Genomic DNA, 112,625 nt, shown 5'->3' with positions numbered 1-112,625 from the left:
ATTGCACTCTGAAGTCAAACATGCATTTTTTTATGTGCGTGCAGCAGCTGATTTAGCTCTACTTTGTGAAAGCAACTGATACTCTTACCTTCAGCTTTTCACAAAGTCCGAAGTCTATCAGCTTCAAATTATGCTCCTCATCAATCAGCAGATTTTCCTGGTAAAAAACAAAGTGGGCATGAAGACAGAGCTCATCTCTTCACAGTGGGATAATGACAGACAGCAGGCATCAAGAGAGGTTCAGACTGGAAATAAGGAAGAACCTTTCTCCCCATATGGACAATAAAGAGCTGAGCAGGTTGCCCAGAGAGATTGTGCTGCCTTATCCTCGGGAGTGGTCAAAGATGTGACTGGATAAAGCCCCAAGAAACTTGGTCTGACACTGCTTTGAGCAGAAGGTTCAAGCAGAAGCCTCTAGAAGTCACTTCCCACCCAAGTTATCAGACGAGCCTATGAATCCGTCAGCTCTCCAGCTACAAGCCAGCTTCTTCCCAAAGGTACATACAATGCTTCATCTGGGGAGAAGTTATTTGGAGACAGATTTCGGGACCTGTCTAGGAAAATGCTTGTGCACTAAGAATTTGCTTTTCTCAGAGATGCCAGCATATCTAAAAATGAAAATTTCTAACTCCCTCAAGGAGAAATGGGCTCAAGTCTTCCATTCCCTAAACCTATGTTTAAACCTTGCAATGACAGCAAAGCCACAGGATGGGTCCAGTAGCATGTATCTCCCCCTAAACGTTCTGTCAAGCTACCACTTGTTTAAATTATCTGTGTCACTTTTTCTTTTGGGTGTGAAAACAGAACAGTTCGCACAACAGAGTTGTGCAAGTAACAGCTCTTTGTGTCCTCGTGAATACAGCCACCCTTTATAAAAGCCATTGATTAATTGCACTCCTATACTTTCAGTCATTCCCCACGTGACTGTCACAAAATGAAGACACTGAATGGGACAAGCAGGTTGGTGTGGTTTAATCCCAGCTGGTAACAAGTACCACGCAGCCTACCACTCACCTCCCCTAAGAAGGGCGGGAGAAAAGGAGAGGAAAGGAAAAAAACTCCAAAACTCACGGGTTGAGGTAAAGACAGTTAAATAGAACAAGATCAGAAAAGGACAAAAAAACCCAATAAAAATACCAATAATAATAATGATGATGACAAATCACTTTCGCGTCCTGGTGAACTGGCACCATCCCGAGCAGTGATTGCGGATCCCCCCTCCCAGCCTAATCCCCATTTATATATGGAGGTAAAGGGTTGAAATAAAGACAGTTAAATAGAATAATATCAGAAAAGGGTAAAAAAAAACAATAAAAATACAAAAAATAAGAATAATAATAATGACAAGTCACTTTCACGTCCCGGTGAACTGACACTGTCCCGAGTAGTGATTGTGGATCCTCCCTCCCAGCCCAATCCTCATTTATACATGGAGCATGCTGTCTGTGGCACAGAATATTCCATTGGCCGTTTCTTTCTCATCTTCCATGGATGTATTCTCATCTTCCATGGAAAGCTGAAGATACTCCTTGAAAATCATAAACATCACCTAGCAACAACCAAAACAATATGTATTTTGTACATTCCTTTCAGAAAATTAGTAGAAAGAAAATTAACTCTTTCCCAGCTGAAACCAGGACATGAGTATAGTTCATTACTGGTACTGACTGAAACAAAGCAGGATACGTGGGTGCTGAGGGTCAGCCCCGGTGGGCTGCGAACTCGCCTGGGTTGGGGTGAGAGGACAGGGAGAGTAAAAGTGAGCCACCTGGTGACTCAAGATGAAGGTGGTTTCATAAGCAAAGGAGAAGTGAAAGAAGAGAGAAAGCAAATAATGTGATGGCAAGAGGCCAGTACCTGCCACCACCCATGGACAGACCTATGCCCAACCGGTTGCTAAGCAAAAGCCTCCCAAAACTCCCTCCCCTCCCTTTTTATTGCTGAGCACAGCACGTGCAGCATGGAATATCTCTGGGTAGCTGGGGTCATCTGCCTGGTTGTGCCTCCCCCACCTGCTTGTGCACCCCCATCTATTCACTGGGGTGGGAGAGCAAGACACAGAGAAGGCCTTGAGGCTGTGCTCACTGCTCAGCAGCAGACCAAACATCAGCAGATGGTTATGGAGCCGATCATCTTGAATACCGTCATGCGGCACAAGCAGGACAACCAGGTGATAAGGCCAAGTCAGCATAGTTCATGAAAGGCAGATCCTGCTTAACAAATCAAGATGACCTTCTATGACAAAGTGACCCACTTAGTGGACAGGGGAAAGGCTGTGGATGTTGCCCACATACACTTTACTAAAGCCTTTGACACCATTTCCCACAGCATTCTCCTGGAGAAACTGGCTGCTCATGGCTTGGATGAGCATATGCTTCATTGGGTAAAGAAATGACTGAAGGGCCAGGCTCGAAGAGTGGTGGTGAATGGAATTAACTCCAGTTGGTAGCTGGTGACAAGTGGTGTTCCTCAAAGCTCAGTACTGGGGCCAGTTCTCTTTAATATTCTTATCAACAACAGGGATGAGGGGATCAATTGCACCCTCAGTAAGTGTGCCAAGGACTCCAAGTTGGGAAGGAGTGTTGATCTGCTGGAGGGCAGGAAGGCTCTTGAGAGGGATCTGGCCCGGCTGGATGGATGGCCAAGTGATGTGAAGTTTACCAAGGCCGAGTGCCAGGTGCTGCCCTTGGGTCCCTCCAACCCCATGAACGCCACAGGCTGTGGGAAGAGTGGTTGGAGAGCTGCTCGGAGCAAAAGGACCTGGGGGTGTTGGTGGACAGCCCGCTGAATATGAGCCAGCAGCGTGCCCAGGTGGCCAAGAGCATCCTGGCCTGTATCAGGAATAGTGTGGCCAGCAGGACTGGGGCAGTGATGATCCCCTGGCACTGAGCAGTGGTGAGGCCCCACCTCGCATGCTGTGTCCGGCTCTGGCCCCTCACTGTGGCCAGAAGGGGCTCTTCCAACCATTCCCTGACTCCTTCTCCAGCCATTACTGTCAGTAGGGGTGGTCATGGCTGCAGGGGTACTTTGGGGGAAGGATGGGAACATGGTAGCCAAAGGCTGTCCAGACTAGGGGCTTTGATGTCTGGCTGGTATGCAAATGGCACTCTATGGCCCTGTGGCCACCAGGCCACTGACATTCCTGTAAAGTTTCAATCACCTAAATGGAATTAAGGCCCAAACAAGACCAGATGTTGAAAACTCACCAGAACTATTTAACAACAATTTGAGTATTCGCAAAGGAAACAGAAAGGGAAAGGGAAAAGGAAGGGGAATGTATAGTCACCACCCGTGGATCCAGCAATGTCTTGTTGGTCTTTTTACCCAGGCTGCCAGAGGCGACTGGAGCTCCAAGCTCACCTTGTAAATCTCTTTGGCCATCTTTTATGCCTTTGATGTCCCCTCATGTGCATGGGAAGCATGGTGGGGTGGTTCTAGAAGGCTGTTCTTTGCACATAAAGGTAGTTGGGCGGTCCATCATCTGCATGCGAGGTGTAGTGGGGCACTTCTAGGATGTGCTTGGTTTGGCAAGTGTGTGGTGAGGGCTGGGGGTCACACAAGAGTCTTTTGACGCCATTCTCACAGTGTCTTTACTGAATCTTTCAGCTTGCGCAAGAGCCCTCTAGAGCAAAAGCCCTTGCAGCAACAGCAGCAAGGTCAGCAGAACCCCCGCATACGAGGCACCTAAAACTGACCCTCCACTCCAGACATGCCTGGCAGACAGTTCCCTGGGCAAACAGCGCACAAGCAGGGTTTGAAGCCAAGTTCCAGTTTTAGCGTCCCACACCACCCTGTGACTCAAACACTGCTGATCTCTGTTCCTGGATCCGGGCAGTCTTGTCCATGGTGGTTATGCATAGCAATCAGATAGAAAGAGAAGAGAGAAGGCGAGCAGTCATACATTTAACTGGCCAATGTCTGTCATTAAAAATATAAAACCACTTAATAACAATAAATCAATTCTCATCAACCTTGCTCCCCACCCCATGAGTTCCAGAGACTGTAAGAATGAAGCAAACCAGGAGCTGGGAGAGAGTCCATCAAACTGGTCTCTTGGTTGCAGTGATTGGAAAAGCTCGACAGATTGGTCCATAATCTCTTTCTTTTTTTACATGGGCTTTTTCAATGGGTGTGGTGGGGACACTGCATTGCCATCCAAGCCTTAGGGAGAGGAGCCAGCATCTCCTGAGGTAGTCAGAGTCAACAGGGAAACAGCCGTGAAGCACCTCAAGGAGTGTTCCTCATAGAAGGCGGCACAGCCAACAGCCCAGCTGAAGTGCCTCTACGCAAACGCACGCAACATGGGCAACCAACAGGAGGAACTGGAAGCCACCGTGCTGCTGGAAAGCTACGACATAGTGGCCATTACTGAAACATGGCGGGACGAATCGCATGACTGGAGTGTGGCTATTGATGGCTACAAGCTGTTCAGAAGGGACGGGCAAGGACGGAGGGGCGGAGGTGTTGCCCTCTGTGTTAAGGAATGGCTAGAGTGTGAAGAGATGTCCTTAAGGAATAAGCAGGAGGGAGTCGAAAGCTTATGGGTAGGAATTAGAGACTGAGGCAACAAGGAGAACCTTGTGGTTGGTGTCTAGTACAGGCCGCCTGATCGAGGGGAGCCCACTGACGAAGCCTTCTTCCTCCAGCTACAGGAGGCATGACGCTTGAAGGCGCTCTCCTGCTGGGGATTTCAACCACCCCGACATCTGCTGGAAAAGTAACACGGTGAGCTGTAGACAATCCAGCAGGTTCCTGGAGTGCCTTGATGATAACTTCCTTAGAGAGGAGATAGACAGCCCTGCCCAGGCGCATGCAATACCGGACCTGATAGTCACCAGTGCAAGTGAACTCATCAGGGGTGTCAAGACTGGAGGCAGCCTGGCCTGCAGTGATCACGCACTGGTGGAGTTTGCAGCCCTGAGGGATACGTGTCAGACAAGGAGTGTAGTCAGGACCCTGAATTTTAGGAAAGCAAACCTCCAGCTCTTGAAGGAGTTAGTCCAAAGGACCCCTTGGGAAACGGTCCTCGGGGACGAGGGAGCTGGCGGATGAAGTTACTAAGTGGCTTTCCATTAGATTTGAAAAGTCATTTCTGACAATTTTGGTGGCCGCCTACAATGTTGCTATGGCATTGGTAAATAAGGGCAGAGCAACAGACGTCATCTGCCTGGACTTATGCAAAGCGTTTGATACTGTCCCGCACGACATCCTGGATGGATAAATTGGAGTGACGCAGATTTGACGGACGGACCTCTCGGTGGATCAGGAACTGGCTAGAGAGCCGCACTCAAAGGATTGCGGTCAACGGCTCAACGTTCAAGTGGAAGCCAGCGACGAGTGGCGTTCCTCAGGGGTCAGTAGTGGGACCAGTGCTGTTTAACATCTTTGTCCACTTTGTAAAGGATGGAAGTGATCTGTAATTACTGTGTGTCTCTTTTCATACAGTTTTTATTGAAAAAGATTTGCTTTGGACTCGCCAACTCAAGAGAAAGTGGAAATGCAATGATAGCTCTTCCTTCTCGTTTAAAAAATGACATGCACATGCAGTGGAAGCAGGGACAGGTGTCCTGGGAAGAGTACGGGGACTCTGCCCAGTTTTGTAGGGAAGGGATCAGGAAATCTGAAGTGAAGAAAAATACAATACAAAGGGCTTCTGCAGCTGAGTTGGCCATAAAAGGAAGAACATTCATCCCCACATGATTTTCCTGCCCCATAGAATACGATGGGGGAACTGGTGACAGCTGACATGGAGAAGGCTGAGGTACTGAGTACTGTTTGTGCCCCGGATTTCACTGGCACTGAATACTAGCTGTTAGCCAGTTAACTTTCAATGACTTAAAACCAAATTTGCCTTGAAAGTGGATGACATTTTCAAACTGATTTCTTAATAGCAGCAGGTGGTTTCTTTCTGGCACGTGCTGACGTATTTTGCTGGTGAAGCCACTAGGCTCCTCCTTGTCTTGATTAGCTCTTAATACAGCCCAATTCCTTGGAATTTCATCTGATACTAATTTACCCTTTTGCCTGCAGTACTCATGTTGAATTGGTAAATGAAGGTAGAAGCCAGGATTTACTTACTCATTACTCACAGCTGTTCTGGCAACATTATTGTTTTGTGTCTAGTAATTTATTACACATCCGCCAAGAATGCTGCTGCTGAAATGTTTCTGTATGTGAATTTCAGCTGCTGCTGAAATGTTTCTGTATTCATTCCTATCCTGCTACTCTCTAATAACACTGTTAAGGATCAAAAGAAGAGAGAAATTTTCATAATTGAAATTATTTGTGAAATTTTTTTCCTTCTCAATAGCCTTTTTAGGCTCAATAGCCTCAATATACATAAAGACATGTCTGCCTGTGTCCCATGGAGTGGTGTATTCACATCACTGCTAAAAATGGGCCTAACCTGTTACTCACTGAAAAGGGCGTGCAGTTTCTGGAGAGCTTTTTGCAGTGGCCAGCTGTGCAAAACAGAGAGGTGGGCTGTGCTTAGGTCAGAAGTTGCACTTCCCCTTTCACAACTCTCCATTGCGAAGAGCCTGCTCAAAACAGAAGGTCCACAGACCCAGCCGGGTGTTGGACCAGATGTGGAGATTGCAGATCACCCTGCAAGAGACTGATGTCTTCCTGCCACGGGCTGTGATCCTAGTGTCGGCAACCTGCGGGTAGTTTCTACAGCTCTAGGCTATTTGTCAGAAGACGAAGTCCTGCTTTGCACATGTGGAAAACGGTATGTTCGTGTGTTACTAAGTTGGTTGCTCTACAATTCAACAGAATACAAGTCCTTTGGTTTTATTTTAAGTTTAAAATGGTTTTGTTCACCATTTTTCACCTCTGCTTATGTCAGCAAGAGTATACTTTCAGAGTACACAGTGTCAACAGTTCACTTTTGTTGTCTTCCGTGCAGATCATCCATTTATCACAATAAATTTTACCTTTGAAAAACAATTACAAATCTTTGAACTACAGCAGTAGTAAAGATACCTAACAATATTTTAATTCACTCTTATTTACCTTTTTTTTTTTTTCCAAAACTTAAGTATTCAGTATAGGTGAATTTGCTTTTGGCTTACTGTATCAATTTCTTCAGTGAAAAAAAAAGTTATGGCCGCATGGGGAATTATTAATATTTTCCCTGACTACTGAGTGTTAAAAATGATTTACATAATCTCTGGGTGACAGGATAAAAATGAAACAGAATGCATCACTTTCTTAATGGGATTTATTTTAGAGTAGCAAAGTTCCTTGTATTGTGTTCAAGGACAGTACTGTGGGTTAACATTTGTACTTTTATATAACTGCCTACAGATGTACTATATTACTTCTTAAAATAGCACTTTTGACAATTTCTTCTGCGATCTACCAACAGTGATCATGGAAATAATGTCCTAAGAAGTTAGAACACCACAAAATACCAGAAAAAAACTGTTGCGTTTCATAAACAACAGTGGTTACAGACATGCGTGGTTGGTGCAGGACTTTTTACCCAATGTGTTGAAGCCAGGGCCTCAGCTCACAACGGTGGGGAGGTGCTCGTGCACTGTGGGCCTTTGTGGATACGGTTCTAGGTAGACAAAAACATGGAAAGTCTGGGCTGCATGGTCCTTGCAGCAAGGCAGGGAGTGGGTTTAAGATCCACCTGTGATGGATTCTGTTACATCTCTGGCCTTCAAACACAGGTAAAATGAAAAGGGCGAAGAGCAGAATGACTGGGAGGGCACTTTTTGACCTCATAAGTTGCTCAAATTCTGCAACCCTCCACTGTTGGATTAGATTTAATTTCCTACCACACTTTGCCTGAGATTCAGAACTCGGTGACAGCACCTTTAGTATGTTTTCTCTCTTCTACTTGACACGTCTTTCCCCCTTGCAGACAATGGGAAAACTGCAGTAGAAGAAACACTTAGTTCATGTTTTTTCCTTTAGTGGTATCACAGAACGGACTTGACACGACTCAGATTTTGCCTACCTGATTTCTTGTAAAATTGTACATATAAGTACTCAGAATTACTGGTAGTGTAAACTAAAGCAGTTCCTGGAAATTGGACCTGGAACCAGCATTTTCCACCCAGGTTCAATAGTAGGTGCTGCCTGGCTGCTCTGATTTACTGCATTTGGGGGCTCTGGGCAGCCCACATCCAGAGGCCACAAAACTGACAAGTGACTCTTCACCCAATTATTTTGATTTGTGCTTTTCAGAGTAGGAACTGATCTCAAGTTTCCAAGAAGGCACTTCTTTTATTCTACCTGAAAACCACTGCCAATAGGCCTTGGGCCCCGTCGGTCTGCTAAGATACTACAAGCTGAAATAATGACTTTGGCTCCCGGTCCTGACAATCTTTATGCAACAAAACACCACTGATGCTGGTGCTAATGTTATCTCTTACCTCCCAACATGGTGAGTTCTTTTTTCTCTCTGGCTTTCACATGTTGAGGCCCTTCCGCAACCATCTGGATCTGTAAGGACTGTTGAGTTCAAAATTCCCCCAAAAGGAATTGAGTTCTGTACCTCTGTTTCAGTTTAGTCTGGGGCAAGAATCAGTTGCTTCATATCTAGTTAGGTATGGATTTATAAGGAAATACATTTTTGTATTCCTGACTAGACGGGTCTTCAGCGAGGTTAGCAGAGTAGTTGGAAAAGCTGAGATAAGCCACACGCTGTTTCCTGTAGGTGTCTGTTTTGAACTTCATTTTGCAGCAGCTTGTAAACCCCTAAGGATCCAGCAGGTGGGTCTTACCAAAATAAATAAGTAGAAATAGTATGAATAATTATAGTAACACTACACAGCGCTTTTGCTGGTAGAACACTAACAGTAAACTGAACAAATACGGAATTATTTTAAAAAGGGAATTATTACAGAGTGGAGGATTGATGCCTTCCTGTTGAGACAGAAACTTTTTTTTATACGGATCTGTCTTTGAGGCGGGGGGGGGCAGGACTGCCTAGGGGCAAGTGGAAGCTACTGGCCACAACAGGCTACTTCAGCAGCGTACTTCTTCAGCATCTTTCTTCCCTGTTTCTCTCCTCAGCGAGGCTCTAACAACTGACAGGGTGGCTTGTTAGCATTGCTAAATCTAATTGTAAGGGCTCTGCAAGGCAGCGAGCGTTGCAGGGAAACATAATGGGATGCCCACACAGCTCCAGTCTCTTTGTGGAGTTAACGGGCAGTGAGAAGTGGGCTTGAATACCCACCACAAATGTGAGTGTCATTCTATGGAAGTATCCTGGGCCTCCATGGAGAAATACACACAAAGGAAGTCTAGAAAGATCTGAACTGCATGACACAGAAATCCAGAAAAAACTCCCTTTTGTTACACCATTGAAAATCTGCTCCTATGAAGGGCAGGGAGACAGAGGGAATTTCACTCCCTCCGGAGCAGCAGCGCTTGGAGAATTCAGGTCAGCACTTTGGAAATCCCCTGAGCCCAACCATTTATTTTGCAGATCAAAAGCCCCAGTGAGGCACTGCTCACAAACTAGACGTTAAACTTGCTTCATCGGTGGCTGGCTGAGGGAAGGGACGATGAAAGCTTTCCATGGAGAAATTCGCAGCCTTCTACCCTTCCAGCTCAAATAGGATAGTGGGATTGACCAAAAGCGAGCAAGCCAGCAGAAAGCTGGAGGCCTCGATGTATTTCCTATATTCATCTAATTAGATAATGAGTATCTCTGCAGATATGTGTGGGTGTTACCCCATAAATGCCAACAGAGTGTAGCAATGGACTTGCAGCACAGGGGGAGGTGTGAAGCCACTCCACCCCGTCAGGCAGTGACTGCCAGGGGTTTTCAGCACCACCAAGATGCAGTGCCCCTGTCTGCCTGACAACCAGACAGCTGTCCAAGGGGACAACACCAACACCATGGCTGGGCCCATCCCCAGCAGCGTAATCATAGGGGTGGTCTTTTTCTAGCGTCTGAGAATATTCCTGGCCCCTTTTATAGGTGTAGCCTGATGAATCACCAACAACGTGTTTCTTCTCCCCATAGTTTTACAATAAGCTCTTTACCTTGAACTGGGAGCTTCGTGGCTCTCTTAAACACTGCCATCAGCTGGTGGGAGACATTCACTCGCCCAATAAAGTAAACAGAAGCAAGAAACAGGTCCCAGAGGAGCTGGGGCAAACCCAGGCTGTCACTGCTGGCAGCACGGGGGAGTGTGTTCTCTGCAAGCCACCACTATGTGGGGGTGACCAGTGGTCCCAGAAAGGTTCCAGAGAGGTACGTGCTGCACAGGGATGCTTGAGCAGTGGCAGGCCCTTGGTCTTCTGTGCCACAACCCAGACTGGGCCATCATGCATGGCTTTAATTATCCAGATATTTGCAAATAGACTGCCAGAGACCCATCAGCCAAAGCATCTGTGGAGGAAACCCTGCCAGCCTGTGCCTCGCCAGTTGGTGATGTGGTTTCTTCACGTGGCAGCAAGGGCAGAAATTCTGGAGAGGTTGTGCGTGCCACACAGCCACGTCCTCAGGCAGCACAGGTCTTCAGGGCAGCCCCACTCTCAACCCCCCCGCACACTTGCTTCGGGGGACGATGCAGGAGGAGCACAACCGGGGAGCGTGCTGCCCTCCCCGCAGACACAGGGACCCCACGACCTTCTAGGAGGCACCCTGCCCTGCAACATCTGCACAGGCACCTCTATCGCTGGCTCTGCAACATCTGGCCAGCTGTGCTCGCACCCAGCTGTGGCCCCACAAGCTGCTGAACACAATGCTGCTTTTTTGGGAGCCGCAGGAGCCCAGAGGAGCTATTTCGAGGAATGGGGCAGTGCAGACCTGTGTACTTTGTGTCTTCACTCCCCACACTGTTTTCCAGCTGCAAGGGAGACCCAGAGGGGAAGCAAGGCCAGGTTTAGCTCTCTGTCCCTCCCCTACTTTTTTTTTAGTTATTTTTGTCTGGAAAACGCAGCTTCAGCCAGCTCCCCCCTCTTGCTCCTCCTCCTCAACCTTTTCCTTGTGGGATGCCTCCTGGTGGGCAGCAAAATGCTTACAGAGAAGCAAACGCATCCAAACATTTTTGGACGGGGCTTCTGAGCGTGCAGCAGAGTGCGGGACTGTTGCTGCTTTAGGGCAGGGGGATGCAAAAAGAACCATCACCGGGGAGCATTTTGGCTAATCCCAAAGGGAAGAGTGACCTCACTGGAGCGACAGCTTCCCATACGAGTGTTCTGATGCAAGCGATGGTTGCCTCCTGAGAGCTGCCGAGTGTAGGACATCACTCTCGGGCAGGGTTAAGAGCCCACGGCGGGGCCAGCCGGGCAGGCAGGAGCAGGCGGCGGCCGCCCGCCAGGACGCGGGGAGACGGGCTCCAGCCCCATCTCTGTGCGGGGGATGATGTCACCCAGATGTGCCTGTTTCCAATCTCCAGCTGCTGGTAGGAGGCCCCATTACCAACCGTCTGAGCATTTCAGGCTGTTGGAAAATGTACGAGGAGGGCCAACACTGTGAATCTGGACAGATCAGCGTGCAAGGAGGTTTTTAAAATAATAGGCTGGAAACCTGATGATTGTGTAAATACCTGTGTTAAACTCATCTGTCAGGGCAGCCAAAGGTTTGTAAACAGTGACAGATGCGTTGCCATAAAATGCCTCAGGAACTGTAAGTTGTATCACAAAACAGACCCTCCTGAAGCCACCAGTGGGACTGGGGACTGTCATCTACAGGACTAAAAGCCTGAACCTCTACTGCTTGTGCAAAGGGGCAAACCTGACCATCAGAGGAGCCTTATGTTGGTGACACACCATGCCAGGATGCCATCACCAGGTCCAAGGAGACAGAGGCCGTCCTTTCTCCTAGAATACATTTTGTCACACGCTACCGTAACCTGGGGAAACCAACACTTGTAGGTGACAAGCAAAGCGCACAGCTTTCTCGCCAGCAGCAGGGTCTGCTGGTAGGAGTATTCTCTAGCTACAAAAATTGTATCTCAGGCTTCCTCAAATAAATAGAAACTTATTGAATCACAGATTTTAATTCACTTCAGCTGCAGCTCACCACTGTATACAATTCTAAGACAGAGGGCTTATGGAAATGACTGTTAATATGAGGAGAATTAATTTGTTACTGCCCTGGGAAGAACACACACATAAACCCAAAATAAAGTATGGTTCTAGTCCACACTTATTATCTCCATTACTTATTTTCAAAACCATCAGTGAAAGGTACAAATAAAGGAGGAGGAGGAAGCAGGGATGAAGAGCACCATTTGGAACCTTCACTTTTATGAAACATTTTGCTGAGTTGGCTTGCACCCACCAGCACCCCCAGTGACCTGCGTTTGCAGAACTAGACAGCGTTTCAAGGTACTCAGACAAACTCTTGAACTGTGGCTTGACGTTAAATTTGGAGTACTTTTAGTGCTCCTTGTGGCAGACCAAAACCACAGTGAATGAAGGATTTAAACCATGGATCTGCCCTAAAAGCCTTACACCCGTTCCTATTTGTTTGAAAAAAAACGTTGCTGGGTTACGCTTGTGCCTGCGGAGTACGTGCTGGGTTACATCACGTCTGCCGATGCTGCTGCTCCGAAACCTCAACACCCAGCTCCTCCAGGAGCTTTCCCACGTGTTTGTACAACATGCAGCACCACGACCCATGGCGCAGCACCCGGCCCCTCAGGCAGCCGAAGCCACAAGAGGCTGCTTCTGCCCCAGGACCTGCCCCACGCTGGGAGGCCCAACCACACGGCTTGGGCCGCTCCTCCCTGCAGCACAGGGGTCCCTGCTGTGTTTAAGGGCAGATTGTGTCAGCCTTTCCTGTCTGCCTTTTGCTCAGATGGACACTGGCACCAGCCTGGAGAAAGCCCCAGGATGCTTTGGTTGCCCCAGCTGAAGCCATGGCATCCCTGGAGACAGGTCAGACAGGCAAGAGGCTCACGTGGCCACCCCTGCTCCACTACCGTGAGACAGCTCTTCTCCTGTGGCCCATATGGACCTCCAGCTTCTCTGCTTATCCTCCTCCCTCCCAAACACTCTAGGATGGTACCCCACACTGCCAAAGCCCCCCAGAGAGCAGCTTTTATGGTCTAAACACAATGTACATACAGCAACAGTAATTGATTTAGCTCTGAAACATTCAGAGCCATGAAATCACACACCACCCAAACCCACCTCCTTCCCCTGGCCGGCCATGGCTCAGGAAAACTCATGTAGCGTCAAGTGGGCTTTAAAACTAAATTGCAGCCCCCACATGGAGAAAAGAAAGCTGAGGGGAGACGTTAGCACTCTCTACAACTATCCAAAAGGAGGTTGTAACAGGGTGGGGGTCAGTCTCTTCTCCCAAGTAACAAACGACAGGACAAGAGGAAACGGCCTCAAGTTGCACCAGGGGAGGTTTAGATTGGATATTAGGAAGAATTTCTTCACCCAAGGGGTTGTCAGGCATTGGAAATGGCTGCCCAGGGAAGTGGTGGAATTGTCATCCCTGGAGGTATTTAACAGACAGGTAGACATGGCGCTGAGGAACATGCTTTAGTGGTGGCTTTTGTCAGTGTTAGGTTGATGGTTGAACTCGATCTGAAATGTCCCTTCCAACCTAGACAATTCTATGATGTGGCATCTGCCAAGTGATCTCCAGCCAGCTTTTCCACTGGCTGCTTCTCCTGGGGCACTGTTCACTGCAGCTCACAGAAGCGTCGCCTTCCCTCGGCTTTTGCTCTGTTGTGCTGACAGACAAGCATATCGTCATTAAGTTGGCCTGATGAGCAGTGGAAGGGAAACCAGCAGGTCTTTCTGCCACCACTGAGCCCCTTGCTCAGCCAGCATGTGGAACTGTTAGCTTCTTACCTCTTGCCTCTCTCCATGAGGCACCCAAATAAACCACCTGGCAACCCTTTCCCTTACTCTCAATCTCCTGTTCCTCTGAAAATCCAGCCCCAGGGGGCTGACACCTAGTGATGCTCTCAGTTCTCCAGAAATAGGACGGTGGAGAAAAAAACCCCAAACATAGTAAATCCAGGTACAAGCAGACCAATGAACACTTTTTCTGCATACAGGACCTGTGAGCAGGAAGTCATCACAGGCCACAGTGGGAGCATTCCCACACTTTTGTGAGGAAAGGAAGAGTGTGCTGCTGTCCTGCTGGTGTGGAGCATGCCCAGGTGGCCAGACTCATCTAACAGGATCATCTGCCCTTGAGCTCAAGGATCAGCTACGTGCCACTACGTGTCCAACATGGGGGTCGGACTAGATGACCTTTGAAGGTCAGATGAAGGCCCAGATGATTCTATGATTCTATGTTGCTGGAGCCAAAAGTTCTCTCCATCAAGGAGACATGGCACACTCCAAGAAGTTCGTGCCTGACTGCTGATGAAATCTCCTGAATCACTTCACTCTCCACCATCTTCTCATGCCCACCTGGGTTGGCAAAAGAGGGAGCCTATGACAGCCAGATGCCAAATAACAAGGCCAACACCGGCTTGCAGGGACTTGCACTTCCTTTCTCCAGCAAGAGAGGAAAAAAGAAAAAAAAGCCATGATCTTGAAAGAGTCATCTCCTCCCAAATCTCAACGCGCTCGCAGTCCTCTGAAGTCTGCTACCACGATTTGTCACCGTTCTCTACTGTGACGGTGTGACGGGGCATGGGATAGGTGAGAAGAGGCGCTATGCTGCAGCTGAGCAGACTGAGCAAACCATCTCCACTGCGTGCAAACTGCAGCCGTGAGCTCCATCAGAGGATTGTTCATCCCCAGTACTCACGCACTTAGTGGGGAGGGGAGAAGAAATCAGCTCTGAACACGCTGCCCAGGAGAAGACCCGTGCTGTGTCACGACTGCCCACACAGGAGGCCAGAAACAAATGACCACCAGAGCAGTGAGTGATGCTTGGGAAGCACTTCTTCAAATGTGGCAACAACCAGCTTTGAAGGCAAAATGCAGGACTGCCACAGCTCTGCACCTAAAAAACCCCCAAACCGTTAACGCAACAGAGCTGGCACCCGGCCATCCAGGAGGAGGACAAATGGCGATTCCAATGGGAGGCACCAGGCAGTTGGTCTATTGCTGTGACAGCGTGAGAGCCATCAAAGCAGAGGCGATCATAACTGCCAGGTGATCTCACCACGAGCAGGTTCTGCACACCAGTCTGCCAGCAGCCTTATTCAAAGGAAAGCCAGTACTGAGCAGCTTGTGGAGAATCTCTACAAGAGGCTAAAGAGCTACTCGACCCCCAGGCTGTAACCAAAAGAGGTGCAATTCCTGCCGTTTGTGTGTTCCTCCCTCAGATAGGAAAATATTATTAGCAAGTAAGTTAATAAATAACTAGTTTCTCAAATAAAACTCAGGAGAGGGAGAGATGATAAAAGGCGATGGGGCTGACTGTGTAACTACTGCTGAGTTTAAAGAGAAGTACAGGGTCAAGTTGGAGGCCTGTAACCAGTGGTGTCCCCCCAGGTGTCAGTACTCAGCTCAGTCCTGTTCAACATATTCATCAATGACCTGGACGAGGGGACAGAGTGTATCCTCAGCAAGTTCGCTGATGATACCAAACTGGGAGGGCTGGCCGACACTCCAGAGGGCTGTGCTGCCATCCAGCATGACCTGGACAGGCTGGAAAGCTGGGCAGAGAAGAACCTAATGAGGTTCAACAAGGGCACACGTAGGGTCCTGCACCTGGGGAGGAAAAACCCCAGGCACCAATATAGGTTAGGGATGGATCTTCTGGAAAGCACTGAGGAGAAGGATCTGGGAGTCCTGGTGGATAGCAAACTTTCCATGAGCCAGCAATGTGCCCTTGTTGCCAAGAGGGCCAATGGGATCCTGGGCTGCATCGGGAAGAGTGTGGCCAGTAGGTCGAGGGAGGTCATTCTCCCCCTCTGCACTGGTGAGGCCGCAACTGGAATACTGTGTGGGCTCCCCAATTCAAGAGAGACGGGGAACTACTGGAGAGAGTCCAACACAGGGCAACTAAGATGATTAAGGGATTGGAGCATCTCCCCTATGAGGAAAGGCTGAGAGAGCTGGGGCTCTTTAGCCTGGAGAAGAGAAGGCTGAGGGGAGACCTTATCCATGTTTACAAGTACCTAAAGGGTGGGTTGAAGGATGATGGAGCTGGACTCTTTTCAGTGGTTTCCAGTGATACGATGAGGGGCAACGGGCACAAGCTGGAACAAAGGAAGTTCCATTTAAATATGAGCAGAAACTTCTTTACGGTGAGGGTGACAGAGCACTGGGACAGGCTGCCCAGGGAGGTTGTGGAGTCCCTTACTCTGAAGATCTTCAAGACCCACCTTGATGCAGTCCTGAGTAATGTGCTCTAGGCAATCCTGCTTCAGCAGGGGAGTTGAACTAGAAGATCTCTAGAGGTCCCTTCCAACTCTGAAAATTCCGTGATTCCGTATACGCATCCATATATCCATATGCATATACACATATATATACTTTCACTGTAGTTCTGTGGGCGAAGTGCTAAGTGATAGAGAACCGCAGTTTTGAAAAATTGTGGGACCCCAAGAATCCGTGCTACTGCTCTAAGGTAGTTTTAAACTTATTTGGAATATATCCAGTGGGGAATGGCAAGCCTGTATGGCCTCTAGCAGGATGCCCGTGTGAGAAATGGCTCTGAACTTACCCATCAGAAAGCAGGCATAATCTGCAGAACTGGTTGCACGGGGTTTGGAGTGGATTCGGTTCTACCTGACAGATCAGGAAAGTTAATAATCAAGTTGCAATTTCAGGGAGGAAAACCCAGTACATCTGACAGCTAACCATACATGAGACGTAGAACGTATTTGCACTGTGTTAGAACAGTGTAGTGAGATTTCCCTCAACACAAAAAGTAAATAAAGACACAAAAAGAACAAAAATGAAAAAATTGGAAATAGTTTATTTGCTGCATAAGGAAACTTCTTGTAAATTACATATAAAGAAACTTGCTATGCTGTAGTATATAATTTTCAATATTCCACAAAGATAATTGTAATAAATATACAAACCAAAACAAAGTAGAAGACTAAATCCATCAGGCAACCTACAAAATGGTTCATCAAGTTTTGTACTTTGCAGCATTAGCATGCTTTAAACCTTGTTGTTCATTTTTGAAGTGCTGCAGCAAAATTCTTTTCACATTTCTTTGGAGCATTTCAAAACCATCTAACTGCAAAATACTGATCAAAATTAGCAGGCATTAGTTAAACCACCCAAGAAAAGTAACACCAAGGTCTAACTGATACAAAGGTGTGATTTTTTTTCTTTTTGCTTTTAAAATCCATTTTAGTTTTGCCAGGGTTAGGAATTATCTGATGTAAGTGCACTATGAGTCCAGTCAGCCTGAGGTACTGCTGACTCTTGTCATATCATGACTCTATATAAACTTCATAGATTACATAGCTCTGGAAGATTTCTCTATTAGAGACATATCCCCTAACAAGAATAAAACAAATACCATAGTGAAGCTGCAGGCTAGTTAGAATGGTTGTACCCTCAAGTGCAGTGTGTGATTAGAAACATTTTCCCATAGTTTCATGCTATACCACATCAGGCATTTTTATTTGACTTTAAATTTAAAAGTGCTGATAAAAGGCTTTACTGATCCCCGTAGCTGCTAGAAACAACATGTAGAAATTTTTGACACCTTTTGCTCTTCTCTATCATTTCTACATTTTTGAAACAGCAGACTGAATTGCATTTTACACTTCACTGCTCTGGACCACACTGACAGACAGGTCTATTATTCCGTACAGATCTTTTACAAACAGGAAACACTTCGCTATGCTTCACTACTACTGAATACCTGGGGGTATAAAAAGCAACTCTCTAAAACACGATTACCTAAAAATATTTGTTAATAAGCTTAATGCAAACATTATGTAGAAAAAATGGTTTAGTTACAAAAAAATTCATTAGAGGGCCAATAAAAATATACTGAAGAGAAGATCTTTACAAAAGTGAGGTTAGGAAGTATGAGGCATTGACATTCACTGTAAACATCCTGTGTTCACTAGAATCCCTTGTCTAAAGTATATGTTCTGGTTTTGTTCCTGAGCTTCATGGCCAACACTTGCATAGATAGCTAAACCTATGGTAAAGGGTTGTTTATACAGATGGTTCTGTACTGCTTTGTACAGAACTTAAACTAATGATTTTACCTTTTGAAATAGTTTCATTCCGCTACCAGGGAATTCAAGGAAACTATGAGGGATGGTATGATTTTTGTGTACTCAGTGCATTGGATGGGCTGGCACAGCTACCTTATGGTGTGTTAATCTTAAATAATATTATACTAAGAAGTGTAGCTGTTTGATGTTTCGGCTTAGCATAAGTATCTATTTCTGCTCACTGCTGCAAGGCTCACTTCTGCTCTGCCAAAGACTGCACGTGGCAAAATGTCAAGACTCTGAGTGCTACAACATCAAGCAGCAAAGTTAATCCCCAATAAAAAGATGCAGCTTATAAACAGTACAGAAGACCTTAGGGAGAATTTCACCTTTACTCAGGCAACACGAGTGCTTTCCTCTAAATTAACCTCCCTCTATTGGAGGAAGCTAGAAAGTACTTTCAGGGTAAACATGACATGGAGTGGCCTAAGTAAAAAGTCTGAAGAACATACTTGCATTTCAGATATGAAAAGCATGCGTGTGTTCAGTTACTGCACACGCAAATGCACATAGGAAGTGGTAGAGACAAACTAATCCACCTCACAAACAGCACAATAACACAAAAGCAGCAAATTGCCAATTTTAAATCTTATGTTAAGGCAAATCTAAATAAACACCCATAACACAATTAATAAAAATGGGATTTTTCCTTGGCTTTTTTTTTACTTTTTCTGCGATTGGCTTTTACACATCGATAAAATTTGCTTAAGCACTTTTTGAACATCTTCATCCATTTGACCCTAGACAAGAGAGAAAGAAGAAAAGATGATTTAATTCAAGCATCTCTCTGTTCTTTAAGATGATTTACATGCTATTTTTGAGATATAGCAATTAGATCAATTTCCCAAAGGGAAGCAGTGTTAAATTTGTGCTTAAAAAGCCATACCTTTGGGGCAGGATGTCTTAGATAAAACATGAAAAGTTCTTACTAGATCTGCAGAATAAACATCTTTCACTAAAATACCAACACTTCGTAACTGACAATATGCAACCGTACCTGCACGGCATAGAGAAGATGCATCCTGTAAACTGAGACGATTTCCTGATGCTGTTTCTTTGTTTCCTAGAAAACAGTTAAGCAGAAAGTCACAGAGTGTTTAGAACTGTTGAATTCAGAACTCCCCAACTAGATTTAGAGGGCTCTGGAGAATTACAAGCCACAGGCTTAATCATGCATGGAAAACCAGCTCAGACCGTACTGTGCCACTGGCCATCCCAAACATAATATGATTGGAAGCACGGTCCACAGAAACACTGTATTTCTACCCATCCCAGTAAAAAAGCTGGTGAGATGATGTAAGTTGTAAGAAGCACTGAGCTGCAAGACGTGGATTGAGCACACACTCTGCTTTTGACTTCAGACTTGGTGGACTGGGATAAAAAACAGCCTTTACTCTGACAGGATGCAGTGTTTAACTGTCTCCTACTTATTTCTCCCCACTGCAAGGGAATTTTTCTGGCATACTGTATGCATATTGGCTCTTCCTTCCGTCTGCTGAGGAAGGCAGGAAAGCAGACAGCAGGTAAGCCATTTAGCGTGTCAGGCTGGGAATTCTCCTTTCAGAGTTACTCCAGAGCTCTCAACAAAGCCCTCTGTGGGCAGTACCTTCATTTCAGCCTCAGCAGTGAATTAAAGCACTCCTTTGGTCAGGCAGGCTCTTGGAAATTGTAATTATGACTCAACCTAGCTTAGAAGGCTGGATCTTTCATGCACAAACAAATAAAAAAAAAAAATTTTAAGCAGTTCAGAATTTCAGAGAATAAACTGTGCTCCCTATAAACAGGTGGATTTGCTTGATCTGAAGCTTCATGCCTTCAGTGACGAGTTTCTTCCAGAAAGTGACACTTATTTTAGCTTAAAAAAACAAAAATAGAATCATAGAATGGTTAGAGTTGGAAGGGATCTTAAAGATCATTGAGTTCCAACCCCCCTGTCATGGGCAGGGACACCTCTGCTAGAGCAGGTTGCTCAAAGCCCCATCCAGCCTGGTCTTGGACACTTCCAGGGATGGGCATCCACAACTTCCCTGGGTAATCTGTTCCAGTGCTTCACCACCCTCACAGTAATTACTTCAGCTGATGAATGCTCTTGAGAAAACACCCAAATCACACTGGTCATATTTTTTACAAATCAGGGTCTCAGCAGCAGGTCTGATCACTACATTCCACTACAAGTACAGGAACTTTGCTCCACTATTGATGTGAGAAAATACACTGAGAAAAACAGCTTTCTTTAGTTAGACTATTTCTGAAGAGCAACTTGTGATTTGCAGATTCCTAAATATTTCAGAAAAGCAGGGAAATTACAGAATTTCTGGATGAAAATTCCTTTCCTTGTACTCACTGACTGTGTTCCATTTTAAATAAGGTAGTGTGAAGAATGGCATGCGTTATCTTCAGAGAACTGGGAATAACGGTGGGTTTACAAATTATCACACTTACAGTCAGTTGGTTTTGCAATTGCTTCACTTGTTGCTGTAATGCTTCCAGCTGCTGGCTTTGTCTTTTTGGGGCGCTGGTCGAGTAGGAAAGCTGAGAAAGACTGTTTAATGCTTCTTTTAATTTGCTAACTTCCTTGGACATTTCATTGATCTAGGGAGGCAAAAAACAGGCTTTCATGAAAAGCTGCAAGGCATATTGTATTCTTGTGGGTCTCATCTTGGGGTTATTCATGCTTTAAATTTAAGGAGCTGGGAAAACCAAGATGTAAATAAACTCAACAGACAAACAGAGACACCATATAAGCAAAAGATTACAATGCTTCTCCATCACCCCTCCTACCATAGTCAATTCAAAATGCATTCCTTGCTCTGAAAGCCAGCAATATTTACAAATAAGAACTGCATTTACCACCCATACAAGTACTGCTGCTAAACATGAGACAGAAACATACTAAACATAGGCCAGCTATTCACAGCTAGCAAAATACATAGATTTTTATGAAGAAATTTGTACATATGGTAGCTGCTGAGGAAAAATAGTCAAGTCACACTGAAGTTGAGATGATATAGTAAAATTAGAGTAGGGAATTTTTTGCTCCTTTCTGTGCATTTGTTTTCTTGTCTCTTGTGGAATCTCTTCCTGCTGTAAGTCCCACTTCTTTGACTTCAATTGCCTAAACAGTTGCAACCCAACCTAAGAAGAACTTAAAAGAGCTAAATTGAAAGAAAGATCACGCATATCCCCACAGAGGAAGGAAACCAACTGTAAAGCTAAACATATCGGAAACTTCTTTGACTTTGATATCTGAATTTTAAGATGGGCAAATACAAAAGTTACTCCACTCTGTGACACCTGACACAACATCGTCTATTAGGTCACCCATGCACCATGGTTTTGCAGTCTGAACTCATGCAATACCCCTCCACTGTAGTGAATAACTAACCTTTTTATCTTTATCCTCTTCTTGTTTTGATGAGCTTTCAGAACATTTTTTCATTTCAAGAAGGTCTTCTTGAGCTTGATGGTACTTTTGGTGAAGACCAGTCACCTCCCGTTCCTTTGCTTCAAGGAGAGTATGCATACCTTCCTTCTCTTCTTTCAAGTGCAAAACTTCATTTCGCAGTTGCATAGCATCTAAGGACATATTTTCCTTCTCTTGGATTACATTCTTCAGTTTGGATGACAAAACACTAACTTCACCCTCTAGTGATGACTGGAGCTTTTCATATGCAGCTTTGGGTACCATTGCTTCATTAATTGCAGCTTTTTCTTCCAGTAATTCTTTCTGTAAGTTTCTTACTTGACTTTCCTTGTTGGTAAGCAGTGCTTTAAGCTCATCTATTTCTTCCTCCATTTCCTTTACAGTATTTCTGAGTGCATTCATCACCTGATGATGTTCAGTAATTGGCAAAGAGTTTTGTTTCTGAGCATCTAACAGGTGCTTTAGCTCTTCTGCTTCATCTAATACCTTTGTATACAGGGATTTCATTTCTGATAACTCATTCTCTGCTTTGTATTTCAAAGAATTTGTTACCTGCATCAGTTTCTCATGTTCATCTCTGGGAACGTAATCCAAAGCTATATCATCTAGAGTTTTTCTCTTCCTATAGTCTTCAAGCTCTGTTTGTGCTTCTTTGTACAAGAGAGACAATTCACTGAGTTGTCTCTTGAGCTCATCTATCATTCTGTGCATCCCATCTTTCATTTCTCCAGCTTCAGCACTAGATTCCAATTGTGTCTGATTTGTCAGCTTGTCCTGTAGCCTTTTAATTTCCTCTTGCCCTTCTTTGTACCTCTCAATCAACAATGCTTTCTCTTGATTAATGTTATCAATAACTGAACAATAGGAATTCTTCATTTCCTCACATTCTTCCACAGACAATTTGCTTGCCACATTCTGCTCTCTTTCTTCAAACCTTTTCTGTAGCTCTCTCACTTTCTCTTTTTGTCTTTCACTTTCCTCCAATGCTCTCCTCAATTCTTGCTTAAGCATTTCAACTTCTCCGTAAGTAACCTTCAGCCTACTCAGATCAGAACTGGTTTCTTCACTTTCAGAGGAAACAAGACCCCGCTTCGTTTGCCTTTGTACATTCAAAACCTCTTTCACAGCTTCCTCATACCTGTTTTGAGTTTCTTGGAACTTCAGGTTAAGATCAGAACCATTTTCTGAAATCTCTGTGCTATTTAAATTATCTGCTTCTGGGACTCTAGACTGGACCTGAGCTTCTACGTGCTTTCTTTTGGCTTCAGAATTCTCTGATTTCCGCTGCACATCCTTTAAGTCTTCCTGGTGATACTTCATTTTTACTTCACTGGGGCTTGTCAACTTTTCTTGACTTTGGGTGGCATTTAATGTAGCCTTCAGCTCCTGAGCTGAGAACTCATTTTGTCTATCTGCTGTTTGCTCAAGCTCTGTTTGGGTGGAATGATAAGATTCTGTGGTTGAATCCACTTCTTTAGGTGTTCTTTCCTGTGCAAAGAGAAACACAAACAATTGCACAATAGAAACAATCATATTTTTTAGATTAGATTAAGCAAGGAAATCTTGCCACATCCTACAGAGACAAACAATTAAAGCCCCATGGAAGTAAGTTTTAAAAAAATTCAAAACCCAGCTGCTCCCATTTAGTCATCTACAGCAAGAGAAGGCAGTAAATACCAAGCTCCTCTCAAAGTCTGGGCTGATCTCCATAAGCTAATAATCAAAGCTATGCAAATTAAAATTCTGCTAACACAACTGTTAACAACATCTTTTAGAATGTCGTTATCATAATAAACAAAGTTATTCAGTAATTTATGGGAAAAGTGAGAAGATCAAAACACTGATTTAATCCTTTGGGGCAGAGTGTTTCCATGATCTTACCAACCACAAGCTCATTAAATTATCTACACAGTACATAAAATGGTAAGCAGCTCTTTTTTCTGCTAGCAGTTTAAGAGAGCGCTAGAACAGCACAAAAAATGCTACCTGTAATTTGTCCTGCAGCTCCTTATTGTGCAATGTCAAAGAAGCAATTTTTGCTTGCATCAACAGAAGTAGATCTTGCTGGTCAGCTTCAGAACTCACATCCAATAAACTATCAGCACCTTTGGAGAAAAACAAGAATTCAAAAGCTTTCAAAAAGCTGAAATTCTAGCTAGTTAGTTATTCTAACCTTTCAATTTAAAAAGTTTGTTCCCATGACCACTAATTTTAGGAAGCAAGCAGACTGTACCGAAAAACTCTTTCCCCAAAAACGTGTTAGATCACCCAATACAAACAGGAGGTTTTGGTGGGGAGCTGCTAGTGAAATTACAAAACATTACTCCCAATACTTATTGAGTCTCACTTTCTAAGTGGAAAGGCACAGAGGATTTCTGAGCAGATTTCAACATTTCACACAACCTAAACAAATATGAAAATAAGGATTAAGTGCTATTGTATACCCGTTGTGCTGTCACTCAGTCTGTCTTTATCATCTCGATGCAAGGAGCTGAATTCTTCCTGCTGAGACACCAAAAGAAAAAGCTTTCACAGGAAGCAGATGTAAAGTTGGACAGTTGATCAAAGAGAACCATAGACAGTACAGGTCTTGCTGGATAAAACCTGGTAAGGTGGGTTTCTCTTATTTTTGGGGTCTTGTTAAGCTGTAGCATGTGGCTAGTGTTTCAAAATCTGCTAAAGCCCATAAAGTTCCATTGCCCAATTCTCATTAAATATTAATGAAATATGGGCAACTATCTCATAGATAGTTTGGAAGGCGGCAGCCCCTGTGATAAGTAGCAATATATTGTCATGTATTAAAAAATAAAAAACTTCAATACCATAAGGTAAACATCATACAGAACACAGTCAACCATTTCCCTGATGTCTGTTGGTGAAAGGGTCTCTACCTTTTGCATTGCACAATGCCATGTACTTCGCTGGTATTAGGTAATGAGTTCTCACAGCACTAATACTTACTTTCATAGCCATAGTCTTAAATACTGACTAATTTATGACTACTTGTATTTACATATTGAGTAAACATTAAAGTAATCCACACTCGCACTATAAACTACATTGAAATAGATTTGGATCCCTTTTTGTTCCTAAAACTCAGCTAATTAAATTCACAGAAGACTCTGAATTCAGCAAAATAGATTATTAATCAAAACACATTATTAACATACTATACCTTCCTTCCCTAAGCTTCATAAGAACAGAAAACTGATACCTTGCACACCTGATCAGCAAAGAAAGCCTGCCCTTTTCCAGTCATGGGAGTTGAAGTTGATGAGTGTGGAGAGGACAAATCACTAAGCTGCAAAAGATTTTACATAAATAAATACATATACATATGTGTACATAAAAGAACATCTCTAACAAGTGCCCATATGTATGTATATCTATACACACACACACACTACAGAGTACTTTTACCTGCAGTTACTTAAGTCACAACTCTAGGTTAGCTTCAAAGAGCAGATCTAATTAATCAGTGCTCTTCTGGATCAGTACTGCATAGGCAGTGTAGCTATTATATAGGTAACATTCCAGTTCAACATTAAACCTAACTGTTAAATTGCATTTTGATACTATACAAGTATTCTACTTTCATGTGTATATATGCATATAATAATGTGTACATATATATGTATAATTAAAATATATATAAGTATTTACTTATGGAAGTTGGCAAAACTAAGATACCTTCAACTTTAGATGGAAGGAGCATTTGTACAGTAAAATTCATACAGTTCTACCTTAGACCACGTTGCATTTCAAGCAACTTTGCTTAGTTAACCTAACAAACATGTGCTATCATGGTGTCATCCTAATGTCAGGAAAAGCACTCATGGCAAGACAAAAAATAACAGTGACGGAGCAATTCCAGCCCACATCATTCACATAATGTTCAAAATGCTTTTCATCCCCTGAAAGCATCTCAAAATTGGTCTTTTTACCTGAACAGGACTGATAGGAGGTGGTGGGGCTTTGCGTTTTTTTGGAGTTCCACTTCTTTCTGAACTTAATTTAGAGCCTTGATCATGCTGAAAGTTTCACCAGCCAGAAAAGGTAGGTTTGTTAGTTTGGTTAGTAAAGTCCGAGCAAGTTGTTTTATAAATAAATAAATAAATAAATAAAATCCCACATTAATACCAACTTTAGCAGCTCATGCAGTGCCTTATTTTTTTTTTCTACTGAAAGACTACAACTCTACTAACAAAAAGATATTAAACATGCCTGACAACAAGAATCTGCCCCCTTGTAATCCATGCTTCAGTGAAAACAAACAAGATTTAGTGAAAAAGCAGAAGCTGACAATAGGTTTAGCACTAGTGATCTTGAATAATTCCATTCATACATAGTCCAGTCATGCCATTCTTAACGGCTACCACCTTTCCTCTCCACGAACTTCTGCCTGAGCTCTCTGAAAAACCAACCTTTCCACTCAGAGAAGGAATGAACCAATGCATTGCACCCTTGTCTACTTTCCAGCCACCAGCAGGTCTACAAGGTCTACTTGCACACCAAGATATGATACTAAATAAAAAAATGTAAGAAACTAATTTAATTGCCTACACCTGCTGGGATTCTCACAGGCGCAGGTCTCCAGTAAGATCTAACAGGGATAACCTTCAATTATATGTTTTGGAAACTGGGAACTTTTCTAGATCATCTCTTCTACAGTTTGAAGAGTTAGGGAGCCCAAAAGCCAAGCTCCTGCGTTACATGAGTGGCGCACCTTCCCAGCACACATGTGCACACACGCCCTCCCTTCCTCTTCTCACTGGCTGCTGTTACAGAGAGAATCTAAGCCAAAAAGTAACGCTCCTGAAACATGTTTCTTAAATAAGCAACAGAAAACTTTCACATTACAGAGTGAAATGGCAGCACATCTCACAGTGACATTTACTAGTGCTTCTGGTCATGACAGTTACTGTCTTTTCTTAAGTTACAACTCTATGTAGCCTGAGTATTTTTATAACCAAAAAGAAATACCTGCTTTGCTTTTGTTGGTGACTTTGTATCTGTGAAGCAGAAAAGAAGTGGAATTAAGTAAGTTATCAAATAAAAAGTTATTTGCTATTCCTAACCCATCTCTCAGCTCTACTTCCCACACCATAAATACTTTGTTTGATTTTTGAATTCCTGCCTGAAATCTGAGAAGTATACTTTAATTGTCAAATTCCTTTTGAACCATATCCTTTCTCTGCTGCTTTTTGGGTTTCATATTGAGATAAAAATTGAAGGACTGTCACAATTCTTAATTTACTATAGTCTCGCGCTGTTCTTGCATATTAGCTTCCTTCTTTAGAAATCTGTCTTAGTTTGACCATAAAACCTTCTGCCTGCATTAGTTCCTACTCCAACCCCTGTATTAAGGAGCTTTTTGTTCCACTTACTCTTTCACATAATAAAAAGGGATCTATTCCAAACTGTATGCAAGACCTCGTGATGCTGCTACATCAGCTTACCTTATCTTTCTCCAAAAAAGCCCTTTTTGCCCCACTCAGTACTTTATTCCATGCTAAATATTACCATCTATGGCAAAGACCACATTTTCCTGCTTTCGGGAAGCTTCAGCCAGACCATCGTGAAGATGGCTTTTGTAACTTCTCAGGCTACCTTATCAAGTAAATTTGTTCATTGCTAAACATACACGTAGCCAGCTCAAGAAGTGACAAACTGTAGATTGGCATCTCTTACATACCCGCATCCTGAGACAACTTAGATGACAGGAGATTCTGGATCCCTGTATTCTCGGAGAGCTTGGAGTAATGCAGGGCATTCTGTCCAAAGACATCTACTAAACTGACATCTGCACCTTTCCTAAGGAAGGCTTCCACCATGTTAAGGTTACCAGCTTCACAAGCCATCATCAAAGCAGTTCTGGACAAAACACACACGAAGTAAGTGTCAAGAGTGTACTCTTTAAGCAGCAGCTCCTTTTTTCAGGCAAAAAAAGTGTGACAGTTATTGTGCAATAAAGTCCAAGATTTTATCAGCGTGTGTATTGACACATTTCTCCTTACAAACACCTGCCTGCCCTTTTTCTCTTCCCCATAGTCCCCAGCTGGATCTTCTGCAAAGACCTGGCATGGTTGGCACAGGTGCCCAAACATTTCTAAAAATGGGTTCCTGAGGCTAAGATGACAGTCATAGATAGAAATGGCTGCTGGATAAAATTAGACTATCAAAACTCTCTGCCACACTCCAATTACAGCTCTGCAAGTGGTGGTAAAACATGAAAGCATTTGTCATTGCTGCTCCCCTTCACATGTTGCTTTTAAGACAAAATAGTCAAACAGATTTCAACCAAAAAGCCAAACAAATCTCAAAGTTCTTCAGTAAGACTGAGATGGGTTTGACCTCAAATCATGCATGATCTACTCTCAGCTAAACAAACAAACAAACAAAAAAATCCATTAGAGCAGAATTGATTCCTTCTCCAACACAGGGCAGCTAGACAGTGCCAGATCCTAGAGTAAGGGTAGCATACAGGAGGAGTGCTTTCCTAACAGGCTGTATCTGTTTTTCTCAATTACTTGAAGGGGTGGTAAGAGATATACACAATAATTACAAACACACAGAAAACCCCACCTTTCAAGCATGCTCTAATATTGCTTTCCCGCTTGAGCATAATTCTCCCTTCTCAACGTGAAAACATGCCTTATAGGTTGGCCAAGTTTGTTGGCAAACACATTCCTCAGTGCAAGTATGAAACTGAAAAGTTACTACAGTGATAATATTTGCTAGATATTAAGAATCATTTCACTGATCAATTAAACATACTTGCTGTAATGGGTGAGCCCTGCAGAAGTGATGGCTGTTGCAGTGCTGTGCTAAAAAGTAGTGCTGAGTGGCAACCTGGGTAACACCTCCAGAGTCACAAGGATGGTTTTAGATCACTTAAATAATTCACTTAGTCTGGACAAGATAAAAAATTGAAGATGCCATTTTCAAAGGTTATCCCCTTCCTCTCCTAAAAAGGCTTCTCTTTTTTCAGTAAAAACTTTTGTGAACACAAGATGCAAGAGCAGTCACTCTCTTTACCAGAAGAAAAGCAATAAGTAAAACGGTATATTCCATGTTATATCATTTTCTAGCTTCTACACAGAGTACTTTCTCAAAAAAAGAAAACAAAAGTGCAAGTCTGTCCTCTGCATGACAGAAACGCCTTCATCCAATTAAACTAGCAACTCTTAACGCTGTCTGTTGATTAAACAGTAAAGGAGTGAGGAGAAAGCAGAGGTCCCAGAGTGGGCCGCACCACTTTTTCAAAGTACTGATGGGGCCATTCAAATCAAGCAAGATGACAAAGGGGTTTTCTTTAGACAACTTAAAACAGTGCATTAATAAACTTCAGACTGATAAAAAACAAGTTAGGGCCCAGTCCTATCCTTCCAGGTGCTGCCAAAGAACAATATGACCATTGTATCACATACAATAATCAAGATTGCTATCAGGTGTAAGTGCCAAGTCTTCTTAGCACACTGCTTTACCTTCACAGTTTAACCGTTTATAAAACAGCCCACAATTTTCAAAGACTCTTGATCTTCATCAGTATCATCAAAACAATTGCACTTTTCACTACAAAGATGTTGCTTTTAAGAATATTTTTCTGACCCACGCGCTATCTATTAATGCAACAAATCTCTAAATGGCACCTTTTAAGATGACAACATCTCCCCTATCTAGCTTTACAGTATTTTTCTCTTGCTGCTGTGGCTGCATTATGGTAGGAAAAAAAGAATCCTGCACAGATGTCACTCCCAAGTAACAGTTTTAGGATTGATACGCTGGAGAAACCTAACTCATGCCAAGAAGAGAGCAGCATTTAAAACTGGGACATATACTGGGACAAGTGATGTGTGGGTAAGTGCTGTCAATCAGATTATTGTAGGAATTGGATTTACTGCTCTGGCAGCCCTAGGGAAATCTTACAGGTACATCTGATTTTATAGTTGCATAGTTTCTATTTCACCTTTGCCTTTAGACAGAATTGTGTAAGCCTTCTCAACAATCAGGATATGCTGTCTAGAACAGAAGGCACTATTTCACCTAACAACAACTATTTTGCAAAGGATTCAAGAAGAGAGCTTCATTTGACAGTCAGCCTTGGGGAAGAATTAACACATTAACTTTCTGTACCTTCCATTTTTATCCCTGGTGTTGATGTCTGCTCCATGATCCAGAAGGTATTTACAGACTTCCGTATGACCACTTTGTACTGCAAGCAGCAGGGGTATGTTCCCATCCTAGGAATGCATTTAAAGAAACTATGAACAATAATCCATTCACTTACAAATATCACTTTGAGATTTCAAGGTCAGCTATGAACTTTACTTCTATATAGCACAAATGAGGTGCTATTAGTACATTTTTCTTGCGTACCATAAACGTAGTTGGGTTTACTTTAATTCCTTTCTTGACCACTGGGGATGCAAAGCATTAGAAGTAGGAATGCTTTTTGGTGTTTGCACTCCCTTTGCTGTCTGCTTAATGCTATAACATGATCATTTTGGAACAAAAAGGTAACTTTCAGCAGCTCCACAACTAAAGTTATAATTTTAACTAAGTACAACGCAAAACCACAACATTTCATATAGTCATAGAATAACTCAGCCAGAAGACACCTTTAGAGGTCACCTGGGGTTTCTCTCAATCCAAAGCTAGGCAAACTTCAAGTTACAGTACTTTGCTCAGAGACTTGTCTAGTCAACTTTTAAACACTTCCAAAGGCAGAGACACCATGACATCTTGGGGTGCCAGTTCCAGTATTTGACCTCCTTCGTGGTGATATTTTTTTTCCTAATCCCTAGCTGGAACTTCCCAGTTGGGTCCACTGCCCAAATTCTGACCATCGCTTGTCATCATTTTATCATGTACCTCTGGGGCTGATCTGGCTCCCTCTTTCTTATGATCAACCATGATATAGCTGACTACATTAGATACTCCTACAGCCTTCTCTTCTTGAGACTGAACAATTCTTTCCTGCCTTTAAAATGCATCTGCTGAAATTTTACATCTAACCTGTGTGACAGATTTTTTTTGTTAGAAAGACCAGGCAAGGAGACAGATCCAAGTCAAAAAGAAAGAAGTTTCACTATTTTTATTCCTTTTGTCAGGTTCCCTCCCTTTATCATCAGAGGCAGCTGCATCATTCCCAAAAATAGACCTGGGCGTTTGTAGACATTTTATAATAGTGAATGTAGTGTCCCTAAGGCTTTAGACTACATCAAGTATATTTTCTGCCCTCAAGCTTATTGTACTCTGGTTGGGCTTTATGAACATTTTACAGCATTTGAATGTATCCCCCACATAACGGGCCTTCTCCAAAGACTACTGGAGTCAATGGAAAGACTTTCAATCATGTTTTCAATATTCATAATTGATTCTAGCTACTTGTAACAATGTGTCAATTTAATGAGCAGCAAAGCCTGCTACTACTGTATTAGACTGTGAAGTACTTCCCCGCTCTGCTATGGCAAGCTGCAAAGGGAACCTCCTCCACCAGAGACATCCAAGAAGAAATAAGCACAGTATTGGTTTGAACTGCTGCACCTGAGATCAGCTGGAACGGAGGGTGGTAAAAGCTTTGAACTATCTGAAGCACACAACAGAAGCAGAGATACGTACCAAATCTTTGATGTTAATTGGACATTTGTGTTCACACAGAAGTTGAACTGCCTGAAGACAGCCACATGCAGCTGGGGAAAAAAAAAAAAAAGGACAAGCATGAATGTCCATTAAACTCTATTTTCGATTGTGTTCCAGGCTTCCACTTGCAATACTGCAGCATTACAGCAGGGTCCAAGAGAAACAAATTAAACTGTATTTCTGTTTTAAGAAGGAAGGAGAGAAAGATTAAAAGGCTGAACAAGAAGTTGTATGCAGAAATACAATCCATACTCATGCTCCAAATAACCTTTAAGACTGAAATAAAAATCAACGTAATTTTAAGTATTGCAATGGCTCTGCACTTGCAAGTGTGCAAGTTAAGCTTATTAACTGAAATTCAATATTCATAGCATTTATCTAAAAAAATACCTGAAATTTGTAAACCATGAGGTGAAGACACTAGATTTATGTAATTAGAACCTAAAAAGCTCCACCAGGCTGAAGAGCTAAAAATAACAAGCATGACAAAATAGATAATATAAACTTTCAAAGTTACCTGCATAATGTAAAGCTGTTTTCCCAGAATTGTCAGTGTTGTCTGCTGGACATTTGCTCTGCACAGTTCAATAAGGAGAAGGAAAAAAAAATCAATTAGAGAAACACCCAGAAAATAAAACATATGTTTGGTTCTATGGACAGAGTGCTGAACATCTTTGAGAAAAAGTTTTATGAGTTACTCCAGAAAAGAATAGCAAAGAAAGGCACAGCTTTCCTCTCTACCAATCTGGTCTCTCCGTTCTTGGTACCAGCTTATACTGAAGCTATAGGGAATACTCATGGTGAGAGAGAGATCCCTAAAAATATTATGGTTTTGGAACAATTTAAATCAGGAAATAAAAAAGGAAAGAAATTCTCCCTTGCCTCAGAAAAGCTTCTTACCTTTTTTTTTTTTTTTTTCACATTACAGTAAGAGCTGAAGCAACCACGTCCTAACACAATTAGTCTTGCATTATTTCTGTCAAAGGCAATAAGCCTTCATTTGTTTTTTGGAAAAACTAAAGCATCAACAACCCAGTTACATTTCATGGTATTATAAGCTACCAGCTACTACTGGTCAATCTAGGCTTCAAAGAAATAAATAAAATTTCAAATCTTTATCAAGACGTGTTTTGGTACAAAAAATTTTAGTTTACAGCAAAGAGAATAATGGAATCATTTAGGTTGGAGAAGACCTTCAAGATCATAGAGTCCAACCATAAACCTAACACCCCCAAGTCCGCCACTAAACCATGTCCCTAAATGCTGCATCTACACATCTTTTTAACAGCTCCTGGCATGGTGACTCCACCATTTGCCTGGATGGCCTGCTTGACAACCCTTTCTATGAAGAAATTTTTCCTAAAATCCAATCTAAACCTCCCCTGCCACAACTTGAGGCCATTTCCTCTTGTCATAGACTCATTGAATCATAGAATTGTCTAGGTTGGACAGGACCTTTAAAATCATCTAGTCCAACCATCAACCTAACTCTGATAAAAAACCATCACTAAACCATGTCTCTAAGCACTACATCCACCTATCTTTTAAATACCTCCAGGGATGGTGCCTCAACCACTTCCCTGGGCAGCCCATTCCAATCCTTAATAACCCTTTCAGTGTAAAAATTTTTCCTAATATCCAATCTGAACCTCCCCCGGTGCAACTTGAGGCCATTTCCTCTTGTCCTATCACCTGTGACTTGGGAGAAGAGACCACCCCCCACGTCTCTACAACCTCCTTTCAGGTAGTTGTAGAGAGCGAGAAGGTCTCCCCTCAGTCTCCTTTTCTCCAGGCTGAACAACCCCAGATCCCTCAGCTGCTCCTCATAAGACCCCTCACCAGCTTCATTGCCCTTCTCTGGACACGAGAAGATATGACCCAGAAATAATGGGCTTCTAAAAAACAAACATTACAGCTTTTGAATTTCAAATGTAGCACTGCCTCCAACACTTCCATGATTTTCTAGGAGAATAAGTTCACAAATATTACCACACTCTGTAACAAAAATGTCAAAATTCTGCCTGTATAAAAAATATATTTAATCTGTTTTAATTCGATTCCAGCATGTCAAGATTAGATGTTCCTCACATGTGGAGTTTATATCAAAGAGTTGATCCACGGAAGCAAGAAAGCAATTCAAAGAGCACGAATTATTAGAGAATATTACCAATGCATTTGCACTTACAAACACATTTAGAAATCTGCATATTGTAATAAAATTAGCAAAATATCAACAAAAGCACCCTGTGGTGGTAGCTGGTAAGTGAATGGGCAGCAGATATTTGGTATTAAACACACATCTAGTTGCTGAGTTGACCATGCCGCTACATGCAATACCATCAGTGACGGCTTGATGTCACTGTTTATGCTCTAAAGGGGTATGTGTTAGAAGTTGTAGGTAACTCGCACTGAAATCCCGAAGAGGGGAGCCTCAGTGGTAATGATAACCCTTTCCAGGTGTGGAGTAACAGGGGAGTCAGTTTGCAACGAGTAAAGGGGTGGGAATCAGTGAAATTGGGCCAAATATTATCAGAGGCATTGACAGGGTCAGTCACAGGACAATTGGAGAGCCTTGAGGTAATCAGGGAACAGCAATTTACAGGTTGAGATATGGGATCCATTGTTTCTGTACCACTGTGCTCAAGCGAGGTTATTATTCATTATTTCATCTGTGTCTGAGCCACAGTCTTACTGATAACTCCAAACACCTAAAAATCTGTCCCATTTCTTTAACCACCTCCACCAAAATTCACCTGGCTTTCTGAAACTTAGCCAAGATGGACAATGTCTCTCCTTGCTTACTAATGCACATCTTCAGCCTCAACAACACAAGAATCTTTTCTTCATCTTCGCTTTTGTTTTTCTTATTTTCTTTCCCCATTCTTTCTACTAACTTTCTAATTCCTTGCTGTCCTACACCTCATTTCACTGAGGATTTGAGCATTTCCATATTTTAGCATCTAAACCACTTTAACTTTAAACTTCACAGACATTTCTATGGTCAACAAAAGATAGAAAACATTCCAGTGGAACAATATCACAATCCCTTCAGAGGTGAAAAATCCATTTCATCGATACCTCTTAACCCATCTACTTCCAAGCCAGACAGACAAAACACAGGAAGTTAGACAGAAGCTGCAACCTGTTGGAACATGAAAAACTGTGGGTTTTTTGGACCACTCGAAAACAATGTAATATCTTCCCTATGATCCATTCACAGTGCCTAAAAGGTGAAGCACCTCTCTTGATTAAGTAGACAGGACAACAGTATGGGAATACGATGCAGATTATTAGCAAGAAATGTGTCAATATCTACTGAAATCAATCTAGAGGGGAAAAAAAACCAACTTCAAAAATAAAAATTAATTTAATTTTTACTTTACCTGAAGCAACCTCTTAATGCAATCAGGGTGGCTGTTCTTTGCTGCAAGATGTAAAGCGCTGTGCCCTAAATGAATAAAAGCAAAGTATACTAAGTATTCAGTCATGCCAAAACACAGGAATAAACTCTTCCATGACAAAGGCAAAATTTTGAATTATCCACCTTATTCCTACCATGACACATGAAAGTAAAGGATAGAGAAAATTGAAATAGAAACCTATTCAAGCAGAATGTATTCACGACAGACTGTTTTCCAGGCAGGTAACAATAATCTTAATGTCTAGCCTCATATAAAGGAACAACACAAACATTGTGTCAGACTATATCTTGGCAAAGGTAAGTCTAAGATTGCGCAGTTAGGTTTTGTTTCTTAAAAAACAGTTGTCCTATATTACTCAGCCTCCCTTGCAAAGAGATGTCTATCAAGAGTCTTCATGATTTCTTCCACTTGGCAAGGAAAAAGGAAGCCTGCACCAAGAGCAAAACCAGCTAAATTCACCAGCTCCCACTACAACGGATTTGTATCATCCATGGAGTGCACGTATAAGAGGACACAGAACACAGGCCTACTTCAGTTTGCATCTTATAGATTCCCTTTTCTGATAATTTATTTAGCATCTGTGAGCTCATATTTAGCTATGCAATACAGTGATTTACTGACTAGAGATTTATGATGAAAGACCGCAGTCTCTCCTCTAGTTTCATCTTACAGAGCATCTGAAAAATTAAAGAGGCCAAGACAGCAAAAGAATAAATTATCCATGTAACTAAGAAAAGAAGGAGCCAAGATTTGGTACTCAATACAGAGACACTTGTGACAGTAGAATCTCACTGTAAATAATGTGACTGTTACAGACAAGGCTTTCCCTAATGAATACTGGGTCGACACTCTCAGGTGAGAGCAGGCAACCTCTTATTACCCAAACAACTAATAAATCCTGAGGCAATATTAAGTATGAATTCTGAATAATAGTCTCTATCAGGTACAAATATTCTCTTATCGTTATGTATAATCTGAATGCTTTGTCCAGTATGACAGACGCTTCCTTATAGAGGCAAATCATTTCCATGCATGACAGAAATTCCCTCAGGCTGCATTCAGTGGCCAAAACAGAACCCTGTGAGCCCAAGATTTACAGATCATTACCAGAAAGACAGAATGCTGACAGCTCGTTCAGGTGACTCCGCTAGCCAGAGAAAATGCTGGGCACAGATTCCACAGACATGTCAACTGGAATCTATTAACAAGCGTTTGCCAGTTTCAAATTCAGCTCCCATCATTCTAGTGGAGCTGTAATTAAGGCAAAGGACTTTTGAGGGCTGAAACAGCATACTTAATAGCTCTCAGCTCTGCTTTGGCCTGTATCAGCTCTTTTCACTATGTCATAATCCTGAGGAAATGTCTTATTGCAACTCCTGTACAGTTAATGGTGTTAATAGCTTGGATACACATAAAAGCAACACCAAAGATCTTGATTTAACCTATAAAAAGCCTCAAATGAAGTTAACAAAAAGAGCTGGGGGAGGGGAATTTTTTTTTTTTATTTAAAAATAAATAAAGTTTTAAAAAATAAAAATCAAGCAACAATTTTGCATCTGGAGTCCACTATAAATGCTGAAATTTTTAGCATTAGGGCAAAAGCTTTTAAGGGCTTTAGAATCTGACTTCTATGCCCAGAAAAGCAAGTATGCCTAAACTCACAAGTGTTACAACTGCTTTTCCTATAAGGTGTGTGGGGAAAAGCATTGCTGGCAAATTTGTAGACACGCCCTGCACATCAAGAACTATATACGCAAGTTGAGTGTATTATGCTACATGTGTAGGTTCACAGAGGCATACCTGCACCGTCTTGGGCTGTCACATCTGCACCGTGTGTCACCATGATCCTGAGGCACTCTGCATGCCCCTTCGTGGCTGCCAGGTGAAAACTGGAAGAGAGCATTTACATGTCACTTTTCTTTTATTAAGACCTCCTTTCTCTTTCATTCACAAACCAAGTACTGGCAAGTTCTCCCCTCCTTGTCCTTAGAACTTTTGGCATCCCTCCACTGCCTCCCAAGAAGATAATAGCTCTGAAAGTGAGAAGGCACATCAAAAAGTTTTTGTAGTCACACTTTTACACAGGCTGCTGTCTCATTAACCCATGTCATACACCTTATGTGCATCTAGTCCCACCCAATTTCTAAACTAACATACCTAATGATATGATATGTGTCCACAGAATGCGTGGGCTTGGGGAATTAATGAAGAAAACATTCACAATGACTGACTTTGTTCTAGTCATTCTAGTTAATCCTGATTTCCCCCTTTCAGTGGACAAAATTTAGTTCCTATAAAAAGTGATTCAGCTCCTAAATTAAGCTAAATCAAGTTGTACTTCTGCACTGTACTTCACAGAGCTCATCCTTCTTTTGTGTAGGGGGGGGGAAAAAACCCTTAGTATTTTTTAATATGACCTGGAGACATCAAAGCTACTGGATATTTGTGATACTATGCTAGAGATGTATTTTTTCAACTTTTGGTTTTGTTCTTCACCTCAAGCACCTGTTTGTTTGAACAGTGGGAAATTGCAGAGGGAAATACCAACCACTGCCACCATGGCAGGACACACTTAACAGCATCAATTACCAAAGATAATTACAGAACAAACCAAAGAAGTTACGCTGAAGACTTTTTACAGTTGAAGAGTCATGCTTGACATCCTTGGTACCTCAAGATTCACAGAAGCAGTCCTATACACATACTGCTGACTTAATTTTGCTGGGAACTAAGGAAAAGCTTCTGAAAACAGAGAAGTTCATATCTTCCTGATGCATATCGTACCAACATCAAGATACAGGCACAGTACAGGCAGACATACTGCTTCCCCGTGGGCCCTACTAATATCAGCTTGATATACAGAGCTGTTTTCCAGTAGGAGTAATGTAAAAAACAAACTCAAGACAAAACACTTCCAATTACTATTGTGTGAAAAGTTGGGACCTTCACCAACATGCCCCAAACTGAAAAAGCCAGTACTCCTGGGATGTTTTTTTTAGCATCTTTTAAAGGTTACATTAATTTTTAACACCATTCACCCCTGTGTTAAGGGGATTTCCCCCTGGAATCTAAAGGGAATGTCACAAATTATGGTCCCTTCCAACTCTGAAAAAAATTCAGTGACATTCAGTGAAATCATGTAGTCACACCAACTACTGTAACTTGTGAGTTTATATTTTTAACAACTGCTTCCTTTAAATATTAAAACTAACACTGGAAGTTCAGCCTGCTGACCAGGGAAACTGGGAATAACAGGCAGGAATGAAACGGGTATTTCTGGCACATAGTATGTGAATTGCAACACTGTGTTTCTCTAAGCCATAGACTTCTTTGCAGCCTTCTTGAAAAAAAAAAAAAAAAAAAAAAGAAAAGAAAGACCTAGAGAAAAGATCTGGCAAAGGGCGGAGAATTAATCAAAACAGGAGAGCTCCTGGAGCACAGTCCTCTATCAAGTACAGCAACTACCTCACTTCATGCCAGGTGTCCTTCTACTGTGACTGCTGCTGATTGCAAATGGCAGGCAGGCAGCACTTAAGCTTTGAACCATTCTCTGCAAATATAAAAATATCCTGTGTGCTCATCCACATACTTCTTACTACTGCCATAAACAAATTGAAGAGTTAACACTTCTAAAAACACAAAAAGCACTGGTGCTGGCTGTTCTGTAGTCATTCAAAATCAAAACTTCACATACTTGGTGGCCAATACAAAGTTGTGTAAACATTCTTCTTTAGAAGAAGAGGTTTCTCAGGGTCTGGGAAAATGGCTGGGGGAGGGACACAAAAGGAGTCTGACAAATTCCAACATCTCTAACTTAGACGGCACAACATACCAGCAAATAGCGAAACACATTCAGATACATTTGTGTAGACACGCAATACAATCTAACTCACTTAAGTATTAGGAAGGCTGTGAAGCATGCACTTGGCTCACTTACATTTGACAATATTCATAAGAATAATAAATACCTGAATAATAATAACTTGGCTAAATCTGGGACACTGAGGTTTTATGGACAGACTGTGTAGGATGGTGCCAAACGCAACATGACTACGCAAGTGCAAAGGAAGTTTTATTTAGGTAAAATCAGACTGCAAAGAAAGTATCTAAGAGAGAAGAAAAACTTAACCCCTTTCAGGCTATGCACCTATGAACACATCAGTCCCACCAATGCACACAACGCCCATGGCAGTTCTCAACAAATTGTTATACATACAGATGCTTTGATTCACATGGCAAAAAATATTTTCAAGTTAAGAAAGGCCTGATTGAAAATATTGCTTCTCCCATATTGATGGGATGAAAGAAATGTCATCTCCAAGCAGTACGGGTGGTGGGAAAGATGAGAGAAGATGCATGAAGGATGTAAAGATCTAACTGAGTGCAAAAATATAGAAGCTATGTGGAAAGTCCCATGAAATGAGAGGATGGTAAGGTTGAACTCTTAGTCATTTACAGAGTGATCTACGCCAAACAGCAATGGGCTGCTACAGCTTCCTCCCAATTGCTTCCTGTGTGTCCCCTCCCTAGGTTCTTGTACTGCTACCATTTCTCACACAACCCTGTAGTGAGATGTTTTTTCTTAATAATCAAAAAGCAATTGGGAGGCGTATGGGGACATGGTTAGCTGTTGGTTTAGTAAACTGAACTGGCTTATCAGGAAATCAGCTCTGCTCAAAAGAGAGGAGAAAGTCTCCAGACTGGCTTGAACCTATTATTTAAGTTAGAGTATTTACAGTCTGTAATACAGAGTATTACAGTATTTACACTGAGCAAAAACTTCCCCTTGTGGAGTAATTCTAACTAATTTTAAACTTAATAGCCCCTGCTTTTTCTTTTTTTTGTAACCTTTAAAAAAAAACAAACAAAAACCAAACAAAAAAACTCCAAACACTTTAGTCATAGATACTGAGGGCTCCTGCGTAGCAAGGGAGGCTCTTGAAACAAAGAAGCCTGTAGACATTCATTTCAGTACAGAATAATTCTTCACAAGCTACATAAACTTTCCTAAAATATTTGAGGCAAAAGCTGCAGGTTTCCAAACACTGGAGTTCTCACCATCTGGAAGCCTTAAGAAGCGGTGCATTTTACTTGCATCTTTCACGAATAAACTTCCCTTGATATGAAAGCAAACAACTTTTCCTCCCACTTCCTGGTTGTGCAATGACTCAGGCAAACAAAAACAAACATGTAAGGCTTGATTTGGAGCAAGGGCCACACTGAGGGTTAGATCCTCATTCAGCCCAAAATCCCACTACAACATAGATAATTTTCCCTTCACAACAGATAAGCCTATTACTACCACTTAGAGCCACATCTTGATACCCCAGCCTGAACTAATTTGAGATAGATTTCTTTTATTTCTGTAAAACATTTCTGTTCTTCCCGAGGGGCGGGATGGTCTTTTGTTATTGTCTCCAGACATCTCAGTGCAGCAGAGGAGCAGCTACCCTTCTCATGGGTTTTCTCACTGGATCCAGAAATGAAGCAAGTTTGCTGATGACACAAAATTGAGGGGAGCGGCTGACACACCAGAAGGTTGTGCTGCCATTCAATAAGACCTGGAGAGGCCAGAGAGATTGGTGGAGAGGAACCTAATGAAGTTCAACAAGGGCAAGCATAGGGTCCTGCACCTGGGGAGTAATAAACCCATGCACCAGTAGAGGTTAGGGATTGACCTGCTGGAAAGTACCTCTGCAGAGAGGGAGCTGGGAGTCCTGGTGGACAAGTTGACCATGAGCCAGCAAGGTACCCTTGTGGCTAGGAAGGCAAATAGTCTCCTGGGGTGCATTAAAAAGAGTGCGGCCAGCAGGTTGAGGGAGGTCATCCTCCTCTCTACTCTGCTCTGGTGAGGCCACAGCTGTAGCACTGAGTCCAGTTCTGGGCCCCCCCAGTTCAAGAAGGACAGGGAACTACTGAAAGGAGTCCAGCAGAGGGCCACAAAGACAATCAAAGGAATGGAGCACCTCTCTTATGAGGAAAAGCTGAGAGACCTGGCTCTGTTCAGCCTGGAGAAGAGGAGACGACTGAGAGGGGACCTCATCGATGCTTACAAACATCTCAAGGGCGGGTGTCCATAGGATGGGGCCAGACTCTCGTCAGTGGTGCCCAGCGACAGGACAAAAGGCAACAGGCACAAACCGGAACACAGGAAATCCCATCTCAACAGAAGGAGAAACTTCTTTGAGGGTGACAGAGCACTGGACCAGGCTGCCCAGAGAGGGCGTGAAGTCTCCTTCTCTGGAGATATCAAAACCCTTCTGGATGCATTTCTGTCCAGCCTGCTCTTGGTGACCCTGCTTTGGCAGGCATTTGGACTAGATGATCTCCAAATGTCCCTTTCAGTTTCTACCATTCTGTGATTCGAGACCCACCTGTGCAGCAGCTGATAAAGATCAGTTGGTTGACACTACTTTTTCATACTGTACTGGTCTCATAACTACTCAGTCCTTAACAAGATAAAAATTATGTTCTTCAGGAGGAACACAAAGCCCAGTTGGAGTAAACAGGCCTTGAGATCAAGAGCAGACACACAGCAAAATTTCATCAGATTTGGGATCAACTGGAGAACAGCTACAAGACTATCACAGAATGATATGGGGTTGGAACAGACCTCTGGAGACCATCTAGTCCAACCCCCCCTGCCAAAGCAGGTCCACCTACAGCAGGTTGCACAGGAATGTGTCTAGGCGGGTTTTGAATGTCTCCAGAGAAGGAGACTTAACGCCCTCTCTGGGCAGCCTGGTCCAGTCAGGACCTCAAATTTCCTGACTAGAAAAGTTACTCAAATAACATTTTCAAATGCACTGATAGAAAGATGCTTTTTATGAATGCTTGGTGACTGAATAGAGTGGACAGCTGCGCATCCCTGAACTAGTTTTAAATAGCAGATTTCTTTCCGATAGGTGTCAACTGATGAAGCAGTTAAAACTGTTGTAAACAAGCCTGTCCCTTATTCAGGGCAAAGGACCTTTTCTCAAACAGAAAAGGGCTATAATTTTTACTACATAGCTCACGTGTAACACTGCTTTACAAATCATTTCACCACAGGTAGAAGAACAGAACTAATCTACATTTAGACGTTAGACTTGTAAAAATTGAGCTACTTGAGCTTGCTATGGTGGTGCTACCAAAAGTTATAGGAATGTCGCATCCAGGTTCTCCGCTTAACCATTTGCACAGCTACATCCTGCAAAACTGAGCACAATTCTCTTACTGAATGTTATTTTGACAGCTGGCTTAAAACAACTGGGTGGTCCACATACGTAGGGAAAATGCCACAAAAGTAGAGTGGAAGATGATAAAATAATAAAAAATAAATACAAAGTCTTAATTTAAGATAGTAACCTTCTAACTAGGAAATTTAGAAATTTCCTAGAAATTTCCCAGAAACTCTGTGAAAAGAAAAACAGAAATAATTTAAAAAAAGGCAGAAAAATTAAACCAAATCACAGGGCTTCATCTCTGTTTGGCAAGGTCACGCTCCAGAGTATTTTTCTAGGGCAGAATTAGCATTCTGTGTAACAAAGATTTTCTCCAGGGCCTGAAAGTAGTCTGACACATTATTTAACAAAATCCAAAGCAAATAAAGAACATGGTTGAATTATGGAGGCTAAGTGAATATTGTATTTGCTGTTTTCTATTATGACAAACATGGAACAAAGTCAAACTTATATGCAAGCGTATAATACTATTGTTCTCTGCCATTTTAATCTGAGTGCTCTGAAAATATTTTAAGTGCAAGAATGTTTGAAATACACTATGAACTCACATACACTCATTGTCAAGGTTTATTTGGAGTAAAAACATCCCTCCCAAAGGCAGATCATTCTTCTTCATTTTCTAACATACATCAACTCTTTGTTGACTTTTAAAAAGCCTGACTTGTCTGCCAGCAGTTTGATGATTTATAGTTTCCCAACCGACCAATATCTTCACGCAGGCAAACAAGATCAATAAAATAAAGATACCGACCTGCTTGGGGTCTTTGTAATGCTGACTAAAAAAAAATATAGACATGGAAGATATTCAAGCTTCATTGCTACCAGATCAGACAGGCAAGCAATTCTCCAGCTATCCCAGTCAGAAAGAGACCCACTGATAACCTGCCTGACTTTCTGCATTGACTTGAGCTTTTATACATTTCAGAGGCAGCACCTAGCTTACAGGGTCTATTATCCCTCAAAGCCTTAATTTCCACTTCAAGAACAATAGCACAAATAAATACATTAGATGGTATCTGGCTTTTGATTGTTTTCCACCACAGGCTGAGTAGCAGAAGTGCTAGAGTGCCCGAGACCTGACCTGGAGGAGAAAGGGCCATGCGTACCACTAGTGCAGCATATTTTGTGCATGAAGGAAGTGCCTGCTCTCACTCAGGAAGAAGTCCAGCATGGTCTCCTCTCGCACATAGCATGATGACCAGTAATTAGAGAAGAATACAGTTTACTTTTCTGTGAATGGTTTGAGATTTTATCAGCTTTAAAACATTGATGAAAGTAAGCCTTTTAAACAAAACAAATGTTTGACACATCCTGAATTGAATTAATAGAAAAAAATATCACCTTCAGATTTAAAGATTGGGAAAGTCCCAGAATGGTCCTGAAACTGGAGATGTTTTCTGCCTTCCCCTGCCAAACCAGACAGGGCTCTCAGCAAAATAGTAACTGTTTGTTCCAGCAAGGATTATGCTTCTGTGAGAAATGCTTGCCTGGTTCTGCTTCTTCCTTGCATCAGCACAAGTAGGAAGGTACAGGGAATAAAATCAGTTGAAAGCCAAAGCTGCCTTCCACAGTTTCATCAGTCACAGGTGCATGCACCCTGTCAGTGCAGAAGTAAGGAATGGGATGCAGAATTTCACCTTAAACATAGTAACTAAGATTAAACCATAGAACCTTTTATCTTCCCCTGACTCCATTATCAAGTGACAGTCACTCATTTGAGAAGATACATGTGTTAGGAACAGACAGTCATTTAATTACGAAGGAACCATCGACAGGTTTGGCATATCAGACTGCCTTAAAGGAAAATCAGATATCTACAGGTACCATTATCAATATTTACTAGTTCTTTAGCTTTTTATTATTTTTTTAATAAAAAAGCCAAATAAAAGCCATAGCTTTGCACCCACTTCATCTCCTCCTAAGAGTAAATGTAATAAATATGACTTTTCATTAAATGCTGACAGTCCATGTCATAATCTGTCAACACACATGTACGCAGCCGTAAGAGTGCAAAAATCAGCTAAGGAAAAACAGTTACAGGAAATATGTTTTGTTTTCCAGAGTTGTCACTGTTAGAAACTGAGAAAATTAAGTATTCTGAGTTTTACAGCATTCAATCGATGAGCTGCTACTAATACCTTTTGGAGTGCAGGCAGGTTAAGATTTAAGAAGTTGACATAGGCAGGTATAGATTTATTGGGAGCTGTGGCGCATTTTTCCCCTCTCTCCTCCTTAATACCAGCCACTGCAAAGTGAAGCGATGCACACAGCCTGTGCTCTCCTATCTTCTATTTAAACATGAGCTGGCATCTGCCCTCCCCCAATACACACAAAACCCTCTGGCAAAAACCCTCCATGTCACTTATGCATTAGCCTATATTCTGGAACAGCTTTCAAAAAGAAAAACAAAAAACAACCAATTCAGTTTTCATATAAAGTTTCCAGCTTTGCCTCATAGCATAAAAAAGTCTTGTTTCAATCATACACACCTTGAGGTACAGGACATTAATAAAAGGAAAGCCTGCTGAACGGCTGTTTTCTTAATAGGAAAGAAGCAATTGCATCATGCAACACAGGAGCTGGCAAGCTACAGACTCCTGACTTTAGCCTTCAAACTCAGCAAAAACATCCACACAGCTGCTCTTCAGAGAGATTTCTGGGATCCCCAGAAGCTTTATATTTTTCATTCTCAGGTTGCGTTCCAGCAGTCCCATTTTCATACACAGTTTTCTTTGGCAAACTCTGTTACCACATTACCACAAACTCCTACTTCAAGTCTGAAACATATAGATTTTTCTTCATGTACCATTAATTGTAAACATAAGTGCTCACAATTTAGATTTATCATATGAAGTTTCCTGCAGAGTGTCCATTTTTAAAGTCCCTCAATAACTAACGTCAGCAAATTGCAACAGAGATTCTGCCAAGGGCAAGCTTCAGGGCACTCCTAGGTGTTGACAGAAAGTCTGAAGTTTTGAAATACTACTTTTATTTTTGGTGTTGTAGAGTAGAAAAACGGACAGAGTACAAGAAACAATGCAGTCTCAAAAAAGCTTAAAGAGCCTAGAAATAAAAGCAGTGTTGCCTGTGCCTCTAAAGCCAAGTTGAGAGGAGTGGGGAAGATTCTCTCTGGTAGTTTCTTTGAAAACACATCCCACATCTAAAGCCCAAAGGGGTGCACAGTTAGCTTCTCAATATATATGCCTTCTGGTAAAACATCTTTTTAGCATAGGGTGAAATCCCTGAGGATGCCATGGATGTGTCCAGATCAAAACAACTTCCTCCCTGAGCTCGGTAAAACCAGCTAGCCATCTGCTGTGCTTTCTTGCAAGGCCAGAATAGAGTTTAAAGTTAAAATTAAGCCCAACAATGAGAGCAGTGACTAGCGTCTCCCTTGACCTTCATCCTTCAACACAACCCACTTGGTACTGCTGCCTATGGGCCAGCAAATGCTAGTAACCACCTTAGTACATGAAAAGTCATGAAATTAGAGCAAGGAAATCCCAAACCATGTTAGCATAACAAGAGGCCAGGAAAAGGCTGGAAAGGCTGAGAACAACTGAGTAAAAGTTAATCTAAAGAAAATATTTTTGTTACATGAAAATCCAGCAAGGCTTAAGAACTCCATATAGTACTCCAAGAACCATCGAGCATGGATATCCTTATGCGACTTTAGGGATGTTGACAAAGGACAGATCAGGGTTATGTGCTGTGTTTGAAGTTTCTGTCTCTTGCACTTATAATACTTCAGACCTTTTCAGATTGAAAGCTACAGAACTATTTGGATTTTTTTTTTTTTTATTAAACTGTATAAAGTGAACTTCTCTTAGTTTGTAATTCTCTTACGAAGTAAGTGCAGTAATATCTATTTATAGTAATTAATCTACTAGTAAAACATTCTTCAGGGACCACTGGTTAAGATGACCTCTTAACATTTGTTTTTATAAACCCTTTAAATGATTATGGCTATATATTTTTATTTTGCATTTCAGAATAACTGTACTTCTAAAGCTTTTAAGATTCCCTCCATTTCTGAACAGAAGTAGGGACTGGAACATAGACACATGCAGGAAAAGGCAACTTCAGAGCTTTCCCACATTTTCCAGTTAGTACTTTCCTAACACAGAATGCATTCATAAAGCAGGTAGCAGAAAATGTGGAGTGATACATGAGCCCAACAAATAAGCAGCCACCAGCATGGTCTATTGCCTGAGACCCCATTTTTTAAGCAAAAAAAAAAAAAAAGGAAGTAAATCCAACATTTGCACATTGGTCTGTTTTGGCTGTCTGTTCCCTTTCCCTTCCTAGGTTAGAGTACATTTTTCAGCCAGTAGCAACCAGTTGGTGCCATTAAAATCTACACATACAGCTCATTTGGTTGTGTAAGCCTTTGAAAAACACGTAAAACTGCAGCCTATTATGTAGATATAAATCTGAAAAACAACTGCTGCCCTAGCCCTCTCCCCTCCAGCCTTAGAGAGCCTGATTCTGGTCCGACCCATGAGAGGCATTCCCTTGTCCTCCCTTGCCAGCTCAGATAAGAGGAGTGCAAGGAGCAGCGACAGCGTTCCTCACATGGAAGTGGGGCACTGGGTTCTGCCTCCAAGTGAGCCAAACCGCAGCTGTTTCAAGGCAGGCATACAAAAACTTTCAACCATCTAGGCCATGCTCTGATCCAAGCAACTGACAAACTTCTTGAAATCTGGCCAGGATTATCTGGTAAAATCTGGGTATTTGGCAACTCTGCGAATAAAACTGCTTTACAGGGAATTCCAGCAGCTGCCTGATGCTGCACTACAGGTTTGGCCAATCCGCCAATCCTACCCCTGAGCAGGAGAGGAATGGGTGGCTCACAGACCCTCCAAACATGTGTACAGGGGACCTTCTGAAGATTACTTGCTTTCTTCTGAGATGATAGCCCTAAGTAGTAGATAATGAAATAGTTTATTAAGAATAGCCATCCTACCAGCCTGCGTGAAAAAACAAGTATAAAACAGAAGTTGCAAGCTGGCTCCTAGAAGAAACTACAGACTGATTGTTTCCCCTTTAAACTCTAACTATCACCTGCAGGAAGTCCTGTTCACGTAAGATGCAAAATCCATGGATGTTTCCCAATGCTCAAAGAATTTTATATGAAATAGGAAGTATGTTAAGTAAGTGGAATTTGTTTTGCAATATAGGAAATAACTATAGAGAGAAAGTAAAAAGCTTCAGTTTTTCAGAAACGAAGTTCAGGATCTCTGTAACTGAAATCAAAGTAAAGAGCATAAATTTCTGTCTGTTCAGAAGACAGCCTCTTCACTTTTTTTTTTTAATAACACAAAGGTATAAAAATTATAAAATGTCTTATAAAAAATTGTTTCAAAAACACATATGATAGAACTTGAATGCTGTTGATTTTAAGTCCTGTCAAAAGTTTATCTCAGAAATAAAAACTGGATCATGACGTCTCCAAGCCTAACTGAGCGGTCATGTACTCAAATCATCAGAAATGGTCTACACATTTTCAGTCAAGAGCCAGGAACAAACCACTAACCTGAATTCCACTCCATGGATCTCATTTAAAAGCCTGCATGATTGTCAACACAGTACAAAATGTGGATTTTTTCATGTATTGCCAAATTATAAAATCATTGTATTGTTATACAAGTATTGTTCCTCCATTGTGGAGATAAGAGCATTTCCTCTCACTGTACATTAACAATTGGCTCATACTGAACATAACAAAGCTAATTAGCCCAATTTAGTATCCTGGCAGAGGATGGCTTTGCCCAACTATGCCCAGATGTTTCACTAATAGTTAGTCTAAAGTAGAAAGCAATTTTTCAGGAATCTTAATATCAACATCTTAATTGAATTATATCCATAACAAAGCTGGAGGGAGAGGGGGAACAAAAATCAACAATCAGGATTTGAACTGAATAGAACTTCAGGAAGGGTTTGGAGAGACAAAAGCTTTTACACCCAGATCTCCCACAGAAATAAACTTTACAACAAATTTTGGAATAAGAACCAGATTTCAGCCATCTGTTGGCTAGGGATAAAACACAAGTGGAGATCACTGTGGTCTTCCTTATTTTGTCCATGCTCTGAAATCTAGACATTATTGTGACCATCTGGACCATCATAAATTAAATATCGTGAGAAAAGTAAATTAAAAAGTATTTTCTGTCAGCTATCATATCAGGTCAGTGGAACACCTCCTGGAGAGGTGACAATCCTCAGGCACTAGACTTTTCTTGCAGCTCCTACCCTGGTACGCTTTTCAAATGACAGTACACTAGTACGCTTTTCTACTTAATTGTTTAGGCAATTTTAAGAGATGACACAGAACCTGTACAAACAAAACGCAGCAGACTGAGGACCCCAACACATGTACAAGAAAATAATACAGAGACTGCCTGAATTTCAAAGGTCTCCTAGAGGATTTATAGCTATTTCTAATCAAGAAAGGGAGGATAATACAATTCTTCCATTTCATAAGCACTAGGCTCACCTGACTTCTCCAATTACGAAGATCAGCTGTCTAAACCTTTTTGTATGGTTTTCTTTCTCAACTAGAACAGTATAATCACTGTAGTAAGTCTGTATTCTTCCAATAGCTTCCTATTATTACGTACAAGGAAAGACTGACTCTCAAAGGTAATTAAAACCTGATTTAATTTTTGAACAGTGATGTCCTTCATGCCACTCACCCCACCTCCTTATACAATTAAGATCCAAAATAAAGAAAAGAAAAATGAATACTATGTATATGACAAATATAAAGGAGTTGGGGTTGGAGTATGCTCCAAAATTTATTTTTGGCTCAGCCTCCAAGGCATGAACATTCTGGTTCAAATGAAAATATATCATTTCTACTAACTGCTATTGACAACAGTTTTGTGAAAAGAGTCCTTGAAGAGCACAATTGTGGAGGTTTCTAAAGCTTTTTTGTACCATTGTCAGACTCATTTTATTGAGCAACAGCTGATTCAATTGCAGTTAAAAAAATTTACAGAGACCTATTGTTTCATTTAATAGCCATAAGCATTGAATTCTAGTTCAGTACCTTGCAGAAACATGCAAACATGGCAGCGATGGACTGGCACACAGACAAAATAACTTTAAGACAAGGAAGTGTTGTCATTTATACACTGCGAATCCTTTCCAAAATTCTCTCTTCCCTGCCTCCCCCCCCCCAACCCCACACTCCCCTTCAATAATAGCAGCAGGTTCTTTAAATAACAGCCCATTTGAACACTTGCTCTTGTCGAAAGTGCATTACATGAATGAATCCTATCCCCTCCTGAAAAGGCTCTCTCTGAAAACCCTTTTTTGTTAGTTTAAGTGGGATTTAAATGATCAAATTCCAAACTGGAAAGCACTGTTTTGTTGTTTAAGGAAGCTGGACAAAAAAAACCCTATCTGGCAGAATAAGACTACAATGGCAGAGTCAGATTTCCAGATAGATTCTATTACAAGTGCGCTTGGCAATAGTCTGTGCTGTGTAAGTGGAAGCAACAATGGGGTCGTATCAACTTATGCCAAAGGTGGATTTGCTCCATGGCCTTAAAATTGATTTATTGTTTATAGAAAGGACTGACTCAGAGGCAGGGTGGTGGTGTGGAAAGTGAGGCAAGTCTTAAAAAACTCATTTCATTACTCTGATGAGATTTTTTTAATACTTTTTTTAAGAGGTACTGCTGGAGAGTTAAACCTCCTGATGAAAATCTGTAAATATTACCTCTAAGAAATTTACTGGTACCTAGACGTCATTAATTTAGGCATCTACATTTTATTGCATATAGGCAAGCCACAAATGAAAAGACCTGTAGGACAGAGGCGAAAGAGGACATAGGTGAAATTTAAGTGGTTATGTCCAAAACTGAGCCAGAGCACATCATAGTAGGACTTGGTGGAATGATGCATACAGTACTCAACAGGACAAATAGAGAAAATCCAGGGTTCTGGTCTCTGTTCCTCCCAGGTAAGTACTTTATATTAAGAAGCCACTTGATTATAGACAAGAAACTTAGAACTACCCCTTTAAGCAAGAAAAATTAGAGTCCTCTTGACCTTCTGTTTAGAGTAATGTACTATGTTACTACACTTCAAATAAAGATCTGGGTAGTATCGAGAGTTTTGTTTGTAGGGTTATTAACATGAAGAATGAAAAAGAAAAGCTCTTAAAAGAAACATGTCACACCTTAGGAGAAGAGACAATGACAGGCCTAACAAACCTGCACTGCAACATGTAATTGTTTCTCCTTTTTTGCTTTCAAGTACATTCCAAAGTCTTTAATCACATTATGCACATTGTTATATAACTGAATCCATCATGTTCTTCTCGTTAGTCACCTCAGCCTAATTATGTAAACAAATACATCAATATACACTCACAGGGATCAATAGACCACTCATCCAAAGAGCTTCCTTCTCACATGACACTGCAGACCACCTTCTAAAATGTATCCAGTGAAGTCTGAGCACAATGGTGGCCAGTTGTCCCCAAAAGGCCTCTCCAGATTGTGCTTTCCCATCATGAGTTTCCCATGTTACAGATGAGGTAGCTGACAAACTAGTACAGTGCTTCTGCAGGACACTAACAGACCTCAGTGCTGGGCTGCAGCAGGGTCTACGCCTCTAAGCAAAGCTTCTGAGAAAGGGCAAAACAGCTACATGAAGCACCCAGAATAACCGTGCAGAAAATGAAGCCCTGGCATCACACTGCAAATGTAGGAGAAACAAGCCTACCTAGACAGAAATGGTGTCTGTACTTCATTTTGTACACACCAAGAAAAGACCCTGAAGAGGGAAAAATGCAATCAAACCACTGCCCATTATTAATAAGCCATACTGAACAACATTTCTGGGTCATGATACTCTGGTAGCTGTGTCTCTCCAGATCAGCATCATTGTTTCACCTGTCAGTGTTTATCTTTCAAAACTGAGAAAGAAATAACCTGAATAGGCCTGCTAAGTTTCTCAGTGCACTGGGAACAGAATGAGAGTTGACACACTGTGCTTCTGTACCACAGCAATACTATTTTTTCTTTGTTCTCTCTCATGCTTTCTTTTAAACCACAACACAGAAATACCTAAAAACATAAATGACAATTAAATGAGCATAAAGAACAAGCAAAGGCAGAGTTCTTCATAGTTTAATTCACATTTGTTCCAAGCAATTAAAAGAAGTACTTGTATCTGCATTATTACTAACTGCATCATTGATGTCAATATAGTTATATTAATTTCTTTGTAGTTGCTAATAAAGACAAAAAAAGGGGAATTTTGTAGTGTGTCCCTGTAAAACTGAGAATCATTGCACCAGATGTCTACGTTACAACAATCCTGTTTCTTAGAGTTAAGAGGTTTATGTGTACTTAGTGATAATTTCAGACTTGGTTGGTTCTCTAGAAAAATTCATAGTATCAAATTATATATGCAACTTGCAAAATAGGTGTTACATTGGACACAGTGCAGTTTAGGAATCTAGCTCTGAAGTTACGTTGAATGTAAAAACATGAGATGCTGGACATAGCTGTAATTCAGAAGATTCAACGGAAGTCATTCTCTGATTATGTCCAAAAGAAAAACACATATATGCAACTTGTTAAAACTAAAAACATATTAAGAGTGTGGAGAAAGCTCACTTGAAGTAGTTAGAGGACTTGGACTTCTGCAGTAAGAAGTTGCAGGTCATTATGAGTCACAGCCATCAGTTTCATAGATGCAGAACAGAAATAGAGCAGATGTAGGAAACTGAAACAGACCAAGCATGATCTTAGGAACATGGTTTACTGGTGGACTTGGCAGTGCTACTTTAACAGTTGGACTTCATGATCTTAAAGGTCTTTTCCAACCTAAATGATACTATGATTCTAAGAAGCAGAGTGTGACTCAGTAAATGTAACCCAGAGGTAATTCATTAGAACTTATTATTTTGTATAAACTGCCTTGTGCTTCCTCTCCTAGATTAGAAACTGTTTTCCTTTCTCCCTATCTATCCAGAATTTTATGAAGGCTTTGGTTCTGTCACAGGATGCCTATTTCTCATGTATCCATTTAATCATTTTCCTAGGTCATAAAAAAGAAAGTTTAAGGGTAGCAATCTCTTGGCTGTAATTTTCTTACTGGAGCCTTTTATCTTCCACAATTCAGAACGTTCACAGGAGAACAAGAGGAGAATAGAAGAAGAAAATGTTATATATAAAATATATTGAGACTGCATGAGAAATCTCATTCACATAAAACTTTCATTGGCAAACTTCAATCAAAACAAGGAACCGTTGCACGAATCATTAGCATCTACAAGACTCTAAACCCCAATCACCATAGTTTCAGTTCGAACCAACCCATTAGAAAGAAAAATTTGTCTTCATTTTTATGTCATTAAACTAACATCCATGGGGAAAAAATAGCCCCAAAGATTAATGCCTTTTGGACTATGCAATCTGCAGTGTGCCATGAAATTCCCGAGTCCCAAAATACCCTGTCCTAAAATGGCCTCAACTTACCCAACTGTCCAGCTTCAAGTTATCTCAATGGGTTTGTGATTCTGAAATGGATTTTTAAATGTAGAATTACAAACACAGACTACCAGAAAGGAGGTTTCCAGAATTTATTGTGCTTCACATGAAAAAGAAAGCATTTTCAGAATGGTCTCTGGTTCCTAATTTCTGTAAGTGGCGTATACATCCAGGGCTGTTTTCTTCCCCCCTCCTTTGTGCTTAAATCACAAGTGTAAGTTGGACTTACGCAGTTTTGCCTTCACTATCTTGTTTGGTGGCACTGGCTCCCTTTTTACCCAGCAATGAAGCCACTTTCTCAGGATCGCCATTCTCCACCGCCTGCAGCAGCCGATCATCGTTCTTATTCCACTCATTGGTCTGGAGTAAAACAAAAAGAAGGGAGAAGTATTATTAGTACCAGTACTGTGTCCAGGCTTTCCCGAACGATCCTGCACACATTTATCACCATTGAAAGCTGAAACAAAAGCCCAACCCAAAGAAATGGCACAGAGAAAGCAGCATAAACGTAATTTGCAAGCTGTGCAGCACAGGTTACCAGGGTCTCAATGGCTCAAGCCAGGGCCCAGGCTGGAGATGATCTCTAACACAGAAACTCTGTAGAAGAGTAGTGCAGGAAAAAGTCCTTTTGTTCCTACTGCATTCTAAAAAGTTCCCCTTCATTTGTCTAGTCCTGGTTTCTATTTTGGAGCTGCGCTGACCCCATGGGACCTTCATCACATACATCATGTGAATAAACAATGAGGTGCCTCAGCTGATTCACACCCCACCCTAACAACACAGGCTGGCCAAAAGTTTCCATATTTAATGCTTTTCCCAGCTAATACTTCGTAAAGATTAACAGGTTAAGAGACTGACCTTTGCAGACTGTAACTAGTTTTACTGATCACCTACATTTGTGTTTAAAATAAATCAAGCATTCAGAGGCACATCTCTAGTACTGCTGAAAGAAAAGATGACCACTCTACATTTAAATCTTTCCAAACTTAACCCACTAAGTCGTTTTTCTCTCTTACCAGTTGCATCAGTGAAAGAACACTACTTCCTAATGTGATGATTCCTCCATCCCCCCTGAACTATCAGGACACAGACTATATTCTCTACCAGACCTCCAAGCTGGATCTAGCAAGACACTATGAAAACACAGGACAGTTTACCTCCTGTATTGCACATGATCACAGTAAAACAACCTCTGGAAAAGGAGTGAGAGTTTCATCCATGCTTTCTAATCTGGACCAACAACAATCTGGTGCAATTGAAAGCTGCATTTAGATTAGAGTTAGCACTCCGCTACACTCAGGAGAATTATCTTTAACAGACTATGGCTTTCTCTGACATCAGTCATCTCCAGCATGACTTTCTATTCATTAGCAGTCCACTTCTGCACAACTTTCATTACTAAATTCATATTAAAGCACTCCTTGAGAAATACTCTTTGTAAAGTAAAAAAACTTTACAAAGTGAAACACTTTGTCCTGATGCTTAAACACAACTTCTTTGCCCCTAGCTGAACAAAAAATTGATGTTTCTCAGTCACGACTTGTGAGGAAAAGTGTACAATGTGCACACTGATATGAACTAACTCCACAGGCTGTGCACAGTCTGAAAACCAGAACAGGAGGAAAGTGTTCCAGGCTCCTAGTTATTTAAAAACCAAATAAATAAAAACATTAGGGAGAGTGCAGTCTGAGCAGAAGAGCAGAGAGGAGCTAAAAGAACACTACTTGGAACCAAGAGTAATGAAAGGCAGCTTTGTCAAAGGAAGTAGCATACAGAAGACAAAGAGCAACTGCCACCTCTTATAGAAATGGTGTGTCTGGTGGGTAAATTCACATCAAGGAGGTTATATTCTTTATTCTTATAGCACTGGAGTAAACCTCTGTAGACTCTAGAGCATTTATTACATCAGCAAAAAAAAATTGTTACTCCCAGCAATATTTAGACTCCATGACAATGTGTGGCCAGCCAAGCAGCAGGCTCCACCTAAAATGAAACTCGTTGCATATTCTTCAGTTGGGGAATTTCATGCTTTAAAGAGAGCCTATTATTAAAAGCAGATGTTAAAAAAAAAAAGTGTATCTTACTTGTAAGTAAAATCCTTTAAAGTTGACACTGTTTGTTTGACAGCATATTAAGCCTTTTGTTTTGGAGTTTGTCCTGTTTCTGTGGTTTTTATTATTCAATCATATAAAATATTTAACTATAGGATGAATCTCTCCTACCCACAAATCACCAATATGACTGTAAAGCATCGGTAGCACTTAACTATTGCACTTTTTCTCTCTTTTTTTTTTTAAAATCTTGGAAAAGAAAGGAGAAGATGGCAGGTAACAGGATAATCTACACCCACCCACACCACCCGCCCCCATGTCTAACCCAATATTAACATGTACTTTGAAAAAGAAATACAACACCCAATTTAAGATTTTCTCATGACCTGAAATAACCAGTTTACTTCTGAAACACAAAACTGAATAAGTTACAGGAAAATGTTAAGATTAAGGTCTTCTGAAAATCCTTGGCAGAACAGCTTTCAGAAGACCATTCAGCTTTTTAATACAAAAATGGTCACGCCTTCAAGAAGCAGTTTCATGAATATTCCTTCAATATTTAGCTATTAAATTGAAACATTATTAACATACAATCAAATATGCAGTATTCTGGTATAAGAAGCAAGCACATTAATGCAAGTCCCCAAATTTTAGAAAGAACTGAGATAAAAAGTCAATTTGCCATTTGAGAAGCTGCTGTGATAACTATATCCCTGTCTATAATTACACTATCATTAGCATCCCAGACCTGAGAGAAACTAACACAGCTGTGTCCCAAATTACCCCTCAGTACTTTTCTAGTGTGGAAGTTGCACCTGGGAGATATACAAATATTGAATGAGGAAGCTCAGAGTGTTCTGAAAGTGATTCTGATGTTGCAGAATGATGGTATGTTCATGCTAACAGTAAAACATTTTATTCCTGTAAGAGACTAATACCATATCTCATAGAGACTTTAATTCACCTTTATTGTAGTTTTAAGCCATACCCTTTTTAGTAACAAAAAATACACACTCAAAGATACTAAAAGGCAATTAAAGAAAGATTAATGATGCCTCATTTTAAAAATTGCTTCCTACTGATCTGCAGCTAACCAGATTCCCTCATAATTAAGAGATAAACAGAACTGAACTTGGACAAACCTTTAAGTAATGCAGTCTCTCACAGGGACCCTGGTAACACTCAGTTCTATCAGATTCATCTCGGTGTCAAGGAAAGGCTATCAGTGTACATTTCCTTATTTTTCACACAAAGCTGGTAATTCTTTTTCCTGCTTAGAGGAAAGCAGCAGAGGCTGAAGGCTAGGATAGGAAGATCTATATCTGGTAGTCATTTTAGACCCCTGTTTTCAGTTCCATATCTAATTAGTGTCTCTTTTTCCTAAACACTGTGACTCAGAGTTATTAAAGGAATGAATAGTTTTAGAGATTGCCACAAACCTAATCCACTTACATTAGTTCTTCCAATCACTTGTTTTCAGATTTCCTTACTGATGCTATAATATCTTTAACACTACTGTAACAGCAATTTTGTTTTGCTCATGGAGGAGAAAAAAGATACACAGAGTTTCTCTTCATCACTGTGCAGCCAATGCATTCATTTACAAACTAAAATAGCTGTGTTCTATGTAAGATATTTAAAAGTCATCATGCCGTATTGCCTATATAAAAGTTATGCATATTTTCATTAAAGCAATAAAGATCCCATTCTAGGGCACCAAAAAACATGTAGTTATTGTAGATGAAATCTCAGTTTTATATTCAAGCTCTAGCAACATTATACATGTTTAATTATAATGCAAGTTATATAAATCTATTTACAGACCTCATTTTATTTTGAAAATAAAATTAAGGATAAATATGTCCACACAGAAGAAAAAAAACTATGCAGGCATCAAGTGTTGCTCAAGTATTCCTCTGATAGGATTGAAATGTTTCTTTCTTCCCCACTGTGTTCAGCATTGTACAGTGCATTCCAGAAGTTAAAGGTACAGCTAATAAAACAAATGGAATGCAATGGACTCTCAAAAACATTCATTCCAATAGGCAATTGTAGCCCTACTATGCAACCTTTTCAGGGGAAAAAAAAAAAATCTACAAGGAAAGAGAATACACATGACACCCAGGAAGACACCATACCCAGGACTTGGCAAGCAAGTAGGAGGCATTTAAGTCAACAGGGCTTTCACAGTAGCAACCAAAAATTGCACAGCCCCTGCTGCCCAGAGCAGATCAGAAAATACAGATCTCAGAACAGAGGCAGTGACTGTTGCCACTACATACAATTTCTGAATATCTTGTAATATTAGCCTGGTTTTGACCCCATAAGTCACATTTATTATCAAGCATTCACCAAAGACTTGCTCTCTTCTTCAAGGAGTACTGGAAGGATTGAGGTGGACAGCATAACTGGAGACCTTAACTTCTAACTCACTACATCAAAAATCCTCCACTGCAACCCCACAAGCCATCCCATTCCTCTTATCCAGGCCCCCCAAACATTTCTGTAAGGCCCCTTCTTCAGCTGCCCCCGTGCCACATCCTGCCCCATCTATCACAGGGTTCCTCAGCACTTACCCCTTGCTTTTATCTACACCTACTGACTCAACTTTCATATTTCATCCAAATAGCACAGCACCATCCACCAAATAGCCCTTGAGATGTTTCATTGGTGTTACTACCACTCTTTCAGGTAGCATAAATGAATGTTTCCTCTTATGTCAGAGATGCTTAGACTTGCATTATTCTGAGCAAACCCATGTAGGGCACATCAAACTGAAGGGTAACACAGAGTAACAGAAAAGTCTTCTGGAAAATCTCATAATTATAGCTCCAGAACAACAAAAATATCAGACTTAAGCAGCTAAGCAGGTACTTTTTATCAGCAGTAAAGCTAAGGTTTTTGGGTTTTTGCTTGTTTTGTATTGAATGTTGCAAATACGCAAGTTAGCCAAGTGACTAGTACAGCATGACACATGGTGCTATAAATGTTGCATGCAAATAAAAAATCTGAACAGCTCAGTGTAAAGGTAAACACATGCGTGTCATGAGTTTGGAAGAATATCATCCTGGATATAGGATGCAAGACTGCACATGTAGGGTTTCTTTATCTCTATGTCCCCCTTCTGTAGGCCGCATGCCAAACAGCTATCAACAGCCTTCCTTCAAACAATTAACATTCTGCAGTAACAATGGTTTGTGAACACATGCAAAACTCAGCTGATGAAACACATTTCAGCTTCATATAACAGAATTACTACTTCACTCAGTACTTCTTCGGGTTTGGGGTGGTAGTTTGTGGGGGTCTTGGGGGAGGAGAGGGAGGGTTGATTTGGTTTGGGTGTTTTTTTAACAGGTATTACATGTGAAGAGAAAGTAAAACTGATCAAAGCTCAAGATGTGAAAGTTTTTGGATAAAACAAGAAATTTTCAGTCATGCCTAAAACAGTCAATCTCTTCCTATTAACACTAGTATAATTATGCAGGGGATTAGAATCGTTTATCCATGATCAACCCTAACTGCAACAATCACCTGCCATGCTGAAGTAAGGAAACACAAATACAGTGACAGATGAAAAGGCTGGTAAAGCCAAAATCCAAACATCAGGTGGCTTAGCAGAGCTGGGTTGAAATTTCTGACTGAAATTTCAACATCCCTCTAAAGCATGCTCTTTAGTCTTGATTTTCATTTTTCAGATAGGGAGCTGTGCTGTATGGCCTCGGTCTGGTGCTGCTGTTACCAGCATCTCTCTGGTAACAGTTTAGTGTTTTCCATATTTAAACATTTAGGAACCTGAGGAAGAAGTTGGCAGGAAAAAGCTAGCCATGTTTGGGATGGGAAGCCACTCCTACACAGGGCACTGTCTGGTCAAGGTTAATGTAGTGAGGCAGAGGGCAGAAGAGAATTGATTGACTTGGTTTACACCATCAGTTGATGACTGATGATTAAAAAGGGCGTGATACTCAAGCCAAATGCAGAGTGCTCACAACACCTTCAATGACCACCATCAAGGTAGGTAGAACTCTCAAAACTGCAGCTCCATCAACCACAGACTCACACTTTGGCAGCGGTTACTGACAGTAACTGTACCGACAGTTGTTGACCATGTGTCTCCTCTGAGCTTCCTCTATGTACAGGTTATTTCCTCTGCAAACGCAGAGATAATTCTATGGTTGCAAGATACTAATAAAGTAGTTACCATACTCTCAGGGCTGAAATTACCCCATAAAAATCCTTCATCATCGGGATCACAGACTGTGTTGACAAGTTGACAGATTGTTTTGAGTCTAAAGAGAGACCTTCATATCAAAGCCTATTTTTTATAGTTAAAGCTTGCACTACCTATTTTACAGTTTTCTCTGTCACAAAGTAAACATTTTCCTTCCTATAAGAGAAGCTCAAGAATTAAAAAATACGTTTTAAAAAGGTACCTGTTCTTTTTTCATCACCACCACATCAGGATATTAAGCCTCAGTCGCCTTTGAGATAAATGTCATGCAAGAAATAACATATAGGAAGAGGTGATAGTTCTACTTAGCACTTGTACGCTGTGTTTTCCACGTGGAAAGACCTGAGCAAACATTAGCTGGACAACAACTTTGTTTCTTTATCTTTGGCATGCAGCCTACAGGAGATGATTTAAGTGACCTTGCATTGTTGCAAACCTACTGGAGACAGAGTTATTTTATCTCCACTGAAATCAGAACTGCAGGGAAGCTGAGTAGCAAATTGAAATTCCTGATAATTTCAAACTCAGCAACTCGCTGTCTGAAAAGGAAAGGAATACTTAAAGACTGGCGTCACAAACAATCGCATGGCAAAGACACTGAACACCACTGCGTCACAAGGTCATCCACAAAAGTCCACATGTGCTGGACTTCCCAAGAGAGCCTTAAAAACAAGAACAATCCCACTGTAGGGAATGCATTCCCTAGACAAAACATCCCTCAAAATTAAAACAACAGACAATGGCTTTTCTCAAAAGAATGGCTTATCTGAAAACTTTATAACCTAGAAGTCAGTGATAAGTGGGTAAGTAGCCTATACCTTTCCCTGCCCTCCCATCCCCAATTCAAAGACTGCATTTGCCAGTAGCAAAATTGTGGGGGGGGAGTAGAAACCTCCCTTGCAGAGGGGCAGGATGTAGTTGAACTTACCAGCAAGAAGTCTGTGGCAGTAGCTCCCAGGACACCCAGCACTTCGCAGGAGCCAGAAGCTGCTGCCTTCCAAGCCCATTTCAATTGCTGTGGCTCTAGACCTTTCCTGTACTTTTCGACGTCTGCCCACGGTGCATAAGTAGCACCAGTGGCATTGCAAGCTGACCTCTGCTGCGCTGCACTCCACTGCGGCAGCACCCCGAAGGCCATGCCAAAAGATGCTATGGTTATTAACTTTACCACAAGTAAGGTCTTGACCTCTAATTAAGTTGTCAAAAAAGCAAAGCATGACAATGGCTTTCAAAGTAATTCATAGTGATATTATCTAAATGTCACTAATTGCTACAACAGAAGTCATCTTTTCCAGCTTCACTTGGCCATCCATGTTCCCTACTTTAACTGACTGACAACTAATAGTATTAATTATATTTACACAAGAAGAAAAATACGTGCAGCTTACAGAGCTTACACATACGTTTCTTTAAAGGTGGAAATAGCAACAGCAACGCAAGTAACCTGTGAACATTTTACAGCCGAAGTGTTAATCCATTGTCGTCTTCTTTGCTTCTTGAGTTGCTGTGCCTAGTTGGGGCAACTATCCACGCAAAGCGCATGAGGTCTGTTGGTCACTGGAGGCTGTTTTTATGTTAGACCATGGATTCCATTTGAACTGGACATAAAGCACCATGGGGAAGGCAGGAAGCAGTTGGAGCGAATGAACAAAATGGCACAAAAGACTAACGGTAGATTGTCAGTAAACCTTGATAATTACCCATTCATTGGGCAGCTTCTGTAGATAAAGAAGCGATTATTATCCAAGCAAACCATTTTTTCATGCTGAACCCCAGAATAACGCAACTGAACAGCAAGTCACTCAGCGGGGCACTTCTATGAGCCAGTGAGGTTGCCCGGAAACTTTCCTGGCAAAAGGGGACTACAAGCTGTGAAATGAAAGGGTCTTTCACCAGCTGAGAAGGGGAAAGATGACCTGACTGAAATGGTCATCTGAGACTGCAAGTTTGGAGGGGGGAGGGGAGTTAGTTGGTCTTTGCTTAAATAATAACTGGAATTTGCAGCAGGCTGTGAGCTGTGCTCCATGAACACTCAAGAGGGAAATGAAAATGGAAAGAAATGCATTTAAGAGTTTGCTGTTTTGCTGAGATATTTACGTTTCTTGTTACTAAGTTTCTTGGGGTTTTGGGTTTTTTTTTTTTTTTGTTTCAAACCTGTGTTTGTTTTCACAATTACAGTCAAGCCTTAAAACGCAGAGCAGCCGTGAGGTCAGCATAGGGAATCTGCACAGTTAATAAAGCAGAGATACATGGCCTCTTTGTAACTCAACTGTAAGATTTCTTCTCTGTAAAAGCAAAGAGGCTGAGCCCAGAAGGCAGCAAGGGAGCCCAAGAGAGCATGACACAGTTCACCCAGACCACAGAATACGGCTGGCCCACAACTAGTGAGCATAGAGGCACATGGTGGAGTTCTGTGTGGGTTGGGAGGCGCACAGCTCATACTCCTTATTTCACTTCCTAGTAAGGGCCACAATATAGTTTTCTTTCAGATACTACTTTTAAATCTTTTAACAAAATGTCCTGGTTTCAGCTTTGACAGAGTTAATTTTCTTTTTAGTGGCTGCTGTGTTTCAGATTTGGTATGAAAGGAATGTTAGCAATGCATATTGCTTTAGTTGTTGCCAGGTGTTGTTTATATTTTTCAAGAACTTTTTTCAGCTTCCCCTAGAAGCTGAGAAGGAGCCTAGATGGAACCATGGAATGGCCAGTGGAATATTCCATACCGTAGATGTCACACTCTGTATGTAAATGAGGTTTGGCCAGTGGGCAGGAACTCACAATCACTGCTTGGGACAATGCCAATTCACCGGGCAGTATAAGTGACTCTGTCACTATTATAATTATTATTGTTATTTTCCTTTTCTATTATTGTCCTATCAAACTGTGTTTTATCTCAACCCACAAATTTTTTTCTTTAACTTTCCCCTCATTTTCTCCCTCTTCTCCCCACCCTTTTGGGGGGAACGGGGTTGGAGTAAGCAAGCGGCTGCATGGTCCCAGCTGCCAGCTGGCATTAAACTATGACACAAAATAAAATAAATCTATCTTTTCATCTGAGGAACAGTGAGATTTCCTGTTAACATCACATTTAGGTACATCAGAGTTTCTATTTTCTTTTAAGCAATTACTTATGTTTTCAAGTAACCAACTTCATTCCAATGAAGACAAAGGAAAAATGATGAACAAAAAGCTCACAACATGTGAGGCATTAGAACAAAGTAAGAAAAACTATACCTAAATCATTATTAACATACAGCCAAAGCACTGGCAATAAGTCCACCTGCTGTCCATTGTTTATCACCTCACACATCTCCAATACAGCATGTAGAGATTTATCTTTACTTTCAGATAGCAAAGGATGTAACAGTAACCACAGGACATGTAACTGATCATTCTCAATTACACAGAAGTAAAGCCAAGAATTAATTGTGTATATTTGTATAAATGAAACAATGTTTGTCTTAACACAGAAAAAAACACAAGGACTTCTTAAAAATAAAAAAGCCAATCAACCCTTTGTTTGAAGTGACCATCTCTCATTGTTCTGCCTTTTCTTATAATTCTAAAGATTTGTGCTACAATGAATTGAATTCAGATGACCATTATTCTCATCTTGAAATGACTCAGTAAATATTACCAAAAACTAAAACACATCCAATGAACTACTGCTTACCGCTCGACACAGGGCAGCTCTTTGCTTAAAAGAAAAAAAAAGAAAAAAAAAAGGAGAAAAAGGGAGTGCCAAAACACAGACTTAAAAAACACAACCCCACACTTCTCAAATGGTTATCCAAGGACCACCAAGAATCCTCAGGTTTTGCTTACACTTGAAAATAAAAATATATAAACAAGAAACTTATTATCAGCAGGAGATGCATGGAAAAGATTGCTTTCTAACAAAGGTTTAAGACTGAAGAACTATTGAATCAACAGATTTTAGCTATGTATCAAGGTCAAATTGCAACTCACATAAGGTTGTTCAAGTTTTCAGGATTTCTGCTGCACAACTGCTTCATGTCAGTTGAGAAAGAGAACTCACAAGATTTAAATTGGCTGGACAATCTAATCTCACCTTTTATCTGTTTAGTATATTTCAGTGGTAAGCAGGCTGCAAGACACAGAGACAATGCCAACTATGCAAGCAAAGTTTGTTTACTCAGCTATTGTGTTGACTATCTTGCGTTCCTCTATACTGTGCTAGACACAATGGTTTGTGAGGATCAAGGTGTGCCTAGTGACCAGGGCATACATCTGAACACTCAGGTTAGCGACAGTGACCAGAACAGCCTGTTAGCTTTCAACATTCAATGCCAAACACATACAACTTCCTTAGTGGATTGTTTTTAAATTCAGTACCATTTATTTCTTGGTATGAGTATCTGAGCTGGCTACATCTACACAGATTTTTAGCAACACCTTCCAGTTTCTGTTGTCTAGTAAATTTAGTCAGAGAACACGGTATTTGATGGATCTTCTTGCTTACAGACAGGCAAATGGACATCCATCCTGCTGGAACTTCCTCAACTGCAACATTACCTCACTTACTAGGACTGGCACTTTGTAGACCCATGGCTCCATCTTTCCTCCTGTCTACTGCTCAGCCTCTCCAAATGCTGCCACTTCTGCATAGTGAGCTGGCTTTCATAAAGTTTAGAGCTGCTGCTCTTTTCTCCTCCCCATTATTCTGCAAAGGGGAATAGACACACAAAGACTAATTATGAAGTCTGCAGGCAAGAAAAGGAAAATTTAACACCAAGCAGAATTGCACAAAGTCCAGAAATACATTAATTGATTAGTGTTACTAGTGCTGTAATTTGTATTCATAAGGTACCAGCCACTATGGCTGGAATTAAATGTCTACATGATATCACAGCCCACAATGAAAGCTGTTTCCTTTTTCTTCCCCTCTACTAGTAATCTACTTTACGTGGCAAAGTAAAGTAGATTACTTGACAAAGCTCCACCATCTTAACATTCTCCCCAAGTGCCAGAAAACATCTTACACGGTCATTTTAAAAACCACATTATTTTTTATACCTACTAGAATGCTAATGTAGGAAGCAATACAATTTCAAAATTTGTAACTAAATAGGTATTAAAATCTCAAAACTCTTCAGAGTAGAAAAACAGTCTATTTATAGTTGCATTTGTCATTCTTGTAAAGAACATATCCACTGTTACGGGGTTATAGCCTTCTATTCTGAAACCCATGACAAAGCCAAACAAAACAGAGTGCACACATAGAGACAAATCCCTATTCCAAGAAATTATTTTGTTTGGAGTCTTCAAGGGCTCAACTCAATCTCCAAATGTACTTCACGACTACAAAAAAGATTCACTATCTGTTTTATCTTCATGAGGCCACTCATAGATGTTTGTGCCATGGATTGACCTCAATATCTAATATCTGTCAGTCTCTAAAATCAAATATTAATAAAACAGCAAGCTAAGCTTAGCTGCTTTTGCTTCCATGGGTGCAGTGAAGGATAATCCAAGAGTCACAGGCAAATTATACTTAAGACATATTCCCAGTTGGATTTAAGAGATTGGGAAAGTAAGCAATTGTTTTGCATGAAAACAAAATCCACTTCAGCAGCCAGAGAAGACCATGTGAGATTTCACACCACCACATCTTCCCACGTTGTTTATCCTCTGCATCACATGCACTGAGAATCAGACAAGTCTTTTATGCGTCAGACTCTCTGTATGTGGAACATCAACTGCCCACACGTGCCTCTCCTTAAGTAAAAGGATAGAAAGAACAGGCAGGCACTCACCCTGGTTCCTTCCCTTAGGCCCCATCTGCAGAAGGAGCTTCATTTCTCTTCAGGGATGAATAATAACATGCACAGCCCTTATGTAGATTTTCTGTTCAGCAGGCCTGGATGGCCTCACTTTTCATCTGATCAGGGCCACAGCTGGCACACTATCCTCCAGGCAGCATGTAGAAACTCAGTTTCGGCTGCCCCAAGCTATTCCTGGGGTTTAACTCTTGACTGTTTGAACAGTGATTGAGCTATCTGCTGCCTGGCACAATGACCCCAGCTCAGTATTACTGGACAAGTCTACACACAAATAACTCTCTCATTTTCATTTGAATATTCTTATCCATGTGTGATTTATTAGAGTGCTAAGTGCTACCGATACAATGCTCTTGTTAATTTGGATACCCTTGGCACCTCACAAAACATGCTATGGTTATTCACACAAGATGACAGAAGTCACAAACAGACAGACTTTTTTTTTTTTAATTAAAGATTCGCTTGGCTTCTCTTAATTACTTCTATGCTGGATTATATTTGCATGACACATCATCAAGTTACTCTTATCAGAGGTAAGTGCTGCCAATGGCTTGTCTGGTGTAGTGTTGATCCCCTTCTGTGAGGAATACTGTTGCTGACACATTGAGAAGCCATGCTTTGGGTTGCCTATCTTATACTCTGATTTATTCACAAGATCATGCCATGCACATTTTCTATAATAAAAGAGCTCAGCAGCTCAACAAACCAGAGATTTTCACCCTCCCAGTACAAAGCCACTGCAAATTAAAAATCTACAGTGAAAAGATGCACAATGCATAAAATCCTGAAGGGCAGAACAGTGCCCAGAGTCTCTCTGGAGACAGAGCACATAATTCCACGTAAAGTGGGCCTGCTGTGCTACCAGTCCCCTTCCCATCATCAAAAACCACCCCTGTTACAGCCATAACCTCTTTGTCGAGGTCCGTGGAGGGGCTGACACGAGAGAGAAATGCCTAGTAATAATATAAATCTTATAAAACATTTCTCTAAAGCCACCCTACCCCTTTGATGCTTACAAGTAGAGAAACCTGACAAATATCCCTAGATGGTAACACTCCACATCACACACCATTTACTCTACTAATCTTTTAAAGATTGAGACCCACACCAAGGCTATGTTGGATTCTGTGGAGTGCATCTAATGCGACAACTATGAATGAATAACTGCTCCATTTAGACTTTTCCCAGGAGCAAATGGCCAGTCAGTGGAGAGGTAATTCTCATCCTTTTCAAAACACACTTTTCAATAATTTATATGAAAGAGTGAAGTGAGAGAGGGAGAGCAAGGATTTGTAACAGGTTTTAAGTCTTCAAGAAGAAGAGATAACACTTAAGAGCTTTGTGAGTCATGACAAAAATGCAAAGAATGTGGGTACATTGGGGTTTTTTTTGGTTTCATTTAGGAATCCACGTCACAGAGCTTTGGGGTTCCTTTCCATCTCATGGGATAGGAACCCCAAAATAATATACAAGCATATTTTTTGCATCCTGTAACAACATCTTTAACAGATTCAGTTAATAACTGCAAAGAATCATATAAATAAGCTGAAAATGGGGTAGTTTTCATTGCCAGAGACAGCAGAAGGTTTCCAAATTTTATGGGTTAAAAAAGCCAATAAATTTAACAGTCTTTTGAAGATGTTAGTATAATCCTTCCAAAACTGAAGAGAACAGATGACTCAACCATATGGCTAAGTTCCACTAAAATTCTGTCTTGTAATCATAAAATATGATGTAATGTAGTTTGGTCCCAGGAGAAGGAAAAGGCGTTAGACATATGTGACATGCACAAGCATTCCCTGGATCCATCTGGCTAGCTATTTTAAAAAGGTATTACACAAATAAGAGGAGTTTTTTTAGAAACCTCCAAGATAAATATTCTTAAGCCTTCTCTTGGAAAAGAAGTAGGTATTGCTCTTAAAATCTACATTAATGCATCCATCCACCATTATTGTTACAAACACTGCTCAGCTAAATAGATACAATAAACTACTTACTTGTTACACCTTTTTGCAGCAACACAGCTTTAAAAAACTTTGCCTTTATAAACTTTGAAAGCAATTCGTGGTTTATTACTAGTTCACATTAAATTAACATGAAAATGCTAGAAAAAAGAGTTTAAAGGACTATTTGCAAATCAAAAGAAGCTTCCCTTTTAAAAATGTCTAGGGAAAAGAAAAGAATACACTTCAACTAAGATTATGCATATAAAGAATATCATTTTCAGCATTATGTAAAGGTTGAATGAAAAAGAAACTGCTGAGAAGAAAATCAGTACCATCAACCATGACAAGTAAAATACTTTTCAATTAATTAATTACCTAAATATGTACAACACAAGTCATCAATATCTCAGTTATTCAGATACTTCACACAATCACTTGGAATTAATGGTAACCATTCTGTACGTTGTTATCACTCTGGTCCTCGCTATATTCAGGGCACTCTATTTAAGAAGGTAGGCACAGATGCCTTAACTAAGCATGTAATGTCTAGCAGTTCTATAAAAAACCTCCACTTTTTATTGTATGTAGTTTAAATCCACCCACAACTCAAGTCAGGCTACCAGAAAAATAGACTGATTCCAGTAAGAAACGTAAGGAAAAATGACAAGCAGCAGTAGTTTCATTTCTCATAGTGGCAAAACTAGCAAGGGAAAATTACTGGGGACTGACTGAAATATAATTACTCCAAAACCTTTCTAAAACCACCACATTACAATCCTTCCCTATGTAATAATACCTTGCTCTGCAACAGAGACAAGGCCCTGGCAGCCGCTAAAAGAGCATACACTAAGTATCCTTTTCCATAAGAGCAGGCACACTTAACCACATCAACATAGAAGTTTTGAGAAGAAGCAGAAATCAAGAAGCCAAGTGACTACACAAGGAAGCCAGGAAAAGCATCCATGTTTTCTGACTCCCAATCCAGTCCCTACAAAATCAAAGTGTTAGGAATCATCAGGTAAGGCATAAAGAAAACAGTAACTATGGATCGTATACCAACTGTACATGCAAACTGTTCACCAATGTGCAATACTGGTCTCTTTCTCTAAGATAGCATTAGAGCTGGGAAAGCTTCAGAAGTGCAGTCTCACAAGAGAGGCACGTTAAGGAGGATACAAAGTTGATAAAAATCAGTAGTACGGGAAGGTGGATGGGGAACAACTGTTCAGGGTCTTTTCCAGCACAGTGAGGGGCCATCACATGAAAGTGGAACCAGGTCAAAACCAACCAAAAGAAGGTTAATAGTAGACTTGTGGAGCTCCTTTCAAAGGATGTTGCAGACACAGTAAGTTTACATGGGTTCAATGAGGGACTGATTATATATTAGGTAGAAAGATTCTCTACAGATTTGGAAGTGAGATTCATTCAAACCACAAGGAATGAATTTCCACGTCCAGGACATTGCTTGAGCTGCAAACAGTCAGCTGCTAGGAAAGTATTAGGGAGAAGTGTCATAAGCACTTGCTCAGTGCTTGCTCTGCCCTAGACACGCACTGACAGGCACTGCTGGAAACAAAAGACCAGGGACTCTCAGTCTGAACTAGCAATTGCTGTTCTGTTCTTAACAGAAACCTGTTCAGCCCTGTTGCTTTTTGCACCACAGCTCCTCTTCCCTCTCCTGCTTTGCAAGGGCAAAAATCAGTGGTATACTGGTGCCCATACAGCCTGATGAGCACCAGGACCAAGTCACACTAGAAACACTGCCCTAAAGAAGGAGCTAACTGCATGTGATAACACTGCTTTTCTTCAGTAGTGAGACGGGAAGTAGAAAGGAAAAAAAAACACCACACACCAGCATTGCTACCCATCATCCGTGTTTCAACCCACCAACAAGCATATTCCTAAGAAAGGAGCTCCTGCGCTCAAGCAACCTGGATGCTACAGGTTCCTACCAATCTCTTAGCTCCTTCTCAAGTATCCAAAGATAACTAAGACAAGCAAGGCAGAAATCTTGAATTCAGCAGGCAAGACCTACATTAACAGCCCAACATTTTTTAGATGACTGCAGAACAAAAATGGTTTAAAGACACTAGATTCAGCTGTGCTGCCTTAACCATTCAGGCAGAAATCTGGAATGCTTTGGATTGTATGGTCTTCTCATGCCCCAGTCTCTGATTCCTATAATCTTCTGGCAAGAGCTTTTAATGATAACATGAATCAAGGGTTGAAGTCTGAACTAAGGACAGGCTACAGCCACACTTTAAATTAGGGTTGGAATAAAAATGCAAGGATAGACAAAACAGTCATTCTGACAGAGGCTGAGGACACACTTTTGCTGTGAAAGAATGCAACATCGGTAGACTACCATCTCTCACAGTAAGTATATTTTATGCCACACACATATCACTATAGAAATATTGAACTATTTGTTGAACCAGCTATTTTGAAAGTTAAACATCTTGTTTATGTATCTAAATATGGATTTGAAAAGGAAGCTCTCAGGAACTTGGCCTGCATGTTAGCAAAAAAATTTTTTAAACTGCTGAAGTATCAAAACATATCAGTTTTGCTTTATCCTTCTAAAAAACTACACTGCATTAAAAAATAAATAAATCAAGTACTTCCATTTGGAAAACTCCACATAGTATTTCACAACAGCCCTGCAATTACTTCTGAGAAATCAAATTTTAAAAGGTTTTGGCCTAGTATGCTGTTTGAATAGGAAGAGACTGACAAACCTAAGACAGTGAAACCAACCTCCTGTTACTTTTCCAGAAAAGGTTACATTGAAGATACTGGTATTAACAAAATATGGTAGTAATATTACTGTAGTGACTGCAGAAATTACAGTGAAGTGTGAAAAGACAAGTCCTCCATAATCTCACCACAGAACATCGCTATCCGCTTGAGGAAAAAAATCCGAAGTGCCGTTCAGCATCCCCAAAGAACTCTACAAGGCTGAATGATTATGCACTGGAAAGTGTTTCCTTAGGAGTGAGGAAAGTTTTGGCACGCACTCTGCAACGTCACTATAAATTAAACCTCCGTGCTGCAGCTGTCCAAGGCTTTGTACTAAGTCCCTGACACAACACGTTGCCTCAGGCTGCTTGCTGAATGCCTGCCCAGCCACTGAACTGCTTTTACTATGCTCCTCTCTAAAACTGGGCTCTTATGCTCACTACAGGCTGGCCACCTCCAATGCCACCTTCTTTTAGTGCAAATGCTGTCTCCGGAACAAGACATCAAACACGGGCCAAGGCTTCACAATTGCTGCAAGGTTACCTGCAGCCTCCACAGTGTGCTGAGAAGAGCTCAGAGGCTTTTATGCATTAGCTTTTCACACTGGAAATTAAAACAAAGAATCAACACAAGGTATAAATGAAGGGATAAAGAATTCTATCATTCCAGTTCAGGGTGTTTTTTTTATTTTGTTTTGGTGTGGGTTTGGGGGATTTGTTTTTTGTTTTGGTTTGTTTTTTCTTTTTTAATGAAGGCAACAAACATTTCGGCTAATGAAAGAAAAATTTGAGAATACTACATTATTTGGAGATAAATTAGAAGTTTATGATTAATATTGAGCTTCGTGGGTAGCTAGCCACTTCCTTAGCTTTGTTTTATTTTAGAATGCGTCATTCTTTTATTTCTATGCCTATGCAAAAAGTTTTCCAAACATCTAATGTCAAACAGGAAAACTGAAGTTGAAAGTGGATGACAGCCAGTCTAACTGAGCTTTATCAAGGCACTCCATACATCCTGACACACTATATATGCTCTGAGTTAGTGCAAGCATTATAACGAGTCATGCCACTGCTATTTTAAGACGTCATGTTTTGCAAAAAGAAATTATAGAATTTCAATTTAAAGTCCAAAATAATAACATACTGTGTTTTTTATGATCCATATGTTGTTTGCATGAGACTGCAACACACAATAAAAGGGCAATAAAAAAAAAAAATCCACACGTCAGCAGACATAGAAAAATTAGGTGTTGCAGTGCAACTTTTTAATTATTTTTGGGACATCAAAAATGATTATGTTTAAGAAGTATTTATTTAGTCTGCCAAAAAAAAAGACCATGACAGGTTTCGTTACATATTTCACTGTCTGCATATGCGCTGCCAGAGCAAGTCAATACTGCTTTTAGTTGGCTGAAGGAGAAATCACTGGGAAGACAAGCAGAAAAAGATTTATTCTCAACCCCAGAAGTTGAACATGCTTTGACATGTGGTTTCTTCCCACCCTGGAAGCTTGGGACTGAACTACGAACCCCTTTACAGAGGTGACAGAGCCTGTCTTACATGGATGATCTCTAAATAAAATACTGGTCCATAAGCAGAAAGCTAATTACTTGTGTCTCAAAAAATGATGCGTTTCTTGCTACTGCACCAAGATGGCAACTACCAGCACTTATTTTAGACAGAGCTATTGAGTTATGCCAGGAAAAGCCTGGTTACCTTGGAGACCACTCCCAGACAGCTCTGGCAGAACTCACAAGAAGTATTTTACCAAAATGCATCTCTCTGTTGGATACAGTCAGTAAATTTCTGTGTGCTTGAGCAGAACATAAGGACACTAAAGAAAACCATCAAAATAGTTAGTACTTCATCTGCCCTTCCAGCATAGCTAGAATCATGGAATCACGGAATTCTCTGAGTTGGAAGGGACCTCTAGAGATCTTCTAGTCCAACTCCCCTGCCGAAGCAGGATTGCCTAGAGCACATTACTCAGAACTGCATCAAGGCAGGTCTTGAAAATCTCCAGAGAAGGGGTCTCCACACCCTCCCTGAGCAGCCTGTTCCACTGCTCTGTCACCCTCACCGTAAAGAAGTTTCTCCTCATATTTGAATGGAACTTCCTATGTTCCAGCTTCTGCCCGTTGCCCCTCGTCCTATCACTGGAAACCACTGAAAAGAGTCCAGCTCCATCATCCTTCAACCTGCCTTTTAGGTATTTGTAAACATGGATAAGGTCTCCCCTCAGCCTTCTCTTCTCCAGGCTAGAGCCCCAGCTCTTTGAGCCTTTCCTCATAGGCCCTCATAAGGGCTCCAATCCCTTAACCATCTTAGTTGCCCTGCATTGGACTCTCTCCAGTAGTTCCCTGTCTCTCTTGAACTGGGGAGCCCAGAACTGGACACAGTGTCAACATAAAGGAGAAAGTAACTGAGTCCAAAACCTAGTTTATATGGGAGTATTAACACCATGGTGCAATAGGAACCTGCTACACAAAGACTTTTTTTGTTGCTTGTTTGCTTTGTTAGGGATTGTACAGATAGCAAGTATATATCATACTGAAAACATTCATCTAAGTAGGCTTTCTCTGCACCAAATGCAGAAAATACACCAATTAGTTCACTGGTTTAATACAAACTCTGGGACAGAAAGAGAATTGGTATTTAGGGACACATGCTGGAACATATACTCATGTTTATTTTTAAAAGAATAGTACAGGAGAGTCATCTTGAAATTGATCCTTCTAAACTGAGCCTGAAATCATCTGTATCTGGGAAATACACTGTGGACCCCTACAATAAACACAGCTATATGAGAACTGGAAAGAGCTATGAAAAAGGAGCTCAACACATCTATGATGATGCACAGTACTCAAGAATACTTTTGTTCTGTTTCTGAAGAAAGCACAAAAGGGCATTTCTTGCACCAACAGCTGAAAAAAAAAGGCAAAGAATCCATTCAAAGAGTACAATTATAACGGATTTGCATGGTTAAAGCATTCCAGTTCCTTAACTGTTTAAGTGAGAGGTTGGAGCATGTTATCATGGTGACCTGTTCCATGGTGACAATCAGCTAGACTTAGCTGTATTATCTATATTTACCTGTATGCCATACAGCTGGGTCAGATACAGGTAGTTCTTCAAAACGGTAAAAAGATTAGCTTTTTTCAAAACATTCACTTCACAGTCACTCTATGAACACAAATAGGAGAACAGGAAAATTTATAACCACTCAATTAAAAAGAAAAAAGAAAACTCACACACTTCCACATATGTATTTTGAAACTGCCTCAGGGAGACTAAGCACAAATTTCACCCAGTATTAAGGTACATGCATCCCTGTAAATCTTGGGGATGATCAATAAGCCAGAGTAACAAGGTCAACAGAAACTACAGGCTGGTCAGGACAAGGAAAGCTTCATTTGTTTATAGTTCATTGCATTGATTTTACAATTTCCTCTTATTTCAGCATTTCTGCTGAACAGACACAAACATTGATCCACCTTTTTAAGTTGCTACCTTTTCTTACTGGATCTGTGCAGCTCACCTACTCACAAATCAAAACATACAGGATACTTGCACTTCTTTTTTTTTTTCTTTTGTTAAAGCGACAGAATCTTTACCACCAAATTCTGTCAGAAGCAAATTCGTGCATAAAACAGGCTCTAGGAAAACAGACAGCGCCAACACCTTGCTTTAATTCTTTACATCACGTTGTCAGACAGGACTTCTAGATCCTTTCAACAGATGTGTGTTCCCTATTATGTTAGTATACATAACACCCTTCTGCTTCATAAGACTGCCTAAGAATGTACAAGAAGTGATACATGCCATCTCTACTGCCCTAATGACACATAGCGTTATTCCAGTAACCTGTATATCAAGGTGGATATGCTTTTGCAAAAAAATGGATGCTCCTCTTCTTCGGGCAAGTCAAGTAGAGGTTTCTAGCACTCAACAGTAGTCAATCCATCACCATAATTTAAGCTCTTTAGCTACTTGTACCCAGCTTCTCCGTGAAACTCTCCGTCCCTAAGTTTTTTCAGACGAACAGCACAATTTGTACCTTTATTACTACAGCAGCTACCTCTTAGGCTGCTCAGTCTCTAAGCTACAGAAAGCTGCAATCAGAAGGCACCAGCAAGAATTTCGTATCCCATTAGGCAAACGGCTCAGCTTCTGCTTGGAATGGAGCCAGATGAGTAGCAGCAACAGATACAGCAGGAGACAAAATTAACCAGCTCAACAACATGCACACAACTTGCAGACAACATGCTTTACAAGGCGTGAAGAATTTCAATGTTTTCAATGGAAAGCCCTGATTGCAGAAAGCTCCCCTTCCTCTAGACCAAAATGCCAAAGCTAAGCAAGACAGTCAGTTATCTTTGCCTATTATACATAATTACAGACCTTTTTTTAGCCCTCAGAGAAAGGTGTATTTTTCAGCCACCATCTAAATACTCTGAAGTTGTACACAAACATAAGATGGCTTTTAATTCATGACCTACATTCCAAAACCTCAAACAGGCCTCAAGTTCTTCTCAAGATAAAAATCGTTTTACAATTCTTTCTGGTTTTAATTTCTTTTAGTGAGAACGCTCTAGAGAACAGAGAGTTGGGAAAGGAGCATATTTCTGTTCATATTTTCTGAGTTAGCCTCCCCCCGCCCCCCGAACTTTCACCCCCTTGCAGAAGTTCATGCCTGTTGAAAATTAAAATGTCTGCATTGCAGGATGGGCCATTATAATTCAACACATGCTGCTTTGGTGGAGAAAAGGCATGTTTTTGGAATAGCTCTGTTACGGGTCAGGAATGTAAAGCAGAGTTCATATTTCAGATGAAAATGGGAACCAGGGCTTTTTCTTGCAAACCCAACTCAGCTTCCCAATGACAAAGGAAAAAGAAATTTGTGCAGCGAAGTCTTTGTAGAATCTTGCATGAGGCAAGTAAGTATACTAATGTAGAGGTCACTAACTGCTTGTGTTTTACAAATGGCAGCACTGTAAGGTCCTGCTTTTACCACTGAATGCAAGTTTTCAACATTTGCTTTAGAACATAGTTTCCTACTCGAGACTTTGCACTGCTACAGATGACTCAATGGGCAATCACATGCTCTGTATCATTCCAGAGAGCATCACAGGCTCACAAAACAACTGCACTATTGAAACACCACAAGTAGAAACAGTACAGCTCAAATGAGATGGTATCACAACTATGTACTCCGTTCCTCAAAGCTATGCAGACTGTGGCTGCATTTTGCTGCAAGTCCCAACACCTCCCCAAAGAAAAGTACAAAATCTTTTTGCACCTAGTCCCGCAACTGTTTTGGTTCATCTACTCTAAACAATCCTTTTTTGCACTTAGATTCATGTGTGCTTAAGAGAGAAAGATTATGAAAGTCACTATATCTGTACAATATCAATGTCAATACCCTGTCAGAATGGAGCATTTTGCCTGCTGGTCTCCCATGAAGGTGGACAGGAAGCCAAGAGAAGGGAAACAATATCAAGAAAAAAGTTCATTCTCTCAGAAAGAGTATCTTCCAAGCTCTTCAGCAGAATTTGTCCATGTCTCACTTGTATTTGTCTAAGATGCAGGAATCAGTCTGACAGACTTGCTAATAGAGTAGGACAACTTGACTGTTCCCTAGATCACAGCATCTTGTTCAGGTAACAGGCTGATGGGAAAAGCTCCTGAGGAGCTCAGCAAGAATACTATACATGTCTTCCACACAGAACATGCACATTTTGCATGTAAGCTATCTAATCACTGGCTGTTTTTAGGCAAAGTTTCCTGAGACAAGGCACCTCATTACATTTTTCCCCTAAAACCCTTGCTGCTCTGACAGGTTGGAAGAAGCAGCAGCCCAAACAGAGTAGACACCAGGCAGACAGCATTCTTGAAAGCTGCCCAGACTGATGGCATCTTCAGACGTAAGAGTTTATAAATAATCTCCATCTCTGAAAGATAAAGAAGGAAAATTTACATCATACAACACAGCAGGATTATGATAATGACAAAATACCCTATTCTAACTCTCGTTTCTTGTCTGCCTCAACAGCGTAAAAGTAGCAAGAAATAGGATGTAAGGTGTACCATTTAAGTTCTCAAAACAATGGAATATGACCGTACCCTTTAGGCAGAGGTTAGATGCATCAACATAACACACACAGTGTTAGGTAGAAAAAAAAAAAAAATATTGCAATGTAGCAAAGGGTGGAGATCTATTCATTTCACAAGAAACTATGCAGTTAGATGCATGTCAGAGTTCAAATTATGCTAGCATTCCAGGGCCCCAGTCATGGTTGTAAGCACCACTGCACAAAGCACTAGAGAAAACAATCTACCCTTGATTATTCTCAAATTGCAAGTGTAGCCAGATGCTTGCTGAAACAAAGACAGTCTCCAGAACAGCCATGTTAAATAGCTTTATTAAACAACTTCAATGAGACACTACTTTTAGAGTTCCCTTTATGTTGCAGACTGGAATCGGATCTCCTAACAAGTTTATTTAGCAGAGGCAGAAACCACATCCCTATTCTTGAATATAAATTGTCAGCTTTAAAAACTGGTCCCAGCTGGTAGCTTTCTGTTAGCACTGCTGGTATTCACAACCAAGTGTCATAGAAACCTACAGCCCTTGGTAAGGCTAGTTTTAGCAAACTCAGCAATACAGGTTTGAGGGTGCCGTTCTTGTTCCAGAATTACTTCTTTTGATATAGCTCTTAATTTGGTATCAGCTACTCCCCTGCCTCACCAAGAGGTTTATCCAATCAGTCTATACCAGTACACCAACTCCAAGACAACTGAAAGCTAGGAAGCAGTCTCCAAGGTAAATAAGCTCATGCAAGTTTCATGAAAAACGGTGATTATGTCAACAACAATGATATAGTGCTTCTACCAAAGGCTGCAGCATGAGCTTAGCTGTTTTGATTGATCTGTCAAATGCTAAAGAGCTAACTGCACTACCTGCTTTAGCAATTTGGAACAGCCTCAGTAGACAGTGCCTGGTGGCCAGCAGGCACACGGGGGACATGAGAGAGAGCTGCCTCTACACGTATGTCACAAGAACAGCAGAAAGGCCAGACATGGAAGGACAAGAGTGGGAAAAACAAAGGTATGGTGATGAGGTGGAGAAGGAATACGAAACAACCATGCAAGGAGACCAGGCTTCACTAGTTCTGCTACTCACAAAGGACCTTGTAAAATCTGAGAAATCTATGACTTACTCTACTCAGTCTCAAGAAGTGATCGTATGATGTTTCTTAAAGGGTCGCTTTATTTTTTCACAGCTTTTACAACATAAATCAGGCAGACTTTTTACTGGGAAAGGAGGTCTAAATTGGGGGATCAAGAACAAAAGTAAGGGAGAACTCAAAATGAATGTGTTTGGGACTTTTAACACCACCAGCAGCAACTCCACCCCGTCATCTTGCATATATAAAAATCAGTTAACTCCCTTAAAAACACTCTCTCTACTGAGTCACTGAACATGGAGAACTGCATGAACACTGGAGAGTTAACCACACAGCTTTCCACTACTGGAAATAAGATTCTCTCCCTGTCATTCTCATCAGTTGAAATTATGTTCCTCCCAGCAACTGCAGTGTATGGCAGGTCTGGCAAGCTCACATACTAAAAGACTGAGACAGTTAAGCATTAAGTAAGAGAACACAAATTAACGTCAACTGCTGATTTTCCCCACCACTAAACTTTCTTGTAACAAAGACTAAGAACATTGTAATTAACTTTGCTCATGAAATGCTATGTTCTAAAGTTGGGCCTAATTAGATGCAATATAATTCTTGCCAGAAACAGATAATGTGTGTCTTTCATCAGCTTGGGTGATTGGAATTTATTAATGTTCAGCAAGTCTGCATAGAACAAATTATGTTTACCCGCTGCTCCACAAACAAGCACGACGTCTCTTTTAGGTATGATCAACTCTATTTGGTATTTTATGAGAGAAATATGGCTTTCATTTTAGAATGAAATTTTATAAGAGAAGAACCCCTCAAACTGCAAGGGCAAAAAGAGGGAATAAAAATAACAGTGCTAAGCACAGCAAAATCCTGGGCCAGTACTAGCTTTCTGTAGTACAGATACATAATAAGTTTGCAGGGAACAGCAAAGGGATATGGAAAGAGGGAAGAAGGCACAGCTTAGCAGTGATGCTTTTCATTATAGCAGTAACAACAACTAAGATCTATTGGTAAGAATAATGCCTCAAGGGCAGTGTGAAAAAGCCACATGAAGAAATGCCAAAAACATCCTCAAAGCTGCAATAGGACAATGGAGGCCCAGGCTGATGGTAACGCTCTCCCAAGTTAGTGTCTTCTGAAGTTAGTTTAGCTTGAAATATTTCAGAACTCCACCCACTATCAGCTAAAGAGAAAATAAGGAACAGAACATGGATGATGATTCATGTCAGTGCAAGCTCCTATTTTTCTATTTCAAATAAAACTCAGGATTCATGTAAATAAGACATATTTTCTTTTCCTTTGGCTTTTTTTGTTTGTTTTGCTTCCAACCAAGAACTTTTCTCCAGGGCTCAGCAGTGGTAGACAATCTCAAATGTCCCATCCCTTTTCCCACAAAGAGAAGCTGAAGTGACCTCCCCACGTCTGGAGAAGGCAAGCAGTGTTAAAGATCCAGCTAAGGTCTCAAGCAGACTTTGCTAGAGTAGTCCTTAAGAAGAAAGAAAAACAGTAGGCAGTCTCCTCTCTTAATGTCTTCCCCTACCAAAACAGCTCAGGAACAAACAAAAAATGGAACAGAAATGCAGGGGGAAGGGGAGGTGTAACACCAGAAGTTCTGTGATTTTGAGTCTCCCCATAAAACCCAAACAAACAAATCACACATTTGATAAGGATTAATTGCATGGAAAACCAATAAAGCCCAGAATTATGAGTGTCAGAAAGTCTGGAGAAGATCCTCTAATTTCATTATAAGGTCCTACCCACATGGCTAATGAGTTACAGTATTCAACAACGAAAGTTTTCCTGTTGTGTAGCAGGCACTCAGTCCTAATTGTAGATTCTTAGCATATTACATGCCTTCCACCCAACCATTCAGTGTTAATTATTGTTATAGGTGTTGGATTTCATAACCAGAGCTCCTAGTCCTCTTTAATAATTACTGTTGTGCAAATATTTCTGACTTGTGTAAACACTGTTATAAGAGATCACCTAAGCCAGGCAGTCAGCAAAGCTGCTGAACTCTGGAAAGCCAGATCACTGTGTTCAAAAGCTACAGAAGAAGTTACAACTGTGTCTTCTGAACAAAAGAAAAGCCAAACATTAAGTTTACACTCCTGAACATGTACCAACACTACTAGTCAGCTTATCTAGTTTTGTCATACTTTAGACATCTTGGGTTGATATCCAACTTTGAAAGAGCACGGGATAACGTGTAATGTGGCTATTTAAGGATATTTTAAGAGAAGCAGTAGGTTAGTTTTGGAACTTACACTTATGCGTATGTGTGTCTGAAATGACTCATGAAGAGACAACACTATAAAAAATTCACATCACACACTCTGTGAAGGAATTTAGTACATTTCTGGTTTAGCCTTGTATGTCACTGTGGCAGCGCTCTGGCAAACAGTATTTGCAAGATTTGCCCTATTAAGCAGCCAATAGGTACACCCATGTCATACACCATTAGTAACAGCCACATTGGGTATGAAAAGATTTATGAGCTTCTAGACTAGAAGCCAGGTGTTAAGACAGTATTCATTACATCTGGTCAAAGCTTCAGAAAGAGGTAACTTGCTCTAGCAATTAACCTTCCCCACAGAGGGAGGGACTTGCCTCACCTATGAATACTGGGAAGTCCAAGCTCATGCTGTGTACAGGTCACTGCACCTCTAGAAAGCAAGCTATTCCCTCTGCATCACTTTGGAATATCTATTTCCAATCTCTCTTTTCTATAAGGAGATGTTCCTTTGTGTTTTTTAACTGGATATTCAAGGTGACAAGCAAAACCAGCGAGGAGATATAAATATAGTCTTAAATATTTCTGCAAGTATACTGTACAGAAATACTTCAAAGAAATCCAGGTTTGTGGTTTTTATTCATTTTAATTTGGTTTTAATAGTTTGTAAGAGCATGGATTTGGCAATATTTAGGTTTTGGTTTTTTTTTTTTTTTTCAGTTTTCTAGACTTCCTTTTACAGAAGGAGACTTGAAGAAAAGAAAAAAAAATGCAGCTTTGACAAAAACCCTAGCTAGAAACAGAACAATTAGAATACATGGAATAAAGTGAATTAATGGGGACTGTACTGCATAAATTCAAATTGCAAATTCCTGAAAACAGTAGTAATGATTGGAAATTGTGATGAATATTATTGTTGCATTAAACTATCACTATTTCTAGTGTTAATAAGGTAGTGCTCCCACTACTTTTAACAGATCGGAGATGCATACAGCAAAAATCTCAGTTTCCCCATATCTGGTCTGTATACAGTTGCATTTAGAATCCAGTCAGTTTTCTTCTTTAAATTGCAAGCAATGATCTAACTTAAGAATGCACTGAAATCTTCCCCTAATTCTCAACCCAGAAATGCTCACAGCAGCTGAAGCATGCAATTTGAAATAAAGCTGGTTAAAAGAAGACAAGGGAATTGGTTAGGGAATAGGGGCTTCTTGGCATTCCTTTAAACCATTTCCTGTTCACCCTTGTGGAGTGTAATATAGCCCTAAGAAAATACATCTGACCTTACTCTTTTCAGCTGCATTAAAAAAAGTTCTAAAAGCAATTTAAATATCAGAATGCACATTCTTAAACTAATAAAAAAAAAAAAGAGGTTATACATATTATTGCCTCTGTCTTCCATTAAGACAAGTTGAGGTTTTTTGGTTTTTTCTTTCCTTTTTTTTTTTTTAATTTAATGAGAGCTTTGATTTTCCCTGGGAGACAAGGTCAACAGACTAGGGCACTTCCTGTCTGCAGCAATGCTGTGTGCTTATGCAGACATGAGTCTTCTGACAAACAACTGATTTATTTCAAAGAGGGGGTCACTACAATCATGGCATATAGCAAGATCACATTCTTTCCTACTTGTTTTGCTTAATCACTATGGATTACTCAAACATACTTGAAAAGAAGATGCATTTCAGCTGTGTGTGAAAACTGACAATTCATCCAAAATCACACACACACACTGAAAACAGAGGAGAAGGAGGCATGCTCTAGGTCAGACTGTGACCATGCATTGACCATGCAAAAACTGGGAGCTATCCTACTGAAAACAACTGAGGTATTAGAATGTAAAAGATCTTGTCCTACAAGTTCCTGAGCACATTGTCACCAGGAACACAGGCCTCTACTTTTCAGAAAAGATCATTAAAGGAGACTATCACCAGGGCCACTTATGGTTTCCATATGTAAAATCACCTTTCTGAATCTTACTGATTGAAACGTCCATGCAAACCTCATGCAGTCCTATTACACATACTTGGGATGAACCCAAATGCCGTGCAAGGGTCAGGTCTCCAGCAGCGTGCAACAGGAGCACCTCAGTTAACTACCCACAGATTTTAAACAGCAGGAAACTCAAGAGACAGAAGTTGACAACAACAGCCAGCAGACATACCAAGGTCAGAACAGTCTGAGGAGTCTCAAGCTATGTAGAGCTGAGAAAGAAGTTACGCTGGGCATGGCAGAAGCTGGTTGTCTCTTCTTAAAAGAATTTACACAGCCCTCATGTTTCCACAGTATTCGAGCACTGCAGAATTACTTTTCTATCCACCACAATTACCCCATATAAATATTCTTAAACACCTGCCCCTTATTTTAAAGACGTGGAAGTGGGAAAATAAGCCCCTGCACAAGATTATAGAAACCTGCATTGAAAGATGAGGGATTGAGTCCTTTTTCCAACCTCCTAAACTTTCCTTCCTTTACTGCACTAGCTTCACAGTTCTCATGCTGTTCAATAGAAGCTTAAGTCAATTCTGATGACAACATTTACAGTATCTGTTCCCCTGCCTCTAAATGAGACTGTACTGTTTGTTTACAGCCACCTTCAGCGCACGTACAAGCTACTTAAGAGTTATTTTGTTTTTATGTCAAAGAATGTAATTCCATAACAGTGTTTTCTCTATGTACAGAGAGCTGAAACAATCCTACATTCATAAAACTGAAGCTACTAAGCACTATATAGGCAATTTACAGACCAATGGAAAAACAGAAATACTATTAGTGTTAAAAACAGAAACATAAATCTAAGAAAATCAAATTGCTGCCTTGAATGTAGTGATTAAACCTATGAGAGTTATCCAGGAGACGGGAGAGAGGAACGAGTGCAAGAATTGCTATTGCAGAAGAGCAGAAAGAAGTCTGGCATTAAGTAATACTTAGGCATCATTGCTAGATAGCAGGCTTTTTTTCTGTTAGCTTATAGACAGACACAACTGAAGTCACCATTGCAGGAACAGGCAACTTAGCCTTTCAAGGATAAATTATAAAGTGACTTGCCCTTAATCTAAAAGTATCAGGACGCATAACAGGGAAGGAAAAAAAAAAGCAGATTATAAATCTAAATTCCAGGCATGGAAACTCCTTTGAAGGCATTGGGAAAAATACACCATGGCAGAACAATTACATTCTTTTGCTACCAGAAGAAAAACACTAAAAAATGCCAAGTACATTTCAGCTACATGTTAACTTACTAAACTCGCCCTCCTGGTCCCTGAAGAACCATTATCTAATGCTCTCCCATTTCATATCAGAGAATCTCAAATTGGACTTGCTGCCTTCCCTTCAACAACACTACACAGCTACACAAAGTAGATACTATGTATTTTCCAGACTGAAAGAGGAGCTGTAGCTGCTTACTTGCCCAAAACTCTGCAATGAGTTAGTGAATGAGAAGAGCCTGGAAACAAGCTTCTTCCCATTTTTCCCCAGCTAATCTACATTAAAAGAAAAAAAAAAAAAGGCAAGTTTGGTGGTTACCACCTAATGTGTAATGCCTGAGCAAGCATCCAGATTTAAAAATGAGAAAAAAACCATACCACACATTATCTCAAAGTCAATATAACATATAGGTCACCCTTCAGCAGGCCTGAAGAAACTTACCTGTAGCCATTTCCCCCACACACTGCTCATGTTTGCCACGTCCCATTCGCTATATCACAGTTTAGCAGACAATACATAAATGACTTTCTACCTAAAATGATCCTGTAAGGAAAGCAACATTATTTGCAAACAAACAAAAAAATCCAGCCTTCATCTGACCTCATGCATCTTACCATCACCGGAGTAAACGGCTATATCTGAAGAGCACCTCGACAGGAAATTTTCAAGAATTTTTTGCTGTAACATTAATCTGAGCTGATGGCCCTCACAAACACATGGATAACACAACCTTCCTCCTCAGAGTACAACATGCTAAATAACCAGCACAGTAATCCAGCTGAAGCGAGACCTGGCTTGCAAACAAGGAGCCTACACTAAGAATAACAAAACCAAAACACCCTCAGCAACTTCAAGTTTACAAGCAAACAACATATGCATTAAGAAGTGGTATCCACTGCTGGAAAAAATTGCTGCCCGACACCAAGCCTAGGGCAGCTTCTTGCCCTACAGCGCTTCACACACATAGCACTGTATGCAACACCTATTCCAACGTTAACTGCAAGGATGCACAGCTGCATTGGTGTACTAGGCACACTTTGACACATGATGGGAGGCAGTTGTGAGGCAAATCGAGCAAAAGCGGAGACCAACAGGCTGTTTGTACCAAGAGAAGTGGGACAGGAACATAACTGGATGGGCAAAAAGAAATCCACAAAATCCCACTCTTAAGTATGCTATCACCATGCCAGTAAATGCAATTAACACACTCGAAGAAAGCTGGAACTTGCACTCTTTCTCAAACAACTACACAAGGCATAAGCACATGATACGGTATTCAGGTTCCCTTGCCACAGCCAGAAGAATTAGATAAAAGTGTCCAGCTTCCTCCCTTGATAAACACATAGAAATAACATGGTCAACGCACAGCTTTCACAACACCCTTCTCTCTAAACTGGAGAGATACAAATTTGATGAGTGGATTATTTGGTGGACAAGGAATTCGTTGGATGATCGCATTCAGAGAATAGTGGTCAACGGCTCAATGTCCAGATAGAGACTGGTGAGAAGTGGTCTCCCTCAGCGCTCTGTATTGGGACCAGTACTGTTCATCACATCTTCATCTATGACACAAACAGTGGGATCGAGTGCACCCTCAGCAAGTTTGTCGATGACATCATGCTGAGTGGTGCAGTTGACATGCCTGAGGGAAGGGGTGCCATGCAGAGGTACCTGGACAGGCTTGAGAAGTGGGTCCATGTGAACCTCATGATGTTCAGCAAGGCCAAATGCAGGGTCCTGCACCTGGGTCAGGACAACCTCCAGGATCAATCCAGGTAGCAGGATGAAGGGATTGAGAGCAGCCCTGCGGAGGAGGACTTGTGGGTACTGGTGGGTGAAAAGCTGGACATGAGCTGACAATGTTCACTGGCAGCCCACAAAGCCAACTGCATCCTGGGCTGCATCAAAAGCAGTGTGACCAGCAGGTCGAGGGAGGTGATTCTGCTCCTCTACTCCACTCTCACGAGACCCCACCTGGAGTACGGCATCCAGCTCTGGAGCCCTCAGCACAGGAAAGACATGAACCTGTTGGAGCATGTCCAGAGGAGGGCCACAAAAATGACCAGAGGGCTGCTGCACTTCTGCTATGAGGACAGGCTAAGACAGCTGAGGACAGGTGGGAAAAGAGAAGGCTCCAGGAAGACCTTATTGTGGCCTTTCAATGCTTAAAAGAGGCTTATAAGAAAGATGATGATGGACTTTCAAGGAGGGGCTGCACCAATAGGACAAGGGATAATGATTTTAAACTAAGAGAGGGTAGGTTCAGACTAAGGAAGAAATATTTTATGATGAGGGTGGTGAAACACTGGCACAGGCTGGGGGTGGGGGAGAATGCACAACAAAAACCCAACACACTCAAGACCCTAAAGAGGAACTGGCGCTGGATAACCTGCCAACCTGACCATCTGCAATAACCATGCATATTTCTATGATACATTCATAGGAAATCCATGCCTCACTAAAGCCCTGTCATATGCATCCATGAAGCCAGCATTTTGGGTATGGTTCCTGATTCAAAGCTCAGTCAAGCAGACTGAAGTCTTTCTTCTGACTTCAAAGGGCATTGTTTTAGTCTGTGGATAAGCAGACAGGTTACCCAAGTTTAGTAGATTCCTAAGAGGTTTCCACCACACAGCAAAACAAAGATCAAAGAGAAGAGGTATGCACCTGTGAACAGAGCAGAATAGGTATGTCAGACACATACATATGCATTAGTAACCACATTATTTGCAAAGTTATTAAAACACCTTTGCTTCTATCATCATCATCAAGTCAATGCAAGCGTTCTGGACAGTTAACTGAATATTTCATCTAAGATATGCACATACAGGATGTCTGGGCAATGAGACTCCTCAGACAGCTGTAGAGCAGTAATCAGATTATGTTTTGCTAGTTATATTATGTCACCTCTCAAAATCCAAATATTTGCATTTAGCATTAGGCATTACATGGTTCCTACCTCAAAATACTTAAAGGTAAGGTATGAAGTCCATTTAGCAAGCAAAGTACAGGAAAAGAAGAGTAGCTGTGGTAAGAATACATGTGAATATAAGCTGCAAGTCTAAAAGATGAAGACATCCTGCAGGTGCAGTTAAAAGACATTCAACCACAACTGCTTTTGCCAGCACAAAGTCAACAGTATTTTTAAAAGCTTAAGGTAGCAGCTACTTCTAGATAGCTTAGGTCTAGAAGTAGGAAAAACAGCTCATTAAATAGCTTTTTGCATGTCAGATTAACCACACAAGTCCAGGCAGCTATACTACTAACATATGGGTAAGGATGCCATAGCTTTTCCTGGGGCTAAGCCTCAAGGTTTTTCAGGCAGCTAAGAGTCTAGAATAAGATATCTCTAATTTTGTAAGAGCACTTTGCATCTTCCAACATGATTGCAGGCTTCCTGTATGATGTGTTTCAAGATATTAATTGTTATACAGGATCACAGAGAAGTCAAGTTTGAAAGACAGTCTACTTCATCTCTCTTGCTCAAAGGTGGGTCAACTATAGCAGCTTGCTCAGAGCCTTGCCGAGTCAGGTTTTGACTATTTACAGTACAAAATTACAATCAAGTATGAATGATTACAAATTATTAGCCTAGCATCAATTAATTGTAAAGTGACATTTTACTGAGCCTGTAATATTTCAAAAGTTCATTAGAGTAGGATCATCTATTAACAAAACTTGAGCAGCTGTTTGTAAAACACATGTACCACTGAGCTATAGCATACATACAAACTGTCTTGACACTAAGAGAGACACTGGTAATACGTAGCTTTTTCTCACTAGCAAAAAACTTCGTTAGCTTTCAGCCTTCTATTCATCCCACCTTTGTGGTTTTCTCTATACAGATCTGCAGTTTTCAAATGCTCCTTTAATCACTGTAACTAACACAAAGTGGTCAAGCCCGAACATCACCCATCAACCTCACCTTGACCAGCAAACCTGCTCTCAGTTGACAGAAAGCACCTCCTCACAGTTGTGTTGAACAGAGCAACTCTCTTATACAACTACAATAAAGGAAAGCCTCTTCATCCTCATTCCTACTTGCCTGCCCCATGCAGTGCTGCAGTAACCTGACCTTTGAACAAGTAAAGGTACCTTCAATGAAATGCTGAAAGTTCAACTGTCACAACTCTCCCTAAACACCACATGGTATTTCTTGGGAAGAATGGCCACTGACACACTCATTCTCCTCTACGCTTAAACTTCACGGATCTTCAGAAGATGTATAGTATGAACTTCAAGGAGATGCAAGTGTAGCAAGCAAGGGAGCAGAAAAGGGCTTGACATGCCCCTTACACTGGGCATTTGCCTGGACTACATGCAATCAGAACAGCTTCTTGAAGAATAGGACTAGCAAATGTTACTGGTGTAAGGCAAATTATACATCTATTTCAGCTTGATGAACTCCTTAATGTTTGCTGTCTTCTCCCAAAATATAAGCATAGGGTGAAAAAGCTCAAATTTCCAATAAGATAAAATTTATGGGCGTTATATTCTTTAGATAGTACTGCAGCACCTATTCACAGTATTTTTTTTTTCTTAGTAAAGACAGGACAACAGCCTTCAAACACAAAAACTGGACTATTTCTTTACATGAGTTTTAACTGACAACTTTGACAGCTGGACAGAATTAATTTTTTTTTTTAAATCAGATTAGGCATGAGTAGTGCCAAAAAGGAAGAGAGAGGATATAGTGTACCACAGTAAGAACACACAGACTGCTCATTTATCACATTTTTAATTTATTTTACTTTACATTTTAGTCTTACTAATGATCAACAAATAAATGAAAACATTACAATTGCTTTTTTCCAACTCTTCCAAACTCAGGCCTTTGAACTTTTGTGCTCTGTTTAAAGGGACACAAAAGACATGTTTCAACACAACAAAGATTCCTTTCTTGTTACCAGTATATTTAAAAATACTAACTTTTTCCAGTTTGTATGTGCCAATTTGCCTTTCTTCTTCCTACCCTGCCTCACTAGTGCTGCTTAATTTTGGTATTTGATTTAGTAATGAACTGTCAACAAGCTGGCTACATTCACTTTGTGGTTCTTCTGTACTTACCTACTACAATTTTGTATATTGCTGCTGTAACACCACAGGGTTTGACTCCATTTAAAAAAAAAATGGGAGGGTTCCTCTTCATCTTTGCAAATGTTTTACATATATTCCTTTTAATGAGGGATCACATGAGGATGGCCAAAACACTGATCCTGGCATGATCAGAACATAGGTGCAAAGTGTTTAGCTTGCCAGGCACCGCTCCGGCTGGCAGGGCAGACTAGTGTTGTGGCCAACCAGTAACTAATCAACGTTTCCTTTCATACAGCCTCCAAACCTTCCTCCAGATAGCAAGCAAGAAGTCTGGGATGACTAAGTTGACAGGCCTGGGCAGGCAGCATCTGGGAAGAGGAGACACCTTTCCCTGTCCCCAGCCTGTATTTACAGGAGAGTCATCAGCCCCATGTCATTCTGTGCTGGTAAGAATATGACTCTAGGGCCAATAATAATACAAGATATTATTAATTGGTGCACAAGCATGGGTGGAAGTCAAAAGGAAGGGAATGCAGGAGCTGCATGTCATTTCCTTAGGGCAGTGGTTCTGGGGCAAACACAGGAGCACAAAGCAGAGCCCAGGGGAGTGCACTGTGCTATCAACAGGACAGAGAAACCGCAAGTGGGTGAGCGAGGTCAACCCTGCAGGCTGGACGTGATACTCATTCATCCCCAAAGCTTCTTCTCATGTCCAGCACAGGGCTTAATAGTGTTGCACTTGCTATGCAACTACACTGTAAGACTGCCTGATTAGGACTGCAGTTGTTGGTGATCAACCCGATCTGTGGGTGAACACTGCACACTTAACAGACATGGGACTAGCTCCAGACAAAGGAATCATGAATTTATAACTGTCAATGTCATTTTACTACTGACTGACAAAGACTGTCAGGGAACCAACCAAGATGTTCTCTGCTACACTCCAGTCTATAATCCTGTTTTAGGAAATAACAACGTGTTTATTCAAAGTAAGCCAACTCCAACTCAGGTTCTTCTACTATAATTCCAAACAACATAGCACAGTTCTCATTTAACATATTCCCTTTCCTTTCTGCCCCAACCATCTGGAGATGCTGCAGGTTGTTTCTAGAATATCTGCAAGTTACCTAGCCTCAAACACTCTGCCAAGCAGAGTGTTTCCGATCTAGAGACAGCTGATCATACTTTCCCATCTAGAGACAGCTGATCAGCAGGCATCCCACAAGAGCCTAGTTATTCCTTCTCATAGAAGTTACCAAAATAGTAACTCTGACCCTACAGCTTCAAAAATCCCTCCCTCCTCTCCCCTCCCTTTCAGACCTTTTGTTTTTCTCTTCCATTTTCCCATACCCTTATCTATCGGTCTTTACTTGGCTTCTCCATTACATTTTCTATCCACTGTTAAAAGAGATGCTGCATAACTTAGAGACCCTCAGAGAGGGCTCAAGTACACCAGAACTACAGTTCACCTGAATAAGATAGTTTTTAAGAGTACTCTGAGCACATTCCTATTGTCAATAATGAAGAAAAGACAATACTTGGCAGCAAGAGGTTCACACTGAACTGACTCCAACAGGCAGCAGGTCTTACTCTACATACTGTAGGACTCAGAACACGTTTAACTTCTTTCCTGCACAAAGCATTTAGGCTTTGGCTGGGAGAGCAAACTGACTAGAGCAGAGCCTTATGCTGTCCAGAACTGGAGGCATGAAGCCAAACAGCTCTGGAGCAGAAAATGGGGTGGAAGGTAGGACTCGACTCCTGACAGAGAGAGGGAGAAGCAGGAGCCTCAGCACTTGTTTCAAGAGGGAGATAAGGCTAAATCCTCCTTTCCCAAGAAGAGAGGTGGTTGAGGACAATCTATACATTACAGAGATCAAATCTTCCCATACACACTGTATAGTGAAATCAGAAATTATTACTGAAGAATGCAGTAAGCTGAGGGAAAGCTATGATCATGACAATGTGTTTCAGGCTTATTTAATTCAAAAACCAACAAAATAAGGACACTTAGATTATATTTAAAAAAAAAAAAAAATCAAACTTCAGTAGTTGACTTTCTAAATAATTGGGTAAAGCCAGCAGAGAACATTGGTACTTCACTTTTTAGTCAGAGTGAAGTCTGCATGTTGGGGGTTTTTTTGTCACAATTGCCCTGAAAGAAAGCAGGACACGTACACAGAGTGGATAGTGCAATTTTCAACAATTCCCTCTTCCTTTTTAGGTTAATTGTAACTTTCAGTGCATAAAACAATTTAAGGGCTGTCTAAAGGAGATTCTGCTTTATTATTTTTAAAGTTGCCCCACCCAACTTTTGTTCTCCCACACATTCAGTCCAGAGCACATGGGAACACAGTGGTTTCAATGGAATGTATCCCAGCAATCTTTCTGTTCCAGACCCCCACGTAGCATTTTATACTTCAAAAACTATTGAATGGGAGCCTACTACCTAGAACATCAGGCATTAAAAAGAAGTGCCAAGTCTTAATTAGCATAGCATATAGATTAAGACTGAGATTTTATACAACATACCTAACTGCCTCATCACACTGAGATCTGGAACAATGACTACACCACAGGCCAAAAAGCAGAAATTTTCGTAAGAATTGCAAACTTTTCAACCCCCGCATGATAGTATAACAAATAGGCATTTCCAGAAATACCAGAAGTTAGAGCTGGCAATTAGCATTAGGAAATCCCAGCCTATCTTGGCTTGCTTCTGACAATAGCTACTTTTTCTGCTGAACTGCACAGTCAATTTTCAATTTTAAAAACACTCTACTATTTTAATTATTCAGCATTGAAGATATTTGGAAACAAATCCCAATTTTAATCTTCCTCTTGTCCAGTCAACAATCTAGCAATTAGAAGAAAATCGGTCATTCTTAAATTGCAAGACATGTTTTTCAGCTGATCTTCAATACTCATAGAAAACAGTCCTAAAAATTTTCAGTCAGTACTGGTTTTGTTTTAATTGGACTATTTCAAGCTCTTCTTTTCCAGCAGAAATAGTGAAGAACTTCTGTGTTACCGGGTAGAAATGTTCGTTCTCTCTCTTGTGAATAAACTACAGACAGTCTAGAAACAAATTCAAGCTCTGAAGTCACAGGATAGTTCCTGATACCGCCACACCAACTTTTTCAAGTGTTACATGTAATAGCCTCTTGCACAATTAAAATGGTAATGTTTTTAGGTTGTCAGCTTTTAGGTATTACTATTAGTAGGTTTTGAGTTTGGTAATGAGGAGCAAGAGGTGAGGAAAGAGTGAAGAAAATACAGCTTCTCAGGCAGAAGAGACTAGCTGCTTTGTCAAGACATAAATGCAATTTCTGTTGTTCTGTCTACAGACTCAAAGTGTGCACATTCACTACTTAGCTTCCAGTCTCAGCATTTGCTCCCACCTAGGCAACCCCTTCACAGATTTCTAGACTACAAGCATTCTCCTGTAACTACACATCACACTTTGACAAAACTCATTTGTGACAGAGCGATAAATGTCATTCCTCCACTCCAAATATATTTGTTCACATGGCAACAGTCACCCCCAAGGAAGGATTTCACAGCTATTAAGTCTGTCAAGGAAAAAAGATTCTCCACTTAATGGAGCTACCTGCACACACAGAGAGTGAATCAGGTGAGGTACAGGGGAGCTGAGCAGCAAAAGCATGGCGAGGAGTCATTCTCCCATCTAAGAAGACTCATGACCCTATCTCTCAACTGTTGACTATACCAATTCTGCTAATTATCAGAATCAGCAGATTTATTTACTTGTGTGTTCCTGCAACTCCTTTGCTGGCGTGCCCACACCTGTGCTTTTTAGGTCAATAACCTCAGGGTGTGATTTGACAATGCAGCTAAGCCAAGAAACAGTTGCAGAAAAGGATGTCCCGCTGTTCCTCCTACTTTCATCATTCCTTGCAGGGCTGACTCTACAGTGAGACAGAGTATGGAGTTAAACAGCTAAAACTCACCCCACAAAGTAATTTTCCATCACTGAACTGACTCACTGCAGGATCAGATACCCTCAAAACCAGAAGGGCAAAGATAAAAGAAAAGGGAGCAGGGACATTGGAAGCTCTAAGACTGGTGTAGCTACAGCACCAAACCAAAGCCCTGCAGCAGGGACAGAGATATGTGCATGAATACCAGCAGTTGTGCCTACTTTCAATTCAGCCACTCCAGAATAGCCTAGAGACCTTTAATTAGCCAGCGCAGTCTCCCATGTGGTCTTCATTCCAGCATACAGTTTTATGTTTTCGGCCAGAGAAGTGTTTGTGTGATTCTTGTTTCTCACACACACCTTCAAGACTCATTCCTACTCCTCCCCCTCTTCCGATCTTTTTATGCTAACAGTGAGGCTAAAGAGAAGGATATTGTTCCTTCCCCCAAGATGCCTTCAGTTCTACAAAATAAGACATTAAAGATTTCCTCGAGAAAGAAACACAATGGAGGTGGGATGAGAAAAAGAATCCCTCCGTTCCTGCTGACTTTACCTTTATCCCCAATCCAAAAGCGGAGAGCACCTCTTATAAATTGTGATACAAATAAGACTAATGCCAATTAATACCACCTCCTCTTCCTCCTCCCCACAAAATATAGCTAAAGGCAGTTTCTGGAAACTGAAGAGAAGGATAATATTCCTTGCTTATCTTGCACAAAATATAGAACAGCTCCTGTTGGCTGTTCTGAACTATGCCCTTAAGATTTGGCTTCAGAACAGAGGAAACCAGACTGTCACGGATTTAGTCCGCTATGCTCTTAGAGCTGCATATCTAAATTTTAGGTATCTGAAAAATCCTTTGTGGTCAACTTTGTCTCCAGTCAGTAGACAGCAGTAGTATCAAAACAGCAATTACTTTCAACAATTCCACTTGGTTTTCGGGAGAGGCATAAGCGAGTTATCAAGGTCAGCTAAGTATGGAATAAGTGAATGAGTGCAATTTATAACAGCAGGTGGACTAGCTACAGCAAGATCTAGTTGCATCACGCATGTCACTTAGCCTTTGCTCTGGAGCAGTACACCAGCCAACTAGCATAAAAGTGTGAATGAAGTCATCCTGACACACAGGCACACCTAACCTCCATAATACCAAATGTGTTCATGTATCAGCCAAGGGACTGTTCTCATTACTGAAGCAAATGCCTATAAAAAGTTTTACTGGTGTAGGTGAACTCAAAATAGCAATTGCTGCTACTCGTTGCAACAAGAGCAACAACGTCTGACCACAGAATTCTAGCAGTTCTAAATCGAACAGCACATCCAGTTATATGAGATGCCAGAGACTTGTGACATTATTTTATTTGTTGCAAAGCGGACAAGACACTGTGCCACTGGCTGATTCAGTCTAGTGTCTAGCAAAAAGTCAAACATTGCTAAAGTAGTGTTTCCCTCTGTTCCCAAAGGTTGGTTGATGTATTTATCTCATTTATAGAGGTAGTCTTTTTAGAAAGAGCTCTTGCTAAACTGGAGTAGAGCATCCACCAGTGCTGCTGCTACAAGCCAAAACAACAGCTGCACCAAATAGCAGCTCAAAACCTGTAGCTCAAAAGACTTTTTAAGCAGTAATCAGCACATCTGCAGATTACGCAAGAGCATCTCTACCTTCTTTGCAGTTAACGAAGTGCATTACAAGCCAGCTAAAGACACAACTCTTATGGTGTGACATGAGACCATCTTTATGTCAAAGCACAGCCTGTACGACTCCTGAGTGCAGCACGTAATTTTATTCCCGAACATCAACACCACTGAAGAAGCTCCACTTTCAAACTTAATGCATCTTCACCAAACATGGTGAAGGACCATGGACCAAGGACAATGTTCTAGGACCCTGTGGGAACCTGGCCATGACAAACAACAATACATCATTTCTTTCAAAGCAGCACAGAAATTTAGGATGACAGATAAAACATTACATTCTTCACAGATCATGGAGATTTGTTGCTAATTCCACACAAAATCTGGGAAGTCAGTTAAACATAAAGCTATTTCACTGACTGCTCACCACACTATCAAATAAGCATTAACTTTAAAGCATGACAAGAAGTTGGAACGAGTAGCAGTAGGAAAGACAAGAACAGGCCTAGACTACAGCAGTTCTGCTGCTCCAAGGGAACTATGCTTACTATACAAGTTCAAGCTTGGACCTCCACTGATACTACTACTACGAGCAAGAGGCAATGTATGACATGCAGCCTAATGTCTTTCTAAATGCAGTTCTGAAGAGTCTCCTGTAGGATCTCCACATTTACATCTGTCATCTTCACTGCTCATGCCTCTTATCTACCTCTCTTGTTGCACTAGAACTGATAAGCCACAGCTGCCCTAATTGCACAGCTGGTTCTGTATTCTTGCTGACAAAGAAACCCTGCCACAGACTGAAGAGACCTTTCGTTAAATGCTCAAACACCACACTGATAAGAATGGTATTATGCCTAGGCAGAAATATGATTGGGTAGTAAAGTCCTCACTATGTTTAATGCTGTACCTGGAACAAAGTTTCAAACCAGGCACCAGCACGAATTCTAACAAAGTTTTATAGACCCCACACATGCACATGATTCAATTATAGGGAGCAAGGTACTGAAATACTATTAATTTGCATAACAGAGAATTGCACTCCAAATAGAAACAGGCTACTTCATACTGCAGTCAGCTGTTGCCTTTGTGCTCAGAGAAAGGTTTTCTTGTCTGTAATTCATTAACCTACAACCTTATCAAGGTGGGAGTGAAGAATTTGTTTCCAGCATGGAAACCAGCAGTCAAACTAAGCAGAAATACTTACGTCACTCTTCCTGAACTTTGCTTTTAAGCTCTTCATGCTGATCACATTCAACCTTCCAAATCTTTGAGGAGCTTTTTATCCTTCTTCAATATCTAAACAAAAAAGAAAGAAAAATAAGATTCCAACTTTATACCATTCAGTTCAGTGGCAGCCAAGTCTGAATTGAATTTGCATACCTATATCACCCTTTGAGGATTTAGCTCTCAAGCTCTAAAAAAGATTAACAGCCAGCTAAGGGAAACTTTCTGTTTCTCCAAACTGAAAAGCAAGCCTAAGTCTGACCACAGAAGAATAGAGCAAATCCTTACCAAAAACTCAAGCATGTATGATGTTATATTAGCTACCTCTCAACATAATCAGATCACTGACATGCTCATACATGTAGCAGCTTTCTCTGCCCGCTGCCTATTTTAACATTATCACTGGAACAGGTTGCCAAGGGAAGTTGTGGATGCCCCATCCCTGGAAGTGTTTAAGGCCAGGCTGGATGGGGCTTCGAGCAACCTGCTCTAGCGGAGGTGTCCCTGCCCATGGCAGGGGGGTTGGAACTCGATCTTTAAGGTCCCTTCCAACTCTAACCATTCTATCATTCTATGGTTCTATGATCAGGGCTGTCATTTGTAAAGGGAAAAGCAGAAATAAGTATGCAAAGTCATTCATTAAAACTTTACTATCCTACAACTGTGGGTCTACACTGAGTAGCAGAAGTACCACACTATTGTATGTACAAGTCTAATAACGAACCATATTCAAAATTATACTTAAACCATGCATGACACATACTAGGACTGCTCAAGACAACATAGCAGATAGAACCATCTGAGCAAGAACAGAAGCTATCACTGGAAAAATTGCTTTATACTCTTCCCCAGAAGAAACTATATGTGTATTCTTGGAGTCATAGCTGGTTTTAATTTGACAGTGCACTATCACAGTCATGTTCCCTCTTCCTCCCTTTCAAGTGAAGAAAAGCAGCAGTTGCACAAACATATACAACTAACATTACAGGCAAGCTGAAAGCGCTCACAGTGGAACAGGGAGTCAGTGCCCAGGGCGAAGTTTCCTACAGAAAGCTTCGATATACCACATATTACCCATCTAAGACAAATGTAACGGCAAACAGCATGTTAAAGTAGCATGGCAATGTGTTTTTTCCTACAGCACAGCAGAAAAACTTAATGAAGAGCAACATACATCTGGGCTGGGCAAAGCCATCTAGACAAAAATGTTGCAAATTTCTAGTTTTACAGTACGCTCACTGGAATAGCCAGCCCCTCTCATCTGCAAGTTTTAGCTGCTATATAAATTCCTTCTGAAGGAACAGTTTAAAGTAAAGGATGTTCAGCTGTATAAACTTCCTCCCTCCACACTAGAAAAAAAGGAGAAAAATATTACAAGTCTAGTCAGATAAATAAATAACTGAAATGAGGACTGGAGCATAAATTCAAACAGGTCATGCAGGGTCACTAATGTTTCACACGGCTCTTCAGAAACAGTAGATTATAGTTTGATAAGCAAAGTAAGATTCAATTGTTTCATAAAAGAAAGTCCCTTAATATTATGAAGCAAGTTGCTATGTTCTACACGATCACTCTGATGAGTTTTAAAATGCAACTACACAGTATACTCTTGGTAGAATATATATGAATGCTTCCACAAAACATGATGATAAGTACCATTCAGGAACAGCAATGAGTGCTAAGTAAACATGTCATTTAGTTCAACCTCGTATTCATCTGACAGCTATTTAAGACAAACACAAGTACACTTCTTCAAAAAAACCCAAAGGAAAAATCCCATGCACTACATACACACAAATATGTTTCCCACAGAACACACACCTCCAGTAGGTAATTTGGATGGGGTAATTCTGTAGGCTGTTAAAATACCATTAAATTTAATTAAATAAGTCTAATTAAGCAGTCATTCTGAAGTTATATCAGATTCCTGATTGCTTTCAGATATACGAACAAGGGGTTTCATTTGAAATTCTTGCTTTTCCTCTCAAGGAGGACAGGCTTGTGGCATTTTGTTGAATTCTTTAGCATGCAAAAGGAAAAGCAAAAAAAAAAAACCACTTGCAAAAGCTTTTCATTCCCTGGCTTAAGAGACAATTTCTAAGCTTCTTCCCAACTGAATGGAGTATTTGTAAAAAAATAACAAAAAATAAAATTAAAAAAGGCAAGTTTTGAACAGTCAAAAAGAAAGAATTATTTTAGGTTGCACTAAGAAAAGCATACCACTTTATTTCTGCTACACCTACTCAAATTTTGAAGAAAGCATTTAAATTGCACAACAGCTGTCATAACCTGCACTGGAAAGGAGCCCAAACCTCAGCAAGAGCCCAATAATCTCCTAAATCATTCTCTAGCAACACTAAGGGTGATGAGTATCACAAAGACCAGAAATTCTAGGCTACAGACAAGACACTTAGCTGGCCTTTTTTACATACCACACTGGAAAAAAGAAAAAAGGAAAAAAAAAAAAAAAAGGAAAGAAAAGAAGAAAGAAAGAAAGAAAATGGAGGACAAAAACCCAAACTGTTTTTAAAACTTTAATATCATACAATATCCCACAAAATCCAAAACTTAATGTGACTTTTAAAGTTAAATATATTTGACTAAAAAGGTAAAAAGTTTAATTAGGCCAGTTAATAAAATATAAAGAAATCCTGTGCACGGGGAATTGAAAACAAGAAATCTTTCGTCACATTCATTTTGCCAAAGAATTGTCTGCCATGGGCTGTCTTTCCCTTTCCCACCCCCTCAGCCTTTTTGGCTCCCATGAACAAAATATTTGTTATAGCTTCCATGGAAGATAGAGTACTCAACTACAGGGCTACAGAGGGGAAGACAACTCCTTGTAGGTATATGCACAGAACAGCTGCAAAGCTGGACTCTTCTATGAGGAACCTGTAATGCAGTCTAATTAACAAGCTTTGCAAGCACTCCTAATGTGCAACTTTTTCCCTCTTTTGAGGAAGGAAGAAGGGAGTTGAGCTGTGTTTTTATTAGAAGGCAACTTATTTTTCCCACAGGATACTTCACCTCTTGCGTAAGAGCATTTTATACACTGAATGTGAAACTCAAGTCCTCAGCATAATTAAAAAAGCAGGCACAAGCACACAAAAATGGCATTCACAAGTTTAGTGTGTCACACCTGTATTTTTTCCATAAGAGGTAGTTAAACACAAACATTAAGATTACAGCTTGTGCATCATCATGCACATAATCCTTCAGCTGTAGAGATAAAAACCCGTGAATCAGTGAGGACTGCCTTTTCTTGGCACTGTTTAAAGGAGGAAGTCACCTCTCAAAGGGTGTAATTATTGGAATTGATGCAAAAAGAGGTCAGCATCCTGATTCATCAGAGCTTTACGACAACTGTTCATTTGCCAGAGGGGGGATAAAGGAAGCGCCATTAATATACTCCTGTTTTACAAGATAGGAAGCGACTACTAGAAATTCACTAGGGAGCACCAAGACATTTCAAAATAGTATGTCTGCAATGAATCACAGGTATTAACAAGAAGCAATCTCTGCTAATAGTGGCATTTCTCTGTTTTCAGAAACAAGTGTGATAATAAATACTGAATGCTGTCATTTTGTAGCTGCAGCAAGTTAGCTGTAGAGAAGTGCTTAACTCCAGGGATTCTCAACAGCTAATGCTTATCACATGCTTTTAACCATTAGCTCCAAAATTAAATATCTAGTCCTCTATCTCATCTTCCTTCATCTTAATGTTAAGAAATAGCTTTCAGGAATACAAGCCACACAAAACAGCTTTAGGTTGATGGTAAACCTATCTAGTTAAAAGAAGAGACACTGCAGTGGTAGTAATCTTTGTCCTCAACAATTTCATTGAAACTGTGTTTTAATACACAATACGATCTTTAGGTTTAAATGCAGGAAACAGATTAGGATAATCTTCCCCACTGATTTACAGTGAAATTCGTGGAAACGACTGTAAACAACAATACTGACATATATTTTTTCCTTTCATTAAATTGCATTAAAATCAGAGCAAGGCCTTTCAAACAATGTTACAATCAACTCCTCGAATGGCCGAAGGTCCAGTGCTGCAACAGTAAAACAGCCTTAGTTTTACTAAGTAAAACTAGAAGTTCACAGTAAAATCCTACACTTTGCACACTGTCCATGCCAATGACAGTTATCCTTTACTAAGTACTGATTTCAATTAATTTAAGTGTCAAAAAGCTTGCACCTCTTTCAGAGCACCCTGAGAAGTCTCAATCTCAGACAATGCTCTTTTGCAACAAAGCACGATTCATGTCATCAACTAATTTCCCCTTCCCATGCCAAAAATACTTCTAATTTTTTTTTTTTAACCTTGTGAGGTTACAGAAAAGAGCCAGAGATTCCATGCAAGATCTGGCAACATAAAGAGAAAAAAAATATTAAAAGAGGGTCTGAAAGAATACTGTTACCACCATACACTTACATGTCCTTTGTATGAAAACACCTGTGCTCACGGGAAAGTAACGGGTCCCAGAAGTGTCTTCTCCCAAAGCACAATGCCACCATTTATTGTCTGGGTGATTACTTTGTAAATCACAAGACCTGCTCTTCTCTGACACAGAAGCACAAGCCTTTGTGGCAACCAGCACTTTGAATCATCCAGATGTACCCACACTACTAGCATCTCTTCTGCTGCCCACCTTCAGTACCCAACTTGTCAAATGCTTCACATTCCTGAGTTCCCCTCATCTAATATCCAATACCAAGAACACGCCCAAACCCAAGCTTCTCCTTAGCACTGCCAAAGCCACAGGACCACCTGGAGGCATTAGCTATTGACCAGCCTCTTTGGTTGTTCACACATAAATGCAGCAAGCCCACACTGTCCTAGAAAAATCCACCCTACACTTCTTCTCTGACTACCTTCTCATTTCCAACCAGTTGAGCATATTGTTCTCTCTATTTCTCAGGCCAAAGCATAGAAGCATGTATGCTATGACCAAAAAAATGGGAACATTTCCCCACTCTTTATCAGCACAGCTCAGTTTTTCCATCTTGAGTAACCCATCCTCCTATCATAAGAAAAGTCAAATGGAACCAAATTTTTTTAAACTTAATGTCACCTATAAAGACAAATAATTCTTGGCTTGGTTAATCTACTATTACTTACTAATGAAAACACACTGAAAAATGCACTGAGAAGCCCAAGTACTACACAAGAGTGGGAGTGATTTATATACAGTTAATCCTACTCTAAACAGAATCAGGCATCAGAGATAGCAAGGGCCTTGGGTAACTTAGTACAATCACTCTATCTGTTCACAAATCACAGACAAGGATGTGCTGAACTGTACAAATTTAAGCATTTGAGCCCCAAAGTTAGAGCTCCATAGATACCGCATCACTAATAGATCTACAGCTATCGCTCCTCCCTCCAGAACACTTTGAATCAGCTCTCTACTCTTAGACTTCCTTTTGATATTCAGAATTTGAAAATGTTAAACTTCATTTTTAATGGAGTCAGCTGAAGCGGTACTGGCCTCTGTGGATGTTACACTCCCAATACAAACCCAGGCAAGACTGTCAATGTAGGGATGCATGCAGTTTGTTAAATAGCGTTTTCAAAATCAGTTCTAGAAAGCTAGGCGAAAGCTTGCATCAGCAAGGCCTTGACACAGTGAATTACAGCAGAAGAGAGAAAAATCAAAATGTGTCATTGCCCTGATTTGTTTACTTGGCTTATGAGACAGTACTCAGACAAAATCCTAGGTCAAGAGAAGTCCAGGCAAATTTGTCATTCACTCATAACATAGAACTTTACTCTGTTCTTACTCTAGTTCTTTTGTCTGGAAGTGTCTGTCAACACACATCCAGCTCACTGAAGAACACAGTAAAAGAGACAAGACTTCTGCATGAACTGGGACATACAGCTGTCCTTCTCTGCTTTCATTTTCCCTGTCTCTAAAACAAAAAGGCCTTCCCCCCTTACATGCACCTCAAACTTGAGACCATACACTCTGGTTTGATCATACATAAGGTAAGTTGCAATCCTGAAGGCTTTTCCATGTCCAATGTTTAGTCCAACAGGGCTAGATTGGAACTGAAGCATCCAGCTACAACTAGAAATAGGGAAAAATGATGCATATTACCACTTGTGAAATGCCAGTTCTTAAATGAAAAACCCACATGGATAACAACAGCCAGTACTTGTCTACTTACTCCCTTCCTAATACTCTGTATCAACCATTCTACCACATGCTCTTCAGAATTGGCAAACATCTGTACAAATGCAACATTAAATCTATGGAGAGACATATTCATGACCTTATGAATGAATATTCTGAAATAGCCCAAGGCAGAACAGTCACCTATTAGGACAGGAGTTAGGAAGACGGGAAAATCAATTTAATTTATTTAAGGCACTTGCAAGCTCTACTCCCACAAACACTGCCCTTCTACTTTTGAAAGGTCTTCGAAGGGTTTCCTACTGTAGTCTAGAAATACCTTCAGCGCCTGTGCTGATAACACAGCTCCCCTATTCAGCTTCCAAGTTCTTGGGTGGGGAAAATATTTCAGCTGATGAAAATGCAGTACCTTTTTAAGCATTACCCAGAAATGGAAAGCGAGTTGTGTATGTTTCCATCCCTCAAAAAATAAGTACTAGGAATTCAGAGATCTTCTATCCTGGTAGATTAACAATGCTATAAGCTAGCAGAATATCAGCAAGACTAACACCTGTATCTTAGTGATAATCACGTGATTTTTTCCTGATTTTACTCAGGTTGTCAAAACTTATATTCAATAGCAGCAGCACTAGGTGCCACACAAATATTGGAGAAGATCTAGTGTTTAAGATACTTCTTCCAGCCTTCAGAGATCCATATATCTCTAGATCTGCCCTAGTTACCATGCTGATGTCTCAGGCAAATCCTTGTAAACAAGGTCCTCAGAAAGCACTCAAGTGTCAAACTCCCCAGAGACGTTCCAGGGTGTCCCAGCCTTTGGGAATCCAGACATCTGCAATAACCAACAGTACCTCCTTGCCTCTCAGCAATTATGAGGAAAAAAAGTGGAACAGAACATTCTCTGAGCAACTGAAGTTACAGACCAGTGCACAAATTCTTTTTCTATTGTAATGACTGAACAAACTTGGCTCCTTGGCTCTCCACCTTACCCATGACCTCTACACATTCAGATAAAAAAAACCACACATCTTGTTTTACAGTATTTTGAATACCAGCAATGGCTTCTAGGCACAAAACCAAATAGGGACTATGGCAGCTTTAGAAAATACACATAAGTTACTACAGCACTCATCTAAAATTCAAGGTCTGCCTGCAGAGGAAGGACCTGGGTCAAGATCTAACACTTCCCAGTCAAATGCACAATCAGGTCAGAGGCTCTCTCCTCCAGAGATGGTTCAACCTCAGCACACCGACTACTACCACCATCACCTCCAGGCATTACTGGCCATCCTGTTACGGACCTCACCACGAGGGAAGGATGCTCTTTCACTGCTGTGTACTTCCACTCCAGCTGTCCTTGGCAAGTACCTAGAATGGCAGCTAGCCCCAAGCGCCAGGGGAGATCTTCAGTTGCTTCCACATTTTACTAGACTCGCATTTGTCTCTGGCAATATGACAGAAATAGGCTCTGATCTAACGTATTACCTGAATTACAGCTATTTGCACTACTTCCTCTATAACCTAAAAGCGCATTATTAGATGACCCTCAAAATGTAAGGAGCCGCAAGGACTGACAACTCTGAAAACAAGTGGCAAGCTACCCCAAATGCAGAGCTATCACCTGTGCGCATTCACAGGCACCTAGAGAGCAATTCCAAGGAATGCAGGCAAGAGAACAGGCTTCTCAGACATGCAAGAAGTATGCACTCAGCAGGAGAGCCACTTACTCAAACCTATAACCGCAGAAGATGTTACAGAATGCTGTGTCCCCATCTTGGGATTTTCAGTAGTCTATCTCTGCCACTAAGCAAGGCACTAAAGCTTTGAACTCATTTGTTCTAGTTTTGCTTGGTTTTCCTCTGTAGTTATTCCAAGCATTATCCCTGTGCAAAAAGAACTAGCCCACAATCAGCTCTCAAAAGGAATGTGATTAATGTATTGTTGCAGTAGGATTTAGAAATTGCCAACATCTCACACAAGAACTTAGCTTTCATGTTTTTCCACACGCTGCTTCATCCTCAAAAGAGGCACAAACTCCTTATCAGAAAGGAGGAGAAAAAAAGTAAGATAACGGGGAACATACAAAAAGATGGGGGGGGGGAAATGAGGCAAATGAACAAACCCTCTTGTGAAATGCCTACATTGCTTCATGAGACCAACAGCCTCCCACCTAGTCTCTTCTCCACACTTGATGTCATCCATCTCTTAGTTCAGGGGAAGGGAGGGGAGGAGGTAGCATTTTACTGCTTTGCTAGCAGATGCACTCTTTGAAGAGGGAAGGGAAGGGAATAGCACAGGGCCAATATTTTTGGAGACTGGAAGGACAGACGCCTGCTACTGCATAGTGACTTATTGGCACTGAGCTTGGCTTCAACTCAAGAGAACCCTGAGCTCGTATCAAGCCTCGTTGTACTCAAATGCTCTTTCACTCTGGTTCATATAGTTGTTATGCAATTCTTCTATTAGTAAATAAAATCTCATTGACAGCTTTCCATGAGCATCCCAAGACAGGAGCCAAGCAAGTCACTGACAAGATATTTACTAAATTAATTTACTCCTAGTTAATCTAGGACATCAGAAGGGCTTTCTAAAATGATGTATGTGTAGTTTTTTGGCATTTGATTTCTTTTTAAAAAGTAACACACATTAATCTGCAACCCACTGGGATAAATAGGAGAAGAAAAAAGGAGACTATGTCTTCTACCAAAGTAGCTCTCACTCCACTACACCACAAACGTTTTATATCGGTTCTGTAATAAGCATGCCCACGCTCACTATAGAAACAAACGGGGGAATTTGTCAAGACGCTGCAACGCTGATAAAGCAGAATTTAACTAGTCTTTTCGCAGGGAGAAACTTAGGAATGTCACAAGTGGCGGCGGCAGGCTGCGGGAGGCTGTGCGAGAGAAAGCAGTATCTTTGGCGTGCTCTGTTGGAAGTTAAGAGGCACAGGTTCCTGGTTAAACTCGATCCGACTCCTAAAGCAGGCTATTCTGAAGGTTTCTCCTCAGAACAGTTGAACTCCTGTCAGCCCCCCCCCCCCCCCCCGCCGGGAGAAGGAGCGAAGAGGCGGCACTGCTGCCCCCCGGTCCGAGACAAAAAAATAATCATAAAACGATAAATAAAGTAAATAAACAGCCAAGCGGCAGCGACTCAAGGGCTGCCCCTTCCCTCCCTCCCCGGTGTTCTCCGCTCGCCCACACCGGTGCAAGAGAGCTCTACGGGGAAAGAGAAGGGCGAAGTTTCCTCACGTTGGGCCGCCCGGAGGGTTTCTCCCCTCAGGATCCGCCGGGAACGGCGACGGCAGCAGCCCCCCGCAGCGGGGGGGGGCCGCAAACAAAAGCCCCAATTCACACCGCCCGCCGCCTCCCTCACCCTTCACCGAAGACGCCCCTCACCTTCGCCGAGCCGCCGCGGCCGCCGTCCCCCTGCCCCGTTCACGATCACCGCCGCCGGCCGCGCCGCGCACCGAACCGCGCCGCCGAGCTGAAGGGCGGAGCGGGCTCCGCCGCCACGCGCCGCGGGAGGCTCGAGCGCTCCGCGCGGATAGGGCGTGACATCACTCCGCGGGGGCGGGGCTCCGGCCCCCCCCGCTCCACGCGGGGGGAAAGGGAGGGGTGGGGAGGAGGCGAAGCCCCCGTGTTGTAGGGGGGGGCGGAGCCACGCCCCTGCGGAGGAGGGTCACGTGGCGGCGCGCGGATGTCCCACCCTGAGGTGGAGGGTCGCTGAGGGGAAGGGTGGGAAGGAGGGAGCCATGGATGAGGCTTCAAGGAGTCCACGCTGCTCGCCCAGGGTCGGGGGTGTGTGGGGACGTGGGTGTCAAGTCCCGCCCGCCTCTGGGCGCCATCTGGTCTCCTCAGAAGAACGCTGAAAGAGGGGGAAAAAACCCATAAAAAATCATCAAGTTTTTCACAGAGCGGGAGTGCTTCGGCTGCGTGAGGGGAGTCCTGGGGGTCAGTTCTCCCCCAAAGCTTCCCCGTGTGTCAGAGTCTCCGTTCGCAGAGCGCTAAGCGGGAAGGGTTGCTTCAGAGGAAGGAGAAGTGGGATGGTTCTTGTTTAATAGCCACATTGGTGACCGCCGTAGTGTTTGGTTACTTAGCTTAGAGGTTAGAAAATCACAAGTGGGCTTTGTAGCTGTGCCAAGGTACCGCGTCACTGGACGTGCTCCAGAAGTCTCTTTTCCTAGGCCAAACCCCTCTTCTCAATGTTGAACCTCTAGAGCGCCTCTTCTCAAGTCTTCTGGCAAGCCGATGGCAAACCACCTCAATACCTCACCAAAAAGATCATGGTTGCCTTCACCTGTGCAAGGAACTCTGGGCACTTCATCCACGAATCACCCCATTCAGTGAGCTGGTGAGCCTCTGCCTACCATCCCACGGCCAGAGTCCTGGCAGAGTTGCTGGTAGGCTTCCCACCCTGTCATGCTGTTGTGCTGGTCCCTCTCACCACAACAACCTTCCCCACCTGAGAAGGTCTCCTTTAATCTCTGTGATCGCTCTTATCCCTGTTCTCCACCATATCCACACCTTCTAAAGTGGCAAACAGTACAGGGAGGAAATGAGCACTTCAAATAACTTCAGGTCGTTATTGTAATAGTGGCAAGTATTGTTATTAAACAAATACACTTGATTATCACCAAAAGCATACTTTCCTCTGCTAATCTGCAGTCCTTACCTTGCACAATTTGTTTTGCATGTGTTTTACCGGCCATAGTCATACCAACACTGTTTCCTCTCTTTTTTTCTTATGAAAAACACACACACCAATGCTAATCTAATATAGTTAATGCTGAAAATTTAATTTGCACAAAAACCCAATAAAAATAGGAAAATTAAAGTTCCTCAGCAATGCTAGCTCAGCAGCTACAAAACATATTGTAATTATTATGCAATTATTTTTAATCCCAGTTATTTTTAAAAGCCAAATACGTGTGTACAATATGGTTAGAAAGTCTCCTGCCTGTTTCTTCCAACACCAGCAAAATTCCATGTAATCATGTGTGACTAACATAAAAATTATTTAATATGTGAGTACAACCTCTTACATTCTGAATAGTTTGACCATGTTGAATTTTTATTTCCGTTCTCAGCACCAGCATATCATAAAGATGGCGTTTGGGTATGTTTGCATGGGATAGTCATGTATAATGACACATGAATAATAAATAGTACTCTTTGGCTATGGTGTTATAGAATATTCAGTTCTTGAGAACTGGGAAATACAGTATTTACTAGTTCCCAAAGAAGTATTGTCCATCGTCTCCTAAACGGTGGCCCAGGATAAAGGCTTTGGGCTTTGAAGTGGCAGCCATCTTGAATATGTTAAACCAAACTGATCTGTCTGACAGAACCCAACTGCCCTCCAGGTTAGTCGCCCTGCACGGAAGACTGTGCTTTCATCTCTTCTTTTCTGGCCCCCCTTTTGGGTCCCTCTCCAAGGGCAGGGCATTGCCTCTCATTCAAAACACTCCGATATAATTGTGTGGCTGAAGCCTCTGTGGGCAGACCACAAGATTAGGAGTCAGGAGATCTCAACTCTGTTAACTAATTTTGCCCTCAGTGCTCTGTAGGACTCTGAGATAGTCATGTTTTTCCACCTGTGCTTCTACTGTCTGTCTACAGGGTGAGAACAACTCCTTCAGAGTTTTATTAAATGCTCAGCATGAGCTAAAAGAAGTTGTCAGTAAGACAGAGAGAATCTAATCTGCAAGAGGCAGAAGGTGGAGTACATCCTACACAAGCAGCTTCTCTCAAAATCTGAGTATTGGCACGTTGGCAGTGTGACGCCTTTCCTACGCCGCTCCGTTCAGTTGTACAACAGGCATGAGGTGAGGATGGGAGAGGAAGAGAATACTCTTTTCTGCTCAGCCTCCTGGAAAAGCTGGGGGTGTTGCAGCCAGTTTTGACTTTGAGCGGCTGCCCACGTGATGAAACCACCCATGCAGTCCCAGCTACTTCTCCAGAAGGGAGAGGCCTGGGAGAGGCCTGGAATTGGCTTAAAGATGTCTTTAGCCACACCTTATCACTCTGTAGCACTATCTTGATAACATCTGCTAATTACCTTACTTGGCATTGTTAATTTTTTTTCTGCTGCTTCTGTCTACTGCCTTCTGTAGAACACAAAGCTCAGGTCACATCTCCACTTAGAAATTATTTGCAAAGGAAATCACACTCCTGAGCTGGTTGATCACTTCCCTACTATCCTTCAAGCAGCTTAAACCTGTTCTATGAGCCATGAGTGCCATGCTTTCTCTTCACTTGTTGAACTTGTTCTAGTCTGATTATTTCCAATCTGAATATAGTTTGTTTTGCATTAGCTGTTATTTTTTGCTGAAGGATTAAAGAAAGTTTGGGGACTGTTCTTAGTTTATAGTAACATGTTTTTCTCACCCTTTGTAACAGATGTCCCCCATAAATGCAGGAATCTCTGTGGTAACAAGTGAGACAGCTAAAAAGTGTGGTTTGTAAATGCTCCCACTAAAGCACTTTCTTTTTTTAATAACTTGTTAGCAGAGAAAGGAGGTACTTGATGCCTCTTCACAATATAGTATGTTTCAGAAAACTTGGTTGGGATTTTTTTCTTTTTTACTGTGCTGTTTATGTAGCACCAGCAATGGACCCGAGGGGGTCAACAGAGGAAAATACTAAAAACTGGAGAAAGCCACAACTGGAGCTGCTCAGACAGCGCTCTTAACTGGAACAAAATCTTGAGAGGGAGAAAGCTTACCTAGAGACTAGGTAGTAGTAACCTTTCAAAGGCTGAAGGAAAAATCCAGAAGTAGTTGCAGGGAATTGTCTAGAATATTTAAACTTGAACTTGCTAGTTGCTTTTACCAACCTTCCTTCTTCCTCATGGTTTTTACACCCACGCTCTCCTCTTTGCACTTTTCTGCATGGAGTTCTAGTCTATGATTTGTGTGACCTCATGGTTCCAGGTGACATTTCTAGGAAAGCTCTGGAGAAATTCAGTTGTTTTGCCCTTGAGATTCTTCCTGCGCCACAGGGTGCTGCTTTGCCGTGGCCATAATAGGCACCTTAAGGCTGGGCTGCCCTCAACTGGGCTCCATAAACCTGAATATTCCTCCTCTGCCACAGAGGCAGAAATCAGGAGCACGCAGAGGAGGCCAGGCTGTCTTTGTCACTGTTGCTAAGTCCTTCAGGGTTTTCACAGCAGAGATCAGCTGGACCTTGGAGAGCCTGCCTTAAACAGCAGCTTTACCTGGGTGGGACTGAATGGATCACTTCCAGTTAGGAAAGAGAACAGTCCTCCAGAAATGTAGCTTACTCTTCTCTCCCTGCAAGAGGAAGGACGTTGTCTGCCTCTGGATATATTTTTCATTTTAGTTTGTAGCCACTGGGCTATACAAAAGGAATTAATGCAATCCTCCTTAACTACAGAGAGTACAAATCCTCTTCTTTTTTCCTTTCACTTTCTCACATTATTATGGAAATCTGTGCTTGCATGTTAGCATCTGATATGAATGTGCTTTCTGTAGGTTTAACTAGGAGAAAAATAATTTCTTGGTCTTTTCACTAACATCCAGTGTAAAATAAGTATATCTTGTACATCTTCCCTGTGGGGACCACAGCTTGGAGCTGCAACAAGTCAGCTTGATAATCTAATGCAGCTTTCACACAGAGACTTATGCTCAGAATTATTCCATAACATATTTCATTCTTAAATTATTTTAAAAGCACAAGTCCATGGAAAAAACAAAAGAGGATTACACACTCCTTACACAAACAGACTGTGCCTGAAATGGCAGTGTGTCTATGTGAATAATTTAAAAAGGAAAAAGCGCCTCATTTCTTCTGTTAGAAAAGCTCAGAAAGCAGAAAGGCAACTGTCCAAATCATCAACAAGACCTTTGGAGGTAAAGAGCAAATCTTTGTTAAAAGCCTACCCCAGAATCAACAAGGCTTATTTCAGGTCTCTATACCATGAATGAACTGGTTTTGTGTGTCATCCTCTGCTTTGTTTTTTCTAACAAAAGTGCCTCATTCTCACCTGCACAGCCACTCCTCCATGGGGCCATGGGAATTCTGTGCGGTTTGGCTTGCTCAACCTTCCCCCATTTTTCTGCAAGTGAGAGGAAGATTTTCTTGCTGCTTGGCCCCACAGATACAGCTGGGGAGATCTGTGATCACTCAGGAGAAAATCTCTTGCTTCCCATCCCTGCACAACTCAGAGGCTTCCCCGCAAGCCTGAGGGTTGAGACTCCTTGAAAGCCTGGTGGGAACGTCTGTGTGAAGCCGTCAGATTACCAGAGGCCAGGGAGAACACACCTTGCGGAGAGCTGGCTTCCACCCCTCGGCAAATATAAATGGCTCTTTGAAGGCACACCACTGAAAGTCCTGAAAGGCCAGTTGCCGAAGAACAACCAAGAAGAAGATTATACTAATCTGAGGATCACTAAAGAGTAAAATCCTTAGTATTCAATTACACTGGAGAGCACCTTGATTTTGTTTTAATAGCACAAAAGTCAAAGCAGTTCCCACAGGAAGAGGCAGTTATGTGCCATGTTTACTCCACACCATGCAGGGAGTTGCTTTGTCTCTACTCTTGCTCTAAGGTTTCTATTCCATTCAGAATTTGTAAATCAATTTCCTCTTCTCACTGAAACCGAAGAAATCCACATTCCTGCATATTTTATATGACTATTTGCATTACAGAGAAACCAAGCACCTTGCAAATGGCATTTCAAACTGCTTATTTTTTTGTCTTTGCTCCTTACAAGATTTCTTAATGTACTTGGCATCTGCAAGCTGAAACTGCAGTTCTGTCCCACACTGTATTCCCATGACACAATTTCTGCTGCTGATTTTGTTGTGGAGGTGTAAAATCCCATATGCATTCTATCTTTGTTGTCACTCTTCCAGCTTTTGAAAAAGAAGTTTCCTTATATCTCCAAAAGAACCAAATCTCACTATGTCAGTCATCTGTTTTGTTTTTTAAAGTGCTTCCTCTGATACAGAGACTTTCAGACTGTATTTTTTCTTCTATGAGTCTTCATTTATTTTGAGGCTTTAGGATCTTTCTTTTGTATGTATAAATCAAAACTTGTTTAAAAAAACAAAGGAGAATCCAAGATTTCTTTCCCCTATATCACTATAATCAAAGTAACAATTTGTTTGGGTTTGATTCATATTTGCATGCAAAGCCCCCTGTCTCTGCTAGGGCTGGTGTAAATGAGCATCAGACCTTCCTTTCTACTTCTCAGAGGTGCTTATACCATTTCTCCTGGATCACAAGAGAAAAATATCAAAGGGTTGGAAAGTGGGATGGGATCCAAGGTAAGACTCTGTGATTTAGTGTGGAGACCTTGGAGATTTCTGCACTTTGCACAAGGACAGATATAAATCTTATATGATCCTGCTCCAGCAGAGAGGCTTTGCATAAGACTTCTACAAATGAAGCACTTGATTACCGCCAGCTATGTAGCAAATGAAGGAGTGAGCGTAAATCTTTGATATGCTGTACCAGTTCTTAGAGATCGTGACAAACCAAAGCATCACAGAGGAATGCAGTTGTACATAGAAGATTATAAATATGGACTCAAGGACAGCATTTCATGAAGTGATGAGATCTAGGTTTGGTATTATCGAGGTTAAAAAAAGCCAAAGCTGCATTCTTCAGAGGGGTGAGCCTTTCCCCTCAATAGAAATCATTCATACCTTTTTGAAGTGATTTCTTTAAAGTGATTTCTTATGTCTAGTAGAATTTTTCCCATATGGAATATTGTGTATTTGTACAGTGCCATGGCTGAAATGTCCTCCATTCTCACAGTTTTACACCATGCACTTGCTCTTTTGCTTGAATGTTCAATCTCAAACACTTTGTTGCCTTCTGCCAAAGTAGCCTCAGTCCATCTGTTCAGCAGGTTCCTCTTACCACAGACCAGTCTGTTGCTTTCCAAATACACCAAGTACATAATGAGCCTTCATTTTCTAGAAACCTTTCTTTAGGAGTTGCTCCTCTGCCTCTCCTCCCATTCCAGGTGGAGAGCTGGGGCAGACAGATAGGTTTGGCCATCACCAACACTGTCCCACCAAATCGACTCTGTCTGGTAAGGATGAGAGGAGGGTTTTGTCTCCCAGGACTTGGTATGTGAACCACTTTTATTCTCTTGTTTAGAGACCTGGCACTGGGGAATGAAGACACGCAGGCAGTAATCATTTTCTTCACAGTTGGTGAGAATTTGGGAGCTGGAAGAATGCAGAAGGACTCAAAAAAATGAATAGTCATGACTGTGGGAGGGGGCCAGCAGCCCACTGCAGGCTTGGAGCCTTTCCAGAATGCATTAGCCAGCTAAGTGGATAGAGGAATACAAGGGGTACCAAGCAATGCACTCCGTGTGCACATCAGTGCAAACACCATGTGCTGGCTGTGCTGATCTGATCCCAGGTTAGACGTGCTCAGATTGAAGGCAGAGCATGTTTGTGCTGAGAGGTGCCTAGCCACGCACAAACCCACTGGTAATTAGCTTGAAACCATGGTTTATGCTATAATTGATGGTATGCAGAGATCCTAGAAATACGACTCGTATCTCCAACTTAAGTTTGGGATCAGCATCTTGGAGTGTCTTACTGTTATCTTTCAATAAGCAGAAAGTACAGATTTCAGTTCACCCATACCAGTTCTTCCAGTTGCAAACTTTTCTGGAGTTTGACCTGCTGTCCAAAAAATAAGAATAGAGCACCTTTTTCGCAAGAGTGCCAATTTATGCATAGAGGTCTGATCTTACAATGGGGTCTGGTGGTGCCCACTACTGAGGAAATATGGACCCTGACTCTGGAACCTGTTAAACTTTTGCCCTGGTCACCAGAGTCTGGTCTTGCAGGCCGTGGTAGCGAGAGCTTGGCTGACAGTCTGGTGCTGCTTCCATTTCCGTTACTTTCAGGCTGAATAAACATAATTAAATACGAAAAAAATGAACATTTGTTTCTAGTCAGTTGCTAGTTACTTCCTTCTGTTGCCCTGGAAGGAAAAATACAACTACTGAGAGATACGGATACACTTTATTAATCAACTTTTAAGTGCATTTAAAAATAAAGCAAAGAAAATATAGCCTCAGGTTGAAATCATTACTGGAAGGAATGGAACCATTTACAATAAAATGTAATAATAAAGCACAAACAGCAATTAAGATGGAATTGTTTACTTGGGTACTTGCTTGCCATTTTATTTTACTTTGCAATTTTAAAACACAAATCTGTTTTGTAAATAAAGAGTGCATACATATCAGCGGTAAGGATGTTGTCAATTCCATAAGTAGCTGAATAACAAAAGTATAGCTGCAATTCGATACTGAAGACTGGAGACAGATGGACACAGCAAACATTTTTTCTGTGAACATTAGATAGTTGGTGCCTGTTGGAATGAAGTAAATACCAAGTACCTTAAAATAATTTTTATTGCCTTTTCTCGGCATTTGTATCTGCAAACATTTGAGAAACCAAGAGGTTTTTGTTTAGAAAATGCAAAGAAAGAAAAAGTCTTGAGAACAATTGCGCATGTGAAGGCTCACAGAATGGCTTGTAAACCATCATTTTCTGTCATTTTCTCAAAAAGGACTAGGTGGCCTTCCCCCTTTTATCAAATAAGCCAAATTTTGGCTTCAAAACTCTGCAACAGCATAAATTTCTCTATGGAGCTATCTCTGAGGATAGCCCCATAATTGAACCAGATTGCCAAATGGTATATTGAAGTTAATTAATTGTTAAGTAATTGTAAATATTTTAAATGAAGATGCTAAACCTTTTCATTTGGACATATTTGTATTTTCTGTCATTAGTTGGGCCCATATCTGTTCCCTATCCATTCCTGCTGGGCAAAATCTTGGCCTCTGCTATTCTGACTTTTGGAACAAATATCATACACATCTTTTTGTCTCATTACATTTCCAACAAGTTACAATTCAGCTCAAAATGCATCACTTACTTACTTACAATTTCATTAAATCACTCTTAAATTCAGCCTTGATATTTATTACAGAATCCTGCATATGTTTTGTTCTGCTCCTCTGGATGTTGTAAGTGTAGTTTGGATATGAAGTAGTATGCAGAATGAAATGGCAATCACGTTCACAATGATTATATCTGGAAAACGTATCCTTCAAAGGAGGTTGCAATGAGGTGGTAGCTGGTTGCAATGAGACACTGACCGGTGAAGAAGACAGTCTCTGGTACCGACTACATCCTTCAGCATGTTCTGTGCTTTGAGTGATTTGTTTGCAGCACTGCACTTTCTGAAGAAAGCAGATAGGTCCATTTGCTTTGAGAGTCTTTATTAATGTAATTCATGGAATGAGAAATTCCCTTGGGAATGGCAGTCTTACATTTGAATTTAATTTTCATTTTTATTTCTGACAGAGCTTCCATGCAGCTTCTCAATTTCCCATCACCTCTTTGTCAGCATCATTCCTTCCCAGGACTCTGCTGTCAGTTCCAGGAACCTGACCATCCCACCTGCCGTCCTTAGGAATATATTCCTCACAACATCCTGCTTGCCAAATTGGAACATAAGTTCCTCACAACATCCTGCTTGCCAAATTGGGGGGATACGGATTTGATGGGTGGACAGTTCGGTGGATAAGGAATTGGCTGAATGGTCGCACCCAGAGGGTGGTACTCAATGGCTTTAAGTCCAGATGGAGAGCAGTGACTAGTGATGTCCCTCAAGGGTCCGTCCTGGGACCAGTACTGTTTAACATTTTTATCAAAGACATAGACAGAGGGATTGAGAGCACCATCAGCAAGTTTGCAGATGACACCAAGCTGTGTGGTGTTGTCGATACACCAGAGGGACGGGATGTCATTCAGAGGGACCTGGACAGGCTGGAGAGGTGGACCCAGATGAACCTCATGAGGTTCAACAAAAGCAAGTGCAGGATTCTGCACCTGGGAAGAAACAATCCTCAGTATAAATAC

General features: G+C 41.2%; 1 protein-coding gene across 5 annotated transcripts; it reads right to left on the bottom strand.

Moving 5' to 3' along the window:
• Positions 1-16,803: 16,803 nt before the first annotated feature.
• Positions 16,804-103,265, bottom strand: RAI14 (retinoic acid induced 14). 5 transcript variants are annotated; one of them, XM_074166809.1, is made up of 18 exons: positions 103,095-103,265; positions 93,534-93,625; positions 52,547-52,677; positions 36,384-36,472; positions 34,545-34,609; positions 31,679-31,736; positions 31,141-31,211; positions 29,653-29,759; positions 27,212-27,390; positions 26,500-26,528; positions 25,461-25,547; positions 24,731-24,817; positions 23,961-24,021; positions 23,503-23,621; positions 21,478-23,004; positions 20,535-20,684; positions 19,090-19,155; positions 16,804-18,832 (listed from the first exon to the last, which is right to left on the bottom strand). In XM_074166809.1, exons 2-18 carry the CDS (start codon positions 93,567-93,569, stop codon positions 18,755-18,757), a joined length of 2,940 nt encoding a protein of 979 aa, XP_074022910.1. In that variant the 5' UTR covers positions 93,570-93,625; positions 103,095-103,265; the 3' UTR covers positions 16,804-18,754. The 5 variants fall into 5 exon arrangements, with proteins under 5 accessions (XP_074022910.1, XP_074022911.1, XP_074022912.1 ...); XM_074166810.1 differs by having other exon boundaries at positions 23,961-24,018; XM_074166811.1 differs by having other exon boundaries at positions 24,740-24,817.
• Positions 103,266-112,625: the final 9,360 nt, after the last annotated feature.

This window comes from Numenius arquata, chromosome Z (assembly GCF_964106895.1).
Source record: "Numenius arquata chromosome Z, bNumArq3.hap1.1, whole genome shotgun sequence".
Taxonomy (NCBI): domain Eukaryota; kingdom Metazoa; phylum Chordata; class Aves; order Charadriiformes; family Scolopacidae; genus Numenius; species Numenius arquata.
The sequence above is the reverse complement of the archived record's forward strand: the minus strand, read 5'-3'. Positions and strand labels throughout refer to the sequence as shown.

Excerpts from the sequence above, each read along its gene's own strand:
- RAI14 (XM_074166809.1), bottom strand. The coding sequence starts at position 93,569 with ATGAAGAGCTTAAAAGCAAAGTTCAGGAAGAGTGAC. Across the intron at positions 24,818-25,460 it reads CTCCTATCAGTCCTGTTCAG|CTTAGTGATTTGTCCTCTCC; the intron begins GTAAAAAGACCA and ends AATCTTTTGCAG. Across the intron at positions 24,022-24,730 it reads TTGCTGATCAGGTGTGCAAG|CAGGAAGAATTCAGCTCCTT; the intron begins GTATCAGTTTTC and ends TTGGTGTCTCAG.